The sequence below is a fragment of the Struthio camelus genome, chromosome 1 (genome assembly GCF_040807025.1).
Source record: "Struthio camelus isolate bStrCam1 chromosome 1, bStrCam1.hap1, whole genome shotgun sequence".
Classification (NCBI taxonomy): domain Eukaryota; kingdom Metazoa; phylum Chordata; class Aves; order Struthioniformes; family Struthionidae; genus Struthio; species Struthio camelus.
In genome coordinates, this window is record NC_090942.1 from 52280498 (window position 1) to 52412612 (window position 132115).

Sequence of the window (132115 nt, forward strand, 5' to 3'; positions counted from 1 at the left end):
CTGGCATTTTCTACTTAGCATTTTCTACTGATTTCATTGCCATCCTCCTCCATTTTCAGTTCATTAATAAAGACATTAAAAACCTTTCACTGGCCTTCAATATCTTTTACTATGTGTTGCTGCTTCTGTGACTAAGGGAGACTATTGGTGGGTCAGGTATGTTTCCACCGTGCCTGGAATATCTCTTCATCCCCATAGTTTAAGTCCTGCCTACAGGATAGACTGCTTACTAGGGGGAAACAACACAACAATGCAGCTTTAGACATCTGTGTGTTGATATACCTCTTCTCGTTTCCCTTCCTCCTGAAACAGAGGTTATTTCTTTGTGATTGTACCAAAACACTTCAGCAATAGTCTCAGCATAAGTCTTCCCTGATCATAATGTTTCAAGTACATTAAGAGCTATGGTTCAGGAAGTCTTCATTCTTATTTCCAAAGTAGTTGAACTATGAAAATAGCACACTGTAATGAGTCTTTTTATTTATTTACTTATTTCGGGCCTGAATTGTTTTTTACTGTCTTTGCTCTCAGGTCGTGTCTTGCTGGCATTTGCTTTACGCTGCCTCTCCTCTTTCCCTGTAGATGGTACTTCTCAACAGTAGCGCTGAAAGTTACTTCCTTTAGTCAAGCTGTTTCTTGTCTATGCACTAAAATTTGTAGAAAACTCATTAAACTTTCATCGTCTACCACCATAAAGCCAGACCAAGACCTTATAAATCAAACATTTTGTTCTTTCTGATCTTAATGGCTGAATGTGGATAAGTCACTTAAAGGGAATGTAATTCAAGCTTCCAGTTTGCATAGAAAATTCGCTCTAATATCATGAGACATATGTAGCGAAGACAAAATATGCAACCTCCTTAAAGGTTCCCTATGTCCTGCTTCCATCTCATTAGAAGCAAGAATGTCTCTTGCCTGTAGTGATAAATCTACTCAGCGTTGCCCTTGTTGGGTGAAAATCTCTCCGTCCTAAGTCCCGTTCTCCAAGCAGTAAGTACAGTAACAACATTCAATGACAGGGAGAAAAATGGCTCTTCGTAAACAGCACTCTGCATCCTCTCTTGCTGAACTAGCCTAAGGAAATTCTGGTTGGTAGTTTTTATAGGCGAGTTACACCCCAAGAGCAGGGTGAGGAGTAGAGGCTAAACTAGGAAACGGAAGCGTGCCAAATTCAGAAATACCCCGTGCACCACTCCAGGGTAGTGGATCTCATGCACGGGCTGGGCTAGGCCAAAAAAAATCACCGTATAGCTCTATGTACCTGGATTTTGAAAGATAAACTGCAGAGAACAGCGAAATCCCTCCATTAAAGCAAAGACTTCCCAGCTGTTTCCTTATTTTTTTTTCAAATGAATACCTTGATCACGATTGCCTGGTCAAGCCAAAAGAGAAAGAAGGAAAGCACTGTGAAGATCAGACCCAGAACCTTAAAACTCAGTTGCTAGTTTCATGGTAGACAAAGCCTGCGTGTGCTATGTTGATGGCAGTCTTGCATCCTTTTGAAACTGTGGTTTCATTATAGTATCATACGACCCCCTGCCGGCCTCATTTTTTTCCTGAGCATTTCTTATGCTGCCAATCATTCTGTTTAACCCTTCATCATTCTTTACTGAGTCATCCTTCACAAGTTCTCCTTCCTGAGGGAAAAAGCAACGTTTTCAGGAAAGGCTAGCTCTGCGTCAACCGAAGGTGCCTGGTATTATTTAAGCCCCGTTACACGGGTGGCGGCGATCCCCAGCAGAAATTGACTGTATCTCAGGCTAATGAGTTGTCAGAAATTCGGCTCCGTCCCTCGCCTCCCGGGCAGGTTATTATTATGAGGGCTGTCAGTGGCGGGCGAGGATGGGGTAAGCAATACATTCTGCAGCCAGCGGGGAGCTGCGAATGTGTTCGCCCGGGAGCAGCGGGGTGCTGTGGGAACGTGCCTGCCCTGTGAGCGTCCACCAGGGACTACCATTCAAGCGAGCGCTGTGGGTTCATGGCAAGCGCGGGGAGCTTGCCTCTAATGTATGCCCTAATGAGTCGGCCGAGGGTGTTCTGCCTGCCTGAATGTCTTTAGTGTGGCAAAGCGGAGTGGACATTCCCATACAATAGTGGGCTTAGATTCAGCTTCTCACCGATGCCTAATTCATGGGCGGAACGGCTTTTGTGATACCTATAGAAGAGAAGTACAGTAGGTCACTTCACTGACTAATTGGAGCTGACAATTGCATATCTATCTGTACCTCAGACCCATTTGCACGCATCTGGCAACAGAGACATTTCGCCTTTCCATATTTGGCCGGCCGCTGAGAAGAGCAACAAGATATGTATCTTCTTGCACTTTAGACACTCACAGAGCTTTGCAACAAAAGCTAACATACCCTGGCAGTGCCTTTTTCACTTCCTGAGCAGCAGGTAGAGCAGTAAGGGTTATCTTTCTTGCTTGCATCCTCCTCCATCCATCCTTTAAATGATGCCTCCTTTCTCCCACCCGTTGTTTGATATCTCTGCAGGGGGGAGACTGGCACCCTCTTCTTGTTTGTAGGGTGCCACACACAGCAGACCCTCAACCTTGCATAAGCCTTCCAGGTGCCATCATGACACCAAAAAAAAAATAACGATAATGGTCATAATAATCATAAATATTCCTGCTTTACAAATGAGGATAAATAAGTTGCATAACTCGCTGAAGGGCGCTTACTAGATCGGTAGCAGGGGTCAGACCAGACCCTGATAGATTACGCCAGAGAGATGGATAGTTTGCGTCAAAACTGCCACGTGTTTTAGTCTGTTGGAGCATAGTATGAATGAACACCTGCTATTATCAACAGTTTATCCACCGGCTGGTGCAGCTACAGTGGTTGTCTTTGAATATATACCAAGTCAGTATTCATTCTTCCATCTTAATTAGGTGCATAGCACTTGAAAAAGAAAAACCCCCAAATCCTCAGTGGAAACCAAACAGGTACTTTGGAACACTGTGCTGAGTGAAACTGGAGCTTTCTCTTTCTTCAGGACACCATTTTCTCCTCAAGAACATCAGCCACAGAGCTAAGTACCATCCCCATACATGGCGTTCTCTGGGAAGAATTAACTGTGCCTTGTGATACCTTGGGGGATATGTATTTTGTAGCCTTTTTTAAAAAAACAAATGCTCGTTTCTGTCCATTTGTCATGCTGAAACCTTCAGGCTTTCTCAGTGCAGCCTTCACCTCAGTTAACAGCCTATTATGAAATCACGTAACTAAATTATTGCCTTCTTCCAGTCACTGAAAGTTTATTCCACGTGGGATCAGAAATGTAGAACATGATAAAATTGCCTGGTCAGTACTCTGTACTGGGACTGAAGGAGAATGCAAATGCCACTTGGACTGAGACAGACATACTTTATGCATTGACCCTATTGACCCAGAGCAACTTCGTTGTTCTTGATTTGATATGGAAGTTTTCTAAGGTGCTATAGTGAGAGGAAGCAGTATAAAGCCACATGAGAAATAAAACAAAGGCGAAGCAAATTACTATGATTTTCTTCTAAACATGTTCATTAAGCATACTATTTTGCTTAGGATGCAAAAATCAACTATCTTTTTGCTATTAAAAAGAACAACGGTCCACTGGAAGTGTGGGAAATATGTTTTAAAAAACACAGTAAATAGAACACACGTCAGTAAAGACAGCTCAATTTCGTTACGGTGGTGTGATCACAAAAACATTTTCTACCATGCAACTTTTAATTAGTCTCGCAAAAAATTATTCTGCTTCACTAATACAGAGTACAGTAAATGGCTACGTAAATGCATAAGGAATGAAATAAATACGCTTTGTTCAAATGTGGTGACCTTTGGGAGAAAAAGATGATAAGAGAATGAAGTTTCTTTCTGTTTCTCCTTGTATTTATCATGCAGCAAGTCAATGTTCCCTCACGAAATACAGTAATTATGATAAAAAAATAAACTGAAGTGAACTTCTTCACTTCACACTTCAACAGTCTTCCAGCCATACAGACGCATTCATGCATGTATGGCTGTCATTTCCAATCCAGACAATTTTTGATAAGCTTTAGCTATTCTGAGGTGCTGCCAGTTTGAGTGACAACCTTGATACCTGCAACTAAATGGTTAATCTGTTCACCATTGTGCATGTAATCAGTGGTCTCAGCCACAGTAGAATCCCACATTTTTCTAATGTCTGAAATAAAATGGTTGTTAGTAAATAATATAGAGTATATTTACACATATATGTGGCACTTAAAAATATCTGTCCACATGTAGTGTATTGTATTCACTGTTCTGCGGTATCGCATACGTATGCAATACATATATTAAATAGAGAAAATGTGGAAAATAGAACGTAGTTCCAAAATTATATTAAATGGATTTGCCTTTGCTATAAAGATAAAAAATCTTAAGTGATGCTTTTCAATATATTAACAATATATTACACTGCATTTCAGAGGTACAACACAAGGCTTAGTCTTTCTTGCACTAAGAATTTGTAATACGATTTCACAGACCATTCCCACGGAGTGTACTTAGGAGCACTCTGTCTTTGAAAATGCAGTGATTAGTCCCATCCTGTTGCTATATACTTGGAGATGAGACGTACTTCCAAATGTGAATAAAGCAAAAAGAGTGAAAGCAAAGGTTATGTAGGTAAAGGGTATTTAGTTTCCTCCATTTGCTAGACATTACGGCTCTGATCAATGTGCTTAACTTGCACCTTTTAGCCCATTATCTGAGGCTGGAGTCAACTTGGCAACATTACGAATGTTGCATTTTTGTATTTGCAAGAGCTGTTGTACACCCATATGTTTCCTCAGCATTAAAACCACAGGTCCACAGTATTTTCCATTTATTTGTAATTTCCTAATATTTACTGCTCAAGAAAAAAAATCCAATTGCCTTGCAAGTAAAGTTTTATTTTCAGAATAAACTCACTGAAATTCTGCCAAATATAAGGCTGCAAATAACGGACCCACAAAGAAACCTGTTATATGAATGGCATATCAGAAGAACACAAGATACCCCTGAAGACACATCAGGAAATGAAGGTTTTTAGATCTAGTAGGTGTCACTCACCCAACCCCACGAAAAGCAGAGAGAAAAATCATCCAGATCTTTGCCAGCGTGGCCTGTGGGAAAATCCCTCCCCAGACCTATCTTCAGCTGTTTACTAAACAGTGAAGAAGTATCAGGGCAGCTAGTGGATGGTGGAGCTATCTCACCACCCCGCTCCTGTGGATGGGTGCCGCCTGCGCGGGGACCTGGCGCCATGCGCTGTGCCGTCTCCCCCACTGCTGCCAGGGCCCCCGGAGAAAACCCCGGCAGCCCGTGCGGGGTGCCGTAGGGCCCAGGGTGCCCAGACCCTGCCACCGGGGCCTTCGCCGTGAAACGGGCCCTTTTTGGAGGAAGGGGAACCATGTTTGGGGACAGCACAGCCCGCAGGCCCCCTGGCCCCCGCGCGGCCGCTGCTGCCACCTTCCCCCTGGTGCGGGCCCGTGCTGGGCAGGCAGAGGCCAGGCTTTGCAGCCACGCGCACAGCACGCACCGCAAATTTCCGAGTTTTGCACAAATAAAACGAGGTGCTTTTCTGCCGATAGTGCCATCCGGAGGGGCACGTGAATTGTCATGCAGTTGGCTGTACCCTGACTTCTCTTACAAACTACTTAATGTAAAATCATACTTCCGTTAAAGTTCTTGAGGTCACAACACAATAATACCGCAAATTAAACTTAAACGAGATTGTTTATCTGTGGACTTGACATCTGTTGTTAAATAAATCTTTAATTGTATCATGTAACCCTGTAAATCTCCTTCCCCAGAGACAAAACATGGTAAGAGGCTCTTCTTGGAGCATTTAAAGCAAGAGCTCTCAAAGCCACAGATGAGCTGAAATGTTTTGTGTCCCAAACCCAGAAGCATGTAAATCCATAAAGGTATGGACTAGTCTTTTTCCCCTTCTAATTACGTATCTTTAACAGCCTGTCAAAACAAGTAGTCACTTGTGTGCAGGGATCATGTAAAAGAAATACAGTATCAGTTCATCGCAATCTATAACTGATCAAAACATTAAGGATAATTTTAGAAATACAACACTTGGCAGAAAATATGCAAAATTATGCATGGATATTCTGAAAGTTTGCTGATTGTATAGCAAAACCAGTCCAGTATTTTCATATGTAAGCCAGCATATATTATATAGACTCTATATTAAATGTATCAGTGTATTGAGTGAAGTTGGTAATGCTATTATCAAGGTTACACATTTTCCATTCTAGGCTCCTCTTCTTTAGCTGCTTATAACTTTGGCAGACTTTAATTGCTTGTGTAAACATTTACAGGAGGCAGATCTCTAGCAAAGCTTTCCTGGAAGCAGGAAATATCTGCACTAAGCTGATATTTTTCAAGAAAATTTCAGCCAAGGTCGTGTCCAAGAATGATGCTTGGGGAAAAACAGGTTATTTTTCCCTTGTTTAAAACAAACATAGCATGTTTCTTCTGGAAAAAAATATAATGAGCTCTGGAGCAAAGACTTGAGTGTAGCAATAAACGGTCTTTGTTAATGGCATACCTTTCGCTATGCTCGTGAAAATTGGCTGAAATATGGCCATATGCTAATCCTTGAATAGAGTCTAATCCTCCAAATAATCACAAATTGCACGTGCTGGCTGGAACAAGCTGGATCAGATACCAGAATCTGTTTGTTGGCAGAGAAGCAGACTTACTTCAATTGTTTTCATTACCCAAACTAACTTAAGTATCTCTATCCTGCATTGCAGTAAATAATATGGTCAGGGCCTAATCTCCTCTTGACTCGTCTGGTCAGTACCTACACTTATGAGTATATTTGTCACTGCATTCCTGCGCAGAATCGTGGAACAGCTGTTGACCATCTCTAAGCCCTATTACAAGCACACGCTTCTGCTTACCTATTTGGCCTTTCCCCTTACCTGTGGGGTAAATTGCCTTTGTAGAAATCAGCAGCAAGGCAGTGGCTGGAAAGAAACTGAGAAATGGCCTGAAAATGCCTTGTACATACCAAATAGAAACAAGAAGCAACATGAGAAGGATGCCCATGCAGGACCGCTCTGGAGAAGAAAGAAGGAGGCAAATGGATCTGAGATCCTCTGACACTGCTGAGGCCACCCGTGCCCCAGGGTAGGCAGGCAACAGTGGCTGCTATTAAACACCGCAAAGAACAGAAGAGGACTTGAAGGGAGTGGCATGGCAGTGGGGTTGAGTCACCCCGGGCACGCAAAGAGCACCAGGAATTGCTAGAGCGTCGGGAGAGCAGAAACCGCTCATTGCAGTTCTCCAGGCTCTTAGTGCCCAAGTGGGAAAGCAAATGACACATCAGCTGCCTCCTCAAAAACACCTGCTGGGCAAAGAGAGGCCAGCTACTATCCTCTGTGCATTTAGGAAGAAAAATATTTGTTACATAAGGGAGCTAACAGAGTACCCATCAAAAAAAAGCAGAAATAGCAAACTAAGTAACACTCCAAAACATTACAGAAAGTACTCATGTGACAAAGCAACATCAATGCCTAAATATTTTTATGGCTAGAAATGAATCATGCACAGCACGTTTCAGTGAGCATTGTTGCTATTAACACAATGCAGTGGATACTTTGCTAATTAAATCTCCAAGATGCTCATCACCTCTTAAAGCATCTTACCCTGCATTTTGAAAAAAAGGTATTTCTGTGGTGACACGCTGCACCCAGCACATACAGCTGGGCACTGCCCCAAGAAATACGCAGGATAAGGCACTAATGATTTGGGGAGGGTTGGCATAAAACCGGCTTATGCAGCTACAGCAAAGCTCTTTCTGCTGGATTTGTATCTAATGACACATTTGGGTTCTACAACCATATTGGAACCACGAGATTTTGAGTTACTTTTCCTCTGAGCATGTTGTCATCTGTTGTGCTGTCTGCGCTGTGTGTTTGGCCCTAATTCACTCACCATCCACGCCTTAAGTCCTAGTCCCTGTCACCCTTCCTATCTTGAGTATGTTAAGCCTATTGGGTTTCTAGGGTCTTGCCCCGAGAAAAGCTTGCCCACTTACACAAGCTTTGAACTCCCGCCTATGTTTCAGGTGGGAAATGGGACAATCAGAAGATCTGGCAGCTAACTGTTGAAAGTTAGCTGCATGAATTTTTTTCCTCCACTCTGCTTCATGGGGAAAGTTTATACTAATTTTTTTGACTTTACAGTGGACCCTAGCTCTGCAGAGGCCCCCCAAAAGCACCACCACTTTAGCTGAGAGGCAGAAGTCACTAGTCTCGAGAGTAAGGTTGATGCTTGCTGTCTCCCAGCTGAGATATGGGTCGTGGGCTCAGGTTCAAGTCAAACATGAAATACTGACATAGTCTCCGGAACATTTTCAGGGTACAGGGAGTTGGGGGCTTTTTGTCTGCAGCTGCTTCACGGAAAATAGACTTCCTCACCCCGCTGCCCCAGGATCATCACTAGCTCGCCAGAGGAGAGATTTGTAAAGACCAAACTGCCCAATAGACTTTGCAGAGACTCCAAACCCAAATCACCCCTCACTTTACCTACCACAAGAATAGATCAATCTGGCCAAATTAATAAAACTATGACACATTCCAAGCTTCACTATTTAACAGAGGGAGTATAGGATATATTTGTCCGTAGAGCAGACAGTTAGCCTTGATGACTCAAGAGTTTCTTTAGGGTCTATGTTCCTATTTCTCTGCCTCATCTCTCCAGAACATTGCTTTCGCTTGAACAGAGGTTTTTTCAGAAGTTGAAGATTTCGGAATTTAGCTCCTTCTTCTAATCCAGCAGGGTTTCCCTCTCTTGCTTTCTCCTCTACAGCTAGTTTCCTTCTGCTATTTCTCCAAACAGCAAGGGAACATCTCTTGCACAACATCTAGTGTCTCTGGACCTGTGATTCCCTGGTGACTGATGTACCCATCCAACTGCCCTGTAGCTTAGCTACTCTGTCCTCTTCTCCCTCTCCTCAAGGTTCACTGTTAAAAATGAAGTTACTCGGTTTGTCAGGGTAACTGGCCAAGAAGACTTCAGCATGAACAATGGGTAAGTAAGGTTTAGAAACTGTTGTTACGTCTGTATCCTCACCACCAAAATATCAGCCACAGATGGAGGTAAAAAGACAACAGAAGAAGATAAACCCCACAGTTAAAATATACTTTGCCATCTAACACAGCCAGATTTTCTGAGCTCTGCTCAGATGGATTTCTCAAAATACAAACTCTTGAACCACTTCTGTGATTTGAAGCCAGCTATTAGTTTCTATTGAGATGTTTGTGTGAAAGCACAGTTTCCAAATTCCTTCTGCACAATGCTTGATTCCCCCCCTTCTTTGACACACACAAGAATTCCACTTTATTATTTACACAGATCACTTTGTTTTCCTCAGTACCTAATTTCAATTCCAATTCATTAATGTCAAAACATAAAAGAAACAACAGTACATAAAGCAACTAAAGTTTGCCAAAATCAGAAGATAACAGCTGATAATTAAGGAAGTCCCATTATTTCTTGGCAGAGGAGTCTATGTTTTCAGAGACACATTTTTAAAGGGCCTCCCTTTAGTGTAGCTGCATAATTCGCATGAATACTATTTGCACAAACAAATAATGGTTTTCAATATACATAAAAGAAGGCACTAATGTTCTCATAATTTCTGTATAATACCCATTAAATAGCATCAGAACTCTCCCCCTTCTCGTCAGCACAATCACAGTCCAGTCCGGTGAAAGGTTCATGACAGAGCTACTTGAGAAAACCTCTTTGTGGGGGAGCAAAAGATTTTTATAAATCCATCAAGACATGGGCTTCCGTTAGCATAGAACTACCACCTCCCAAATCTCTTTTCATACCAACATCACTATGCGAGAAAAAGGCTCTGTTGCCTGTGTTGTTCTGAAGCTGTGCATAAATCCCCTGATGTAGGAAGAAACCACTCCATTTCCATCTTCAGAGCCTCGTCTCTGCCTCCGGCACTGGGAGTCCTTTACAGATCTTCACTCACTGTGCAAGTCCACTCCAAAGCCCCCCTTGCATTTCCTCAGATTCGTATGCCAGCCACTGCTGGGCACACAGGGCTTATTGCAAGTCTCTCTTCGTGTTTATGGTTCACCCACGTGTTTCCCTTCAGTTGGCTCGAACTGCTATTTTAGCCTTCCTGTGCTAGAGCTTGATTTCACTATCTTCTAGATCATAGTCCTGATCCATAGGGAAGGTCTGTGATGGATAGTTATTGCCTCATATACAGAGACTGGATCAAAGACAGAATTATTAAAAAGAAAATAATCAACAAAAAGAGAAAAGATGTTTTACTGGTAGTGATCTCTATGAAAGTCAGCTACGTAAAGAAAAGCTTTTTATTCTGGTAAAGCCCCAAAAGGTCAGACGTATACACCATGGGAGGACAGTGGACAGCACACACGTTCTCTCACATCAGTTCCCCGAGTTACCAGGAGCTGACAGCTGATCCAGATTTTTCACATCTATCAGAAATTTGCAATCCTTATTGAAAAAAAGTATTTTTAGACAAAAGTTTAATTTTCTCATTCTCAGCAGATACGTTCTACAGAAAATTTGTAGGTAAGAGCTGATTTTCCATTTCACCATGATTTATAATGGTAATTCTTCCACTATGCCTACTGCTGAAGAAAAACATTAAATTATTTCCTTGCAAGATTAGCTTGAGACTTAGATTCTCTCCATATTTTAACAGGGTTGCTACAGCAGTAAAACTCTCCCAGTGGCGCACACAACTTCAAAATCCTTCCAGGTCCATGAGAGTCATACCACTGTGTCCCCAAGAAATTAGAATAGAAAGACTGTCAGAAATCATCCCCCAGTCAACATGACTGTACAAAGTGTCTAGCTTAGGCTGAGGCACCATACCACCTAATATCTTCAAGAACCAGACACTGAGGTCTGGGAGATCTGCAAGAGGCAGGAAGGAGAATGGTATACTGCCAAGTCATCTTCACCTGGGACAGGTTAGCATGGGAAGACCACTGGGTCTTTACACAGCTGAGTCAAGTACAAACCCAACAGAACCAGAAGGTGAAGTTCATCCCATTGTGTACCCAAGCTAACTCCATGCTGCTGCACTGGATTTACTTTCATGTAAATCTGTCCTTTGAAGGTGCAGCCTCCTGGTGGAGCTTCCTATTTGGTAATACAGCTCTCCTCACTCCTAATTCATGGCTGCACCTTCACGTCTGTTTTAAGTTCTCTGATTGCAACTGCTGCCCACCTCTGTGGTGTCTGTGTTGGTGCTGCTAAGACTCCAGCAGAGACAAACTATGTGGTTATCAAAAGTAGCTTGCTTGATGTGGGAGAACAGTGCAGCAGAGCAAAACCCCATTTACACTGGTATATCATTAGGAAAAGGTGTGGGACATTAATTATGTCTGCAGTCCAAAAGTGGAAACATGGGTAGCTCTAGAAATTTTCCTAAGAAATGTGTTTTTGACAGGCAGCATGGAGTTACTGCAGGGAGTTCCTGTTTCAGCACATTCAGCTCAACCAGGAAATATTTCTGGGCAGCTCAGCTGTCTTGCAGCAATGAGAGCTGAACAGGCGCTAGCCTTCTCTCCTCAGTATTAGTGACATGGTGTGTTGACGATGTCAGTGAGCATTTGCGCTTACACAGATAACACCGTCTAATGTATCGCTTCATCAGAAATGCTGCTGCCGCCATCGGATGTTCAGCTGCTTAATGTGTTTCCTTAGGAACTAAGTGTAGGCAGTCATGCTAAATTCCCACCTCTGAGCTGTAAAAGAAAATACTATCCATCCACTCAAGATCTAAGGTTTGTATTAATCTATGACAAAAACTCTTTCCTGTTCATTTCCTGTTGAGCAACAGACTAAATATCCTGACTCAAAGGCTGAAAAGAATGCAAACTATTACTCGGCATGGGGAAGTACAAAGAAGACAAAAGGTGAAATTCACCCCTGTGCTGAAGGTCAGGAGAAGACCCACGTAAGCAGACTGTCTCTGAGTCAGAATGATTCAATCAGCAAAGTAAACAGCAAATTCCTCAAAGGAGAAAAAAAAAAAGAAAAAGCTGTTCTGTTTCCTGATTAACCAAGTTATCCAGTTATCTACATGAGATGTAGTCATGCATTCTGTGCTTCCAGCAAAGTACTTCTTCCTACCCTACCAACACACAAAACTGCTGCAGACGCAATGTACAGTTGACAAGATCACTGATGTGTGAATTCATGCACTGATTATGAAACTAGAAGTCAAGCATTCCTGCTCTGTACTCTTGCTCAAGAACTGCTGTCTATGACCTTGCAAATTTTCTATTTTTTTGATGACAACAATGGTTTTGTAAAAACAGGGCTGCAATATTTAGTCATCTGTCAGAGGAACTGAGTGAATTAAAACCTGAATGTAATTGCTCCTGTATTACCTGGTATCTAAAAAGTTCTCCCAGCATGAGTTGGAGACGCTGTGATCAAAACTGGCTAAGTATACAAAAATAAGAAAAGTTGTTTATAGATAACATACCAAAACTGCTATATTGGCATTCACAGATACATATATTTATCCTTAGCAGTTGTCAGAAAAATGCAAAAATGACTTCCACAGCATGATTTTATCCAGGAGACTGGCTCTAAACTCATTGGCATTCTGCCACATTGTTCATGTCATTGCTGGAAATCAGCTGTTTTTTTGCTCCAAATGACATGAATAATTTTGCTTTTCCTGTATATTGCTTCTTCTCAACCCAGGCTTTCTTATAGAAAGCTCATAACACAATTGGAATTACTCTCTCAGCTGGCCCACAGTGAATCTTGCCACCAGAAAGACTATTGGCTTAATTCCAATGTTGTCTCTCTTGCCTACAATAAACTCCAAAGGAAAATCACGCTCCTTTCTAAAGGTGACGGAAACAAACATCTGAGAATGCTTCTGATACATGATAGTTAAAACGAATCATAAAGGCCAATCTTACATACTCCTACCCAGCCATAAAAGAATCTCTAACACTGTGCGTGAAAGCAGCCTGGCTCAGGAGAAGAAAGACTCTTCGGCTCGACAGCATTAAAGACTCAGATTTAAGCAGGTAATGATGTTTTTTGCTTCCAGCAGAAGGAAGCTGGACTATCCTCTGGAAGGTAGAGTGCACCAAAAAAAAAAAGTTCTGTTACAGAAAGGTTAGCTACTGAACATGTGTGTTTTCCACATAAGCACCCAATATATTAAATATGAAGGGAATATTCCGTAAGCAGGTACATAAATTCACACATATAATAACGTAAGACGTGGATTAGAACAGACAACATAGACATTAGCGTAGACATGACAGATTAGTAAATGGTACAAAGATTGGTTAATGTCTCGAAGATTAAGAGTCAGGAATTATAGCCAGAGCAGCAGGGCAGAAGTTTCATGACCATGAAAACATTGATGCTCTCTACAGCCAAGAAAAGCTGTGGCAGCTTCTTTGCCTGGGAGCAAAGCACTAGCACTATGGCAAGGACATAGCTTATTCGTCTTTTAAACTCTCAGCCTTTCCTGTGTATGAAGTAATGAAAGAGTATTGGTTTGCAAATTTATTTTTATATGGGAATTGATTCCACCGTGTTTTGACCTGCAACACTTGCAGATAACACTAGAAGGAAAGTTCGTTAGCAGAAGTCTCCCGTGTGGTGCCGCAGTCATCAGCCAAGTCAAACACTGCCACCTCGTGGACATATATCTGTATAGACACACAGCTATAACAAGAGATGTGAGTAAATATATTCCTGAGCTGAAAACAGTCCTCAACGCTGTCAAACTTCGAGAACAAAACGTTAACGTCTGGAAAAGACCGCCTTCGACTCCAGCGTAGTCATTTTCACACCCTCACAAGTGTGTACGTGTAACTTACACGCACACAGCCAGGATCGCTAAGCTGTGACAGATTTGTGCTCGGCTGGGAGAGGAGGTGTTACTCTTGCGGTACAATTTGCAAGGCGAAAGAAGGTTTCTGCCGGTTTGAGGGGAAAAGGCTCACCAGTACAAGGGAGACATGGAGCTACTGGAGAGAGTCCAGCAGAGGGCTATGAAGATGATGAGGGGACTGGAGCATCTCTCCTATGAGGAAAGGCTGAGAGAGCTGGGCCTGTTTAGTCTGGAGAAGAGAAGACTGAGGGGGGATCTTATCAGTATGTACAAGTATCTGAAGGGAGAGTGTCAAGAGGATGGGGCCAGACTCTTCTCCATGGTGCCCAGTGAGAGGACAAGAGGCAACGGGCACAAAGTGAAACACAGGCAGTTCCATTTGAACATGAGGAAAAACTTCTTTCCAGTGAGGGTAACTGAGCACTGGAGCAGGTTGCCCAGAGAAGTTGTGGAGTCTCCTTCCTTGGAGATATTCAGAAGCCATCTGAACGTGATCCTGGGCAATGTGCTCTAGGTGACCCTGCTTGAGCAGGGGGGTTGGACTAGATGATCTCCAGAGGTCCCTTCCAACCTCGACCATTCTGTGATTCTGTGAAAAGAGCACGGAATCAACCGCTCGGGGCCTGCGGGGCTCTCGGGCACGAGGTAACCAAAGCAGAGAGGGAGGGGAAGGCCTCCACTCAGCTCATGGGGTCCTGAGGCAGCTGGCACGGAGGCGGGAGGCGGCTCCCGCCGGCCCTGACAGCCCGCCCGCCGCCCGGCTCCCGCAACGGCCGCCCCGGCCCGACTCCGCCCCGCTCCCCCAACGGCCGCCCCGGCCCCGCCCCCTCCCGGCGCCGAACGGCGAGAAGCGCAGCACAAAATCGTCGCCGGCAGCTACGGTGCCGCTGGCGGGACCGACCATTGGTTGGAAGACGGCCGAGCTGCGCCAGCTCGGCCAATGAGGGAGGCCCGTGGCAGCCCCCAGCCAATGGGCAGCGCCGCTTTTCTCTTGGCGCGCAGGGGTGCCGCATCCTATGGAAACTGCGGCGCCGCGGGGTGAGAGGTCGGAGGGCAGGGCGCCGCCCCGGAAGCGAAAGCCGGAGCGGGCCTGCCTTCCCGTGGCTCCCGGTCTGCGGCGGGCGCACGTGCGGCCCGGCAGCAGCTTCTCTGCGGCCTGCGCGTCCCCCTCGGTCGCTGCCTCGCCATGGTGAGGGCGGCGCGCGCTCGGGCCGGGCCGCGCTCGGGCCGGGCCGCGCCGCACCGCGGGGGAGGGGGCCGGGCGGGCAGCGGGCGCAGCGGCCGTTATTAACGGTCTCGAGGCGGCGGGGCGGCGGCCGTTATTAACGGTCTCGAGGCAGCGGGGCGGGGCGGGCGGGCGGGGATCGGGCACGCTGACCGGGCCGCTCTCGCCGGCAGAGCCTGCCCCTGAACCCCAAGCCCTTCCTGAACGGGCTGACGGGGAAGCCGGTGATGGTGAAGCTCAAGTGGGGGATGGAGTACAAGGGCTACCTCGTCTCCGTCGACGGTTACATGAACATGCAGGTGAGGCGGCGGTCGGCGGGGCGCGTCGCCGGGGCACGCTGAGGTCTTTCGGGCTGGGGCAGCCCTGTGCTCGACTCGGAGCACCCGCTGCTTGGGGGAGGTGGGGGGACGGGCACTTTTAAAGGATCTGTAGTGTCTCTGCTGCGGGCTCGACCGGAGCCGGGTGAGAGCTGCGCATGGCCTCCTGCGATCAAGGTGGCCAGACAGCAGCCGGTGGGCAAAACGTGGTGCTTTCTGTGAGGTTTTCTATTACGATCACTTTAACGCTTGCTGGTTTCCTTCTTAAGCTTGCAAACACAGAAGAGTATATAGATGGCGCCTTGTCTGGACACCTTGGTGAAGTTTTGATAAGGTAAGGTAATTGGGGCTCTTATGGTGGAGGCAGAGTCTTTCTAAATTTTTTCACATCAGTTGTGCTAAAACTTGTAATGCTAGGTGCTGTGTTTCCTGTGTAAGTATATACCAAAATAAGCATTAATGTAATTCCTGGGCAAAGACTACAAACTCTTTTATGCTGAGATTCCTCCTGAAGAGAGGAAAACTGAATTTTGAAGTACTCGTAAATAAATATTTATGATGCCTCTCTTAAGTAATTGAATGCCTTAGTTTTCCCGAGTATTGTAGATTATTAATCCCTTAGCGTTGGTAGAGTAAAATTTTACATGCTTGCATATTAAGCTTGACCATAATTGTTAATCCAAAAGTAAAATTGTCTTGTACAGCATTGTTAATCAGTTAATACTTTAAAAAAACTTATTTTTTGCAGTTATAATGAATTTTGTGGAAAAGCTGTGCAAGGTCAACAGCAACAATTTACTATGCAGAATTTTGCTGTTGCTGGGCTACTGTCGTACAGGAAAATGCCTAAAATGATGTATATGTGAGGAAAATTAAAACCTATATTTACAGCTAAGGGAATTTTTTGATTCTGTTTACAGGTGCAATAATGTTTTGTACATCAGAGGTGTGGAAGAAGAAGAAGAAGATGGAGAAATGAGGGAATAGGTGTTTTGTATATCTGGAAATAAACTTTTTTCTTTTTTATTTTCCACAACTTTGTAATAAGGTGTTTACTTCTCGTTCTCTGTATTTTAATATGGAGGAAGCTAATGCTTAAATCACTTGTAATCTCTAAATGGCATCTGGAAAAACTAATGCTGGAGGAAGAAGAAATTGTTGCAGTTTGAAACTGAGAAACTCAGAGTGAAAAGTGAGTATTAAAAGTATTGTCATACATTGAGACTGGTAATACTTAAAAGCTTTGGGTTTCGGTTGTTTTGTTTTTTAAGGCGATCATTTGAATTTAAGTGATTCCCAGAGCTGAATTAAATCTTCCAAGCTGTGTACTCTGGGAGAAAATATATGGCTCATTCTTTTATCAGCTCCATTTAGTATCAGTACTTGGCTGTCAGGTAGCCATAATGCAGTGCAGGCTAGCATATAATGGAAGATAAAGAACTCCCCGTCTTGTGTACGTGGCTTGTTCTGCTGCTCTAAGCTGAATGGATGAGTAGAGTGAAGGAGCTTGCAGGAACAGCCTTTTCTCTCTCTAATGGTGATGATGCAGGCTGTAGAATGAGCAGTGGCACAAACCTTTTAAAAACATCTTGATGTGCCTGCTGCAGAGTACTGGTGCTTTCCTAATGATTCCTTTTGCTCTCAACTGGTTGATTAAGAAGACAGCCATAATGCTGTGTTAACCCTGTTTTCAGTAGGAAGTAAGTTTCACCTCTAAGTGAAAAACTCTGAGTCATCTTCAGTATTTGCAGGGACTTCATCTTTAACTACCTTCTTTGCTTTAACGGCTGGAGGCTGTGAACGAAATACCAGTCGTCTTCCCGTCTGAAACACAGGAAAATACAGCAGTGTATATACTTTACGGTATGTACATAGTTGCTATTAGAATACACTTCATCTTTAAATGTGTTTACAAACTATTTGGAAGTAGTTGCAAAGACCCCACAGTAGATGAAATACAGAGATCCACTATAGTGCAGTGTCTCTAAGAAACGCTCTGCTTCTCTGAGTAATGAAGCAAGCCTGAAGTATGGTTGTAGAATCATTATTAAGGAAAGATGCAATCGTACTGACTTTGTAGCTAATATCCACACAAAGAGGAGACTGTTAGCTCCCATAAATGTCACAGAATCACAGAATGGCCAAGGTTGGAAGGGACCTCTGGAGATCATCTAGTCCCCTGCGCAAGCAGGGTCATCTAGAGCATGTTGCACGGGATCATGTCCAGGTGGGTTTTGAATATCTCCCGAGGATGAAGACTCCACACCCTCTCTGGGCAACCTTTTAGTGCTCTGTCACCCTCACAGTAAGTAAAGAAGTTTTTTCTCAGGTTTAGGTGGAACTTCCTGTGTTTCAGTTTGTGCCCGTCGCCTCTTGTCCTATTGCTGGGCACCACGGAGAAGAGTCTGGCCCCATCCTCTTGGCAGCCTCCCTTCAGATACTTGTACCCGTTGGTGAGATCCCTTCTCAGTCTTCTCTTCAGGCTAAACAGGCACAGCTCTCTCAGCCTTTCTTCAGAGGAGAGATGCTCCAGGCCCCTCATCATCTTTGTAGCCCTCTGCTGGACTCACTGCAATAGCTAGCTCCATGTCTCTCTTGGACTGGGGAGCCCAGAATGGGACACAGTACTCCAGATGCGGCCTCCCCAGGGCTGAGGAGAGGGGCAGGATCACCTCCCTCCACCTGCTGGCAACACTCTGCCTAATGCACCCCAGGACACCACTGGCCTTCTTGGCCACAAGGGCACATTGCTGGCTCATGCTTAACTTGTCTACCAGGAAACCCAGGTCCTTCTCTGCAGAGCTGCTTTCCAGCACGTCAACCCCCAGCCTGTCCTGGTGCATGGGGTTATTCTTCCCCAGGTGCAGGACCCTGCACTTGCCTTTGTTGAACTTCATGGGGTTCCTCTCCACCCAGCTCTCTGGCCTGTCCAGGTCCCTCAGAATGGCAGCACAGCCTTCTGGTGTGTCAGCCACTCCTCCTAGTTTAGTATCATCAGTAAACTTGCTGAGGGTGCCCTCTGTCCCTTCATCCAGATCATCGATGAACAGGTTAAACAATACTGGACTAAGTATTGACCCCTAGGGGACACTGCCAGTTACAAGCCTCCATAAATGTCAGTGGCATTAATAGTTAAGACAACATAATACAAGTGGCAGTATACTTTCTGAGTTTCTGTCATAAAGAAAACTTCTCTCTGTCACCAGGCATCTAGAATATTAAGATTTTGGCCGAAGTGTGTAACCTTGTTTTTTAATTGTTAAGAGTAAGCGTGGAGGCTAACTTACTATCAGCATTTTTTTAATGAAAATAGAACATTGCTGTGCCAAGACTGTCAGTCAAAGACTCCCTGTTTGAGGCTGTGATGAGGTCTTAGTAGAGCTAAGAGTGTCTCTAACTGTAAATTCAGTTTGGAAAGGCATTCTACAAATCAGAACGCCAATAGCTAGAGGTGTAGTTCATGAATGCAAGTTAGAACCATTGTGTTACTTTGATGGGCCTTAGCATTACTGTACTTGCACTGCAGAGTGAATGCCTCCTGTACTTCTGCTGTGAACTACAGAATATTACCCCTGTTTTACAGATGGGGAATGGAGCAAAAATGGGAAGTGACCCAGCTGCATAAGCAGATCTCACTGACAAGGGACAGGGTTCTGGCTCTAAGTTCCATATCAGTGGCTTGCTGAACTGCTGGCTAAGTCACTGCAACTTCTGTACCTGAATTCTATCTGAAAAATGGAAATGATGGCACTGTTTCCTTTCTCAGAGTGTTTTGAAGTAAGGAGGGGGAAAGTTCTGTACAAAAGTTAAGTAGATGGTAACTGTTGTGGGGCACAAACTGAATATAGGTCTCCTTGTCCTTAGGCTAGGATCGTGCATCCCTTGAAAGATGATTGCAGTGAAAGACGAGTGGGTGCTTTGGGCTGTATTTGGAAAGAACAGCGGTTATGTGAATTAGAGAAGAAACTGTGCTGGGACAGCTACTACGGAGATAGGTTGCCCTGTTTCTTTTTCATTTTGGAAGTCATCCATGTGGCTGTATGTGTATTCGTTTAATGTTTACACCTGTATGTTGCCACAAAAAGTGAAAAATCACAAAGGATATACTTGGGAAGAACTTTTCTTACTTAAACCAGTCCCTTCCTTTTGCCAACTTAAAGGCTTACTTCCCCATTCTGTTAAAGAAGTATCTTATGGTGCTATCAGGAAAGGGAAAAAGAACTATTTAACCTAAAAAAGAACTATTTAACCTAAATGTTAGTGTTAACAAAAGAATAATCCAGTACTTTTAAACTGGCTATGAATTTAGGAGACTTCTTAAAACAATTAGAACAAATGTGTTCTGGATTGTTTTCAGTGGCAAGAATGAGAGGCAAACAAGTCTGGTTTATATAGTTGACAGATTCTTCAGTTAGAGTGTGTAGGCTCGTAGAAGCTTTTCTGCCAGCATAGCTGTATGCTTCTCCAGATAATTTTAACCAAGCCAACATGCACTTCTTGTCAAGATAGAGCTGTTATTTCACAGATGATTTTTTTTCTCACATGGCTATGTCCACTAAGAGGAGTGATGTCTTCCTATTCTGTATTTTCACACAAGTAGATGAGTAAATCTCTAGGTTAGACTAAGCTTTAAGGAGCTTTCCTTTTTTCCTTGTAAAGATCTCCCCCTAAGCTGCCATTAGAATTTTTTTTTAAGTCAAATAATCCAACTGGTAAACATCTGCTCTTATAGAAATAAGGAAGTATACTATTAATCTTTTAATGATTGTTTCAAGTGTACTCCTGTAAGGGCTGAAATTGAATCAAATACCAATCAGAAAATTTAACTAGTAAGCAGTCAACTAGTAAGTAACAGTAGCCTTGATCCTTTCCTGTATGTTCAACAATAAATACTTGCATATTTTAACTTAATCTAAGAGCAGGAAAATCTAAAATTACATATAATTTGTAATACTGCATTTCCTTCATTATTGTACTCTTTTTTTACATCTGTATACAAAAAAAAAAAAAAAATTAAAGTCAAGGTGGATTATTACAGTTGACGGCATATTCCCAATGCTGAACAACTGTTCTTCCTGGGCTTTTTCAAACACTGATGGAAAAGAAAAGTACCTCCAGAAGCTAAGTTGTACTTCTCCTCTGAAACAATGCTCTTCAGGAAGCACTCCCTGCACTTTCTTTCTGTATATAGTAGCACAGAGGGACTAACATCCTGTGTTGGGAAGGTATTCCCACTTCCTATGCTTGTCCTTCCAAGGAGTTGGCAAAATGCTGCACTGAAATTGAAGGCTTATACAAAATATTATCCATTTATGTCAATTCAGGATTGACTGTCCATTTAGTTTGTGATTCCCTAGAGCAGTAGAGACATGTCACCTGCAAATACCACCTAGGTGACAATGGCAAATAGTAGATGGCAAATATTTTGAATGTCTGTCAGCCCCTTCAGCTGTAAACTCAGCTGTCTATCAATTATTTATCTTCTCAATTAAAAGGATTTTGAGCTGTATTTGCAGGGTGAAGATGCTTTTGTGTATAGCTGTTATGGAAACAATTCGACCCTAGGTCTCTGAGGAGCAGAGTCTCACGTATGTCTAGCAGCGAAATTAATTATTTATTTATATGAAGTTACAGCATAGTAACAGCTCGAGCTGTGTGCCTCCGGGGAGGGACCCCGACCAAAGAAATTCTGGGGTAATTATACCCCTTGCAGTTTTATTTCCCCGCCTGCCAGTGAAGGTCTCCTCCAATCTTCTTTACTGAGTCAATGGTCTTTCTTCTGACAGGTCCTGCCCTACATCCCAGGCTGGTTGCCATGTCCTTGTTTCCCACAGTCCTTTATCTTCTTGAAGGTCAACCACAACCCAGGTGCATCCCATCTTTTCTCCTGCATTCTACTTTGTATCCTTATTAGCAAGTTTTGTATCTTCATTAGCTGTTTTTAATTGGTTTTGCAGTTACGTCATCGGCAACGTCACATCTTCAGCAACGTTTCTCAGGTTCACTGACAGTTCAGCCTTGAGGCCTGCAGGCTTCATCTGCTTTAGGCGCTTATGCTAAGTAAGAGTCAGACTTATGCTAAGCTGAGGCAAGTCAGCTACAATTTCCTTCTCTAACAGCGCCGAAGCTAAATCAGTTACAATTTCCTTCTCTAACAATAGTACAGTTTCCCCGGAACTTAAGTTATGCAGAATAAGAAGGTGTTTATAGTTGTGTTAGTAAGTTAGTCAACTGCTTTTTAAGGTAAAGCCCACAGAGTTAACTCTGTTTCTTCATCTACTATCACTGCGTTTACTGAAGAAGGACACAGTAGTGAGTAACTGCGGGAAAAGGTAATGGGTCGTTATTATGCGTGTGCCTCCTATACAGGAAAGAGCTCATCTTAATAATTAGGATTAAAGGCACTAGAGATGAATTTCCACAAGGAGAATATCTTTGGGTGGCATTATGAAACAATGAAAGAACAGGCTAAGAACAAACCTTTTTCTTTGGTTCTGAAATAGCTCTCTGTAGAGAAGACTTTAGACGTTCTGTCTGAAGTTCCTTTTCTTGTTTCAGTTTTAATTCACGTAACCTGTAGTGGACATGGAAGAGGAAATGCCTGAGAAACTCATAAGGAAGAAATAAGATGGAAAAAGCTTGTGATTTTAAAAAGGAAGAAACTGTGTTAACCTGAGAGGCAATAAACACTTTTGAAATGGGAGTTGGTCAGGAAGGATTGGGTTCTGTTTGTCAACAGCTTAGGAAAACAAAGCAAGCAGTCATCTAGAAGAAACTGATGAACCGGGCCTACTAATTGCATGGTAGGCTGTCATACGGTAATCAAAACTCAAGCTCCCTGTTTAGGCTCTGATTACATAAACTGTCAATGTGACTACTTCCTCAACTAAACAGAGGCATGTATGTACATGCATGCAGAAGGATATCTCTTGGGTCATGCTGTATGGACAAGCATGCTCAATCCCTTCAATGAGGGTAAAGAAAATATTTCTGCCTTGCAGAAAGTGTTAAAGCCCTCTGGTGATTCATAGCAAGCATGCTTCCTCCACTTCCATTCCTTTGGGGCAGAGAATTCTTAAATGTTGAACAAGGATGCTTGTTAGAGAAATAGTTGTGTGTGGTGTGTGGTTTTTTTTTTTTTTTTTTTTTTGCTAGAAGAAATCTTAGCACAAGGAAGACTCACAGCAGTTTAAAATGAGTAGAAACCTCTGTTTGAAGGAAACTTCTAGCAGCAAAAAAAGAAAAAAAGAGGGAGGGGAGCATTTTGTGCTTGTTGTTCTGAATGTGGCAGATTCTCTCCAACTTTAAATAGGCTGCTGATATTCCAGGACAGACATCCTGTATCCTTCATCTGGAAAGCAGCCACCTCGTTTTTGTTTCTTTTTGCAAGGGACTATTGAGAAATGAATCAGAATACTGAGACATTTACATGTGTCTTTTGAAAGGTCATATCTGATGTACACTATAAAAAAACAGAACTTAATTTTTTGTCAAAATACTTGCAAAGCATTATAAATTATAATAGTAAATATTACAAACTAAAAACTGATGGTTTGAAACCATGATATAGAACAAATTGACAGGACTAAAGATTTAATATTTCTGTAGAGTACAATAATATAACTGGAGCCACTTAATGTCAACATGGTATTAAACAATATTTCTGCATTTTTTTAGTACATGGAAAAGTACATTATAGTTCTTCAAAAACAACTGAGTGATCATCATATTAAATTTGTTTTTCTGGCCAATTGTAAACTTAAAATTTGGTGCACCATGCAAGCAAGGAGTGTTTGGCAATTTTGTTAGAAAATTCCATCTCCATGATACCTAACTGGTAGTATTTGTATCAAGTACAGTGTGTGTAAAATGTTATCTTTTTAACAAAAGAAGCACAAGAGGGAAAGAAACAGGAATAAAAAATGTTCCATCCATTCGTTTTCTTTATCACAGCCAGTAAATTCTTGCAGGCTGGTCTGATGTTCCTGCTTATAGAATGACCAAAGCACCAGTGTAATAATATATTTTAGCAGCCATCTCTATGGACTTACATGCTGATTCTCTGCATATATTACATAGCTTAGGCTGTATTCCTTGCTCCTATTGATTTCACTGGCAAAAGTCCTTCCAATTTACAGTGAGCATAATCAAGCCTACAGCCTATCCTGATTGTGTTTGTCTCCTAACTGGACTGCATAGTAAACTAAAAGGTGTTTGCTACTACGAATAGAGTAGGCACTTACTAGTTGACATAGGAACCCCATCCACCTCATAATATATGTGTCAGAATTTCGTTGTACTTGTGTATGAAGAAACAGTGATATTATTTGTAACAGTATCTTTATGTACAACTCAAGCTCTGTAAGAATCCATGAAGTAAGATCTGTATGAGAAGAGATGTATAGGCACATTTCTCCTATCATCTTCTTTTGGATTTCTTAGAGAACAGTGCAGCACAAAATTCAAGTAAGCTGTAATGTGTAGGTAGGGAGGATTATTCTTCCAGCAAATGTAAAGTACAGTTTGAACACATTTTAGCAGATATGCAGTATCATTCAATAATCTGTTTTCCCTTATTTTAGTATCAGTGACGCAGATTTAAAAAAAAAAAATCATTATGTATATGTCATCATTACATAGTACCATTGTGCTTAGAGAGCTGTGTCCCAGATTGGAATCCAACTATATTTGGTATTTGACACTGTGCAAAATGAAAATGACATTGAAAAGACAATTTCTACCTTCCCTGAGGTACTTAGTCAACCAATGAATTCTAGAAACCATAGGTATATTACTTTCAAGTATGTACTAGCTAGTAGTCAAGTGTATGGCATATAAACAGCTTCTGCTATACTCTGGGTACCGGTAAAAATGGTTTAGAGGACAGAAAAAAACAACAACTATCAGCTTTTAGTGGGGAACTTAATAACGAGACCACAAAAGAACAAACTAGACGAGATCATCCAAATTTCATGCAGAGTGGATTTTTTACCTTTTCCTTTTCTCATTCATCTTTCTTTTCTCAGCTCTTTCAATAACTTCTCTTGGGATTGTTTCCATTAATTCACACAGTTCTTCTATTCGATCCTCAATTCTTTTCAACATTTGAATTGAGCTAAGATTTGATGCAGCTTCTGTTCCAACACTAAATTTATATACTTCTGCAATCTTTTCATTAAGCAAATCCAGCATTCTGTCCTTAAAAGTAAAAATAAACTCATGACAAATCTACAAAAAATATAGCAAAAGTAGTATTTCTACTTATTTGTGAAAATCCTGTGAAAATGGCAGTATGTAATTTTGATGTGCATTTACATCAGTGTGACAGACATCTGTTATCACATCAGTAACAGGAGAACCTTTGTATGTTATGTGAACTGTTGAATAAACCGAACAATATTCTTCCAAATCTTTCTTGTTTGCTAACTGGAGTTCATCTTTTTGAGATGGCAGGCAGCTGTCTGTGTGTTGGCTCAGCGACCCATCGCAGGCAACAGCAATGTAGCCAATGTAGAGGTCCTTCTTATGACAGCTTAATGGTAAATTAAAAAGCAGGTAAGCTTACCTGTTTGGCTAATAAAATGTGGTTACACTTCCTGTTCAGTGTTCCAGGCGCTCAATGGGAAAAGGATACATTCTGTATTATGAGCAAGAAAACTCACGACTGCACTACTGCCTCCTGCCTCCAATTGAACAAAGTTTGAGGACAGTAGCCATTCAGTGCTTTTTCAGCTAAAGATATAATAGGATGCAGAGGGTAAAGAAGGTAGGTCATAGAACATATGAATGGGTAAGTAGTTTTTTGTTTTTGGAGGACACGTATATGTGGTCGTGCTCTATACTAAACAGTAGTTTGCTCTATGCTAAACAACTAAACAGCTGACAAGGAAAGGCCGTGATACTTCATCTAAAATGAAACTGCAAAGTTTTCCATGCTAAAGGGAGCTTGCTCACTGGATGTTTCTTCTAATGGAACATGCAGAATGTTCAAATATCAAACATAAGAATATTGCTCAGAGAACCAGTTGAGCAGTGCCTGTGCCCTAAGAAAATGGTCTCTGATATCTATTCCAACTTAGCCAGTGAACTTAACCTATTACATCTACTGATCCACATACTAGACTACCTAAAGAAAGGAGTGCTTCATCTTTAGGCAGAAGGCTGGAGAGCTTCAGACATGTAGGGCAATTAGCTTAGTTTCATCATAATTAGAATGAAGCTTGTGGAAGAAAACATAAATTGATTTCAATAAGAATCACAGAATGGCCGAGGTTGGAAGGGACCTCTGGAGATCATCTAGTCCAACCCCCCTGCTCAAGCAGGGTCATCTAGAACGCATTGCATAGGATCGTGTCCAGGCGGGTTTTGAAAATTCTGGTATGCGAGACCTGAACTTTTTATATGACTCAAAGGGCATCATCAAAAGAATGGAAAACTGTATGGCAGTGCAAGGGGGGAGGGAGAGAGCAAGCCCTAAACTTCCCATTACTCTTAGCTGATGTGATGGTTGTTGCACGATCACCTTCAGGCCGAGGCCAATGAATAACTGAAAAATGTCCTGGAGGTACTTCCAAGTCTTTTCTAAAGACTCCCTTTGACAAGCCAACGTTCTAGTCAGAGTTGGTTTGATTTTCCCTTGAATCTCCTTGGTGCTATCACATAGGTGTTTAATTTAGTATAGGCAGTGTGAGTTTGACCTGCCAAAAATTGTAGGAGCATTTTGTGAACTAGGTATTTGGCGATATGAAAATTAAATATCCTGGAAGGTGGAAGTTATTGAAACCCAATTGTCTGGGTTTAGTGAAAGCTGTGGGGGCCAGGTGACCATTCTGAACTTTATACAGTGGATCTAAGCAAGGAAAAAAATTGAACAGGCTTCCCCTATCTTCTATTCTACAGAGAAACTGTGAAAATAAAATTTTTCCTGTGTGTTGCAAAAGAACCTCTTCTAAACATCAGAAAGGGGTAAATAATGTCTTCAGCAAATAGCCCATCATGGAAGACAACTTTAACAGAGACAGGTTGGAGTGTTAGGTTTAATTTGGAATTAAAACACGTCATTAGCATAGTGACTATTTTTGGATTCACTTCCCTTTCAATAAAGTTGCACAACCCTTGACGGAAGTAGTTTTCCCAAAGGTGATGAAGTAATAGCAAGATCCAGAGAATGGAATACTTTCTGAGCGCTTGATAATCCTCTCAAATACGGAACATGTTTACTTTGAGGAAAAAGTAGAACACTTTTTGTGAAACCTTTTTAGAAGTCTGTCTGGATCTGTGGTAGGATTAAGTTTGTAAAACTATGTTCAATCTTTTAGACTGTGCCTTTTGGTATGCCTTTTTTGTTTCAGGATTATAGACTACTAAAGAACAGAGTGCAGTATTAGAATTCTTAGATATCTGAAGAGTATTATCTGATTTCCCAGTCAAGACCATCACCTCATTGTCCTTGGTGAGGATAAATACTGCATTATTACTTTGCAGTGGAACATGAGATGACACTCATAATGTTGAGAAGTTTTTACCAGAAGTGATTGTGACTTTTCAGCTTTATCTGTGACATGAAAGATACATCTTTACAAATACAAGCATCTTTCTAAGATAAAAGTGGTTTCAGGCAAGAAGTGTGTTTTTCTAAAAAGAAGAAAGAAAGATTTCTAGCATTTGTTTACTCTCCTAAAATGAATTGCTCTATATGGGGTCACTTCCTAAAATCAGACTATGAATTGACTGGATTTGAGTTGCCAGATATAATTCTGGCTCACACTGAGAGCAGAGCAAAGGTATCATTTAGTATGTCCACATGATCTCAGTGTATTTTCCTTAAGCAAAACCACATGATTCTTAAACTGTAGTCTCAGATATCAACCCCTATTCAGCCTCTTTCTCATCTACATTTTTCAAAAATGTGGCTCTTTATATCCTTGTGCAGGTGTACAATTCTACACAATTTATGTTCTATTAACACACTCTGCAGCCCAGTTTTCAAAGTATATACTCTAAGGGCAAAAAAAAAAAGTCCTCTCAAGTTATCTTTTTTATCTGTTTTCTTAACGTCATCAACTAGCAGATTTATTGTACCCTAACTGCAAAAGGAGAACTATCTGGCTTCTGTTTCAGTGACTTGTGTGGCCACAGACAGTAATGAGGTAATAGTAATAATAAAGACAAAAATAATATATTAGGCATGGAGCAGAAAGAGATCTTCAGAGTACCTTATACTTCTGCTGTACCTTTAGTACAACACATATATGAATTCCCATCCTAGCAGCTCTATTAATTCCTTGATATTCTTCTTTCATGGATACAAATAAGAATTTGTTTCTAAACTTGTGAACCAAAATTTTGTTTTTTTGAAATGTGTTTTGCAAAAAAGATACCTGGATTTCTGAACTAAACTCTCCAACAGAAAACACCTTAGTTTTTAGCGCCAACTGGGTGCTTTTTTCTTCTTCTCTAATACAGGCTGCTTCTAGCACCTCTTTGTGTCTAGCCAGGATCCTTATTTTGTCAGCTCTGTGGTAAAAACAGAAAAAGTCTCAGTCTTCACATGAGCAGATCCATTTGTAGAGTAAGATCAATCAGCAGTTTACCCAGATCATTCAGAAAGCTACTAAAATATTAGAAACCAACCATTACAGTAGCTTCTCAGCACTCCTGAATCTAGTTATCAGATACGTCGCATTACTCATATTAATGGGGTGTGGAAATCTCTTAGCTAACACTAACAAGCTATCTTCTGAACCAGTATTTGCTACTTCAGCTAGACTGCTCCCTATACCCAGTCTAGCTTGTCAGAACTAATTTAAGTATCTCTGTTTTGTGATGTGTAGCACAGAATCTGGTTTAACCTTCCAGACAAAATACAGAAGATTTTTTTTGTTTGTTTGTCATCCTAAACAAGCTCACAATTAGAAACCAGACTATGTAGCTGGAATAAAATTGTTTGAACTTCACTAGAGTAACTGTCTATAGTCATTGTTGGCAAATACAGTAACACAAGGCAAGTCTGCAGAATATAAACAACAAATGAAGATGGATTTATAAATTTTGAACTATTTAAACATTAAGAAAAAAAATCCTGTACACTCATACAGGTATATTAATATACCTCAAATATGCTGGCAGACAAAAGGTCCGGATACATAACATTCTATACACACCAAGACAAACATACATATTCATATGTATCATGTCCTTTTGCCTTGAAATGCAGTCACCTTTGTGTTAGTGCATACTAGCTCTTTAAGGTAGGAAGCAAAGAAGGATCTCCTGTCCTTGAGAGAACAGAAAAAGTATAGTTACACTTCTACTAAAATGTATTGGGAACTTGCAGACCAATCCCCCAGCCCCTGAGATTCTTGGCTGACAATAAGTTGGGGTGTGGACAATTTAGATAGCAGCACGAGGATCCTCCTTCTCCTCTACTCCACTACAACATGATCAAGAACTTGCGGACCTCAAGAATTACAATTGAGACACATACAAAACATAGATAAGGTTCATTGTCTACCTGCTGTGAACCCAAGAGACAACCTAATAAGCTAAAATTTTGATTTTCTAATATGCATTTCCAATACGCAGACAGATAAAATCTTACAAGTTTTCCTTTATAGCATTGGTTGTGTATGCAATTTCATCCACTGTTTCTCCTAAATCTTGAATAGTTCGAATCAATGCAAGGTTTTGTTCTTCTAGATCATGGAAAATCTGAAGCAACTGTTTTGGATCAGTGAAATATATCTCTGGCACCTAAGACAGGAGGAAAGATGCATAGTATCTATTGGTCAGGAAGTGACACGTTGCGTAACCTCAGATTCCTTGCAATATCTTTCTTATAAAGTTTAAAACATTACACAAACACCGAGGTCAAACACAGCCGATGGAAATTAAGAAGGAGGCTGAGATTTGTGTGGTCCTTCTACTAGGACAATACAGAGCAGCCGCAGCTGTGCATCCTAGCCTGAGGCTCAATACATGCTCCCTCCTCCAGACTGTTTTCGCCCCAAGTTGCTGCAAAATGCATATAATAAAAGCAATACTGATCTTGTTTTCCAGAAAACAACAATTAAATCAAAAAGTATCATTTCATTACCACATCACAGTCCACATCTTCTATGGGAAAGTCATACGTTACACTGTCCATCCTATTTTCCCACCTACTAAAAAGAGGAGAAATAATAGTTCTTGGTTTCTGAGCCTCAAATACCAATTCTACAAGATAGTTCCTGTGGTCTTCTTTATTCCGAAGGAAGCTGAATAGTTTCATCATCATACAAGATGTTGTCAACTCAACTCAGTTTATGTCTTAATACATGTGTAAGGAGATAATCTGTCCAAAACAGCCTTGATTTCCTAGACAACGAAAACTGAGAGTGAAGAGAGAAGCTGAAGACTTTAACCAATAGAATTTACCTTATCTGACTGACCTTATTTCTTCAGTAAAATTACTGCCTGTGTTATGCGTTTTCAGAAGTCTTCAGAACTGTACATATACTCCCAGGAACAGATTTCACCCTGACTTTTAAAATAACTGTTACTGTATACAACTATGAATAAGCAATACACAGATATTACTATGTAGGCAAAACAAGCAATTGGCTTGATCTCAGTAGTTCATATACAGCCTTAGAGATGAGAGAGCTCTTCGAACAAGTTCCAGCACATAATTAAGAGCAAAAACAAGGTACAGCTAAGGCTTCCATCTTCACATGTAAAACTTGGCTACAATTGTTACAGCATAGCTCCAACAACAACTAGTAAGTCCATAGTAAAACTGGACAGCTAAGAAGCAACCTTAAGCGCAATGGCTGGATAGAGCAGTGACATCTGCTACTTCAAAGACAGTATGGAAGATAAAAATGAAAAATACACTTAACAACAGTGCTGCAGTTTATTTACACACTTTTACCCACTGTTTCTGCTATTCTCTCTTCGTTTATTTCTTTGACTTACTCCTAGAGCCATAACTACCAACTGGCAGCTACAAGGCAGCTGTTTAACTGATTGCATCAGGAGCTTCCAAGATACTTTCACATGATCCTGATTTTTTTTTTTTTTCCTAACAGATGCTAATGCTCAGAACTTCAGGAAACTTCAGGCAGAAGAATGCATAAATATGCACCCTTCCCACTGCCTGGCTTTGACTATCCTACCAGACTCTTGTAAAAGAGGGTAGAAGAATTTCTAATATACCACCCCTCTTACTACTGCAAAGAGGGGAAATTAAGAAAAACACGTTTGTTGGGGGGTTGGCTCCCTTTAGAATATATTTTTTTTCCTTTATATACTCATAGATGAAGAAGGTAAACTGGAAATGGTAAACACTGTTCCTTGTATTGTACCTCGGTGATGACGCTCTGCTTTCAGTCGATCCTGATCTGAATTCATTCCATGTTTCCGCTCCTTCTTCTAGTCCTAGCTTAAAATACCTGGAGTCATCTTCAAAACAGGAAGAGATAAAATGATATTTCCAAGCAAATATACATTATTTAGCTGGGCACTATACCCTCTCCCTTTCTTTGAAATGTTGGGAGATAGGTTCTTCATGCATAGAGGCATGTACTTTCAATTATTCTACAATTTTAATTCAATCATTACACATACATTCAATAAACAAATATTTTCATGATTTGCCAGTAAAGGTTACTGTAAGCCGTAGGCATGTAGCAGGGTTTGTCTTTCTCAGGGAAGAGGAAGACCTTTCCTAACTTAGTATCCAGAGTTCATACCTCTAATAAGGGGCAGAACTGTCTTTTGTGGACCAGTCTCACGGGTAGTGAGCATTTTCTTCTTGTATCCTGCACTCTTCTCTGTAATTGCCACAGGTTTGCCTTTCTGCTTTGATGTTTGCATTCTGGCTGAAGATATAAACAGAACTGCAACATCTTCCCGCAATAAATGTGTCTAAACTGACAATAAAAGTAGCTGTACTTTGTGTACTGTTATATTATAAAGTATATGCAAAATATAAGAACAGAATCTCTATGCAGAATAAATCAAATGAACTTACGAGATATACAAGTAGTGCAAAAAATAATATGCATGGGAAATGGTCTTTAACTGTATGCATTATGCACACAAGAATCTTGCCGTGATCTAGCTAAATTCAGTCTTAAATTGTATTTGGTAGTATGCGCTAGCTCTTTAGTCATCAGTCTGATCTACCTCTTGTGAGTATTGTTCTTCATCTCTCAAAACCTCTTTATGCAGTTAAACTACCCTGTGTGGTTACAGAGATAAGCATAAATGAATTTAAAATACATCTTTAATTTAACTAGCATTACTTAAATATGGGCAAAGCTTACCTAAAAATTACAGTAGAGGCTTGTAAGGAAAAAGAGATGTCTAGTGTTAGTGGGCTAGGTTAAATATCAGGCTTCAGAATTATAACTGGGACGGGGGAAAGGGACAACGAGCGGGCAGAAAAGAGTGGATGGTGGCGAAGGGTATGCTCTGGTCACATTTGTTACCTAGAACTGTAAAGAATATACTTTAAAAAAATCACAAGCCAAGCTCATAAATATCACAACTCAGGTTGAAACTCAATATTAAAAAAAAAAAAAAAAAAAGGATTCCTGTCTTCTACTTTCTGGATACTTAAAGTTTACTGGCTGCATTTTTAAGTTTTTCTCCCAATAAAAATATTTTATTAAAAAAAAGAAAGCTCAGATTTTGACAAATCCTTTTGATAGAAGCAGCTGAATTGAGAAATATCAAATGCAGAGCTCAAAATAAAATCACTTTTGGCAATGGTACATTGATGGGAAAGAACTCTTAATCTGAGCCCCCTTTTCCCCCAAATTTGTGGGATCTATATAAGTTTAAATTCTGAACCTTAGTCACTTTTGTAGATTCTGCTTATATTTTCAGGATACATTTGTCTAAACAAAGGGGGGGAAACTTACATTGTAGTTGGCTTTGCCCAGCATGGAAGAGGTTGGGAGTTTTGTGCATCTTTCCCTTCCTGTAGACTGAAATGACATGTAACTAGTTCCTTCCGGTTGTTCTCTTTTTCCTTTTCTGCTCTTGCTTCCATCCTTTTCGCTTTTTGCTGTTCTTGCCAATCTTTTGGAGAAAGCTCCATCAAAAAAGCTTCATAGTGTAAGGACTCCTGGAGGAGAAACTCAGCATCTGAGATTTCACTGCAAAAATAAATTTTAGAGTTTACAGTTAATATATTAGCAGCATGGTCACCTTGATTAAGATATAGTGATTAAGATTCAAATTATTTTAGTCATGTTTTATAATAATAAACTTGCGAGCATGGATTACTGGAAAAGCCTCTCACCTCTAGACCAGAAGATACAGGTTCCAGTTCCATATTACTCATTTCAGCTCCAGCTTTATAGTGAAACGAATGTGAAGTTTCTTATCTGATTCCCCTCTGCTTTTTCAAGTTCATTTACCACTTCTACCCTCCTGTATCACTCCTGTTACACTCCCCACAGTAGGGCTCAGACCTGAACCGAGTTTATGGAGATTAGAGGGCTAATCTCCACTCTTCCAATAAGGCCATCAAAAGAATTCTTCCAAGACTGCAGCAAGCACTCTATTAGCATCAAGACCAATTTGATATAATGTGCTAATTAACAGCACATGCCAAAGCTATGTTTTGAACACTCATTTTGTAGGCTGCCAAAACAGGCCGAACAGGGCAAGAAGCTACTAGTGGGGGGAGAAATTACCGGGTAACAAAAATAACATCCTCATTCTCCTGCGCTTTTCTCTGCGTTCCTAAGAAAAGGGAAGTAGCACATAGTGCTTCAGAGTAGGAGGGGACTAAGCACACAAGCAGTAGCAGATGGAAGAGACTTGTTCCACTCTTTCTCACATATAGTGCAAGGAATTATGTGAAACTTTCACACATCAATGGAATTCACTTTCCAGGTCTTACTCAGCTGCAATTTGTATGCTTCACTCCAAGATACTCCAAATTTCTTAGTTGAATTCTGTTGGGAATACCAAAGTTTGCCAATGAGTTTAATGAAGAGTCCTTGCTAAATTTCTCTTTTCTTCTGACACTGAAGCTGTTCCTTGTAGGTATTTTCAGGTCCTTATGAGTGTGTTTCAGGAGCTTTGGTCTTTGTATCCTCAACTGGGGAATGCAGGTCCTTTTCTACTTAGTAAGTTCAAAATTACTTTGGGAACACAGGATTACTTCTATATCCCCTTCTTTCTTTCTGTATTAATTATCTGAACTATCCTGAAAGGTAGCAGAATATTTCCATTGCTTTGGAAATGCTTTCATTTCTGATTTTCTGCTGGGTATGAAAGCATCTGAATCTAAACATTCATACCCCAGACAGGATCCAGCATCTTTTCTGAGATAGGAGGGAACATGGGCCTCCCAAAGGAACACAGTAATTGTATGACTTCCTGCTCTGTCTTCTGAAAGAAGACCAGTAGCTCCTGAATCCAATATCTGGTCCAATATAATGCCATATTCATTTAGGTGTCCTCATTTCTGAAGTACACTAAAAGCCTGGACATTTGTTTCCCAGGTATGTCCCCTATCCTGAAAGACTGCTTCCACTAAAAGGATTCAAGAGTCTAAAATAAAATTTGTGTGGAATTTAACTATATTATTGTTGTGACCTACCTGCTTTCAGCTCTGATCTCAACAGGACACCTCATTTTGCACTGCGAGCAATGAAAAATGTGAACCGTTCCATGTCTGCAGATGGACTTTCCATAAAGCTCTTTTGGAAAATGATGCTTCCCTCACTCATAGGAGATAAAATGCCTACAGATAATGAGTGCCAACACCTGACTGATTAAATGAAGCTTTAAAGCTTTGCAAGTCTCTCCCATGATTACGTTCCTGCTGCACAATTTTGAAAACTCTACTGAATTTTGGATCCACTACAGCTGCTGTCCTGTTTCTAAGTACAGTAAATCAAATAGCCTACTAATGTATCTCAGTGCAACTTTTGCTTTACTGCGGCAATTACCAGCTGCTTCTCATGCTAGATGCAGAAAGTGGATCCATATACAGTCCTTGGAGATAGGTACTTCTACCAGTCAATAATACTCTGGGAGCAGCTTCTTCTACTTGGGAGTCTACTTTAGAAAGCAAGACTCAGTTTGAGCAAACAAAAGAATTCTTCATTTATCCCTATTATCTCGTAACAGTGGAGCTTCACAAAAGACAAAATTCCTTTGTTCCTCTGATGTAGTCCCTAGCCTGCTTTAGACATGGTAGTATGGTGTAAAAGGCAGAGGTAGAGACCCTTTTCAGCTTTTTGAAGACTCCAAGCCCCCTTTCCCAACAGGACTGGTACAGGTACATTATACTGAAGCCTAGGACTAGGCTATATGGACACAAGAGGCTTTTGAGAAGCCTTAGACATGCTACAGGTTGTGTTACTACCTTACTTGGTTTGAATAAGGAGAAGAGCTGTGTAATGGAAGGTAATTAGGGAATAAAACCAGCATCATGGCTGTCTTCCCATCTTGGGGTTAAACATGTATGCCAAAAGCTGGATACGAGCTTTTGGTATACTGCTCAAATCAAAGCCTGACTGTGGTCCTGCAACAGATTTCTAGGCAGGCACCATGGAGAGCTCAGTGCCAGCTCAGCACCAGCGTCTGTCTGCCCAGTCTGTGCACCACTGATAATAGTTCAATGCAAAGATGGCTAAAAGAATATATTTGACATGAGGAAAAAAGGCCTGTAAATGCAATTTCATACCTCAGCATATTCACAAGTGTGTTTATCTTTCAGGTTAAACACTTTATTTGCCATCTGCACAAGATCACCAGTGTTTCGAGCTATTTAAAATGAAAGTCTGAGAGACAAATTAGTCATGAGTGTAATTCCACAAATATTCAGCTAGTGCTGGTTATTTAACAATAAACAAGGACAAATAAATCACTCTGCTTACTGATTTCAGTTCTGCTGCTTGGCCACCAAATGTGGTAGAGTCCTGCAAGCACTCTGTTTTTCATTCACTTTTTTCATACTAAATCTGAATGTTTCCCTAAGTAAAAACACTCCAATAAAAAACGCAAGAGTGAATCCACAAGCTAACCCCAAAACTTAGCTTATAACAAATTTTCTAGTAAAAAAACTGTTTTGCTCTTTGCGCCTCACATATCCCCTCCACACTTCTCCTATTACCTCTGTGTCTTTCCAGAAAGGCACAATGAAAGAGATTACTCATACAAATAAAACTATATGAAGACCCCCACAATCTAGCAAAACAGCATTTGGGTTGCTAGGAGAACAGGAGACACTTTCTTCCACTTACAGTCTTGACCATTTCAAATGCTGGTACAGAATACAGCCATCTGATCCTGCGCTGATCTAAAGCAAAGGGTCCACTTTCAAATACTGAGAGAGAGAAGATAGTGTGGCACACACAAGCTAGGAAAGCACTTTGCAAGAAAAGGCAAGGGGCTTCTGTTTAATGCAAAAATGTTTAATCGGGAAGCCAGTAGTGAAATGGATGAAGAGGACTGATGTAAAATAGTGATGAAGAGTACCGTTTGGTCACAGTGTTTGGGCTCAACGTCAACAAGGCAAAATTCATTTCCTGGGCTTCCTTCCAGTCCCTAGAATTATTGCTATGTACAAGCTTGGTTCATCAGTCTTAGATTGTTCTCTGCACTATTCAGCTAGGTTTGTTAAATCATCAAATTCATTTAACTCTCTTAGTCATGATTCACAGATTTGAAAACAAGCATGTACTTATTCAATTGTAGTTGCAGAATTTCTTCCCCAGCATTGTTTTTTAGAAGATCAAGGCCATAATAAAAAAAATAAAAAATAAAAATAAGAATAAGTAAGATTACTGTCTCACCTTCTAAGCGTACAAATTTCTTTAACAGCTGACTTTACGTATGTTGCCATTTTCATTTTGGACTTTTTTTCTTTACTTGCACTACAGAGAAATACAGAAATATATGAGAATCACATCTGCACCATTTTTCAGTGGATCAAAAACTAAAAGGTATCGTAACAGTAACAGACTAACTTTCTAAACGCATTGATGGCACTTATACTATTTCGACCAAGAAATTCTTCAAACGCAATAAATTCTTTTTCTAACTTTTCTTCTGCAGATCTTGCTTCTTTCTCCTTCTGTACTGTTAACTCTTCCAGATGCTTTACAGTTTGTTTTTTTTCTGTTACTGCATACTGAGAAAACAAGAGTAACATAAAAAATTCTGACTGAAATATGTTATGCATTTCCATAACATCACTTCAGCTAGCAAGTTAAACTTCATAAAGCATATGGTTAGGCAACTACAATCAGTTCTCCTATACAATAATGCTCATAAAACATAATGTCAATAAATAATAAAAATCAAGAATACGCTATGCTTTTCAGCCACATTACACACATCATTTCTTAGCTATCCTATCACTCTCTTATTTGTCTTCGGCAGCAGCAAAGTCTTGAACACAACAGGTCTTCTTCCAGTGGAAAAAAGGTTCTTATCCAGAATGCAAGCGGAAACCAGCTAGTGGCTGGTGTTCAGTACATACAGCATTGAGCTGTCCTGCTCTTGAGCTGATAGTGTCTGCTGATACTCTGCCGTAAACCATGAAAAAATAAATGATGCTGAAAAACTCGCAATGCAAAACTTCCAAGCAAGGCCTGACCTATGACCAAAGTAACCCTGGGGAACTGGGGAGAATATGATGGGGGGAGGAATGAAACAACCCACAAACAACTTTATACCAACAAGGATGAGAGAGCCTACATTTTTATCAGATTCATGGAAGACTCCTGCAAATATTTAAACTAGTTGGTAAGCTTTGCCCATCTGAGTAGTTCGCTGATGCATAGACAAGACTGCTGGTAAAAGCACTTTTCTGTAACAGGCAGATCCATCTCAACTAATGTTAGGTAGCAATTCTAGGTAATAGACCTAAGCTTGTTCTATAGTCACAGTAGGAGAAGACAGGCATCCTATGAACGGTTCATCCTATCATAAAATGGTTGGCTTAGAAAGGTGTGATAAGTCATCCCTGAGAAATGTCTATCTTTTTCCATTGCCTATACAGGGATGACTAGTTTGGACTAGCCACTTAAAGTCTAGAATATCTAAAATTACATTAGCTTAATCAGATTAGGTGAGATTAATCCAGACATCAGAAATTACAGGGGAAGGCCTAGAGATTGCATAGGTGGGACCTCTCACCACTGTCAATATTCAAATGGGCAAAGGCTCATTCAAGCAGCTTTCCCAGTTCATATTTAATTTATTGTGGTTTTAAAAGCTAGGCTTAATAGAAAGTTCCAGCCATAACGAGACATGCATTTTTAAAGTACCTGCTGTAGAAACAGATCTTTCTGTTCACTGATGTATTCTGTTATAGGCTGTTTATCACTCTGGCAACCTTTTGAGAAAATTTAACTCACGTTAATCACAGTATGTTAGTATATTCCTCAAAATGCTATGGAATAAGAATTGAAAGACAACATTTGCTTTCAAGAATTCATGTTTGTTTTTACCTACTTTAGTTTGACAAGAAAAATAAATGATTGACATATATTGGTATAAGGATTTGTAATAAAGAATTAACAGATTATTTATCCCTGCAGTTCTAATTCTGGGGCACCTTACAGATCACAACAGTTTTCTGTAACAAATATACCTTTACAGCAGACTGCAGCAGCTGTAGTGTGCTGACAGGAAGAAAAATGACAGTTAATCATAAAGTCTCACGCTCCCTTCAAAGGTGGATATGCTTCCAAATCTTTTTTCAACATCCCTTGAAGGACAAATTATGGAAAGAAATGAATCTGTGTGAACTGTTGTGTTTTTTATAAAGAGTCCCAGGCAAATCAGTAGCTTCCTGTGGAAGGACATAGTTCTAGATAAAGACTTTGGCCTTAAAACCAACATTTTACCTAGATGAAAAAGGTTAAAATTCTATGAAAATCTACACTAAGACGAATAATACAAAAGGAAAGACAAGAAGAGTGTACTTACATTTTGCAAAAGCAACAGCCCAGTTGGAAATAGGAAAACATACATCCTTTTCTTCTTTAATCTGTGTTTTTCTTTCAAAAGCTGAGATCACATGCTTTGTAAAGTTTTGAGTTTTCATTCTCGATGAAAGCGTGCTCTTTTCATGTAGCTTCAAATTCTTTTGAGCTTTTTTGTCCTGCATCTACCGGTTTTTTGATAGGTACATTCATTACACTGCAAACTCAGAAAGACATTTTTCTTTCTGCATAGCACCAGGCATCAAAAACAGTGAATAAATAATACCGTGGAATATAACTTGACCACAACTGATCTTAGTTATCCCTCTATACCCACACAGTGCAAAGATGCATGCAAGTATTTATCTTTGCTGTCACAAAGCGTTCCATTTATTTCAACGGGAGAACTCATGTAGGTAAAGTTAGACAAGGAATTACATATGCTTAATTCAGATTTTGATCCTAATAGTCTGAAAAGAATTACAACATAGATGAAGTTAAGATACTCTGAGTATATCAAGGCGATTGAAGCTGGTCCTTAGTTTGTATGGCATAACCATCATGAATATAAACAGGTTCTTCCCTTCTTCTGGAGCAAGTCCAAAAGGCAGAACAATTACAAACATTCACACATATTATGTGTGTATTAAAGAAACAAATAAGAGGGTTCATGACTTTACTTTTGAAACATATGGTATAAAAAGTAACTAAAAATAAAATGCTTTCTTGTGTTCAAGTTGTTCAAATTGTTTATTATAGAATAAAAGAAATCAGAGACAAAGTAGTAGGACACTCCATCAGCAAAAGATTATGCCCTAAAAAATTGCATACTAACTAAGCTAAGACATTACTTGGTCAAAAAAAGCAAAAAGATTTATAGCAACACACAAGACATGCAAAACGTAGTTTTGAACTTAATTTCTGTTTTGTTCATTTAAGAACAGGTTGTTTGCTGTTCATTTTTTATTTCTTGGAAACCCTTACATTCCTAGGAACAGCCAAAAAAGACTACAGTCTGAGGGGTCCCTAAATTCCAATTGTTGCTAAGAGACAACATATGCTGCAAATTCTCATTCTATTTTGTGCAAATCACTGACTGCAAAGAATGCTGGCATGATGCCAGTTCCTATGTCTGGATGTGTATTCTGTCCATATGCTCACTCCTGACAACAGGTCCTGTGCCACAGGTGCACACAAGCTCTCTTCTTTGGCTTCTCTGTAGTTTCTGCAAGAAGGAATCCTAGGTTGGAAAGGTTCTGCTGTTCTCAAAAAGAAACTTCCCTGTGGAATTAGGTCCCCTGGGGCAGGTTAAGTCTCGACACATCCACTGAAGACCTAATTTGACAACATACTTGAGCACAAGCACGCTCAGCGACTGCACTGAAGCTAGGCAAGCGTTCAAAGCAAGGAAGGACATGGCTCTGCTAGGTTCTGCATCACCAGGGGTTTATGGAATTTACCAAAAAGGTTAGTAAGACAGAATCGGAGAACAGACAGGTGATTTAGAAAGCTAGTCCGAGCAAACGCAAAGTTTCCACGGTTTGAGAGATGCAAAGTTTTCAAGAACAGGAAAAAGAAAATGCAGAACTCCTTCATTTTACTACTGCAAAGCTATGCCAAAAATAATTGTAAATTTGATGTAAAACTGAAGTAATCGACTATAACGGAAGCTAGGTGTACATAACGAATACGCAACTTCGTCTGGATCAATTCCACATTTGAAAATCAATTTGTTCCATTTGATGCAAATTCCAGGCTTGATGATGAGTGGTCAGTAACCTCCACTACTTTTACAAACAGGGAAATACCATTCAATAAATTTCACTGGCAAATAACTTCAATACATGCATATTTTCTCCTTTCAGGACACTTGATCACACTGTGTGTATTATTGTAAAGGATTATGAACTCTATCTAGCAGATGAAAAAAATGACACATTTAAGGAAAATTTAGGTGGCATTTGGACTGAAACTCAGATCTTGATACCCAGTCCGGGGCCTTTCCTATTAGATTGCATGCTGTTTACAAGAATGAACATTCTACAATAACTCTGACAGCGCATTTGAAAAGACCTTCTCTGAGGAATTGCAAGCGTATCATGTGCCTACACAAAGCATCAGCAAAAAGACCTGAAATCTGTTAAATTGATAACCTGATATTCAACTGAATTTTTACTTATCACTTTCACTATTTTTTCCCTGTCTAGTCTTTCTACTATCTTGCTTAGTTTAAGCTTTTGGTTAAATGAATCATTTTCCAACCAAAACTGGCAAACTTAAGAAACTTAAAATACCCAAAGATAATAACACAAGCAATACGACCATAGGCCATTATCATTCAAACTGACAATTTTAGGAACACATACCTTTTCAGTGGACCAAGACTCAGCATCTCTGTAAAGAACTGGCTTTCCGTCTTTTACTGTGAAGGGAGTTATCTTCTTTTGAATGTTTTTATCAACATCTATACAATTTTGCAGAAAAATGTTATAATTAGATACTACTTAAAATATCACCTTTTAAAATTCATTTCGAAATGCACTTTTACTGGATCATTACGGTTGTGATTCAAGCCCACTAAACTTAAGAAATTTAGTTGGGGTTCCTCTTTTAACTCTACCTTCCTACCTTTACGTCAAATGAACTTTGACATTAACATTTTCTAAACGCAGCCCAGTTTTTAGAATCTACTTGTTATATCAAACTGAAGAAATTCTTGACGATATGACCTACAGACCACTCCTGCATTGACCCCTCTGGGCAGTACTTTTAAAAATATATCCGACACTGAACCTCTGAAACCACTGGTTTTGCAGTGGATTGGCCTTTTTCTTTGTAAGCTGATTTACTAAAGGGGAACATCTTCAACAGAAAAGAACTGGGGCATGTGCAAATACACAGCCACACCTAGGTTCCAGGCTTCTGCAGGCAGAACATAACGCTGAGAACGAAACACACCCCTACCTCACTGAGCATAAAATCTACACCTATTCTGAGGATTCAGGTCAGGATCTGCCTTTGCTTCTCTGAGAAGGCCAGGGCACACAACTGAAGTTTATCCTTAGAGCATAACTGGACATTTCTCAGAGCTATTAAGTGAAACAAGAATTTATCTTTCTTTTTATCCCCCTTTTACCAAAACTAATTTTATGAGTGGCTGGAGATTGAGGCTGGATCACTGGAAATAAAGCTGCAGAAGTCATCTTTGTTCTTCAAAAGTCTCTCTGGAATCGCTGAAATAGACACAAGGCAAGAAAAGTGTAGGTGTGAGAAACGCAAATGTAATAAGCATTGAAGCCACTTTGACTTCTAGTCCTTGCTCACAGAACTGGATGGCCAGGCATGCAAATAAGTATGGGGATATGCAAATATAGGTTGGAATTTAATGTTCACTTGCTCTCTCAAGGGCATAAACAGCAGCTCACTGAGCATTCACCCCAAAACATTTGTGAATACAAGGAAGATGATTTTGCAGTAATTGAACTACCATAAGACAGTGCCACAATGAAGCTGCTCAGCTCCTACAGTAGATCTCTTTATTGCCATCCTACCACATACAGAGGGGAACAAGCTGGAGCAGGGGGTGCTCCCTTCTGCTCCGTCTGTATCATCCTTTCTCCATTGCTTTTATTGGCAGGACTGATCTGGTGAGGGCCAAGTTCCACCACAACATGCTGCGCTTCATTCGTAACGCACCAGGTCTCACATGACCACTGTTGCTTACGCATCACCCCCATGGAGTATCTTTCTGCCCTCGCAATGATTCTGTTGTAATGTTCCTCTTTAATTTCTGTTCTCATTACATACTGTGGTACTGCTGGGGAAAGCCAAAATAAGCAGCAGGAACTGCTGGAAGTAGTAAAGCACCATCTACCACCTCGCTTGTTAATCCTTTGCATGTGTAGCAAGAAATATTTAGAAGGAAGATAAAAATTATGTCATAGTGCAGTACTGAAAAAGTAGAACAGTATCACAAGAGCCCACCCAACACTATCACAGTTTCACTGACTTTTCAGGTCTGTTTGTAAATGCAGTCAACAAAATGCTGGGTTTTAGCTGCATATGTGCCTCATTTGAAGATTGGACTATACCAGAAAGGCTCATTCAAAGAGCCAATATATCCCTCTGTTTCTAGTGTACAGGAATATATGTGCGTATATACACATACGTGTATTTAAAGCATTATAAACTGATCTCCTTTCCAAAATAAAAAAATATTAGCACATATTGAAGATCATAACCACCAGTCGGGCGTTTGTGGGTCCACCTATGAAGAAGTATTACAAGAGCCCAGCCCTGATTAACAGGAAGATATGATCCTAGGCAGTGTAAGAACAACCGGAAATTGTGTTGATCGGCCAGTTGGGGATTACTGGACCCCCATACTCGCAAGGGACACTGGAAGAGAGAAGCCAACTGAAAACCTCCCCTGAGAGCATGTATTTCTTCCCCAAGTCTCCCACTCTCCTTCTGCAGGGGGCAGTAGACTCCAACAAACCTCTTGATCATGGAGTCGTGGACCATGGAGATAAATTGGTGTGGGGTATAGCTGCCTAAATATCCTGCAGGCCAGGGTGGGGGGGACCACACTCCCTCAGGAACAGCGCCGGGACGCTGGCGAGGCCTGGCGCGCCGTGAGGGTCAGGACGCCGGTGGAGAAACATCCCAAATGACCAACCGAAACGTTCCAGGTGGCTGGGCCCAACGGCCGACAGCCAGCTGGGGCTCCCTCCCGGAGGGAAGCCAGCAGGCACCCAGTTGTCTCAGCAAAGGGAAATCTCCAGGCAGGGCAGCGCAGCCTGGAAGACCCCCAAAATCCTCAGCTAGCAAAAGCGCCCCTTTGGCCCCTTATAAATCAGCGCAACTTACAGCTGTTCTTATGTCACCGAAGGGTCCGTCGAGAGCGGTATTCCTCACCTAGCCAAATTCACTTGTAAAGTGCTGTGGCGTATTCAGCCCGGATTTCTGTCAAGCATCAAACGTGGCACCGGTGAGGGTGGGTCCGCGCTGCTCGCTCACCTCACCTGCATGCCAGGCAGTTTAGAGGAACCATCCCATCTTTTTGCCTTCGCCTGCCCTGCTGGAAGGGTATTTCGCTTCCGACCGCTACGTTTTTTTATGCTTTGCTACGAGGTTAGCTAACAACCAGCTGGGAGAAGAGCGTGAATAAAAGACCCCGGGCCCTGATGGTCCCTAGGGGCTGTTGAGGAGGGAGGGGAAGCACCTGCCTCGGGCTCTGTGGGCTGTCCCGCTGCCACCGCCGGTGGGAGGCAGGCCGGGCCCTGCGCCCCCAGGCCGGGGCTGCTCACCGCACCCGGCCCGGCCCCTGCAGCCCGCAGCGGGGCGGAGGAGGACCGCCGCTCCTGGGGCCCCCGCAGCGAGGCGGGCGCGGCGGGCGGCGCCATTTCGCGCACCGCCCCGGGGCTCTCCGAGCCGCCCCCGCGCCGCCCGCCATTTGGTGCCGCGGGGGGCGTCGTGCGGCCGCGGCTATGGCGGGCGAGTACCGGCTGCTGCTGGAAAACGCCCAGCAGCTGGTGCTCGTCTGCGGCCGGGGCGAGAAGTACCTGCTGCAGGCGGGCGCGGAGCGGCTGGCGGTGCTGCGGCACGCCAGCCTGGTGGTGGGCCGGTGCGGGCGGGCGCGGCGGGGACGGGGTGCGGGGTGCGGCTGGGCGTTTCGCGGTGCTGCGAGCCGCTACGGGCGTGGGGCCGTTGCGGCTGCCGTTACCTCGCGGTGGGAGCCCGGGGGCCTTCACCGCGGCCTCGGGGCGGGCGGAGGCTGCCGCCTCCGGACTTTGAGCCAAAGCCAGGCTGCCCGGGGCACTGGGACGGCTGGGCTTATACATAGATATAAGTCAAGGCTTTAAACATATCTATATATTGTAGATATTTTATTAGAAATCTGGTATCTGTTTATTTGTCTGCATGTTTAAAGACTTGACAGCAGACTGCAGCGAGGGGGCGGGGATGTATTTAACTTTATAAGTCAGTGGTCAGAGAACTTATTGTGAACTGCTCCTTGGCCACCACAGCTACGGTGACAGCTTGCCAGGGTGAAAAATCCACCTCTAACGTTATTAATCTGCCTTTGAACCCTATGTCTGGTGTCTGTTGCCAGTTGAATTTTGCTTCCCTGGCTGCATTCTGATTTTTGCTGGCATCCCTGTAGTATTGGAATAGCAGTTTACAGGTATTTTAATACCTGGAAACTTTTTGCAGTGCTCTTCAGAAGCATTTGGGATAGAGATCACAGCACGTCTTGCTGCATAAACTGAAGAGGAGGCGGTTTTGGTCAGCAGTACCCAGCTAATGGGTGTGCTGCAAAGTTTAGGATGTTGTCCCCAGGGATGTTCAGCTAATAGCAGGCTTTGTGGAAGACAAAAATGTGTCTTAAGGGATGTGAATGGCTTCATTGCTACCACTTGTTCGATTCCTGGATTTCAGTGTCAGGCTCCTGAGAGTACCAGAGCAAAGCATGTAGATCTGTCTGTGTGTGACCAGTTCTCTTTTTTTTTCCCCTTTTTTTTTTTGTTTTTTAAGCCTTATTTAATTGCTGGAGTATGCTGAGGTTTCTTTGTTTTTTGGGGGGAAGGAAAATGTGTTTGATATGCGTGGCCCTTTTTTGCAGGGGGAATATGTGTTTGATATACTTGGTCTTTCTTGCTGTGTGCAACACGATAGAAATGAGTCATTGAGATCAGCTTTCATAGTTTGATTACTTCAATTCACATCCTGATAGCTGCCTTTTTTATACTATATTTACATTGCTAGCCTCTTAAAGATAGCTTCCAGCATGTTGTTGATCATGAGCCTTACCCTTTTCTGGATCTTTTCTGTCTCTGCTTTTTTAGTTGAACTGTCACGAACTAATGACAATCATATAAATTATTTAGTGATTAATAGAATTATAGCTAATAATTGATGTCTTTAATTGTGTCTCTTCTCTCCCATTTTCAAATGCTCTAACTGTGATTGTATCTGCCTCTTAAAAATTCCGCTCTGTAGTGTAGAGATACCTTCAGTGAGCTGTCCGTGATGACTCCCAGTTATTATTCTGGTGACTTAAGAAGAGCTGGGGAAAGAAAAGCCTTAAGGAGCAGGGGTGTCACCTGAGCCCTGGGAAGTTCCTCTCATGTAGGTGAGGTGGAGCTCCACGCATGTCTGGAGGGGGGGTGTCACCTGAGCCCTGGGAAGTTCCTCTCACGTAGGTGAGGTGGAGCTCCACGCTTGTCTGGAGGGGATCTGTCCAGTGCAGTCTGGGATTCCCAGTACAATCCTCAAGCTCCACGCTGGGAAAGTTCCTGTCGAACTGAAGATCGACGCCAAATAGATTTAACCCTACGGCAAAGTACGATTCAGCTATAGGCAGTGGAAGCTGGCAAGGACAGTTGTTTTTTTGGAGGACATGAATGCCCTGCAGAACCTTGCTGGAGAAATCCTGCATATATACACTCTCTTGGGGAGAGTATAAATGTTATCTAGCAGAAATCAGAACTGGGCATCCAGGTATCGTCCTAAGGGATCAGAGCAGAGGACAAGACAGGAGTTATTGCAAACAGCTTGAAATCCATAGCGTTTTCCTGTCATTTTCTGTGCATCCATAACATTAGCAAGCCAATGCCTGTGTGCATCTTCAGTCCTGCTAACAATTCCCAAGATCCCTACCCGCTCTTTCAAAATGTTTTTGCTTCAAGAGCTCTGTCAATGATCACTTGCTGAGCTTGACTTTTAAACAAACACAAGCTTCCTTTGTTCATTGTCTGTTGTTTGCAGAGATGGTTATATAAAAGCTGTGGGCCAGGCAGATGTTATTCGCAATCAGTTTTCAGGAGCATCATTTGAAAGAGTAATTGACTGCTCTGGGAAGTGCGTACTACCAGGTAGATGCATTTTTTTCATAATGATTCAAGGGAGAATGACTAGAACCGCTTAGACACAAAGTACACGTGCTTTAAACGTTCCTCAGTCCTTTTCCCTCTGCATTCAGTACTGGTTTGATAATGCAGTAATTTATAGTCGATAACAAGAGCATTGCCTGTGGCAGTTCTTTGCTATCATGTGGCCCAAAGGCATTTCTGATGGGCTAGGCTACTTGTCTCGTTATCCCAAGGCTTGTTTCAGATCAGATAAGTTTCAAAGCCAAATCCAAAAAGAGTGCAAAGGAACCTAATTTCTAGTTGAAATCAGTGAGGTCTTTGACATCTACACTAAATTTACAACTAAATACCCTTTTGAAACCAGCCATATATCTGAGCAACCCTGAACAGGCTTGTTCAGACAGCTTCCTTGACTGTCTCTGGCGCTTTTTAATTAGCGTTTCAGTCACCGTTTACCATTCTGACCTTTTCCAGCCTTTTGTTGGTAGGTTGGCCTGCTCAACAAATGGAGTCAAGCCACCAACCCCACACTTACCTGTCTTTGTAAAATACCATGAAAGACACTTTTAAGTAATGTATTACTCTTTTTTTTTTTTTTTTTTTTTAAAAGTTGAGTCCTGTCTTGCGTTAGGGAGGAATCCAGTAGTTTCCCTATAAGGAGTACTTTAAGGACAAAATTGCAGCACTCTGGCTTTCTGGCTACACGAGAGAGCTCCGTCTCCTCTTGTTTCATCTAACATCTGTTCACCTGTAGCATAGGTCACAATGTAAAGTAGCTGGCCCTCTGAGTGACTTTAAGACTTGCATCTCTTCTGTTCCCTTTCTGTCTATGCACAGTTCAGCTGTGGAGCTTAATCTCTCTGTCCTGCCCGCAGCCAGTTGGAGGCAAAAGGGCAGTGCAGGATTTTAAGTCACTAACATACTCTGAAAATTACCGTATTAAAAAATGAATCTGATCAAGTGTATTGCATTTTAAACTTTGCAGCTGATGTTAGCATGTTAGCTGCTAGACATGTATTTCATCTGAAATGGATCCTGGTGTTCAGCAGTATTGGTTTCGCAGCTCTTAAAAAACCTTCCCCATGGAGTCAGTGGACTATTGCCAGAATAAGTGCTAGACTACCAAGTTCAGCTTAAGCACTTTGCTTTCTTAAAGAGCACAAACTTTAAGTCTAATGAACTATTTCAAAGTTTGTAGTTTATCACTGCTCTTCACAGTTCAAAAACTTCATCAAAAACAAAAGAAACTGAGTGACTGATGTATTTACATAGAGATGTGGCATAAAGTACCACTCAGTACAGTCCAAAAAAAAAAAAATCCTTTAAAGAAAGTCCTAGGTTTTTGGCTTTGGGTTTTTATTTCTTTTTAAGTAGTAGAGGCTTTATAGGGAGCTTCTCTTCAATTTGCTTCCATATTCATAAGCTTTTCTCTTGCACAGTGAGCTAACTTGAGCATACGTTTGCTTTGTGGTTTCTTTTTTTTTTTTTTTTTTTTTAGGCTTGGTAGATGCACATACACATCCAGTATGGGCTGGTGACAGGGTTCATGAGTTTGCGATGAAGGTAACATCATAAAAATACAGAGCTGTGTTTCTTCTCGTTTTTTTTTTTTAATGCATAGTATTTCTACTTTCTGTTGACTGCTATTTTTCATCTGTAGAAACCAATATAATTTCTGTTAGATAACGTAAGTTCTTCTCTTCTTTTTCTCTCCTCTGCAGAGACCTCAAGGCTCTTTCCAGCATCCCAGAATCCCTGGGATAGAAAATTCCCATTTAACAGCTAATTGCTTTTTTATTTTGTTTTTGTTTTAAGCTGGCAGGTGCTTCATATATGGAAATTCACCAGGCTGGAGGAGGAATACATTTCACTGTGGAACACACTCGGAAGGCCACCGAAGAAGAGCTGTTCAGTACTTTCAAACACCGACTGGAACGTATGTGCCGAGCAGGATCTACTTTAGTTGAGTGCAAGAGTGGATATGGCTTAAACTTAGAAACAGAACTTAAAATGCTCAGAGTGATTGAACGAGCTAAGCGATCCATGGATATTGGCATTTCATCAACGTACTGTGGAGCTCATTCTGTTCCAAAGTAATATGACTTGATTGCCTTGCTCTTTTTAAATACTACTGCTTTACATTAAGACTTGGCTGTTATTTTCAGGAAGGTTTCATCTGCCCAGCCCTTCTAAAGTATGAAGTGTATTTGAAACAGTAGCCGTCGTTTACAAAGGGTTATCTTAAATCTTAATTTGAAGGAAGAGAGGGAGCTTCACTTAATGACTACTAAATGCCAACAAAAGCCCAGAATCCATGCCTCCAGATGACAAGTAACCTGCGCAGTTACTCTTTCACTGTATGTAACACTGATTCCAGGGTTTCCTTTACAGTAGATTCTTTTGCTTGGACTTGCCACTAGCTTTGGAACTTGCTCTCTGCTTCAGGTTTTTATTTTGATCAGCTAACAGAAAAAATTGTTGCATTTAATCCTTATGTTTTAGCAAACTGTCTTAACTGTTCTTCTGAGGAATTACATATATCTTATAGGTATGAGCTGAAGATAAGCATAAAGTAAATGTACTTAATCCCAAGTGCCCTGTGGGTCAGGTAGATGTACCATATCAAGCCAGTCTTTCTCACTTAGGCATTTTTTCCCAACGATGGAAATAACCTCTTCAGGTTATGAGGTTTCATTGTATGAATTAATGTTATACAGAATTTTATGAGAAGTTCTGGATAGGTAAGTGTGCACAAAACAAGGACATTTTGATGGACTAAGCAGCAGGCTGCCTCAAAACCAGGCACGGAAAATGGAAGCAAGCATACCATTCACAGGGATACTGTGGCAAAGCTTTAAGAGATGTTCATATAAAAGAAAAAGAAAAGCATATGCCAAAAAACTACATCTCCTGACATTCAGGAAAACTTGACCTAAATAAATCTATTTGTAATCTAATTATCCTACTTTAGGTTTGTGGGGTTTCTTTTTTAATGTAATTGTTCAAAAGAAACTCTGTATCATCTTCAGTAATTGGAAGATGGTTAAAATAAAGTAACTAAAAACTGAAAATGCCAAGTAGTTCTTTCAAGAAGTTTTAATAAGAATTCGGAGGATTTAATGGAAAAATAAAACTAAAGTTTTAAACCGAAATTGTATACATGTCTTAATGCTTTCCTCTTTCCCAAAAGAGCTCTGGGAAAATTTCAATTAAAATCTTAGTAACTAGTCTTTTTTCCACCAAAATAAAATAAATTCCAGGTAACAGTATGTACAAATATGTCAGATCTTATGTGTTAAATAGACCAGTGTACTATCTCACTCTCTGCTGTGTTCCATCTCCAGTGATCCAAGTCAAACATGATAAAGTATAGGCAGTGAAGATACAGTTTTGTAAATCAGGAGAGTAGGTGTCTGAGCGTTTGAGGAAATGACCTGAAGAAAATACTGAATTATCCACGTTTCCTAGTTTGGGGCCTCTCAAGTCCTCTTCTGTTTCCATTTGTATACTCATGTCTAGAGTATTACACGCTCCTGAATTCTCCAATTCTTTCTTACCCTAAAGACTGAATGTCTAGAGTAGTGATCCTCAGCCTTTGCTGGCTCATGAGCATTTGAGCGAGCAACGTGCTGATGATAGTATTGTGCTTTGTTGAGCTCAAGTTTTAACTCGTCGTTTCTTGCAGCTTCGGTAACAGTGGAGGACCTCAAAGGAAACGTTATTTCCCGTGGGTTTTGGGCTAGGAATTGCTGTTTTATAGCATTCATATGCAAATAAGATGATCTTGTGAATTCCAGGAGTTGTTAAACAGCTGCCTTCCAAGTCACTTATGCTTATGCCAATTTTTTTCATCATTATATGTTGTAGAACTGCTCTGTAGTTCAGTTATGCATAAATCATACAAGCACTTAACAGATTGAGTTAAAAATTGTTTTTACTTAAATCTTCTTGATTTATGTAGGTTTTAAAAAGTAATGCTCTCTTTTGCTGTAGGTATGTAATAGCAATTCTTGATAAGATAGCTGTAAGGAGTCTAATAATCTTCTAATAATTCTACAATGATCATAGTCATGCAAGCTCATTACCACCAATCTTGATAACCTTAAATCATTTTACAGTCATTTCATTTAGCGTGGAATAGGAGAACAATGTTATGTTCACTCATGGAAAATGTTCCTTAGAAGCTCCTGGGGCTGCTATCAAGAGTTTTGTAACTTCTTGCTAAACCTTTTGCTTGCTAGCTTCCTACACTTGTGGTTAACTTACTGTTGCAAGTTTGGCTGCTTACAGCCAAAGCATCACCAGAAAGTTGATTTTAATTGATGGAGGTGTCACCTCTTGAGCGTTACCAAGTCTTGCAGTAGGTGATGTTTCTTGTAGAGACTCAGTGTCTGGAGTCTCTTAAGTCTTAAGAGGAGCCTACCTTCAGACTTGCCAGCACTAGTCATTTTTTTCCCCATTTGGAAATTTGGTTTGGGCAGACTTTGAGAATTTCTGTGTGCATCTGTTCGTGATTACTAGGTACATAGCAACTTGGTCTGATTTTCTGCTTCTAGAAGGCACCACTGATATGTGATCCAAGTTGGCTCTGCTTTGCACTGAAGGTTGGACCCAGATGACCTCCAGAGGCTCTTTCAACTGAAATTACTCTGTGGGTCTACGATAGAGTGCATTGGTAACAGGCAGTACTTTACTGAATGGTGCAGCCTATTTTAGTCTGAGCAGTCGTAAAGAAAAATATGGCTGCTCTATTTAGAGCAATCTTAGTTTTCTTCTGTTGGCACTCATTTAAACCAAAAACGCTTCCAACCTTAGAACTTGCAGACTCCCGAGTATCTCCAGTTGCTTAGGAAAGCTATGAGTAAACCTAAGAAGCTCAAAGCAGGGGGCAAAAAAACCTGATCGTGCCTCTTGTCATAGTTCTGAATGAAATTCATGATTTTGGGGATTTCCAGTTGTAATGTTTTTGATTGGCAGGGCGTCACTGGCCCTTGTCATGTTTAGGAAGAAATTTGCAAAGTGATCTCTGAACAAAAGTCCCTTGCATTGGAACAATGGCAGTTTTCAGTTCTTGGACGTTGTCCCCAAAAGAGTGGAATCAGACTGGTTTCCTCTGCTTTCTCTTGGCTGTGGACCTAATCGCTCAATCCAAATGCCTCCAAAGACTGCTGAGCCAAAAGAAGAAAAGAGAAGGCTGGACATGGTAAAAGCCAGAGCAACCCAAACAACTGTTTCAGTGTGAGGTGAACAAAAGAAAGGCAATTACACTAGGTTCTGCTTTGACTTTTAACTGCACGCCCTCATTTGTAAAGCAGAGCAGAGTTTGGCTCATTGAATTTACTGTTACTGTAAAACTCCACACTCACCCACATATGGCATTCGCGTCATGTTGGTCTGTGCTTGTTTTATGGTGCCTAAAATGAGGATTGAGATGTCACAGACATTTGGCTTCAACATCTCACTCATCTTTAGATCTTAAAAGTGCAAAATAATGACTCTACTACATATTTTGGGATTGTTCTCTCTCAAAGGCATTTCCTGCCCTCTCCATGGCTATCTTTGTGTAAGAGGGAATGGTTGTGACGTTAGCAGATCTAATCTCAGGAGGCCCCTTTGGTTTAGAAACGCTTACCTAGCAATCACTCTGAATGGTATCATAGGAGGAGCAGAGGTAAATTTAAAATAATTTGTGCTGCAAATCCCTTTTGAGCGTGCATCATAATATTGCATGCATACTATTTAAAATATTTCAAGAATCATTTACATATTTTAAATAGTTGTGTTTTAGGATACAGTATAGGTAGGTCAGATTAAATAAATAGTAATGTAGAAGAATTTGTTTTAAAATGTCGTATGTATTGGTTAACATCTAAAGAAGCCAACCTTATAAAGAATGTATAGTACGATATAATATTATTTGAAGGGAAAGTAAGTCATGTTTGAGTGTATGTGAATTAGAATAGTTTTTAATTTTTGTTTTAAAAATTAAATGATAATCTAGGATTAAAATCAAGTCAATGATTGAAGCAAAATTATGCAACCTGGAGATATTCCAAACTACTGTCACCAAAAGTTAAAAAAACAAAACAAACCTTTTTCCGGTACATACTAAGGTTTTTTGAGTGATTTGTATTTATGTCATTTTCTAAATAATCTAGTTATCGCATATGTGATTTGAATGCTTGCCAGACTTCAAGGATGTTATTCTTATGGCTCTATAACATTTTCTTTTCATTAGAGGGAAAACTGCTACTGAAGCCACAGATGACATTATCAATAATCATCTCCCTAAACTGAAAGAACTCAAATTAAGTGGTGAAGTGCATGTCAACAATATAGATGTGTTCTGTGAGAAGGGAGTCTTTGATCTGGATTCTACTAGAAGAATTCTTCAAGCTGGAAAAGATATAGGGTTACAGATTAACTTCCATGGTGATGAACTCCATCCGATGAAATCTGCAGAGGTACTTCTTTCTTAATGTTCAGTCATTCAGTTAAGCCATTTTTGCTTTTGCTTTGCTTTCGTGAGAGCTGAATCTTTGGAACAATAGCAGTTTTCAAAACCAAGGTTTTCTTTTCTAAGACTTTATAAAATAGACCATTCATAGATGATAGAAAAGTGCAGCCATTGTGCAGTTTTGGAGTTAAGGACAAGGAACCATTGACCTTTATGAGTAACATGCACTGCCTCATCAAACATTGACTTTGCTTATTGTCCGCATGTGATAGAGATGGGAAAGGTGGATATCCACGAACCCAAGAATGACAAAAATAGGGTTTATATACAATTTGAAAAAACTTTTTCATTAAATGTACTCTTAGCAGCACCAAATAAGATGCACAGTAAGCACACACACAGGGATGGGTTAGTCAAGAATAGGCTCACAACTATCTTATTAAAGAAAGTCTATCTGAGTCTGTATTTCACCATCATTTGAACATTGCCCCTTCCTGTGGGATCTACTCAAATGATTCTCTGCTGTATTTAAGAAATGAAATCTTGTTTGATCATAAAAGCCTTTTTGGTGTTTTACTATAAAAGGCAACGGTTTCAGTATTTACTCTACAACCAGTGTCTGTTTTATCAACCCTCTTCTGCTGAATACGCTATGAACGGGAGTTGGTAATGGTGTTGTTCGTAGCTGCCCCATAGTTTGCATGTTGTTCGTCACTTGAAGTGCACCTTCAGTGGAGCATTTCACTGTATTGTATGGCTAATACCTTTTTGTGATTAGCTTTTCCTGAAGTAAATTGGTAATATTTTGTCTCTGCATTTCCTTTGTTCTTTCAAGCATTCTTTGTGATTTTTGTTTTAGTAAATTTTACATAAATAATGAATCGTCTCCTCCAATCATTTGATAACGGTATTGCGTTACTAAATCGGCTGAGAGCTGTAATTTTTTTGACAATTTGTTTAGCTTGGAGCTGAACTAGGAGCCCAGGCTATCAGCCACCTGGAAGAAGTTAGTGATGAAGGTATCACTGCAATGGCAAGAGCTGAATGTGCAGCTGTCCTTTTACCAACCACTGCCTACATGCTAAGGTAAGGTTGTTATACTGGAGGAAACTACAGACTTTTTGTAACAGCAAAAACATGTTTGTGGTTCTCGTGTCTTTTAATGTAAAAGCATAGGCTTGTATCCAGCCCTTAACTCAGCCTGGATCAGTGAAGACAGTCAGACATACAAAGAGCACGTGGCGGAAACTTCATAACCTCAGGATAAGACCTGGTATGACATAATAACCAACCATAGGAAACATGGCCTAACTTGTTCCAGTGTTCAGAGTGCTATTTGTTGAACGCAGGCTTCCCGTTCTAATATACTATAAAAATTAAGATACTGTATTTCAGATACAAGAGATGATAGGTAAAAAGAAGCAATAAAGGGCCAAACACTGAGAAATACCAAATATGAAAGTAAGTTGTCCATGCTGTGAGGTGGTGGAGATGCGGATTTCCCCGAGCTACTTCAGTGCTAACTGTGAAAGCTCAGACCTTGAGAGGTCCCACCTCTACAACATCCACTGCATTTAGGAAAAGCAACAGCAGCCAGGGCTTCACACGATGACCAAAACTAGGCCAGAGAGTGCAACAGAGGACTTGATTAATGGTAACCCCAGTCTAATTTTGGCCTTGGTTAACAGTTGTTTGCAACATTCCCAAGGAGTTTGGCAGTAGAGGGCAACAAGGAAAAACAGAGGCTGGAGAGACACGTAAGAACTGGGAGCAGCTCTTTAGACAAATCTTCTTAAACATAGTTCACCACCAGGATATCATATGGTGGATGGAACAAGTAATATATTCTCATGAATCTACTAAGAAGGCTCTATAGTGAGAGGATTGTCTTGTATCAGATGCAGGCACCTGAGATCATGTTCATTGTTCTTTTCTATTAACTGCAGTGCCTTCAAAACTAAGAGCTATGGATGTTCTGCTACCCCCAAATTTTTCATTTGTATTGTTACATTGTTTTATTTCCAGAAACAATGTTTGCTGCTGTTGGCTTTACAGCAACTATGGCTAAGATTTCTTAGAAAGCATCTTTCTTAAGGCTGGCCCTCAGCCTTGTGAACACTTAATCACCCAGCTTTACCCAATGGTTGAGCAATTTTGAAAAGGCTATTCCAGGTACTGAAGTCAATTGTAAATGTAAGTGTTCATAGCATCAGAGCTCGGTTGGGGATTACTACAAAGGTACTTTCTAACTGCCAAATAAGGTGAAGCAGGGACATGATGCTCATAGCATAACGTATGGGCTGAAGGTTAGGTCCATGAAGATAAGATTCCTGCGCTACTCTAAAATTACAAAGTCCCATTGAGTTGTTTGTATAAATGTCAATGGGAGAATTAGGCTTTTGTGTAGTAGCTCATCCTTAAGATAGCGAAGATACCTTTTGTATTAATGTTGTTAAGTGAGAAAAATCTTTTGATGTATACAAAGTAAATTTGTAGCCTAGGATAACTGTTTCAAATTGCCCACAAAATCAGGAAGAGAACATTGTTTTGGTTATGCCAGTTTTCATATTTGGAAGTCTATCTTTGAGGCGGTGAGGATTGGAAATTTACTTTTTTGAGAAAAGGAAGATTTTGATTCTGTAAACCTTTAACTAGTTGAGGACTTGATAAATTCCAGAATTGCATTGGCCTGGGGCCTGATGCTCGAGAGTGGCTGCCACTACAACACAATTACTGCAAAAGCACTGGATCACAGTTTCTATTTATGCAGTCAATAGGGTGATAGGTAGGTAGCCACGAGCAGAATTTGGCCTTCTGTCTCCAAAATGATTAGTTTAACTGAATGCATGAATGTAGTCAAACTCAGTAATGACTTTTGCTCTTGTAATTCATCATGTCATAGCTAAATGGATTGTACTGACAAGTGTCTTTTTCCCACTAGACTGAAGCAACCTCAAGCTAGGAAAATGTTAAAAGAAGGAGTTATAGTTGCTCTTGGCAGTGATTTTAATCCTAATGCATACTGTTTGTCAATGGTAAGCTATTCCTAATACACATGACTCTGTACAAATATTAAGTCTCCTACTAGTACAATGTGTGGATAGATCTCGCACACTTAAAACATTCTTCATCTCCACAAAGAGAGCTGTACGCCTGGATTAGACTATTGAAAATGCTTATTTATGTGGCTTGGCAGTTTTTTGCCAGAATTTTTGAAACCTGAATGAGTGTGATTCTTCATACGCACTTGAGAGGCTTAGAAAAAAGGCTTGCAAGGTTCCTGATTTCACAGTTCTCTTCTTGGAATACACAGAAGTTACATCATGCAGGACAACTTTTGTTGCTCCAGGTGGGAGGAGAGTATTTTGGAATGCCGAGCATTGCAGCATAGACAGATTTATTTGTGTTGTTGGTAACTCACATGTTCCACTTGACTTTCCTCTCAGCCTATGGTGATGCACCTGGCCTGTGTAAACATGAAGATGTCAATGAACGAAGCACTAGCAGCTGCCACGATTAATGCAGCTTATGCTCTGGGAAAATCGGACACACATGGCTCCATAGAGAACGGCAAGCAGGGGGATCTCATTATCATAAATTCATCAAGGTATGTTCTTCCTTTGTTCTTTGAAATGTAATTTAACATACAGGACTTATTTTTCCATCCACTTGTGGAGAGTGGAGAGATTAGTGGATTACTCGTGTTTTGAAATTATTATCATCTGCAAAAAAAGGGACAGTGCTAGCATCTTAGACTCACTCTCTTTCTCCTCAAGTATTAATCACTCCAGTGGAAGTTAAAGCCAAAGACTTTCAGGGCTAATATTACAAATAATCTGCACCTAACTACAAATTATCTAAAGATAATACCTGTTTATTTTGTGGAAGGAATTCTCTACTGGTTTGTACATTAACTCACTGTATTCATACAACATTGCGACAAGAGATCAATGTGTAAACACGGAATAGTGTTTTCCCGTGGTTCAACTAAACCTTTTTTAGTAGCTGGGTATACTGGGTATGTGACCTGCTTTTATATTCGTAAACATTTTGTTGTCTTTTCAGGTGGGAACACTTGATTTACCAGTTTGGGGGACATCAGGCATTGATCGACTATGTTATAGTTAAAGGAAAAATTGTGTATAAAAATGAGAGGTGTGGGATGATGAGCAGCTACTGAAAGGAGAGAGTCATTTCGGAACTATTATAATCAAACAGACATCGAATGTTTCAGTTACAAAAGGGAAAAACCGCACTGGACTTGTATTTTACTGATAAATTGTTTGCCTGCTCATCTTACCAGCCCTTTTGTTCAAATCGACTTTACCAAGCATTACGCATCTGGTGTTTTTTTCATATCAGTTATCCTTCTCTCCAGGGCATAAAAATAGTTTCTATTGTATCGCTTTGGAAATAAGACAGTTTCCTGAAACGAAAATGTAATGCAAATGTAATGAAATGCAATTTTAATCTATAAAATTATTATATTAAAAGAGCAATGAATGAAGAAGTTTGGATCAAGGTAAGATTTATTGGGAAGAGCCATGTTAAGTAACCTGTGATGCAGGGCCAAGGACTCAGGCAGGCACATTTGGAAAAGTGCTTGGCAGTGTTGGGAGGTCACAGCATCTTCAAGGAAACTGTTTCACAGCTCCTGCGTCTGCTGAGTCCTGAACTCAGCACAAACCGGGAGCCACAATCCTGGTAAGAACCACACTATCTTACCTCTTTGAAGTACAAAGTCTCTTGGTTTCTGTGGAATTAAAACTCAGTGGGAGCCAGCAGCTGGAAACCCAGGCATACCAGTGAGGTACTGCTCATTAGCTGATCCACAACTTTTTGTTATGTCTTTTTCAACTTGTTGAGAATCTCTGTGGTCCTTCAAGACTGTAGAGGCGCACCTGGAGGAGGAAAAAAGTGCCATCTGGTACATGACTCACTGGGTTGCAGACATTTGGAGTGTGTTTCAGTTTAGGGGTTGAATTAGATCTACAATTTGAAGTTAGTGGTGCCAAAGCCTTAAAATGTACTCCTAGAAGCAGTTAGCCCAGTGAGGTTATGGTTTGTTGAGAACAGCAGACTTCTCAGCATTTCAGTCGCCTTGAAACTGAAAAGATCACCTGCAATCTCAGTACAGATATTCCAAAAATAACTGTTCTTATTTACTGCAGAGTGGACCTGAAGTGACTTATGAAACATGTTTCTTCATGCTTGTTTGAATGTGTTTATGATGACAAAGCTGAGTATGAATATGATGATTGTTACTCAGAGCAATTTGAAGCCTTAAGATCCGGGTTACTAAAGCTCTTTGAAACCTATCACAAATGTGTATAAGCTTTATTTTGAACTTCTGTTGGGCTCATCCTTTAACTACGAAAACGTGGAAAGAGACACACTGTAGGGTGGCTTCCATGTTTTTTTTTTTTTGAGCCAGGCTAGCCAACTAGATCTTTTCCTTTTATCAGTTTAATGGCCTTCCTGTTACTAGATACATTTCCTTACAAGCAGATGTTATAGCATGTGGGGGTGGACCTTAGTTTTTACAGGGCTTGGAATAACATCTGAAGTACGTTGTCACGCAGTCCATCCTGCCCAAGACCTCACCTAGACAGCATTCATAAATAACATTTATGCGGGCAGCTGGGGAGACCTGTCAGAGTGAGAGCGCCGGCATTTCTGAAATGCAGCACTTGATTGGGGGGCAGTGCCTTTACAGAAAAGACCGTCTCTAGCTGCATTGATGCCAGGGTGCCTGGCTGCTCAGCTCAGCACAGGTGCAGTGCACAGTGAGGCAGGTATGCTGCTGCATGTCCTTGAGCTACACATGTCACAGCTGGCTTGAGGTGCTTTGTGCCACTCGCCATCATGCAGGGTAGCATGCCCTGCTGTGAGCTTGGCAAAGCTTATTGCACAAAGCGTGATACACTGGAGCAAGATGGAAGGAGGAAAGGGCTGAAGGCTGCTGGTGCCAGAAGCGCAGGTGAGTGGGAAGCAGCACCCATGGCCCTGCAATGTTCCTCCCCAGGGCAAAGACGTGCAGAGGTTAAATGTTTTGCTTGCGTTTACACTGCGTTTTAATACTGTTTCTCACATGGCAGGTTGTCACAGCAGCAACCAGTACGGAAGATGGACTTGAACTGACATAGTGATAGGCCCTAAGGCTCTGATGGCCGCATGTGGTGGCAGAGTCTGTATGTCAGCTCTGCCAAGCGGAGTCAGTATTTGATCACTGAAGTGCCTAAAGCCTTTCAGGGCCCAATATTGCACAAGGAAAATCCCTAATAGTCTTACCGGCCAGAACAGCCGTTACTGTCCTGAAACTACTGACCTGAAGGGAAGGCTGCTCTCACGCATGAGCTCTGACAGGAATTTCAAACCACGTGCTTGCCTGCCTAGCTTGGTCTAATTCAGTAGCTGTTTCAGAGCACACCCCAAGGCTATAATTAGTGGGAGGATGTGGTTATACTTCAGTGGTGCAGCTGGCTTAGGCAGTTCCCGATGGCCAGCGACGTGGTTTTTGCCCTTATGCAGTCTGCTGCTACCACTGCATCTGTGCAGCTGCAGTGGAGGGCACAGCCCTGACACATTCAATGTTAAACACACACAGCAGCACGTAGAAAGCTTTTGTTTGCTTGCTTTTAATTTGATTCACTTCAGTGATGACATTCGCTGTGTCACTCCCACAGCAACAGGAGCACACAGGCGGAAGGCCTAAGTAAGAGCAGCGGGTAGGAACTTAAGCCAGTTTTGCTACTGAAGCGATCACGTTATTTAACCTGAGGCTGAGCGCAAATGATGTAAGAACAGGGCTGTGGGCTGCAGAAGCATGCTCACACTTCATTTCAATTAATAGCTCATTTCACACAGAATGGAAGAGGCCAGAGCCAGGAGGGTAGAGCACTTGGCCCATAAGGGCAAGCTGGTTTTGGGGGGAGGTCAAACACGCTGCAGATCAGGCACAGATGGAAGAAGCTGAATTGGGAGCTCACACACCATGGGTTGGTATGGCAATTTCCAGGATTATTGAATTTGAGGGCCCATCACCACACTCACGTTCATAGCTTGGAGAAACAAGTCAAGCAGCACCTAGCTCTTTGCAGGGCAGGACACAGGACACCCTACACAACTCAATAGTTATCCTACCTGCCAGCTTGCCAACTAGTGCTAATCCTGTTCTCAGGGTACATTTAACATTGCTCATCACAGAAACACCTGAGCATAGCCCCATAATAGCAATTTGGCTGCCCCTTGCAGCATAGGTGCCTGCCTGGGTAGTTACCAAGTTCTCCTGGGAAGATTTCTGTCCATCCCATGCTGAAGCCTCTGTAGCTGTGGTTATCAAGCCAGTACTGCCAAGGCTGTTAGTTCTAAACTAGCCTTTATGTGTCGTCACTGTGCTATGATGTGGGTGTACATACACTAGGTGTTATAACATGGGGCAGGTTACAACATGTGAGCCAGCGGGTGCCTGGCGAGCCCAGGAATTCCAGACCTTAGCACTATCACCCCAGAGCTGGTTCGCATCCCATGCTCCTGCACCACTTCCTGCCACCAGCCTGTACCATTTCCTGACCCTCTTAGTTTCTAAAGAAAGATTTTGCTTTAAATTTTCATCACCACACTGGTGAAGCCAGTGAGGGAAACCATACAGCTGCATGTGAAACCTCACCGTATGTATTGTAGGTTTGAGCCTGTGGGCTTCTTTGGAAAGCTGCATTAAGTATAGTCCATCATCAGAATTCAACATGGTGATCTCCATAACACATTTTTAATGCATGCAGCTTTTTTGATTTGTGAAGCACCTGCTCTAAAAATGTTCCTGTTACAGAGGAAGCTGTATCTCACATGTGATATGCACGGTGCTGGAGGAGCAAAAGCAAGAAGAGTTGAAGTGTTGAAAGTAATTTTGATTGTGTCAGAATGTAAGGTACTGTACCACATTACCCAAACAAAAACAGAGTGAGAATATCAAATCTAGCTGTTCAGTATCATTGCCACAGATAAAAAGAGAAAACAAGTGAAGAGCTGACAAAACAAATACAGGAGGCACCATATAAACATCCTCTGGTTCCTCCACTGATTTTACTGTTTTGTGTTCAGGAGCTCAGTAAATTCAACTGAATTCAGTGTCTTGATTGTTCACACCGTCATAACAAAAAACTGTCTTTCACATGCTGGGAAACTGGTGAGGCATTTCTCTACTATCCATATGTGCTTCTGAGCTAGACAGTCGGTTCCTTTGCATCACCAGAAGAAAGCGAGATGAATTCTAGTAACACAGCCATCCCCAAACAAGGTCCTGGAAAGGATCTACTCTCTACCAGATGCCAGCAACTATTAAAGTTCATTCTGACAGCTCTCGTCATGACCAGCACACGCATTCACTGCCAGCAATCCCAGGGTAAACGCTGTTGGTGAAACAGGCCTCGATTCAGGGATGTGTTCCCTCCTATACTTTTCAATGTAAGGTTCAGCCACTTCCCACACCTGCAAAAGCAGAAAGTGAAACAACAGAGTCAGAAGCAAAACAATTTTCCTTCAGACTCAGACACCAATGCACAGTTTCAGGAAACGGTGCAAACATTACTGAGACGGAACTGAGAATTACAGACCAATGTAAATAAGCTGCATGGGACCAGCAGAAACAGTGAGACAGTCAGAGTGAGGTTAGGCAAGAGCATGTGGACAAAGAGGCTGAAGCCAGTCACTGAACCTATTGAGGGGTATTTCCAAAGTGGAACTGCAGAGTACTCCTAAGGACTGATCACATGGCACATGCCAAAAATCAACACTTGCCTTCTGCTCCACCAGCAGCCTGTGAGCTGCTTCAATGTCCGGGGCCATGAAGCGATCCTTCATCCAAGGCCTATAAGGAGACACATTGAGAACATTGGCCAAACATTAACCACTGCCACAGTCAGCAAGTCTCCAAAGCGGTAACCTCTGGGCAACACATTTATCTGATCTTACCTCACAACAGAGCGCACAAGGTCATAGACTTTCTCCAATGGGGTTGTCGTTCTCAGAGGGCGTAGGAACTCAATGCCCTGGCAGGCTGCAAGCAGTTCAATAGCCAGAACTAGGAAGTAAAAGAGTGAGAGAGATTTTTAGCAGGTACAGCCCAACGGGAGTTTTCATCTATAAAACTTGGAGTTTGTTGTAGCTAATATGATATTGCTTCAAGAAATACGAAAAGACCAGTGGATCCACACACCCAGACAGGCAGCCCAGCAGCAAGGTTATTTTATGGATGGCCCTGGGAGAAGTAGCCAGTGTTGTAGAAAGCAGATTTTGGGTGGTCTGCAGACTTGTCAATGTGCCAAGCACTCCTAATTACCGCAGTCTTAAAATCCATAAAAAATCTCATCCAGGGTATCTTGAATACCCAAACTATTGGCATCATAAATCAGAAAACGTTTGGACTCACTTAGATGAAGAAAGGGCCTTGAGCTATAAAAGAAAGTTCTGCTCGTGAAACTTGCAAGAGCGCAAGTTCAGGCAAAAGCACTGATAAAATTACAAGGGCTTTCAAGCAGATTCTTCTTTCTGGAAAAGTTTGCACAGTATTTACCCATCTGCCACCTGATTAGTTATTGGCATTAGTTTCTTATTTTCATATGAACCAATTCAAGTAAACTGGATCTAAGACACATTGTTTCTGCAGTTACATTTATCTGCAACACAAAAAAAGAAGTTTTATAGAACTTTAAGAGCACTCATATAATGTATAAAAACTAAGTGGGCAAAACACATTCAGTATTTTTGTACTATGTATCGTTCTGTTTTTCCAGCAGCAGCTGACATCTGTACCTAAGCAGCTCATCTGCAAAAAAAAAAAAAAAAAAAAAAGAATACTTTTGCTTTTCTAAGCAAAAGAAGAGGAAAGGTCTTTGAAGGCCTTTGCTGACTGTCCTGTAGTAAGCAGTTTTATTTCACAGGAACACTCAACTCTAGATTTACCTTATCTCTGTTAAAAAGATCCAAATGCTTGTAAAAATATATATCTCATACAATATCTTTGAATAGCTCTTTCAGATTCATGAACTCTCTGGGTTTTTTTAAAATGATGATAGCATGATGACAGGAATGGCACTAATATCATAATCTGGTTACATACAGTAGATGCGTCTAGAAATCAACATCTTAACTTTACCTTGTTCCACATGTTCAATAACTCTCAAAGCTTTCCTTGCAGCCCATCCTCCCATGGACACGTGATCCTCTGTAGCAGCACTGGTTGAGAGAGAATCCACAGAAGAGGGGTGGCACAAGGCTTTATTTTCAGAAACTGCAAAAGTCCAGTGCAAATAAGTGGGGGACAGAATGAGCAAAAGACACTAGAAGCAACGGCCAACCTGGAAGGAGACTGCAGCGAAGAACCCATCCGCCACATCAGGCCGCAGCGGAGAATCCAGCTACTGCACCTCTTTTGAGAATGCATTAACGTTTTAATTCTACTGACTAATTTGTAATAAACGCCTTACCAAATAATTTTGCCTCTGAAAAAATAACCGATATCAGTCTTTATATGCAAATACTAGGCAAATATAGAAAGACTGCTCACTCCTCCCCCTTCTCTGGGGTTGTGTTGCTCTGGCTCAAAGGCCTAATTGAAACAGAAGAAAAAGAGAGTGGATGGTATAATCAAAGTATGAACCTGGGAATGGTCTTGCCTGTTATTTTAAGGCAACTCTTTGTAAAGAGCATTGCTTCACTCAGTTTTTATTTCAGTCATGGATACTCACCCTAGTACCACTAGTTTTAAGAGGAAAACTAGAGATCGGAATCTGACCTTTCTCACCTCATCTCAGGCAATTCCAGAACCTGCAACAGAGCGATGCTGCAGGAGCATGGTACCCGTCCTCTTCCACCACTTCTCACCTCACCTCGCTATGAGACTGCCCAGGTCCTCATCCAGGCACACCGACACCTGAGGTCAGAGCATGCTGGCTTTGAAAGCCTTAGCACTCATACTCAGATGTGACACCTAGAGTAATCCACTCCTATGCAAACTGCATCCAAAAGCAAGGGGAATTTGGCCACCAGAAGGACTGTAGGTGCCATTCCAAAGTTTGAGGTTGAGAATTGCTCTTCAGAAGAGAAAAAATGAAGCCTGTATTCACAGGCTCTCACTGCATGCGGACCTTTTCTTTCCGAAGCCCAGCAAGATGCTGCGTAGCATCCTCACCAAATTAGGAGCTCCCAGAAAAACAGTAAGAGCAACAGACGTGATGACAGCAATTGCAAATACTGCTGCCCAAGTGACACAGCCCAGGGCAGAGCTCAATTGGGACATTCAGACAGGCAGCAGCAGGCCCCGGAGAGGCAACAGTTCAGCCTGGCAGGCACAATGCGACCAAAGAGGAAGGGACAGAAGCATCCACTAGCACTGCAAAAGACCTGCAATTTTTTGGCAGCTTTAATAGTATCCCTAGGAGTGGACAACACTAGCTGACACAGAACCACCTTAGAAATTGGCAGTATAACTTAAAAACAACAACAGTAACACTTTGTTTAAAAAAAAAAAAGGACTAAAATCAGAATTCAGGTGGCATTTTTGGATAATTTTTGGTTATTTTGATCAAGGAAAAATGATTTTAATCCATGAACCTCTGGATCTGGTGTCAGTCATGAGGTTGGAGGCTTGGCAGTCATTTTCATTCCCCATGTCAGAGGCCCAAGAACAACCCAGAATCCCTAACTCCAGTCTGCAGAAATGAACTCTGGATGTAACTGCCAGTTGAGCTGGGCTGAGATTCCCAGCACCTGAAACCAAGCAACAGCTAGACCCTGGAGCCAACATAAACTCTGTCCAGCCAAAAGGAAAAGTTGCCAGTCTTCAAAAGAGGGGACCAGCACTGCAGCTCATATTCCAGTCCCACCTCCAAAACCAGCCTGCGGGCAGCGTTCTTCTATTATATTAATTTATTGCGTTGACTTTTTATTTCAGGATATTTATCTACTCATTTAACCTGATATCCTCAGTTTCTTTTATCTGTTTGCATCCCTTGCTTATAATTTACCTGCTACCCGTTACTTGTTTATCTTCACATTGGCTCGTGCTTTCCTGAACCTGTGAACTGTGCTGTTCCAGAGGTCAGCATGCTTCTTGTTGCTTTAGCCATGACTACTAGGAAATTGGGTCCCTCCAGCCTAAACACTGGGGTCACAGACTTCGCAAAGAGGCCGTAGCAAAGGCCTTCATTGGATTAGAGCAGATTAGACTGACACCACTGGGGCTGCGGTTAGGCCTAGCTCTTCCTCTGCTGTTTGGTAGTCAGCACCGTTATTTGTTACAAGCAGGTACCACTTTAATCTTTAATCTCATTTGTAATATAGCAGTAGACCAGACTAATAAGTGGATTCAGAAGACCTTAAAAGTAATTCCTTTGCTAACCTAATCTTACTTAATTTGATGAAGCATCTTCTTGGTATATCAGTATCAAACATATTTCTATTGAGGACAAAGTGAGAGGAATACTTTGGTGTTTTGACTCTCTTCACTTGACACTAACAAGACAGCACAATCAGCAGCGGATGTGCAAACAGTAACTCAGCAGGTGATTCTGAACCCCTTGAAAAACTGCAATGAAAGATGTGAGAGCTGAAACTTCCACCAGACCACAGTGGTGCGCACAGTTCAAAGCAAAAGAGAAGACCTAGGATGGTGGTCAGGTTTGGACTGAGCCATCTCTTCTCCTCTCCCACTCTCTTGACCTGATGTTTTTTTTTTCTCACTGGCAAGAAAACAAGGGGTTAAGAACAAGGGGTTAAGAATCTGCAGCTTCAGAACACAAATAGCTTTAACAATGACTAAAGGATAACCAGCACCCCTGAGGGTGTAGGATGATTTTGAAGAGTGAATGGCCAAGCCTTTCCCAGTATGATGGAACAGCTCTGTTCAGACAAAGGTAGAGAAAATGGTGCTATTATAGAAGACATTCACAAAGATGTAGAAGCTATGCCAAAACAGCAGGAAATAGAAACGGCAACAGAATTTTTCAAAGGATCTGTTGATGATATCTTTTTTCACAGCACACTTGGATGCTGGAATATCCATGTACCCCACAAGCCAAGTACCTAACGTTTAGTGCTACTACCCAGGTCCTGATTTCATGCTACCTGACAAGGACTGCAAAGCTGTTGCTTACTCTGAAAGAGAAACAGCTTAACAGAGACAGAGCCATACTCATCTGAACCATCTCCTAACTGCTGCTAAGGCTGCACCTGGAAAAATGCACACCTCTTCCCTTTCTCTCTGTATTGGAAACAAGGGCAGAGGAGGAATGATGGGAAAAAAAAAAAAGAAATCTTGCATAGTGAGTATGTCTGCTAATGGTACAGGATTAGTCACAAACACAGATGGGGATATCATCTGATAAAGTTTCTGAACTATGAGGTGTGTCGTGAACAGCCTTCAAAGAGATCAGTTCATATTCCTGTATTAGCCAGGAGCTGTATACTCTGCAGTGAGGAGAACTGGAGTATGTACAAACATCCAAGCTGGTATCTAGCTAACTGATGTCACTATTCGCCTCAGTTAGCTAGACTGAAGGGATATGAATGCTTTGATGGATCTGCTTCAATTATGCCTCCCAAAAGCAGCCTAAACAAATCCTGTGCAGAGAGCACTAATCATGGTATGTAGTATCCTGACATAGCTGTAGATAGGCTTGGAGAAGTGTTTGACCAGGAATAACAAGGAAGGTCATGATACAGACTGACTCCAAACAGCAGAATCTCAAGTTGGACTCCTTTTCTCCCAGGAGAATGGTGCAGGGTGAGACACACTGCAATCAGAGCAGGGAGCAGCCCCCCTACCAATGTGCCCATTAATGCTTAAACTGGATGCTGCAGAATACAGGTGCCGCTTTGCATCAACGAAATACAATTTTAGCCTGAAGTACCATCCTGAGGGAAAACACTGACACGGATGCTTTATCACAACAATAAAGTACCCCTATAACGAAAGCCCAGCAGTAAATATGAAAAACTTATCCACAGCTGGCAAGATCTGATACGTCTATTTAGAAAAGCAGCAGCAACTTTTCTTTGTGAATTGCATGTGGACCTCATTTGTCAATCACAACTAATTACAGTAAATAAATTAATATCCACAGCTGTGTTGTCAGTTCACGACACAATCAGCAATATGTTTCAAACAAACTGTCCAGACTTTTCTTATTGAAAGAGCAGAGGATGACTTCTCCATTCAGAACAACTCACTATCACTAATATGCTATCACTAATGCATAGAAAGGTGAAAGCATCCAGGAAACTACCCTACGTAATACAGAGACCACCATGAAAAGGCTTTCTAGAAGGCTTTGATGATTTGCTTTCTGAGATGGTCTGTGAAACAGCTGGTGGGATCTAATGGAAGCAGGGAACATGTATGTATTTGTGTTAGTCATATTGACTTCCAGTAAGGTCCCATCATCCAGATTGCACATCTTTTATTTGCAGCTATAGCTCCTCTGCTAGTCTGGGTTTTCTTCAGGGCAAACTCTTGTCTATCATACATGTAAAGACAGCAGGAGACAGAGGGAAAAGAAAAGAGGTCCAATATCACCTAGCAGTTTTTCAGTTTTGTTGCTAGACAAGTTGAGCTTCATTTATTTATCATCAATGATTCCTTTGCCTTTTTTCTTCCCTTTCTTTTCACTACAACCTTTTATCCCCCTAAGGAAAAGTATGCTGATGTGCTTATTTTTGTTGTGCTCCTCCGATCACAATTCCTGGGAACTCTAGTCTCCTGCAGATCATAGCATTTGATACTGGTGTATGCACTTGGCTGTCAGGTGGAGACTGAGTACTTAGAACGTCTAGCCCAACAGTCTCAAGTTTGAGACAAGCGGTGTCCCTGTGCTGGTGAGAAATGAGGAATAAAGGTACTGCTCTATTTAGAGATCACAACTGTTCAGAGGTTCTACCTTCAGCAGAGAGGCTCAGAGAGATGTTTGTGCTTGTTCCCTAGAGTGTTTGCTATTAACTTTATAGTCCTATCTGAGCTGTTTTGCACGTTCCTGGGTGCACAGCTGCCACTGGATTTCAACTGGAGTTTCTGTGTTGACCAGTCTGTAAGTCAGAAAGCTGCCCACCTTTCCACCTGTAAGTGTTCAAGCATTCCCAGTGAAGCCCACCGAGCTGTTTGTATGCTCAGAGAGGCTCATGGGCCAGTGCACAGTAAAGAATTCTGAGCTGAAATAATTGCAGCTGCACTAAACACTCAAGCTTTGCATCCAGACAGCTCAAAGCAATACGGAGAAGACGTGGGGAACAATGAGGAGTGAGATCCCTTTATATCTACAGTCAAATTACAACGGTGTCAATATGAATTGGTCTTTCCATTTCAACTCTCTTGATGATACTGCTTAAGCACTCACCCAAGGCAGCTGCCGTGCAGTGGGCGACCATGAAGCCAGAGTTCAGACCTCCTTCAGTTACTAAAAAGGCAGGAAGCTCACTGAGTGAGGGGTTGCAGAGTCTCTCAATTCTTCTTTCACTAATTGCAGCAAGTTCATGCACACCAATTGCCAAATAATCCAGAGCCTTATAAAAGAAGATCTCATATCAGATGATAGAAAAAAGAACAGAAACTAAAATGTTTTTTTCTCTAAATGCTTAATTACCTTTGCAGGATATTCACCGTGAAAATTGCCTCCAGAAATGGTCTCTGCCCTTTGAGCAAACACCATCTTTAAGGAGAAGCTAAGGCATGGACATGAATAAAATACTGCTTACATGACAGATATCTGCAAGGAATCAGAATGTCTTCTCTGAAGGAATTTTCATGCTAACATGCTTTTATTTGCAAATGTATTACATCTGCATGTTCACTTTTCAGAAAATGAAGATCAAATCTCAGTTCTTGCAGACACAGTTTTGACATGTATTTTATTAAAGGGACTACATGAGATGAGTTGTTTGATCGGAGTGTGAACGTTATTAGAGGTGCAAACACACACATGTGTTTGAATCCTACCGTATTTCTCAGTTGCTTGGCAGACTCTCTCCAAGGCAGGTAGCAAGGAGTGATGCTTATTAGCTAGTGCTATGACATCAAATATAGCATCTTTACACTGATGAGGGGAATCCAGCTTTACTCAGAGTGCCAATACAAGGCCTGCGCACAGAGTTTACCAGATTCAACCAGGAAGACGTTTACAGATCACACACATTTTATGTACCTTCCATGACTGAATCCAAATCTTGCCCTGCTATGCAAGTTTTACTAATGCTGCACCACCAGATGTTTCAAATGACAAGCCACTATCAATCTAAGTCCAGTTGATTGCCAAGTTCCATCTATCTACATATTCAATATAAGTGCATAGAATCTGATCTAGGAAGCACTTAAACAGGTGTTAAACTTTACGTACAAGTAGCTTCTTTGCCCCAGCACACACCTGCACACTCCAATGCTTTACACAACTGGAGCCTCTCTGTTACACTGAGACTGTTGCTTTTGGAACCAATGGCAGCTATTGACTGAAGCCAACTATGACTTTTCAGCCTCATTTACAAATAATTATTTAGAAGAAAAAGATAGAAGAGGCCAAGCAAAATTTTATGGAGAAATAAAATCATCAAAAAGATACAGGGTTGTCCGTAGCACTATTGATTTCAGTCATCATGATGTCCTTCACAAAAGCGATGGTATCATTTACCACTCCGTGGACCTAGAACAAAAGACATTAGCACTACAGCTTAGCATCTATGCTTAGTTTGTCTTCAGGATGCTGACCCAGTTGCAGGTGTTGTCTTTTCCATTATCCCAATCTCCGTATCCACACATGAAAACAGTCTTGGATTTGCTCTGAAAATCAGGAGCATTGCCATTGTGGGACACTGCCCATGCTGGACATCTGAAAGACTAGATTTACTTTTAGTATGACAGTATTGCTAAGATGATCACCTGAATGTGTGATTCTTTACCTGTTCAGAATGGCTTACCCTAAACAGAAGACAAGATAATTAATATTCTATTAACCGATCAGGAGTAAAAGTGATATTAAGGGAGAACTAACCTAAGAAAACTCCCACAGAAAACAAAAACTCTCACTAATTAATTAATTTACTTGGGCAAATCTTCCACTGTTTGTAAAAGCTTTGCTCATGTTAAAAAACGGGATCAAGTTCAGCCAGTATGTTTGGGATACTACAGGCACAGGAACAGCCAGTCACCCTGGCTGCTTCTGGATACATCTTTCCCCAGTTCACGGTCTTAGCATCTAGGCAGAAGAAATCTCCTACAAAGCCTGCAAATGTGGAAACCAGTATCTTCCCCATGCTTCCTACACTTGGCCTTTTGCAGATCTGAACACAGCACTGTTAGGCACTGCCTGATGGGTGCATGCACTCCCATAGTATGGGATCAACAAATTCCATGTCTCTGTTAGTAGCAGCTTTGAACTGAGGGAGAAGCAAAATAAAACCACTTCCTCTAATGGAGTCAGACAATGTATTTCTGAGGGTATTTCTGAGGTGGAAACTTGACCATCACTTGTCTGCTGCAATAAAAGGAAACATAAATCAGTCTTTACCTGAGGGCAGCAGCGCATTGTGTACGCATCCTGAACTCGATCACAAAATCTATGGCTCTCTAGGAAGAACAAGGGGAAAAAACAAATATTCCTTACACAAAAGCATACGTGCAACTGTAGAAACACTAAACCTGTCCTCAGTAACTCAGAAGGCTGAAGACTAGTATTTTTCACCTGCTATTTCTGATGGATGATGGTCAGAATCTAAAAGGGACCTGAATCGAAATGCCACTTCAATCTGCCCACGGTGTGGACGCACTGCATGGATATCTAGTAAAACAAATAAGACCGTTAGGTTTTGCCCTCTCTTGTCAATAGCTGTTAGCAAAGAGACAGAAAAAGTCCAGTACCAACCAGTATCAAAGGCCCTAGTTGTACCCTTCAGGACTTCAAGTGTAAGGGCAGCAACTATGTCTGCTTGTCTAGCAATAGCACTGGCTCTTTCAACTGCTTCACATCCCAGCGAAGTGATCATTTGTGTCCCATTAATTAGAGCCAGACCCTTCAAAGAGAGAGCAGACGTTAAGAAAATTCAATGCAGCTATTCCACATGCTGTGATAATTCTCCATCTCTTTCTTGCATGAGTCAATTAAAGACCTTTGCTTAGCTTCCCAGACTGTCCTAAAGAAAAACAAAAAGTGCAGCTTGACTAGGCATTTTTGTTACATAAATTGTCAATGGTCGTGACCCTACTAAGTCATTACAGACGCCCTTGGAACTCCAGTGTGTTGCATGAGGTTTATTTCATGTGATTTCAAACTTAAGCAAGAAAAGTACAGGAAAAAAGACATTTTTATTCTTTTCCTGTTCTTTGGAAGCATAGCACTATTTTTACTCACTTCTTATGTCATTAACTAAACCAAAAGAGCTGTGAGCATGGGGTGCGTGAAAAACAATCATAATAAGGAAACAGAGAATTAAAATAGAATTAAAAATTGTAACTGCTTTAACAGTTTAAACAGTTAAAACTAGCTACAGCTTTGCTCTAACGGCCCTGCAAGCCCGTGAGTCTTCCATTTGTCTGCAGGAGACATGGGATTTGGCTTCTTGCTTCTTGAGTTGTTCTACAGTTACTGAGGCCCATTATGAGAGGGCTGCACTGCCTCAAGTCTATTGTGTCCCCATGTAAACTTTAATACTTGGAGTAAGATTCATCTCACCTAATTTTAAGCATCTAAAAGTCAGATATCATCTGGGCTCATACTTTGGTCAAAGATTGGTACCTTCAGGGGGCTTCTTGGACACCTGTTTCAGAATGAGATGAAGTGTTTTCTGAAGATGCCTGTCCCTCTTCACTGACCATAGAGATAATCCAAATGCCAAGCTTGGGTCTGACATTTCAAGTTAAGTAGGGCGACACCGGAAGAATGACTCCCACTCCTGACATTACTTTTTTAGCGTAGCATTTGCTTAATCAACAGATGAACTATTCACACTGTGCTACTGATATTAATATTATATATAATTATTATAACTGTATTTACATATTCATATATAACTATATATAATTATTATTATATCCTGCATGTTAAACATTACAAAGTACATTTTAAGCAATAAAAATATGTGTCTTTTGGAAAGCCATCCAAAACAAGAGCCTTCAGATCTCTATCATTTTTTGAGTCATCTTCTTTGAGGATACAATGCTAATCTATGTATTAATATACATTCATAAAATATTACAAAGCCTAGCCTATAAAATCAGGACATTTCTGAATACAAACTGTCTGGGGACAGCTAAGTAAACTGCTGATTAGCAGCCAGAAAGGTCAGTTCTACATCAGTGTTATGTGAGATAAATCTGAAATTACTATTTGCATTGGTTTAGTTACCAGCAAAAAAAAAAAAAAGTTTATCCTCACTGGTACAATATTATTTCAACTTCCACTGACCTAGACAAACATGGGGTATTAACTTACTCTGATGAATGATCAGGAGCAGTAGGAAATGTGGATCAATACACATTACCAGTGAAAAAAAGGACAGAATTCAATCATTGTCATTTATGGAGGGAGGGAAGGACGAGGAACTTTTTTCTCCTGGGCTGAAACCTGGCACACAAAGCTTCTGTAACTAGCTGCAACTGTGCTGAATCCATAGAAATGCTGCCGTATACCTTATTGGAGAACAGAGTCTCCAGTATCCCCTCTGTGGCTGACTTCAAGTGCCCTTCTGGACTTTGACTTAAAATGACTGTTAATACATTTCAGTCTTAAACTGTAAGCATAAAGTAGCTAGTGATTGATGAGGCTTGTTTTTCCATCAGCTACCGTCACTATACTTTATTACCTCTTTTGGTTTCAACGTAATTGGTTTCAGACCGTGGGCTTCCAGTACCTGTAAAGTAGTGTAACGGCCAGGTAATTAATGAAAAATGATTTTCAGGAATTCAATCAGCAAAATTTTTAAAACTTAATTGCTTCCATAAATAAAAACATTAGCAAATTCCCCAGTGAGGAGAGAAAAGGGAGCTTTCTATTACAAACACTTTAAACAAATTTTTCTGCTAGGCTAAGCAGAGGACTGCCTATTAAGGCTTCAAAACCAGCGTCTCATTTCCCAGTACCAGTAAAAGAAGGTACTAGGAGCAATAAAGTGAGATATTGTCACAGCGCATTAATATCTAATGCATATTATCTGATGGGAGAGAGTAACAGGAGAGAAGGCTGGAAACATCCTGGGAAGGTAGTTCTGTCTACCCCCTGCCTCAAAGTAGGTTTGGCTTGACATAAGCTATCCCTTATAAACGATTCCCTAACCTTTTCTTTAGAAAATCTCCAATGATGAAGAGGCCTGCTCAGTTTATTCTATAAAGCAATCACTCTTGTGAGAAATGGAGGAATAGTATAACCTTGATTCTGATTGGAATTCTCTCCACTTATTCAGCTGAAGAGACAGTAAATTTCAGAGAAGCGTACTTCGGAAGTGGAAGGAACAATGATGCAAGAGACCTTCTTGCCTCTGGAAATGATATAAGAGACTTTTCAGCCAATTAACAAAAGCAGGTAGAGCAGCAGACGGAGGGTGGGAAGGCTGGACGATCTCACGTCAAAAATACTTCCTGGGGAGTCTGGTTTCACTTCTATTCCTGCTACAGAATACTTGTGTGAGCCACTGACCTGATGGATGAAGTCCTTATTCCTCTTGGGTGTCACTTCCCTTCCCATCAATTCTTTCCCACATTTCCAGGGAGATTGGCAAAAGTGGAGACGGTGATGCTCTGAATATATTATGTAGGATCATAATGCAATGAGGCAAGGTCCCCTCCAACATCTGAACACAGGAGGTCCAGGACAAACTGCCTTGCTTCCTTCCCTGCTCATCCCCCTGTGTAGTTCTCAGCACTTTTCTAGCTTACGATGACGGTATTGCTATCAATCCATAAGTAAATCTGGTGTTCAAACATTACATGGAAAGGAGCAACAGGTGCAACAGAATAAACTACCAAGAGAGACTTTGGAGAGGACAGACTTGGAGATAGTCAACACTAGATCAATCTGCTGATTTATTAGTGACAGAATAAAATTTAAAAATTAATTCCATTCTAAAGCATCTTGTTGTAAAGAAGGATGCTATAAAGGTTCCCTGTGACTATACCAAAAATACACGTGTATCCACTTAAAGTCATTATAAAATGCAGTAGAAGTCTTATTAGTAAGTTTTTACCCTCAATAAATCTCCAGTTACTCTCAAGCATTTGAACTTTTTGAATTTGAGGGGTGAGGGTTTTGTGGGACAGTGTTGATGTTTATGGAGCAGAAGGTGTAGTAATAGCTATTTCAGAGCTGATATCACATCCTGTCTCTCTATCTCTAGTTCCTAACCAATATCACTGCAGTATCATGCACTGTGGCATGATATTTCTTTAGGGCCTAAAAACATGCGGGACATTCATCCAGTGTCTGTTCCAATGACTTGTGGGTCAGGATGTTCCACTCCCAATGGATCCACTTTCCTCAAGGTACAGGATGAGCTGCTAAAGGCAACCTAGTCCCAATTCAAACTGGTGCACAAAATCCAAAGACTTTTCAATGTTATGATTCTGTCTAACAGTTCTCTAGCAAAATCTCTCTTCCTCTCACGCTATACACAATTTGGCAGATGAGCCAGCAAGCAGAAAAAAGCAATATCAGCTGCATGGATCTTACATATTTAGCATCAGCCCAGCCACTCTTTGGGGACCACATCTTTCCCTCTCCAATTAATCCCAGAGTAAGATGAGAGAGGGGGGCCAAGTCTCCGCTGGCTCCAACTGTCCCTTTCTCTGGGATATAAGGAAGGCAGGATGCTAGAAAGAAAACAAATACAACTCTTGTCAGAGCATCTCCTTGATATGCTCCTTGGAAAACAGAGAAGCCAACACATGATTGTGGTGACAGTTACATGCTATAATAATGACCAATGTAACCAACAGCACTACTCCCACTGCAGACCGGCGTTTGACCCTGCTCCAGGCTAGCTGCAGCTTATAATTTAGAAGGGAATTGATTTCTTTAAGTCCCATAAGGTCTGGGAGGACCACTGCTAGTGGTCATTGCATCTAGAATCACACGGCCAGGTAGCTAAAACATTGCTCCTCTCTGGTCACCAACCCAGAAAGCTCAGTTGTGAAGAGTCCTTCAGGACTTGTAACCTGGGAATCCTGAATCAGGTGTGAGGCACACTGACGTCATTTATGATATCTGTGGAAAACTGGGGTTATCTTTCAAGTTCAGCAACCTAGATCCAGAACCATCGCCACCTCACTCTCAGCTCTGTTAGGCTTTATCGAAGGCTTATCCAACAGCTTCTGTGCAACTCTTCCTTTCCACCTAGTTCTTCACTTCACTGTCAGGGTTATATATATCCTGTTCGTGAGAAACAGGCTCTTGGCAGCGAGGCTTTTGTTACTGATCTCAGCATACGTGAAATTTCACCCCATGTAGAATTGCTAGGGACAGTGGGTATTTGTACTAAAGAGAATCAATGGGCATTACATGTTGTAGAAGGCACATTTGTTGAGTAGTCACCACAGTCTACTTCTCCCAGAATATCTCAAAATGCAGGTTCAAGTATCCAACTAAAAACTTAACTTCCAGGACAGTCCTTGTGTCTGAGAGGGTAGCCTTGAATTAGCATGTGTTTAATATTCCCATACTAGAATAGAAAGCCACACTGGCTCTTTCCTACAATAACTTGATTCACTAAGTTTCCACTAAGTAAAATTTGCAGAAGTGGCTGAGGATTTTCAATATTTTGAATGTACTGCTTAAGATAAATTAAAGGGATCTGCTTTTCAAAGTGTAGGTGTTTAGCATCGTCAAGAAAAACAGGTCCTTTGAACTGAGCACCCCAAATCACCCCAAACACTAACAATGCCACAGGACACACCTGCTGTGCTCAAAGCTAACAGTCAATTTCTCACATCACTAAACATTGCCTAATTCCAGGAATCCATCTTCAAACCCTCTCCCCCAGGCCTCTGAGCCCTGAACGTATAGAAATGAAGAAGTGAAGCCCAGGGAACTATAGAAAAAGAAGGATTCAGTCTGTTTTTTCTTTTGTAGACTGCTTCTTTTGCAGATACTGAATTCCAGTTCCTTCACCCACTGTGGGAGAAGGAACACTGGTTAACAGAAGGCAGCACAAAGCCTGTATTCTTCAGGCCTAACTTATACAAACACGGCTCTACTATCACACATCTGGTCTGTAATTTCAGAACAATCTTCCATTCTGTGGTTTTAAAAAAGCGGGGTGGGGTGGGGGGGAGATGGAAAGTTGAATCTAACACTCATATACAGTGCAGAATCAAATGAAAGACCTCTGACCGGAAGCTCCTGTTAATCCTCAAAATAAGCACTGGACAGAGAGAGATGCTCCTTGCTAGTATGCCTCACCCAGAGGGGCCATCAGTGAATAGCAGCTAATGAACAGCAGAGCCACCCCTTTAGTTTTCCTGCTGAGGCTTCCAGCAAGGCAATACAGCTTTAAATGTTTTCATAGCTGAGGCAACGTGAAGAGCACGCAGTTCTGCACGTCTTAACTTGTAGTTCCTGCTCATGAGCCCTTGTGCACATCACAAAAATAGACACCGCTCAGTGGGCCTACTCAGCAAACATTGATATAAGCAATTTTTAACATGATAATAGCCCCACCCAAAAATCTCAGTGTCCCAAAAGACATTGGCACATATGTCAGCATGCACTCAACAGGTCAAAAATTACAGACTTGAATCTTTATAAACGTGCTTGCCCCGAGTCTGAGTCACGTTCTTCACAGGTTAGTAGTCAGTCACAACAGTGAAGTATCACCGTTTAGAACAGCTAACACTCAGTGTTTAAAAGATATGTAAATGCTACTGTGCTCAGCGTGGGAAGGCCTGTGGATCACTAGTGATCTTGTGAGTTAAATCACTTAGTTTTATAACAGAGAGCAGAACAACAGCTCAGCAGCTTAAGTAACCTGGTTTTAACACTTCACGTAGGCCACCCTTTCCATAACCATTGGTATAGAAATAGCTCTAACCCACTGTCAGCCTTGGCCTGTTTGTGAACAGGAAACCTGTTGTCTTGATTAACTCTATGTTCAGAGTGTGCTTATTACATGCTCACAATGACTTTTCTTTCCATAGTAGAAAACGTAAGAAATAATGTAAGGTTTGCACTGAAAGCTGGAGCTGAATTGGGATACAGATCACTCAGGTTCAGTTCCTGTTTCTGCCACAAACTTCCAGCCTGGTCTTGAACTAATTACCTAAACTCTCAGTGGCTAGTTTTCCCAATGCCTGCCTGTTGCATCCCTTTCTCTCAGCCCTTCCTGTCCTTTCGGCTCATATCTAAGTTCTTTGATGCTGGAATGGTCTCTAGCTATGAGCTTGGACATAACTGAACACAGTGGAGCTCTGGTTTTGATCTCTCAGAACTACCCAGGAGAAAGAACAATTCTCGCAGCTCGATTTATTGAGCTCCGTCCTTTTACTACTGAAAGAGTTAAAAAAAGGGAGGGGGGGGGAGTTAAACATCTTTTTACCATTAAATGCTTCAATAACTTGCTGGAGAGTTTCTAAGGATATTCCACTGTATCCCTTTGCTAGGACATTGATCCTCAGTGCCAACAGCATGCGAGATCTCTCTGGGCTCAAAGGTTTCCCGACCCCTGAAACGATAACGGTTTCAGTTCCTAACCCCAGTATCAACAGCAACAGAAAAGGGAAAACTCCAAGCAATTTCTCATTACCTGCAGAATGCGAACGAACTAAATTCACTTGAAGCTCCCTATGAAGGAAAAAAAAAGTCATGTGAAAACCCAAATAAATCTTTCAAAGCAAAGTTTTATTTTGCACAAAGCAGAGAGAAATACTGAAGCAGCCCTCTCAACTAAAAAAAGTATACATATACAGTGTAGAACTGCTCTATCTTATATGCATGTTTTCTGAAAAGAAAGAAAGGAAAAATGTGCATACATAACATACCAAAGTTTACTATTTGGAATGACTGTTCGGGCAAACTTCCCAAACCCTGTGGTAATTCCATAGACAACTGAAAGAAACATACATTTCTGGTTACGGAGAGAACCCAATAAAGTTATCTAAACCAACTGAAAAAAATAATTAATGGCTAGAGATGAAAAATACATACCTGTCTGCTCTTTTACAATCCTTTCAATCACGTCTCTTGATCGCTTGACTTTAGCTTCAGCTTCAGGTGTGAGCTAGGAAACAAGTATCTTCAATATTAGTTATCTATCATCGTTTAACTCTAATCGCAAAAGGATAAATACATAATTTCTAGCCATGTTCATTCAGGATCTTTACCTTTATCTTGTAGAGCCCCTTTCCTAAACTGACCAAGTCCTCCGTTGTTAAACTGTTCCCATCTAAAGAAATATACTGCACAAAAGAACCACGTTTTAATTTGGGAGACATACGAAGTTGCTTAATGACCAGAATTAAACACAAATACAGTCAAAGCTCAGCAATAGCAGGAAGCTCAGTCACTCTCTCATTCATAAGACAGGAACTCTCCAACAAAAATGTAATAAGCAAATTACACTTCTGATTCATAGACCCAGCAAATTTAACAGCCACTGATCTTGTGAATGCTGCAGTTGCTAAACTCTCAACAGGCTTCAATGAATAGTAAGATCGTTACGGAGTTGTAATGTCATTAGCGAGTCCTACCTGTTCTGGTTCTCGATACTTGCTATACCTGAAAGTTCTGTAAAGGAAAATAAAGGGCAAACAGAATTTCACATCACTGCCAACATATTCTAAAGAAGGAGGATCACTAGAAGAACATGGAAATGTAGAAAATTGTAAATCTGGAATTATAAAAAAGTTCACAAAAAACTTCAAAAAAAGGATACAAATGAACTCCTTCTGGTTGAGATGGTATGAAATCTGGAGACATTATATCTCCTTCTATAACTAGAAGGAATACATAAAATAAACACAAACAGGATTAAATTGTACTTCACTTACAAAGGAATTCTTTATTCATTATAATACACAGCAATGAGAATTTTAATTTGCAGTCATCAGCTCCAATCATATTTCTCTGTTTCTAGGAAAATAACAAGTGACTATGTAGTTATTTAAGGTACTCTAAAGGCAAAAGAAGAACAGCTCAATCCTTGGACACATAGTCCATATCTCATACACGTACAGTGTACGATATCATATACAGATGTAGACAGAATCCTGTAGCTTCTAACCTTTATGCATTATATTTCTGCTCTTAAAAACTGCAGCTGAACTTTGGCATTTTTCCATAAAATCTTAGACACTATCTCAGATGCAACTTTAGATAAACGTACACAGTGTGCTGACTCAGCTGCTACACGCCGTTGCTCTGCGATGCATTGCTTAAGGTTTGCTTACCAACTTCAACAAACTCATTGTCCTCTAGGGCATCCTCCACTGTGTCATCAAGATCCAGCAAGCCAAGACCCTTGCACCTTCGAACATAAAATTTTACTTCTTCTACTGAGGTAAATCCACCATTATCAGGTTTGTTTTTCATATACCGTCTCACAGCTTCCTTTCCCAGCCATCCAATTGTATTAGCATGGTTTTGGCAGGGTACTGCTAGCCATTCTCCTCGGACATGCACTGTGTATCTTGGCATGCTTCCTCTCTGAAATTGTGCCTCGACTGAGAAGCGCCGCACCGTGAACCAGCCTTACGCTTGCCACGCGACAGCCTGAAGAGCAGTACCTAGCTGCGTTCCAACGTCGCAACCAGATAAAGGCAAAAATCCACCCCCAAAGACCCCCACCTTTGCAAACAAGCTAGATCAATGTATTCAGCTGACTTCATCCAATCAAACCAAACCTAGGGAGCACACCCTTTTCCCAGAAAGGGAAAAGGAACACGTTAGCACAGGAACTTCTTCCAAAGACCAGGTATACAGAAATGAAAATCAAGGAGCTGGAGCTTATGCATCAAGAAAAATAGACAAATAAATCAGAATCAGCTGAAATGCAACTGTTCTAAGGCCTTTCAGGTTTAACAAGAGTTAATAGAGTTCTTACACAGCAGTAGATCACACTAATGAATACCTCCATGAGGGACAAGGCTGGAAGATATTTGCCCCATTATGGATTGGTAGCAGCTGCTGGGATTGAAAGGAGACTAAATTACACCCTCGCATCTCTATCCTGAGCAGGATGAAGCAGGCTGGCAGTGTAGGAAATAAGCCTGCTTTGCTCATTCCTATACTGAAATTTGAGAACATAGTTTTGTATCATAGATGAAAAAAAGAATTCATAATTCCATTACCCTGTAATTTATGCTCTGGAAGATGTTGCTATAACAGGAACCAACAAACAGTAGAGTGGCTATACCTGCACACTTCTGAGCCTCATGCTTCTACACCAAATTTCTTTTGCAGATATGGGCAAAGAGGAGAAGGCATGCTGAAATAAGGGTGAGAATGGTGCTAAAATAAAGCTCATAAAAATGGGTCCACATAAAAGCTGCAGATACCTGTATCCTTAAAGATAAACTACAGCAACACATTTGTAGTTCATGCTACCCAAAATATTATTCCTAGCCACCAAAGAGACTATTATAAAGTGCACGCAACTGGGATGAATTATTATAGGAATACATTTTTACTGGGTCTTCATGTGGGGGACAATGCCGCAGCAGAGGGGGATATCACTAGTGAAAGGCATGCTTGCCACTGTTTTTGTTCTAGCTCTGACAGCAAGAAACCAAGACTAGCTGGCAGTCTTAATTCCAATGGCTAAATCTAGAGATAAGACATGGACTTTTACAGCAAAAAAAGAGTTGCCCCAAAGCAAGTAACATGGCAAATATTTCTAAAATCAAAGGCAGTAGCTTTCATTGCCAACTGATAGCTTGAAGCAGAATCTTTTAAAACCAGATACTCTCTTCCATCAGAACCTTGTCCTTGCTCATCCAGGTGGTGCAGTAGTAGAAACCTAATTAGGTTTTGGGAGTGAATGAAAGGAACTATGGAAAGATATAATCCGAAATGCAGAAAAAAGTGCTTTTCAGTCAGTTTTCCACCAGAAGTTATCACTCAGAGGAGTAGCAAGAAGAGAGCAAATGACTCCTTAAATCCTTAATACAAGAAAGCGGTAACAATTTAAGTAGCTCTTTGCTCACAAGGGAATTACTAATTATTTTGGTTCAAAAAAAGTCAATGTTTTATTATGTTTCTTAAAGGTCAAGTAGGGACAAATTTCATAAAAAGAAGTTAAACTGATTTTTGAGCCTTAATCCTCTGAAGATTAATTTTTCTATCATTTTTAATCAAACTACTTAGAAGAGGTTAAGACATAGAAATGTTAGCGTTTAATAGAGCAATGTCGGGTGCCTTGAATCAACAAAATTCAAGGAGATATGCTCATGCCTTAATTCATATTAGAACTACTAACACGAAAAGATAAACCTCCTGCTAAAATAAGTTAATTTCTTATAAGCTTATACTAATCAAAACTCAGAAGTAAATTGATTGATCGACTCTCCACTCTCATTCTAAGCACTATTCTTAAATCCATTGTATTTGTTAATCTTCCTCCTTCAAAAAACCACTTTTTGATTTTGCTCTGTTACTCCTTGACCTGAGTTTATTTCTATTTCAATGGATTTTATTTATGCTAGTTGATCATTTTCATGAAAAGCTTTTTGGATGTCATTTTCAAATTCACTTCAAAAAACAACCTATAGATGGCAGAATCATAACAGTTTTACCTAAACCATCCACTACTGTACTTGGACTAAAGTGCTGAAACAATTACAAAAAACCTCAATCTTCCTATTTTTTGGGGATTCTTATCTCTTGTTTTATTAGTGTAAGTGATCATGCTAGAACTGGTTAAAAATGAAAATATAAAACAATTCAAGTCAAATCTGGGATGGAAAAACTTGGGCTTTAGTTCTCCTGCAACAATTGGATTTTTTTTTAAATATAAAGTGGGTTGAAACAATTTAAATAGGTCACTAAAAGCATAGCAAGATATTGCCTTTGAGGTTTGGTAAAAAATTCAGCTTGGTTAAAACAAGCAAATTAGCTATTTCAGCCAAATCAAAGTATTAGTGCAATGAGTGCACTGCATAGGATCCAACAGCAATACTTAAATAAAACCACCATGTTGTGATTAATGTGAGGAATTAACTAATATTACAAGGCCATGACAAATCGGGCTAGAACGAAATTTTGCTCAAACACTAGAATGCTGTGATCCATTCAGGTCTTCGTAATCTGTTTGGACCCACAATATTTTACATCACATAACAAATTTCTCCCACAACACAGAAAGGTAAATACGATAAAATTATTTTGAAACTTTTTTGTACAGATCAATACAAAGACAAATAGACTGAGCAATAAAAAGATTTATTTTAAGTCTTCAGATACTTGGAAGTTTCAACTGTATGTTTCTACAAAAAAGAAAGCTGCGCACAAAGAGTGACAACATCCACCAATAAATTTTCCACGTTTTAAAATCCCACATAATTGACAAAAATGACTGCATCTCAGAATAGCTTTTTGGGTTTTAAAAATTGATTGTAACAAAAATCATTCTCCCAGTTCCATAGATACAGTGATTTTGCAGTTTCACTTGGAGGTGTAAAATAGAAAACTTAATTTGGCAGATTGATTTTAAGCTAAATTAGTATTAAAGCAGCAGAATGTTTTACAGGATAATCAAGCACGCGTACCAGCACATACTGCAGGATCAGTCTTTTCTTTTTTTCCTCAGGAATAAGAACATTTCGAAGAAATTTGTCACTGATCCTGTTTCAAATCTTTGCCCACAAGCATTGAAGTGACTGGGTGCATACAAGCTCTGTGCTCCAGAAATGTCTTGACAGTCAGATCTCGGGACTTGTCAAAACTGTAGAGGTCCCTGTAAAAAATCCAACATCACAAAAATCAATGAAAAAATAGCTTAATGTGTATTTTCACCTCAAAGTTTTATTTTTCCCTTGAAATCTTCATATTTAAATACATAATGGGAGACTAAATTTTCCTCAGTTAAAGATAATCAAATAGTGGAAAGCTATTCTGAAGATTATCGTGTTCAAGCCACACAGAAGTTTCTGTATTACATCACTTGCTTTAAAGGGTTATGTACCTATGTTAAAAATATCAAGTATTATATATACCCTCCAAATACTAAGAGTGCCACAAACGTGAGCTCCTACGTTTTGAAGATTACTTTTACCTGAACAAGGGCCGAGTAAACTTCATCCTGCCTTGATCTGTAGCCATTTTTAGAGCAAGAGGAATGGCTTCTTCCCACTTGGCTTGGATGCAGAGGCGTAGCCATCTGGAAAAAAAAAAATTACGTTTTTATTTCTCCTTCATTTTCATTTGCCCCAGTTAGTCACCTTATGATTCTGCCTGCACAAGCGCTTGCTGCTGTCCTGTGTAACCATAGGAATGGGAGTCTACCATAAAGTCTATATAAAATATGTAGTGTCTGAATGGCTTATTAAAAAATGTGGACTTTGTTCTAAAAATACTTCTTAAAAATTGCTTCAAAGTTTCTCCAAAGTGGTATAATTATTGTAGTATAATTTTTTTTTGCAACTCTATTTCTTTTATATTCCAATAGTGTGCAATTGCATCGTTCAGGATTAGCACTCAATTATATAGCAATCGTTACATTTGACCAACTCATTAAAAAACTCACCAGCATAGGCATGCATTTATCATTTTGTTTTAAAAGAAGAAATTTTCTTGTTATGAGAACCACAAACATACGCTTAAAATATCTGCAGGTTTTGTGATAGGAAACAAAGAAATGTAAGAGGTAAGGCGGACTAATCTTTGCTATTGCAAATATAACAAAGTACACAACCATAGCAAAATATGCAAATCTTCAAGTTATTTGTAAAGATTACTTTAGTCCTCAACAATACACTTTTTTTCGATTCCTAAGTGACATGTTTTAAGAATATGTAAATACAAAATAAAAGAATTTAGGATGGTACAAGAATTATAAACTCAAACCATTTGGCTACAAGCATTTCCTCTTTGTTTAGAAACTTCCTCTGAAATTTAATCTTTCAGTGAGACAAAGAGCTTTGTGATAACAGGCATTAAAACATAATAAAAAATCTGCAAGTTGTGCTGAAGAAACATGGGGATATTAGCATAAGAAGAACTCAGGAGGTCAGGCCAGAAGATCTGTTCCTGACTGAATACTGGCAAGATCTGTCAAGCATCCTTATGAAGCCACAGAAGTTGCTCACTACTGCATTATCCAACACCACCCTCCAAACAGTAAGTTATCAAATTATCAGGTTCCCTTGCTAGCATGACATGTGAGAATCTAGCAAAGCTAATCCACTGCTCACTTTCAGCTCTTCTGCATGACTATATTTAAATAATTTGCCCAATTCATAATTAACAGAACATTGCTCCCTAGTTAACATGCTTACACATGCATATACAAAAAAGTAATGGTTTTACTGAACATCAGTTGATTGATTGTTTATGAAACAGGACTATTTGTTTTATGAAAGCATTTAACATGAGAAAAAAATATCCCTACTAGAACAAACCTGAATCTTATTTCAGAATTGGTTATGGCATTGAAGTTATATACTTCCTGCATTCGTTTCACATGCGACACCGGAAGCGGCGCCTAAAGAAGGAAATTGCAAAGTCAGAATAAGTCAGATGTACACCTCAATCCATATACTTCAAAATATAAACAAGCTCTTGAAAGAAGACTGATGATAAAAAAAGACAGAATTAAAAGCTAACTATGATAAATATAAGTATTTGTTCCTTTCACGCTCTCATAGTATTAGGGAAATGTCAAGGAATAAACACGGGTATTCCCAAATGCACATCCAGTACTACCAGAACATTCAACACTTGAAGTTCTTTCATTCAGTTCTATCTGTAGCTTATTTAAATGACAAAATGTCAAAACCAGACAAACTCAAGCACCTTCTAATTTTCTTTTCACCTTCCAATCTAAAGTACTCCATATGTTGCTCATCAGGTGAAGAATCAAACATTATCAGGGAGGCGCAGCTGAAAGTTTTAGTGACTATCCAAAGGTGAGAGTCAGTTATTTTAGCAAGTCTAAAAGAATACGGACAATTCAGTTCCAAAGCACATTTGGGCTTCTGTGTCTGCTTTTGAAATATCAGAATCTGATTACACCAGGCACACATTTACCTCCAGAAGCAGCAGTGCCAGGAACTCAATCAACTGATGAGATGACATTCCCTTCAGGTCTGCTGAGCTGAAGGAGCACAAATCACTCTCTTTTGCCTGAAAAGAAAACAGTCATTTAAGTTTTTAATAGGTATTTCAGTGCACAAAAAAGTGTATTTTTTTGTGTTTCGACATCTGCATTTACTTTTGAGCCGTTTCACATAAATAGATACTACTTTGTGATATCCAAAACTGCACAAATACAACACAAGAGAGAAAAGGTGGAGGGGTGTTAAGCTACTATGCGATGTTTGGTATTCTTGACTTTCATTTTCACTTGTTTTCTCCCCACTGATCTTTCTGTTAAAGTTAAGTGGAAAAAACAAATACTTTTTCCACAAAAATAACAATGAGAAGAAGAAAGTTGAAGAAAATATTCCAGTACAGTAAAAAGCCATGAAACGAACAAAATGAACATCTGTGGAATTCTCTATTAGTTGCATGAGTTTTCTGGTTGAAATTGCATGGTATTAGTTACTTACCGTGATGTATGTATTTTATGTTCTGATAAGAAATACATACTAGCTCCATTAGAATGTGGGGCAAGCACTGCTAATACAATGTAATCAGTAATGCAGAGATACATTGGCATTTGTTTTTAATCCAAATATGAAAGCCATACTATTAACCTTTCAAAAAGAATATTCTCGGTCTAGTTATTATGTATGCATAACACAAAACTGTTTGCCTTGTTAAAATATGCAACCCGTTTCACATACAGAACAAATTCACAGACTCTATGAGGAAAGACTACTCTATGAAATGCAAAATCCCTGGCAGCAATATCACCACGGTAAAATATATTCCCTCTCAGCAAACGATAGACTTTGGAAGAGAACGGCTCACTTTGTACGAAGAAAACTAGCTTTGCGAGATACAGAGACCTCAGAAGAAGTCCTTAACCACTCACTTTGATCCATCTTTGGCTCAAGGTAACGCAGGCATTTGCTAGTGTCATATCATATCTGTCAAAGACAAGAAAAAGAATCACACTTCAGAAACTCAAACAGCTCCTGTAGCATTTTCACAAGAATGCTAAGAAATTCTTTTCAAATGACTGCACATTTGTTCATTATAGGCTCCAACTCAATATTGCAACTCAATTTACAAAAGATATATTAGCACGAAACACAATTCTGTGTTTTCATTCCTCATAGTAATCAAAGCATTTTGTATATAGGTGACACTGTCCCTTGATCTCATGTGCATCTGTCCTAAGATTATGGATATTTTTGAGCATACGTGATGTCTAATTGTGTGTATATATATATTTATATATGTATACACACACACACACACATATATATGTATATATAAAATACTTTGTAGCTGAAAACAAAATATTCTTTTTTGGAAAAAAAGCTTCCATGGCAACTTTCAAAGCAAAATGCACTTTCACTGGAAAAAAAAAAAAGAAAATACTAAGAGCAACATTGTTTCCCCCTATATACATATATATCAATTTCTACAAAGGATATTTTCTGATGAAAGGTGTGTGGGACAACTTTCACCCTGTTTACAAACTGTTACGTGACTGTTTGAAAAATTCTGTGGAATCTGGAGAAGGACAGGCCAAACTACAACAGAAGATAGTATACTTACGTAGGTTTCACTGGTGGCATTCCGGGAGTATGCAGCCAGGAGTTCCAATCAACTTTATCAAGAACATCTACCTATAAACAACACAAATCCTTATTCAATTTAAAATGTAATTTTTAGAGAAAAGTATACCCTATGAAAATTAGTTTCACTCTTATTTTTTTTAAACATCCCTCCAATGAAGCTGAAGAATCCTATTAAGTATTCTCTTTCAGAAAACGTACATCATAACGCAAATCTATCATCATAGAATTTCAGACTACATCATATTAAGATCTCTAAATGAAGAGCAGAAAGATAAGGACAGGTCCTTACAGAAGGTAATTCCTGAGCTATGCCACAGTTTCACATAAAAGGTTTCAATCAATTAGGTTTAAATATCATCCAACCTTATCCTTGAAGTAGGAGTACAAACACTTCTTCCAGTCCTCAGTTGTTATGCTCTTATAAGCAAACTGCTGAATGTAAGCCTTCAAAAAGCCAATGAAGACATCTAACAATAAAAACAAACAACTGTTTCACTGTTTGTAATTAAAATATGAAAGAATAAAATGTCTAGTCTGACTAATACTTACCTGGTCCTCCAAGAAGTTGTTCGAGGTAAAAAAGCAAAGCAAAGCCCTTCTCATACGGAACAGATGAATAGGCAGCATCAAGGTCTACTTCATTCAGATTAGGGACGAGGTGAGTTATAGGATTTGTTTCTCCAAGAGTATTTATCTGTGACAAAGATATAACAAAATATATTCATCCAGAAAGGCAAATATTCTTGCAAATCACTGCTAATCATATTTATAAAGGTATCACCCATCCTAGACTGAGATGGCTTTATTTTAAAACATTATCTCTCATTCTTCTTCCTGAAGTCCTGAATTTGCACAAAATTCACTAACCTGTTTTCTCATTTTGTTTTATCAGTGTTTGACAGCTTATCAAATAAAGAGGTGAGGATCAATCACCCCATGCCTCTGTCATTCTGAAGTAGTTTAATTACTACCACAACCTTCTTAATCACAAGTGCCTAATGAATTACACATATCTATCCCTTTATTAATAACTTGATTTAAACAGGCAGTATAAAGCATAAAATACAACACAGAAGCATTCATAGTAAAACAGATGAACTGAGTCATCACACAGAATGAGAGGGGCTATGCTGTCACAGACTGGAAGCCTGAAGTCTAAGCTTAACTATGCTCTCTAACAACTAAATGAAATAACCTTCCTAGACAGGAACAGATTATATACTCAATTATAATGCAGTAGGCAGAAAAAAAAATCAGTTACTTGCATTAGGCATTGGAAATTCTGACAACTGAGAAAACTGTCATGCTTGCAAATAATTTTGACAACCTCTCAGCTACTTCCCAGTATACTATCAGTTAATATTGCAGTTTAGCCATACTCTAGAAGAACCAAAACAGTCTGAAAAGACGTTCATCCTTGCAGAATAATTTAAAACAGTTCAAAAGGCTTTCTCTATCCTCTGACTGAGCAAGGAAGCTATTTACCCTGGGAAGACAACATATACCTTGAAAACTAAAGCTACTTATCCTCCAAGAAGTGTTAGGAAAGCTGACTGGATAAGTCTTATTTGTGCAAAACATTAAATGTGTCAGCTTTATTTTATTCAGGTTTAAGTTTAAACATAAAGTTCTCATAATTTTAAAGATAGTTACCGTATTCTGCAGCTCTCTCCAGCCTCCTAGGGCATGAAACTGCCTTAACTGCTCACCAAACAACCGACCACCAATCCTGCGTTCCAGGTATACAGTATGTCCCTCGTTTAGCCTAGAAATATATTCATGACATCAGCACAGGTAAGATGGTAAAATTAATTTCCTTGATTTCTTTACAGATATGTTTTGTATAGCACTCAATATTACACCTACCAAAAATGCTCCCATGTTTTGTTTGTTACCAAGTTTCCCGTCCAGCTGTGAGAGATTTCATGAGCAATAACCTAAAACATAGAAAACAATGACAGACCTACAAGTTAGACTCCCCTGGAGAATGAACCATCAAACACCAACAGAAAGGAAAAATCATAATGGGATGTTACTGTTTTACATTCTCAAAGCCAACTGATATTCACAGCTCTGTAAACTTCTCCATAGAAATTTTACTTAGAGGACTACTATCCTACTGAACCTTCTCCAGAAATAATTTTGAATTTGTAGCCTGTTAAGTCATACGGCCAAACTAACTGGCAACAATAACTCATCTGGTAACATGGTGCACACACTTGTTTATCAGAAATCACATTTACAGAATACTGGATGTATGTCAAGCGACAGACTAATGCTACTTTCCCACTTGAGCAACTGCCGTGGTGCTGGGATGTTCTAAAAAAAACAAAAAGGAAGAAAACAATCACCCCTAGAAGAATAATGACACACGATATCCATGTCCAAGTATACATGTCAAATATTTCAGCATTCTTGTGGTAAGAGAGGGATACTCTTTTTTTTAGCAGTGTATCAGTCGAGTAGAGAGGCTAATGAGATAGAACAGCACCCAGAATAGTCAACTTTGCAGACAAAGCTAGAACTTGAACACGATACCCACTTTAAGAGAGAACTGTACATGTTCTAGTGACTAAACAGATATAGAGAGACAAGTTTCCTCCAAACAATTTAGATAAAAACACAGACAAATTGATCTTAACTTACCTACACACAGGACAGGAAGAGAGCTACTGAGTAGCTGACTGAACTTAGCCCCCTACGAGTACAGGCACCCAAGTCATTTGCACCTGTTCATTACACAAAATATATGCTAGAAAACGTACTTAGAACTAAAACTCAATTTGAAAGACTTCCTGAGTGACTGCCTTAGCTTTTAATTCACCCAATGAACAAAAGACCACATTTACAGATATTCATTACAAAGTAAGTTAAAACGCAAGTTCAAGCTATGTTCTGTTTGAAGACATGAACGTATTTTGCACTTACACTTGATAGAGATCGATCACCTGCCTACAAAAAAAAAAAAGACAGGATAATTATGAGTTCAAGTAAAACTCAAAATATATCAACTTAATATAGTTTCACATATAACTCTAAAGAAGGCAGAAACATTTACAGTTCTTTCTGGTAGAAACATTAATCCAGTCTATGGATTAATATCCAAACACTGGAGCAAGCTCAAAGGAAAGGTGACTTTGGGAAGCATTATACTTACCAATAGTGTTGGAGTTACAAAAGTAAGGCAAGGATTCTCCATGCCACCATAAGGAAAAGAAGGTGGCAGGACTAGCAGATCATACTGTCCCCATACATAAGGTCCTGCTAATCCTTCTGCTGTTTGCAGCATAGCTTCAGTCTGAAACAAGAATTTGCATTAGTTTCTAACAAGATATCTAATTACAAACTCTAAATAAGTTAAAGCTATCGACCAACACCCCATTCTTTCTCAACTTGGGATGTTCCACATGCAAAACGAGCACAAGGCTCTGCATCAACCCTTATTCAACATACTCAATAGTAGCCTTGTGTTGTGCTAGAGGAACGGCATCTTTGGCGGGGAGGCAGGAAGTGGAAGAAGGAGGGGTACAGATGAAAAAAGCTGAACAAAACACTGAAATATAGTCTGTTTCTTTTCCAGTACTACATCAAACACTAAGTTCATAAAACAATTTTTGTTAATTACCTACCTCAGCAAATTCATAGGCTGATTTATCCACTAGCTCCTTTTCAGCCCATACCAATGTCCTTGGGCCAATCTCTCTATTGAAAGTAAAAGATCCAGTGAGACACAATGAACTGGAAGTAATTCTACGGGAAACTAACATAGAGAGCATAAGATGTTTAATGTGCTTATGAGTAATCTGTGCTGCTGAAGTAACTCATTAGAGAATCTGCTTCCTTTTTTACTCTCCACTGCCAAAGCAACACTAGAAAAACTTTATCTAAACAAAATGAAACACATTCTGTTGAAACACACACTGTTCAGTGAATGTAATAAATAGGAAACACATTCACAGATTTTAAAATGTTGTAAAGCGCTAATATAAAAGCATTATTCTGGGCTAGACTAACATCCTTATTCAGGTGAGCAGTGAGGCTGAAGCTATTTTCTGCCTTTTATACATGACAAAGCTCATCTATTACTAGATGAGAAAGACAATAGTACCTGAGCTAAAAAAAAAAAAAAAAAACCCACACACTTAGTGGTTCCAAACTTTTCCAAACTCTTTATAGTATTCCCTTTTCTTACCGCAAGAGTATTTTTCCATAGAAAAATGATGCAAGAGCAAATCAACATGCATATATTTTGATTAAAGAATTCGAAAACATAAATTAAGCAAGGTGCAGTAATGTAGAACAGAATGAAGTTCAGTTCCAGGATGAAAAGAAAGTTAACCACTCACAGATAATTGTTTAATGTTCTGTCAAAAACTAGAAACACAAGGTCAAGTAACAGAGAGAATTTTCTGAACTGTTTTTATAATTATTAGTATTTATAGTTTCACTCACCTGCTTTCCAAAGCTCCAACCACTAAAGCAATCAGGTAGCAAGGTATCGGAACCTAATGGAGAACATTTAAAAAACTTATTAGTGATGCAAGATATCAACACGGCTGATTTAGTCAAAGGAAAGAGAGGTATATAAATAAAGTAGTACATTTCCTCCACAGTTTCATGCCTTGCATTAGCATAAAGGCACTGTTTTTATTCCCCAGCACAACTTTCCTTTATTTGTTAGAAGTACTTGCTTCAGGGATCTTTCACGCAAAAGCCACAAAATTGCATTGTTTATATTTGAAAAGAAAAATTTTGCAAATATGAGTACACACACAGAAATGCAATCAATTTGGCTAATGTTTTTTAAAAAAAGTTAGTTTTCCATACTCCTTCCAGATCCATTAGTATTTATGGAGGATGATCCAGGAGATACTGCTCAGATAAACAGTTGTATCACAAAAAAACCCAGCAAAATTTTCAATGAATTCAAGCAAACAAGAAGATTTATGGATACAAAAGGTTTAAGAAAACCACTATATATAGATATATATATATATATAGTACACACACACACATATATTTGTATGCACGTGTGTATGTGTGTGTGTGTATATGCAAGTTCCATGTTTGAGATTAAAATAAAATCAAAACATGAAAAAAAATCCAAGGCCACAGTATCTTGATAGCAAACTGCTTTCCCCAGTGCTCTGAAAACAAAAAGGGATAATATAAACCTGGTAAAGTTCCATTTTAGTCAGACTAAATACTGTTAAATAAGTAACTCTTTAAACCATAATTACTTGGAGACAAAACTTCTGATAAAATTTTAATCCACAACTTACTCTCACCAAACCACGTTGAAATTATTTATTGAAATACTCATATCACCTTATGTGTTTTAGTTTATATATTAAACTATAGAACATACTCTTGAAAGACTTAAATCCCCTGGCTTGTGTTACATACAAGTTAGAAAATAAAGAGGATCAATAAACCCCTAAATTTTGATGCCCAATTTGCTGATTTGAAGTTCTGAAATGGCTTCAAATCTCAATGGCTGTTAGGTTATAAATTCATTTCACAGAGGCTGCTCTCCACTACGCTTCTTACCAGCCTGGCCATGCAGGAGCAAAAAGAGACTTTAGGGATCTAATGTTGTTCTATATTATATTAATCACATGTAGCTTAATTTCAATTAGACCAAATTTTGTTACACGTTGTACAGGTCCACCAGATTTATCAACAGTGCCTTTCTAGATAGCATATCTCCCTAGAAGCCTTACACACTAGACTAAGAACAGCAAATGTTTCTGGCTCTACAGAGCAGGTACAATACTGCATATTGAAGAGCTCACAGATATAAAGTGACAGTGATTTCTTTCAGGTTTCACATAAAAGCCAAGTCAATTTAACAGCTGCCACAGCTCAGAGGAGGTTCCACTCTCCTCCAGCCACACAACTCCATCCTGCCTTCACTCATCCAGCCCCTCAGCAATGCAGATCAGCTTACTAGAACTATTTGGGGTTTTTTTGCTTATGGAAAGTTTTTCTGTCAGTTTAGCAAAATGAAGTAGGCTCACCAAGAGATCTCAAACACCAAAACTGGCATGCAAGAGGCAGTGGGAACAATAAAGCCAGGAAAAAAAAAGAGTGGGACGTCAATGTTAGGAGCAGGGGAGTCATTAAACTAGGTGCCCCATTTCATGAAACTTCATCCTAAGAATGGTAATATTTAAGTAGCAGGAGGCACTTCTCATAAAAGTGGAAGTTTTCACCTTTTTAAAAGTCTCTATTGTCAGAATGTGCTCAACTTCACGTTAAAAATTGATTCCACTGCTCAACTTCACTGACAAGTTCCTGGTAAGCTTAAAATTTGCAGGATCTGACTTTCAAAACTCACTCCCCTGTCATTAAAGCCCACTCTTCGGTTCCCAAGTATCAGTAAGAACAGAAGGGTTTAATAGGACTAGCTCTGAGTATATACTAAGCATTTTCAAACTACACGGGCTTTCCTGGGAATACCAAACAACCAGGAAACATCATCAGCATCTACTAGTTGACTTTTCAGATGTGGAGATCTCACATTTTCATTGCAGCAAAGACTCATCATCAGTCATACAATTTATCAATGCTGTAAGAACCACAGCTGAACTGCTCCATGAGTTAGGAACGCCATCACCTTAGGCCTCTTTGTACTAGCCTGTAGCACTTACATTCTGACTGAAACGGTATATCTTCCGACTGCTGTCCTCTGGGTCAGGCATCTCTCCATCACGATGAGCACTCATAAGAGCCACCAATTCTTTAGGAACAGATACCTGGAAGAAGGTTATCCAACTATTAGGAATTCAGTCAGCACAGAGGAGAGTGAAATCGCTTTTCTTAATAGAGCCAACCACCTTTATTTTATTTTATATATACACACACACACACACACATATATATATATAACTATAATATATATTATATATACTGTATATATAATATATACTAGAAAGAGTTATAGCAAAAAGAACAGTCCAGATTTGTTTTGTTGTCGTTAAATTTTCCCTCTCAAGTAGAGCAAAGGGTGCGCAGAAAATTTTGCTTTGAAGGCTGGCAACATTTGATTAAGCAGAAGGACTACCTCTGAGAAACAGCCAAAGATTCACTTCCGTTAGATAACTGACCATCACAATATACATCTCACTTTTTCCTTCCCTAAAACCATTAGACTACTTACACTGATATTGCAAAGATACCACAACTACTCACCAGAGCATAACACTGAAGGCATACAGGGGGATTTAAGTTTATTTTTAAATCCTTGAAGGAAAATAATTTCAAATATTTGTGCTTTATAGCAATTCTTGCTGTTTTACAGTCACATTTTCCTAATTTAAGTGCATATTTCTTTCCAACTCCAGCACCATGTTTTTTTCTTTTGGAAATAAAGATATATGTGAACGAAGGTAGATATGAAATTTATAAAACAAAACGGTAAACCTAGAGAAGTGCCACAAAGATGATGAGCAGCTGTCAGTGGCTACAGAAAACTACAAGTCAATATTCCCTGTTTGCATTTTAGACCACATTCAGGAAGCTATATATTAAAAAAAAACAAACACCTATTGTTGCAGTAGCCTTTATTTAGATACACATGACTTAGGTTCATCTACCTCTGCATAGTATGTTAGTTTCACAGCAGGAGTGTCTTGACAAGGAAGGATGGCTCTGCAGTGCGTAGCCTGGAAGAAACAAAATCAGCGAGAAGTACAGAACAATCTTTCTTATACAGTGGATTAAAAGCACATCAAACTAATATATTGACAATCTGTACAACCCATACTGAGAATTCATTAGCCACAAGCCAGTATCTCCTGTCACTTATGGCTTGTAGTGTTTTTCATAATTAAGAATTTGCTAAAAGAAATAATGATAGATAAAACAGATTAATAGCCACACGTGTTGATCGGAAAGAACTAGATGTTCTTCAACAGAAATACTGGAGAGGGTAGAGCAGTTCTGCAAGTAATAACTTGCAAATATATAATAAAGTCTCAGCAATATCCTGATTTATTAAGTGTTTTTACTTATGGCCTTTGATACACACTATTAGAAGTTGTGGGCTACTGTTCTTTCCCTTGCTAGCCTTAGGAAAGGTCTTCTCTTGCAAGGAAAAGTACTGGGTTATGTATATGTGTATAAATCAAAACACATACATAGACAGATATACACAAACCCATTACAGGACCGTGCAGCAACATTAAATTCTACGCTGAACAAGTTTCCTCTCCTACCCTTCAGAAACTGAGGGGAATTCCAGTGGTATGTAAATAACATCTTTAAAAAGAATAGTCAAGCCAACCTGACATTGGCTGAATAGAAATGGATGTTTCTTTCCAGAAGTTTGCTCCGGAGTAAACCACTGGAGAGCTGAAGACTTTGGAGAGCTTTCAAATGAGATTTCGACAATTGCTTCCTGTCCCCTGTACAACAAAGAACATAGTCAGATGGTTCTGACACGACTCCTGATTATTGCTGAAATTCCTTCACAAACCTTTTTGGAAAACAGTAATACCAAGTTTTGCAGCACTGCTCCAAAGCCAGTGAAAGTATGAATAAGTAGCATATTAAAACAACTTTGCCCTTTCAATTGATACAAGCATAGTAACAATTAGCTATTTCATTTCAATTCTAATGCCTCAAGAAACTTCCTCTTTTATTGTTTTTACTAACCATAAATTTCTCCTCTTCTACAGCCCAAGGAGAACTGGAACTTTTTCTTTAAACTAGGAGGCTCAGCTAAGTATATATAGTCTTCCCACAACTATTTAACACTATACACATAAGTATAAAAAACCCCACAGCAATAAGTAGACAAAACAGAAAACGCATAAAGCCTGTATAAGAAAACTTGCCGCAAGATTTAAGATTTGCGCATTCTGCAAGTCAAAAAGTTTAAAACTTGCAACCGATGTTAGGTTTTGTAAAGGTGCTCCTTAAGTAGAAAAAAAATTACTAGATACAGGAATTACTGGAAATCCCCACTAACATTAGGGTTAATGAGAAAAATACAAAATGCCCCAACTTTAGTCAGGGCTCAGGATTCAAGAACTGGTGTTAAGGAAAAGCTAACAGCTCTGTGCAAGATAGGCACCAATTTGCTAACAAGAGTTCACATGTGCAAAAGATGATACAATCATATGCTTATTTTTTAAAACAAAACGTAACCATCACCACCACCAAGACCATGCAGAAGTACACGCATCTGTTATCTGAAAGTTCCAGCAACTCTTTAGAATTAACAATCCAGTCATAAATCAGAAAGAACTTCAGCTAATCGGAGAAACTGGACGCTAGATAAGCTGACCAGGTGTAGATATCTAGTTTATAGTCAGTATTCCAAAGTACATATTTGACAACAAAAGAAAAAGTAATTTGTATCACCATAAGGCACATATGCTTACTGAATAGTTAAAACTTACAGTTGTAACTCTTACCCTTTCCTATCACTATTAAGACTTACATGGGGGACCACAGGCAATACAAGGTAATAAATTCTTAGCACTGTATCTGTAGCTTTTTTTCTTACAAGAAAATCTAGCAATGAAGAAAAGCTGAAAGTCAAACAAACAAAACAATTCCCTACGCCTCCGATGTCGCCCGTTTGTTCAAGTACTCCATTTTTCAGGTTCATATCAGACCATAAGTGTTCTCCCAGAAGGGACAGGCAGCACATTCTGTATGGCTTTCCATTATTGCTTTTACTTAACAAGAATAACAGCTACTGTGTGACATTCCTTTTTCTTCCACTTTACATATTCTTCTAAACTGTACCAATTCAGAGAAGGAAGAAAAGTATTAAGAAGCAAACGTTGAGTTTCGAGAAGTAGCAATCACTTTCGAAAACTCATCAGTAAATGACAACTTATTATAAAATTATATTCAGACAAGGGAACCGCCTCATACAATCGCAGCTTTTAGCTTGAGCACATGAGATATCACGGAGTTACATCACAGAAAGCAAACGGTCAAAGGACCACGCTGAACTTGGCAACAACTTTTTATTTCATACAACTTAAAAGAGGTTGCTTATGTTTTGTTTGATGTCCATGTTTTTAGAGACCTGAGCCTCTAGTCAATATGATAACATTTGTATTGTTTAAAAATATATTTCCATCTAATCATAGTGGCAATCTGCAGTCCTGTGGGAGAACTGCAGGAGATCAGTCCTTGTATAAAAGGAAGGAAAACAGGGTCTGTTGCTCCATATGCTCCCTACTGGAGCAACTCTGAACACTGAGGCAGCTGAAGCAGAAGGAAGAATATTACCAATGAGAAATGCTGGAATAATCGTGACATGTTCCACACCATTTCACTACTCACTTTAGCAAGTCACTCCACAGATTATATCAGACCTGGACGCAGGTACAAAGACTCCCAAAGATTTGTCTGTCTAACGACAGGTAACTATTAAAATTCAACTGCAAGACTGTATATCAAATAAACGCAACACCCTAACTACCAAGTCCTTTCGCCAGCTTTATACAAAGACTCTGCAGACAGAAAGTACCTTATATTGTGCATTCTGGAAGCCCTCTAAAGGAGCAGGCAAAGGTACATACCTCCTCAATTCAAAGGGAAAAGTGATTTCCAGTGGAGTCCCCTTGAAACTGTGCTTCTGTCCAAAACCAAATTGTGCATCCTGTCCATTTACAGTCACTTTAAATATCTGGAGGTCTTTTGTATCCAAGACCTGTAACGAAGCAAATATTATATACTTGTTAAATTGTGTAATAATTAACATAGCACTCATCAAATCTCAAAAACAAGCCTATGTGAAGAAAAAAGGGCTTATAAGTAAAAACAAGACAACACAGTAGCTGCGTTGATTATTGGGAGTAAAAGAATTTTAAGACAGCAGCACCCAACTTAGAACTGGAGGGGAGAAAGAAAACCAGCTTCTGACCATGGAAGTTAAAACAGGAGTCTACTGACTTACAAAGTGAAAAGACTTCACATGACTACTCTCAGATAAGGAGAAAGATTCAGGAGCTCTTGCTGAGACTTTCATCCCGCAACGGGCTACTATCAGCCAGGACTTTTGTACAACAGATGATGCGTTCAACAATGCAGCATTCACATATGCAGCAGGAGGAAAGTTTTGGTCTTTATTACTAATAGGATGGATTTTTTTTTTTTAAGCTTAACACAGGAGGATTTTACGGTGCTAGCAGGGAGGGGGAAAAAAATACCCCAAACTTCACTTTGGCCACACAGTAAAGCTGAAAAGGTTTTGCTTTTATTTGCATTAAAACAGCGGAATGTTCGAAAATAGCCGGCATAATAAAAACCTGTAAGAAAAAGCCATGAAGGCAGCTTTCTAACGGCTCGGCTTATCCCTACCCACTCGGCAACAGGCTCTTCGCCATTTCCATGGGGAAAACCCGCCTTTCTACCGCTCCCTTTCACTCAGCTCAGCACTTCCAAGCGGGAAGCCGCCGCCCGCCAGGAGCAGCCACGCTTCGCCCCGGCGCTGACAGCACCGCGCAGCCAACGCGGCAGGGAGAGGAGCGCGGCGCCCTCACGGCAAGGAGGCTGCCGGGGCGGAGGAGCGCACGGCGGCGCGGGAAGCAGCGGGGCGGCGGCGAGGCGAGCGCCGAGGCCGCGGCTGTGGAGAGGCAGGACAGGGCGGGGGGGGGGGGGGGCCGGACACAGCGCGGCGGCCTCCCCCGCCGCCCTCGGACAAGGGCCCAGCGCAGGCCGCCCCCGCCGCGGGGTCCCCGCCGGGTCCTGCCCGCCGTTACCAGGCAACGCAGCGCCTCGCCCTCGGCGCGGGCCGTGAGGGCCGCGGTGCCCCGCAGCGCCCGCGCGCCGAAGTCCACGCGGCAGCGCAGGTAGAGGTGCCGCGTGCGGCAGCAGGCGGGCGAGGAGAAGGAGCTGCCGTCCACCACCTCCGCCGCCATGGCTCGCGCACGCCGTCTGGCCCTCGCCAAGCGGCCGCGGGCGGCGCTGCGGCCGCCACGCGCCCCGCCCACCGCGGTGGGCGGGGCTGCGGGCCGCTGGGGCGCGTAGTTCCGCGCTCGGCGGGGAAGGGGGAAGGCAGCGGGCGGAGGACTACAACCCCCGTGGTGCATTGCGGGAAGGGGCGGGGCGGGTGGGTGAGCCGACATGCCGGGGGCACCGAGACGTGCGGCTGGAGAAAGGATTTAGGGGCTGGGCGCAAGGCTTTGTTCGTACAGTTCCTCGTTAGTATAGTGGTAAGTATCCCCGCCTGTCACGCGGGAGACCGGGGTTCGATTCCCCGACGGGGAGGTACGCGTTTCTTTTTTGTTACTCCCCTGGCTCGTCGTCTTTCTGGTTCTCTCCTTTCTGCAGTGGCATCTACACCGCAGGCAAAAAGCAATTCTTTGCGAAATCAAGGCAGTTGCAAGAAGGATGTTGAAAAAATACCGCAGCTGTTGGAAAGGAAGTATAGGAGTGCAGAGAAGAAAAACATGCAAGCTCTCCGGTACTTGCTAGCTATGTGCTTCAGGACTGAGGCAGTCCGGGTGGTTAACGGCGCAGCTGAAGGAATTTACAAGCTCAGCTGCTTAAGTGGAAGAACATATGGGGGAAGTATTTTCTTGCTGAAATAACTCAAACAGCTGAACAGGGTTTAGTTAAGCTTTCCAAAACCTTTCACCTTTTTTCTTAAACCAACGTGGAAAAAAACCTAGCCTCCCCCAAAATCTGTGAGACAGAAACAATGGAAAAGTGGATGGTTCAAACAGATGTTACAGTTCGGCGTTAATTATAAAAGGCTGAACGTTAAAGAGCGAAGGCCATCTCCTGGTCCATAGTAATGCAGCCCCTCGTTTTCATTCTAAAACTGAGAACTTCCAAGACCAAAAGTCCCCAAGGCCGAGCCAGATCCCAACCTGATTCTGCGTTTCCAGGCAGCAGGCCACATGCGATTGACTGCTTCAAAATTGCTCCTAATTAGACCCCGGGGAGGATGAATGTGAGAGCTGTTCATCAGCATGGGTGTCAGTGCAGCCAGGGAATGAGTCATGATAATACCACTGTCATGCACAAGCTACGAGCGCTTTGCAAAACAACGTTGACTCTAGCATCCCTGCTTGCAGTTACTTCTTTGTTTTCTGAAAGTCTTTTTTTAGATTAAAATTTGCACCCTTCATATCTGCCAAAAGACGCTTTTTTTTTTTTAACATTTCAGCACAAGGATACTAAAAGAGATTTCCCTTTTGTTGGAGACCTGTGGATGCCTAGTAGTAAACACAGTCTCCCAAATTTCTCTTCTTCCAAGTCAGGGAAGAGCACCATGGCCGATCACGTGTAAGGGTGAAGGAATTACCTTAGGTCACGAGTTAAGCGAGGGGTAGGGCACTGCGCCGCCTCCTGCTAGAGAGGCTCAGGAGCGAGGGCTCTGCTTGATGCCTCCTCCATACTGCCACAGCCTCCCTTCTGCTCTGACGGGCCAGACGGCTGCCATCAGCAGGCCCCTTAGTCTGCAGGTGAGCTGGGTCTGCTGTATCGGAGAAGGGAGCAGGAGAAAATGCTGCAAATGGGTAACGTGTTGGCCCTGGCTGTGAGGAGCATGAGCATGTAGTCCGCTGTGCGCGTCTCGCGTTGGGCATGGGCGATCTGGAGGAGCCCACTCCGGCCCTTGCTTTGTGGGCTCGGACGTGTTGGGTGGAACGAGTCTGATGTCCTGACCTGGATACTGTAAGCAGATTGTTCTGTACCTTGAGCGCCGTTGCATTGACCGCACAAATGTAGCAACAAGCGCTCAGGTTATGAAATACACCCAGAGAAACATCCCCTCTGCGCGGTAAGATTGAAGATCCAGTTTGACAGCAAAGTTTAGCAACTCATGGCAATTACTCTTGACAAAAAGTTGCCAGAAGCCACAGACATGTTATGCAGGCTGCAGCGCTTAACCTTTGTCATCCTCACTTCCCAAAATGGCACTTCCTCAGTCAATATGCGGATAGCTGTACTGCCACCCAACACAGCTGTGGGGAGAGGGCCAAGAGCCCTCTGCTAAAAATGTCATGAAACCCCTTGCACCTGCAGTGGACACAGCGCTCAACTTCTTGTCCAGAGGATCAATGAGCAGAAACGTTTCCCCTACCTTTTCAGGCCCTGGGGCATTAGGAAACAAATCTTCCTTCGAGCTCGCCTTTGTGAATGCGGACGTCCGGCACAACGCGGGGAGCACCCACCAACCAGCCTGCTGCTTCCCGCTGTTCCCGAGTCGTATTCCCGGGTCCCGTCGGCCTGGAGGCAAAGGAGCTGCGTGCGGTAAGCTGCGGGGACAGAAGCAATGCAAGACGTGATTTACGGCACGGGGCAAAGCCTGTGGGTGCCCTGGGAGCGCCAAGGATCTACCAGCCCGCCGCAGGGTGACCACTGCTATCCCATCTGGACATAAAGCATACCCCTAAGGAGGGACCGGGAGAAGCACAGCACGCGAAGAAGAGGGGACGTGATGGGTGACACTGGCCCCAGGGACAGCCAGGAGCTTTCCAGAAACCAGCCAGGCTGCAGCCACACTCAGACAAGCCCAGATGACCCCTGCAAGGAAAGGAAAGGAGTTTCAGCAGGTGTGTTGGTGCATGTATTATAGAAAAACTAAACCCAGCATGTTTTCCTTTTCTTTCTGCAATTTCAGGATTTCCTCCCATGCCCACTTCCCTTTCTCAAAATCCACATATATACGCCATCAGCAATCCAAAGAAACTAATTTTGTTTAGTTGGCAGTTTATTTCAAAACCAAGGATGGACCGCAGAACAAGATTAAAGAACTGTTTAGTAGTTCATATGTGTTGGCACCAAGTCAGGCAATTTCAGCTGCCATAAAACAATAATGGATTAGAAAAGCAATTCGTTCCCAGCAGAAATATGCTGACGCTGCTTCCCAGCCATAAACAAGAATCTCGGGAGCAGTTTGGTATTTGCTTATTTGGAGTTTTCAGATTAAACTTTGACAGTGAACCAGCAACCTGCACAAGAGGCAAAGTTTTGCTACAGAAGTGCAGTTGCTGTAGTCTGGGAAAGTCACTTTCATTTGTGAATGGACAAAGGTAAAAAGAAGAGGAAGCATCAGCTCGGGGCGTACGGCTGAGTTTTACCCAGTCAGCCCTTTTCCCTGGCACTGTACTTTGTTCCCACCGTACACTTCCTCCGGGGCAGCTCAACCGGTCCAACATGGCAGCCTTGCTCCAACCCTTCCCATACGCCTCCTCAGCGGTGCTGGCATGCCCCCGCCAGCAGCGGGGAGCTGGTACCCCTGAAACGCCAGCAGCGATCCCAAGCAACCCAACCGCAGGTGTCCCCACCACCTTGGGTCACAGCAAGAAATTCAGTTCTGCCCAGGTCCATGCTGGTATCCCCGTGGGTGAAGTCTGCAGGAGGTACAAGGCAGGGGAGCCCCAGCATGAAGCCTCTTGCGTTGTTTGCGGGAGGAGAGTCTGAAGGTCCAGCATCAGTGGAGTTTAGAGGAACAACCACTGTGATGTTGCCAGCAGAAGTCTGATTTCTTCCTCAAATGCCTGTTGTATTATCGAGGCACAGCCTTGTTTGATGCTTCGGTCATCCCATAAGGCTTGCCATCCCATGCGTGTTTTATTATCTGCAGTGTATCAGAAGTTCAGGGAGGACTGACAGCAGCTGGTAGAGAAAGCTGTGGCCAAATCAGCAGGAGCTGGCTGTACAGCACACTGCTACCTGTAGCCTAGCTCGTCACACAGTGTGGTAGCAAAGAAACACCGATAAGAGGTCTGGGCTGGAGTTTCAGTTAAAGCATGTTAACAGCATTTCATAGCCTCAAGCACTTTGTTACTCTGTGTATTCTGTCCTCTGTGTGTTATATTCATATGTCTAACTATGTGCGGTTTTATACATGTTATATATACGTGTGTGTGTGCGTGTGTGTATATGAATAACTGTGCCCAACTTTTTATCAAGAAGAATTTTTTGAAAAGCAAAAAATGGCTTGTCAGCACTGGGAACTTTATGCTTCAGGGGGAAGACAAATTTATGAGTGCTGAAGATCCCGGAAGTTTTATGTCATTGGTTATTCTAACAGCGAGGAAAAGAAGAGAGGGCCCCTTTTTAAGCCTAGTAACTATACTAATAAATTCACATTTTAAGTCTAGTTGAAAAATAAGTTCTAAGCAATTGTTCTGGGCAGTCCCAATGGGGAAAATGTAAACATGATCAGGTACAGAAAATATTCTACTCGTATTCTCACTTAGAGGGAGACTAATCAATAAATAGGAAGATGAGGTTGATCAGCAAGAAATACTGGAAAGAATAGACCTAGGGAGTCTTGCAACATGTCAGGTAATATTTTATCCTAATCTCTGCAGGAAGTAGTCAGTTAGGAAACGTTTGTGCTTTGTTATCAAGATTTCTGAATTTGACTACTAAATCAGATGTTGTGATTGCTCTCTGTTTTTCCATGTGTGTCAGTGCCTTTAGAGCAAGGAACAAGCACCTCATGAATAGCAGCTTGCTGTACCTGATTAATTTGGCTTTCCTTTCTTCTAAATACAAAGGTGGTTTGTAATCAAAGGGAGGGTGGCAGGAGTGAAGAGAATGCCATGAAAACCTGGTGGGCAGATAAGTGTATATATGGGTGAGATTTTTTCACCTATCTTTAGATGTCTGAAAGTGGCCATTAAACCTAAATTTGTCATTCAGCTTTATTCCATAGTGAATGGAGAGTGACAGGCACATCTGAAGGGCACTCCATCCCATCCTGAGAAATACAGCCAGACATGTAGCGAACAGGTTCCTCTGAGGCTGTAAAATTCAGTATTTTCACTGTCCAGTAGCACTGCTCGCATTGCTCATTAACTCATTCAAATTAGCTTCAAAGACCACAGCAATAGCAATGTTGCATACCCTGGACAAAAGAGCAAGTGCTGTTATTAATCATTCTAACAGCACATTGTTTACATGCTGTCTTGCAGGTCAGGACATCCGATGTACATGTGATGAACTGGCAGTTTAGGAGGATACAAGCCCTCTAATCCACCTTAATTTTTCTACAGACACTCCTGAGGCTAAACTTTGTGTTCGATAGCAGAAGGAAGTGATTCCACCTCAGATTGCACCAATAGCTGCTGTAGATTTCTAATCCTTACACATTGGTAAACGAGTTGATCACATAAATAAAAAAGCACTGCAAAGCTATTAGTCGATAAAGACAAATACAGCATGTGTTTGCACTTATTTCTTCTGCAGGCCAAGTTTGGTCTGGAATGCACTTCCTTGATTCTGCCCCAGCGGGCTCTGCAGGCTCTCCCTGCTGTGCCCGGGCACCATCACCAGCTCTGCTCTCCTCGCACGGGTCCCCAGGGGCTGCATGCTACAGCTGTCCAGTAATTGATCCAGTTTCCTAGGATAGATAGGGTTGAAGATATTTTAGAGCAATGTTTTATTAATCCTGAATGCTTTTGTTTTTGAGCGGCTTTTGAACACCTATTCTTTTTCTGTTGTTCTATGCAGACAGTTTCTCAGTACTGTGCTCCACACACGTTCTTAAATGTCATGTGGTCTATTAAATATAACTCCCTTTATTCTTTCTTTCATTTAGAGGGAAACTGTTTTGTAATTTTTTCAGTTCCTCTTTTTATCTAATTTTTAAAATATTTTTGCAAAGATAGTCTTTTTTTTTTTTTTTTACTTCCGTGTTGCTAAATATTCATACAATTCACACTTTCAGAATCATTAGCCTCAGTTTTTAGGTGCTGTGTTTAAAGTACTGTAGAGACCTGCTGTTAAGACTCGCAGAATCACAGAACAGCTGAGGTTGGAAGAGGCCTCTAGAGATCACCTAGTCCAACCCCCCTGCTCAAGCAGGATGACCTAGAGTATGTTGCCCAGGACCCTGTCCAGACAACTTTTGAGGAGCTCCAAGGATGGAGACTCCACAACCTTGCTGGGCAACCTGTTCCAGTGCTCAGTCACCCTCATAGTAAAAAAAGTTTTTCCTTATAGTCAGACAGACCTTCCGGCGTTTCAGTTTGAGCCTGTTGCCTCTCGTCCCGTCACTGGGACGTCTGAGCTTAGCCTTCTCCCTTCAGGTATTTATCGGCATTGATAAAGATCCTCTTGAACCTTCCTTTCTCCAGGTTGAACAGTCCCAGAGCTCTCAGCCTCTCTTCACGTGAGAGATGGCACAGTCCCTTAATCATCTTTGTGGCCCTTCACTGGACTTGCTCCAATAGCTCTACATCTCTCTAATACTGGGGTACCAGGCTCTGGTAAGGACAATTCCTGCTTCAAAAAAATCCCAGATGATGCAGAGTTAACTCTCTATTCTGTAAATTTGGTGCTGAAGTGTATTACATCACTTAGCCTACTCAGCATTTTGGTTTCTTCAAAGTCTTTTCTTTGTTAAAGTCTTTTGAAATCTGCTGGATGGCAACACTTCCTCTTTTTTGTCACGTTATTCACATTTACCAACAGTAGGTTACAGCATCCTCCTCCTTCAGCACTGAACTGGAAAACTGATGAGTAAAATAATTAGAGATGGCTGAAACAAAATTTGGAAGTAAAACAGTGCTGTATGAGAGCCCTAATGCACACACAACTTCATTTAACAGGCAGACAGAACTGTTGTATGTAAGGAAATGGTCTATTTTATCCATGTATCTATAGCTTTTATCAGCTTCGTAATCTTCCTCTCAATCATCAATTTTAAAAATGTATATTTCTGAATGATTTCATTCAGAAAGAATGAAAGAAGACCTTTCTTTTCACACGCTAAATTTTAAATATCCAAGAATCCCCATTGAAATAAAAGGGACGATGTTTCACACAAAGCACGTTCATAACTGCTTTGCGTGAATAGGAGCCAGATGCTCATCTTCTTGCAGAACAAACTCCATGATAAACAAAGGGGATTTTTGGTTTTGCTATTTTAATATATAAAGCTTTCCAAGATGAGGCTTTATGTTTGTTTTCACAGGGTCTAATTTTTGCCTCACCTTTTGCTTGGCTGTCAATACAGGCTGACCTCTGGATAAACTGTGGGTATTGTTTTAGGGGTAAGGGTGCTATTTAATTGCATCTAGATTTTGTGCTGGCTTTCTGTGTATTAGCAAAAGCCACTGCCTTCTATTAATCTTATATGCACTGCAAGAGTAAAAACATTTTCTCTTGCTAAAAGAGGACTGCAGGTGCCAAGCTGTGTTGATTTGCATAACACAGTCTTGAAAAGTTGTGAATGGATAAAACATGAGACATATGCCAAAGTATAGAAACTCCGTATGCCAACAGATGCATAAAAATACATCCATCTTCTCCCCTGACACATGAGGGGATGGCTTCTGGTCAGTTGTAGCATGCAGTAATTAGGTCTTGAACATGAATTGCCTCAATGTTGAGTCAATAGAGTCTATGTCTGTAGATCGGTAGGTTGGATTTCTTTCAGCTAGACTTGATTTATTTAGCTAAATTCACTTCTTCAAGCCTTTTTTTATTCCTCAGGGAGATGGTGCAGAGCTGTTGCATGTAATTATCTAGATATTTGTCCCTCATTTCCAAGCTCAGAGCGTTAATACAAACCAGAGCATGAAAACTACACGAACTACACAACTGTGCGGGAGAGCACCATATTACTGAAAGGCTTCAGCAAAAAGTAGAATTCTTGTGCATCTCTTCCACAGTCTTTATTCAAGGATAGGAGCAGAAAGGAAATATTTACTAAATAAGAAAAGACTCTATAATCTTGAGATGAGAACTTAGTCATATGTTCTCCTCTTTTCAGCCAGTGTGACAGCATCTCTGTGTGCTATTATTAAGGTAGCAGTGGGCTTGCTTGTTTCTTCTACCTGCCTTACTGCGTTCACATCATCTGCAGTGTTCTGCTATTAACGCAGCACCAACCAATGGAAATTTTTACAAACCATTTTATTTTACAGTTCTGCCCCTCTTATATGTACAGACTTGGCATTAGACCAACGTTTATATTTCTGCACATACTTAAATGCTGTTGTCAATCCTTCCAAATTTTAAAGATTTTGTGTCTGGTACAGAAGAATTGCTTATTTTTTTAATTGGAATTGGCCTTTCAAGCCGTTCTGTTAGGCTTTGTCTGACAGCAACATTTGCCAGGTTCAACTTCTAGACGTCGAGCTAAAACCTGGGAAAATGAAGTTAGTCCATGTCAGCACTTAGCAAATGCTAGTTTTTCATCACAAGCAACGAAAGAGATGTAATTAGACAATAGTTTATTACAGAAAGGTAAAAAAAGGAAAGAAAGAAAGCAGAATATTAATTAAAAAAGCCAAAGCGCGATACTTTCTCCAAAATCACTAAATGATAATGTGAGCCTTCATCATTTCTTTATGAAGGACTGATAGGATATTTCTTCCTACAGCAACAGCTTAGTCACAGTTTGCTGTTCTCTACTTTTCTCAAACCCAGGTATGCCTTCACTTATCCCCATTTAACAGGTCCCACAGTTTACTCTGCAATGATGAGCTGCTTCTGCCGGCTAACTCTTCATTAGTCACCTCCTCTCTTGCTATTCCTTTACCTCAGGGATTTCAGCTCCTTTGCAGAAATACCCACAAAACCCGCCCAGTGTTCTTGCCCTAAAGGGCAGACTCCTTAAATAGATGTACGAGTACACTTCCTTCCTTGCCTGAAACGGGAGCGCATGGCTATTTCATAAAGCAGAAGAGCCTTCTCCCCTCTCTCCCAAATTACTGCGTGACACGCAACATAAACTCAACCTGATCAGGTCTGCTATTCAGGTGGTTCTCTCTACACTGAAAACCTACAGAGCACCCTGCCCATCCAGCTTTCCACTCCCACAGCACCCTCAGCAGAGGGGTCGCTCTTCTGCTCTTGGTCCCTCATACTTAATCCCAGCAAACTGATGGTGCTACACTAGCATGCCCACAGCCTGTAGGATGTCCTGCCCCTTCCGTGCAAGCCCCTTCCGTGGAGTTTTGGACAGCTCCAAAACTATGAAGTAACATCTTCCCTGGCCTAGCAGATCTTCTCAGGCGTAGCAGCTTAAAGCCTCTCCAATGTCCCTCCCCTCCCTGCTTTGTACAAAGCACAGCACAAAGCCTCATCAAAGTCAGTCTACTCCCAAAATACAAAAAGGACTATTTCTACTGAGAGTCAGTAGGCTTCTCTTTACAGTCAGTGGTTCTTTTTTGGGGATAATTCCTGACATTAGTTTATTAGCATCTCCCAGGAGGGTAAGTTACACCAATGTATGGGTTCCAGAGAGAGGCTAAAAGTCTACCAACCCATTTGCAGAAAGGAACAAACAAACAGGCACAGATTGGGTAGGCAAACCCTATTTCCTGTGAGACAAAAATATATCCCTTTTCCAATGGGAACCCTGTATATGGCCTTTCACACTGCACAGTCTCACTCCCAGAATGCAGTGGAAGTAAGCAAATGCATTAAACTTTAATTTCAGCTTGCCATTTAATGTATAATTGCATCCCATCCCTATTTCTCGTTGGCAGCAAACGTTAAAGCAGTCAGCTCTACCAGCTGAATCCCCGTGCACAAAAAGACACTCTGGAAATTAAATTGTCATCCTGGGAATTACGCCCACCAGCAGGTGAGATTTTCCAGCTGGCAGTCCAGCTCGCTGGCACACTTAGGGCTTGCCCTTCTTATGTTGCCAATGTCCAGCAGGACCTCTCACAGATATTCCTCTAGTCTTTCCTCCAGCTCCTTAAGCTGTGAGGGACCCTGAGTTCCTCAGATAGTCAAATGAGGGAACCATGCATTCAGTATTTCTTTTCAATAAATATTTCCTACCAAACACTAAAAAGGAGGAAGCAGTATCAGCAGACAAATATACAAAGTAATACAAAAGGCTCAGTTGGACATATTTACTTTTCTTGCTAAAATGCATATCTTGAGAATAACCGTGGCAGAATTCAACACGAGTAATATAAAACAGGTTGCATGTTTATGCAAAGATATTGATAAAAGCCCAGGGAATGTATTTTTAAGTATTTTTAAAATAGATGTCTATAAAATCACATGTGATTTGGAGAAGATGAATTAGGAATGGTTAGTTATTATTCCTCATAAAATAAGAACTAAGAGTCACCCAACAAAATCTTGGCAAAAAGGCAAAAGCGCTTTTTAATGCAATTAAATATGTATCAATTACATGCAGCCAAGTAACTTGTGAAACTCACTATCACAGGATGTTGTGGACATTGGGAGTATAAGTGAGTTCAAAAGAGCTAAACAGTCATGAAGCCTAGATCTAGGCTTTGGAAGACTGTGGAATGGATGCAACCTCCAACTCACGAAATCCCTGAAGTGCAGATTTCTAGAAACGGAGATTATACGGGAAAGATCGCTCCATACTTGACTTATCTTACACTATTTTCCTTAAACAGAGAGAAGAGACTGAGTGAGGTGGATCCTTGGCTTGGACTGATTCTGGAGGTTCTCAGATTATGTCCTTATTCAGATATTTTGATTTTGTCTCTGGCGTGCTGTACACCCTATGAAGTGCTCTTTTGGACTCAGGAGTGCAGTACCTGGCTGGAAGGAAGCGGCGATGTTCAGAATGGGTCTTGTAAAGACACTGACTGTGATTTAGGAGAACTTTGTTCATGTCCAAGCTCTGCCGTAGACTCCTTGCATGGTCTGGAAACAGTGTCGTTTGCATCCCATCTGCAAATTTCTCTTAAATGGCAGTGAGATTCCCTTCCCTTTGTCTTTCTTGCCTGTTTTGACTACAAAGCTTTTTGGGGAAAGCATAGGGATTATATAGAGAATTTAGCAAAATGGGTCTCTACAGCCTGTTTTGTTACAACTCATTTAAGGAGCAAGTGAACACTGAAAGCAAAGAAATCACTCTACTTTCCTCCTTTAATGGGAAGCGTGTAGAAGGTAGGAAGGGAATATTACCATAGGCTCTCACAGTTGGTTAAGTCAGTGTTGCTCTCAATATTACTGGAGATGCTGTCAATCAGTGGACTGCCACATCAGAGAAATCAGTCTGGATAGTCTAAGGCCAAAATGAACTCACTGGTAGCATTTAGCACCACAGGGAACTCACCTATCAGCACAAATAAAATTAAATAAATTTAATTTTACATTATGACTGACATTCTGTCCTTCAGCTGATTATGTTGCTAAGTAAGTATCAGTCACAGGAGAAAACGTCTACTTTGCCTTTCCAAAGAATTCTGTTTTTTGGAAGGTGCTAAACTGACTGGAAAGACACTCCCCTTGCACACTGCTAGTTCATCTCACCTGCCCCGGCCAGTGCGCTGTGTTTAGGAGTGAGACCTTGCAGAGCTCAGGGACCACGCAGCCTTCAGGGAGCAAGGTCAAGCCGTGGCGCCAAGAGCCAGCCGCTCACAGGATCTGCTTCACGTTTTGTTAGGAAGCCAAGGTTATGCAGACCTAATCTAGCTGATTTAGATGTTTCAGCCATCGTTTCAAGTTTATGATGAAAACTTCTGCATAAAGACTTATTTTATCTGTGAAAATTGCAGTGACAATTACTAGACGGCCACATATTGATGACTAGTTAACAAATATTGCCATAATTTACAAAATTTATTTTGCCAAAGAGATGACATTTGCTTGTCTCCAGAGGTATTTTTGTGCTAATAGTGTTTAATTCCTTATAATACATGGTGAAGTGGTAGAGTGTTGTCATACAGGGGAAGAGAGAACATAACTCAAGATGTGTTTTTTTCTCTGCAAAAAAACCCCCCAAAACTGCCAGTGTTTACCCCACCTTCACGTTAGGCCCCATGAATCTATAGTGAGACCTAGTGGTGTTCAGCTGGACAAGCATAGATGATGTGAAGCCAAACTGCACCACACAGGCTAATAACACACTCAGGAGAGTGACAAAGGCTCAATCCTCTCCAGGCATGAGTGGAGGATAAGCAAAAGAGCAAGGCACCTCAAAGGCCATGCTAGAGTCTTGCTTGGCACTGTTGAGGCTGAATGTACCCAAAAGTACCTAAATATTGAGAGCCAAAGATGTTCCAAAGATGGAGAAAGCTTTTGCAAAGCAGGGAACTGGATCTGCCCTGTCTCATCCAATTCCATTCCTACTGCCCAGTGTAGTAGCTTAGCTTACTACCCGTGAATACTCTCGTAGGAGTAAGCTGGGAACCTTTAAGAATGAAAGACCTATTTGCAATATTAGACCAAACTTACCTCCTTAGAAATCTACTGCTGTCAACTGGTGACACCTAATGGTAGGGATATAATGCAAGTCACCAATGGAGCAGTACAAGGGAGAAATACAAATGAATTAGAAGAACTGTATCACTCTTTATGGACATGAAGCAACCGTCAGGATATCTTTTATAATGTACGCCCAAACTGTGCAGAATTTTAATGCAATGTCTCTTTTTCAGTCTCCGTTTCCTCTGTATAATGTATTATTAAGATCTTATGGAGACTTCATTTCATGTTTTGATATTATACTAGCCTTTTTCCTCTCTGATGTTATCCTCTGCTCTGCTGATTCTGGCCTATCCTTTTCATTAAACCCTGCAATTTGTAGCTTGTCTCAGAGCAGCTTGTTCAGATTAGACTTGCCTAGGGGCTAGTTTAAATTGCTCACAAGATTTCTCATAAGGAATATTACACACATGTGAAATTCATGAGCCAAAGTATGCTCATGTATGGAGTGCTCTCCATTTCCCTCTGCCCTTTCCAGGTGGCTTTTCGTTATCTTTCGACACCTTCTCCACATTCCTATTTACCTCCCTCTGCTTCTAAGCCTTGTATAACTGAAGTCTATGGTGCACATATTTGATAGTTATGGAAACAAAGAGAAACTCACATCTGTACAATGCAGTCTGACTATTTGAATATTCAGTTTGGAATCTGTACCTACAAAATCCATTTGTAGATACTTGTAATATAGTATACAAACACAGCAGAAATGTGGAAAGAGAGTAGAGGGAGCCATCAATATACCCAGTGCATTAATGCATGAAGGAGGCATTTTTGCCTCTAGTTCTGGAAAGCACAAAGTGAGAGAGATTGTTCCTGCTTAGCTTTTCTTTCGGATTGCCCTGTGTTGTCCTCCATGCAAGGAATAGCCATAGTGCAGCTGTGCGCAGTCTTATGCCTCCAGACCCAGAGCTGAGAGCGAGGCTCCCACTGCTTTGATGACTGGCTACCCAGTTCCCTGCAAAGAGTATCCCTAGAGTGTCACAAATAATACCCACTTACAACTCCTTCAGTCTGTGACGTCAGGAATACAGCCACCTTCCAGTTTCTTCTCACTCTTTCCTGGAAGGCTAACAGGTGATCAGCTTGACGATCCAAGCAGACAGGCTTGCCTGACTTGGAGGCAAGCATCTACAGAACAAAATCACTCTCAGGGTGTCCGAGACTAGTCACAAATAGACTAAGCTGCAATATTGTTATTATGGGGATAACAAACTGCCCTTGGCCCAGCTACCATAAGCTGACAGAAGAACGGGGGTTCTGAAGAAGTTACGCTCAATACAGCCCCCTTCCCTTTGCTTTCCACTCTACCGAGTCTCTCTTTTTAAATGAATTACTGGGAATTATGGAAATTTCTTTTTCACACAACCCGCAAAGGATTAACTTGTCCCAAAATAACTTGCTATTGGCCTTCTTGATTCAGGGTGGTAAAGTTTCTTCTTACAAATACTTCAGTGCTTGGTTACTCAGATTTTTGGGTTAAAACAGAAAAATCACAAGCGCTTTCCTTAGGTCATATATGGTGGCATGGGACAAAGAGCTAACAATAAATAGCTACTTACCATTAGTGAGCTTTAAACATATTTGTTTTTCCCACACACCCACCAAGGCTTTTGGACTCCTTAACCATGGCAAATATAGCTAAGCAACAGAACTGAACAGCCGTAATAGTAGACAGAGAGCTACTAATATTAAAGAAGGGTAGCTTACCTTATCCAAGGAAGACAATTTGATTTAAGGTTGATATAATTTTAATCTATATCATACAAACCATATCGACCTAGAAGGGGATATCATGCATTAGTGAATAAAAGTAAACAATAATTTTATGCAGCTGAAGAAGTACATTCTTTCCTGATGGATTTGATTGTGAAGGCAAACTGGAATATTGTGTTGCAAAGTACTCAGAAGTGTCTTTAATATTTATTCTTGTATCAGTGATTCTTGATTTGGACTGCACAAAGCTACTACAATACTGTACAGAGAAGACCAAATTCTCTGCTAATATAAATTATCTTAGAAGGAGATCATTTCCATCTAATGCCACTCTGCCCAGTCCAGCCTCAACCAGGTCTCTTCCTGACGATAGCTAAGTGATACCACGTAGATGTTGTATTTTCTGACTATACTTTAGTATTAGGTAGTTGAATATTTGATAGAAAATTGTGACTGCATTTGAAAATTCCACTGGCAGAAAGAAAACTTTAAAAATGGAGTTTTCCAGATTATACATAGCAGATGGCCAAGAATATGTAAAAACAGTTGTCCTCTATGAGGAAATAAGGTAGTCTTCAATTAGCCATACCTTTTGTACTGAAGTACATGCAAAAATATTAACATCAGTGCAGTGTTATTATTAGAAATGCTTTTAATTCGCATTCATGAATATGTGCAGTGTAGGGTATTTTGTTTGGCATGATTATTGCACAAACTACAGAAAAAAAATCTGCAATTTTCCTTGTGGATGTCTCCCCGGGGAGACACACTATTATCATTTCCAATTCAAGACATATTTTTGTGCACATCCAAAGGATTTATACCCTTAGCCATGTTTTTCTTGGATGCGCTGACTTATTTGGCTGCGATGTTGTGCTCTGTATCAGAAGGTATTTTATATTTTGCCGTCCTGATGGTGGCAGCAGGAGATTTTACCATACAGCCTGCAGAAAAGGACGACCCAGTAGTAAACAGCCTCATTACGTCTTCAAGAGGGAAAAACCGCCTCAGGTGTTGTACCGGTGCGTTCATTTTGCTCTTCCCACCCAAGCCCAACCCCGGCGGCACCTTCTCCTTTACGCGCGTCGGGTAAACACCGGGGGAATCACGAGCGCTTCGAGAGGCGAGCTACCGCCTGACACGCATGGAAATCTTGGTAGGAGAAAGAGTGGGATGTAAGGCCTGCGGAGAAAGAAGAGCGGAGAGGGAACCGCCGTAATTTCAGCCTAAGCCCGTGGTGGGGGAACGTGGGCGAGCGTGGCGGCGGAGGGAGGCCGCAGGCCTGCCCCGGGCTTCGCCCTTGTGGCCTCACGCCACGAAACGACCGCCTGGGATTCGCACAGAAGGGATATATTCACTGCCTTTATCCCAGGGGCTGCCACCGCCGCCGCGCAAACCCCGGGCGGGAGGAGCGACGGATGCCGCCGGCCCGATCCTTGTCCCGCGCCTCATCCCCACGGCCGCTGGTCCCCGTGGGCTCCGAGTCACCCCCGCCTCGTGGGGTGGGATGGGTGAAAGTAGAAAACAGCCGTCTCGCACAAAGCTGAGGTACAACTGAAAAATGACCCCCCGCCCCCCAAAAAAAAGAAACCCCTGGAAGGACCCCTGCGAGGCGACGCGGCGCCGTGGCTCCCGGCAGAAGGCGGGGAGATGGCGCAGACCCGGCTCGGCGGCGGCCCAGGCCCCGGCCGCGCGGAGGAGGGAGCCCACGGGGTCTCCAGCGCCACGGCGTGCCTTTGGGCGAGAGGCCTTTGCCGCCTTAGGGAGTGTCAAGCCAGCGGGAGTCTGCTGAGGCGCGTGGGGTGGGAGGACAGAGGACTCCAGCTATCGGCACCCCTGGGTCGAACTGCAGAGATCCCGGCTACTTCCCGCGGCAGCCCATAGCGTAGCCGTGACGCTTCCCGTAACGCCAGTTAGCGCTCTTTCCCTCTCTTCAGCGGGCTGAACTGGACTCAAAGCTCCCCCAAGGAGCACTTCAAATGAGCACGTGTCACAAAAAGTCTTTGAATATAAAATGGCACAGTACTTCATAGGTAATGCTGCTGACATCCTTCTGTGCCGCTGCCCCGTTGTAGCGTGCATGCAGGCTTCTCACTTACTGCTGGGTGTTGTGGGGGCAAAAGCACTCAGGGGGCTGGCGCTCTCCTCAAGGCGCTCTGCCTTTCTCTCTCAGCTGTGGCCTTGAATGTGACGCTCCCTGGGCTGTAGCTTCTGTGTTTTTGAGTAGGGAAAATAATACCTCACCCCTCAGAAGTGCTAAAAAGCCCCGTTCCTCCTATTTATGAGGAACTTCACATTTATGAAGTGCTGTGAGTTGTCAAGAGAAGGTGCCACATGCTATAAATAAATTATTAGTAGTTGTTACTTATGTGAATGAAACAGAATTTTTTATTTGGAGGGTCTCAGACAAAGTAAAAGAGTCACGTAAGATGTGCGCTGTGCTAGCGCCAGACAGCGAGAGGAAAACTAAGACCCCCACCTGTCTTAGGACTGCTGTCTACAGCACATGAATTTACGCACAAATGTATCGACAGAGGCCAACGTTAGGTCTAAGGCTCTGCGAAAAGTTAGATAGGCTTTACTAGGCTGTTGCTCTTTCAACAAGATTTACTGCCAAAATGCTGTTTTATTTCAGTCATTACATCTTTAACTTTATATTGTCTGGGTTGTTTAAGTATTTGTGTGCACTTAGGAGCAGCTATTTCATCTCTCCAACATAAAAACGTTGCAGCTGGCAGTGGCTTTGGGCCAACAGTGCACAGGAAGTCAGCAGCCTTGTGTTCAGTGTTTCTCTGCCCCAGCAATCTGGATTATGTTTTTGTAAATTTATTTGATCATGGTGCTCATGAAAATTACAAATTAACTTCGGTAAGTAGAAGCTGACATGGTCTCAGTGTACCATCTGGGGTAATCTTTGCCACAGCTCTTCTGTTCAGCTCAGTCCTGTCCTGCCATGCTCCTTCCTTTCGCCAGATTATGTTCCTTTATGCTGAGGGTGCACCACAGGAACTACTGATCTTAAGAGAACCAAAGGAGGAGGAGGACAAACTTAATTTAATCTGAGACTAGCATGAAACCCAGTGAAATTCCCTATAATGAGAGGAACATCAAATAGCAACACTTCACTGTTGTAGTAGCTGACCAACAGTGAGGCATTTAACCTTGTTTGCACAAACCTATTGATTGCCTTTGCTTATGCTTTTAGTGAATAGTTACTCTTGAATGTGTTTGTAAGATTTGGTCCTTAGAGGAATACCATGTTAGTGACTGAAGACTCATACACAATGGCAAAATGATGCTGTTTAAGCCTGCAATAGTAATTTCACATACGCTTTACAATACTCTTTGTTTTTTAACCACTTTAGAAAGTGACTCACTTCAGCAGTGGGAAAAAATATTAGTCATCATCATGTATTTTGACAACATTGAAAGAAAAGAACTACAAGATTTAGCATCGCATAGTGAGCTATCCACGCTCAACGCTTGCTAAGATGACATCCCAAATATGCCCCAGGAGGCAGGCAGGCAAACGTGGAGTTGCCTCAGTGAGGCCATTTATACAAATAAATCATTACTTCACATTGTGTAAGTCCAGATGAAGTTCATGTAACTAACCTGAGTAAAGCAGTTGCTTGTCCACTGAAGAGCTGTTCAATAAGTTACAGCAAGAGAGATCAATAGAATCAGGTTTCATCTGCATTTTCATCATGAAGGCTTACAGCAAATTAAATAGAATTTAATGTAACACCATAATACCGTACTGCCATTTAATTGCATGGTAATATATCATGTAAAGCACTCCCCAAAGTTTAGGCTGGTAGTTCAGTTAGTTAATTGAACATTTTAACACTTCCTCCCTCATCTCCCTCTGTTCCCTCCTCTCAAAAGAAAAATCAATTCATTCATTCATTATTGGCTCCTGCTGTGGAATAACTCACTTTCCTTTTCAGTGTCAGTGTCCTCATCTGTTTGAAAAAAAGGAGAAAGAGAGAGAGAGAGAGAGAGGCTTTTTAAAGGAAATCACATGCTAAAAACCGTAACACTTGCAGCAACCAGTTGAGTTCAAACTTTAGCCTTAGTCTCCATTTCCCTGACAAGCTAAACAAATCCATCAAATCTGAGCATCCCCACACTTGGAGTTCAGGCTCACCTTTGCTCAGCAGCGTTATCCCAGTGTTTGTAATGGTCAGAATAGTTAGCTTAATCAAATCCACCTTCTCAGCAGCTGCAGAGGAAGCAGCCTCCACCGCTTCTCCCAGTGCAGGGCTACTGCTGCCCTCTCCTGACTAGATGCAAACCCACTCAGCAGCGTGCTGGCGAGGTGGTGCTGTCCTGCGTCTGATGCCTGTACTGTACTTGTCCACTCAATCCACTTACACTTACATTCACAGATGCCTAAGCTGCTGCTTCCTCTGAAGCTGGTTTAAACCACTTGAGCCCGCTCCTGAAAAACTAGCTGTTAATTGGATGCTTTACTCTGGGACTGGAAATTTGAAAATGAGAATTGTAGCAAAGTTTGGCCCACCATAAGGTAATTCCCTCACACAGCTTTCAGGCTTCCCTTTTTTGGGCTTCAACCATGCTACACCACTTAAGTGTTACTAACACCACCTTAAAAGGATAGATAGTGAATTCAGAGAAAAGGATAATTCATTGCACTATTCTGTATTGCACACTATTGCATGAGATAAGTGCTTCCCAAAACTTGCCTCTTAACCCTTGGAAGAGTGGTCGCATGGGGATCAGGGAGAAGACAGAAAGCACTGCAAAAATTAATTCAACACTGTAATCATTTTTGCAAATTGTTATAGAACATGAGCCCTGTAAGCAATGTACTTTTCAGCCACGGTTTTTTATAACTCAGAATGCTCAGACTCAGCAGCAGACTCAGGAGTTGCAAACAAAATACTTCTAGAAGCCGGTCTGGTTTTAGATATAGGATTAAAAGCCTCACAGAAAATGGCAGAAAGCAGAGAACCTCATGCACAGAGTTAGTGAAAAAATGCTTGTTGCAAGTGGTGAGATGGGATAGTTGTGCGAGCTTCACAAACCACAACATGCGAGCTATCTGATTATATGTGAGACTGCCGGTCCAGCTCTTAACGAAAGATAGGCCATTTCATGAAAAAGAAATTGCCATGTTGCTCCAGTGGCAGCTTGAGCTGTGAACAGCAATACTGGGACTTTGGCCTCTTTTGGGAGCCAGACGATTATGACTACTCTGGACTACTCTGTACACTCAGAGCAGTGTGAGAGAACACAATTGGAAATTTGGAAGCTGATCTTCCTGACTTGGAGAGGAAATTCCAAGCTCCTTTTACCTTCCTACCGGTTTTCAGTTTTCTCAATAGCTCGTTCACATCACAAACTGCTATTTTAGGAACGCCATCCAGCGGTGACCTGTTCCAGGTAGCTCCCGGAGGGGAAAGTGGGGAAAGCAGTGACCAGCTTCGCTGCAGAGGCTGCTGCTGAGCAGTCCTCACTGCCACCACCATGAGTGTTCTACAGCAAGTGGGAAGAATAGCAGCCTCAAAAAGAAAGTCTCTCTCTCTCTCTGCTTCTCTCACCTATGTGGCTAAAATTTGGAACAGGCAATGGGATATTATTGTTTCAAACTCCCTATAGACATGCAAAGAGCTATTGAAGGAATGCTTAGTTGAAGAAATGAGATTTGCCTTTGGTTCTGACCCCAAAGCCTGTAGTCGTTCTCTTACATGAATAAGGTGTATGATTTAAGTCCCATTCCTATGAATATCCTCCTAATAGTATGCAATGGGATGCAACTGTGAAAGGAAGCTGCTGTCACAGAGGGAAAGGAGTGACCTATCTCAGGACAAACTTTCCTATCTGGACACCTGGGAGTTGGACTTGGCATTTATTGGTGACTGCTGCTGAGGTAAGTACCAGGGTGATGTGGCTGTATGGCCTTGGTCAGCAAACAGAGAGCTGAGCAATTGAAATTTGTACTGAAGGGAGTTTTTTTTTCAGTATATGAGTACGAGTCCCCCTACAATGAATTGCAACTGCTGCATGAATCACTGATGATAAAGATGCTCTGATGCTATGTGCAGAAGTCCAGCCCTCTGGTTATTACACGGCTGTGATTTTTTCAGAAGCTACAAAGTGAAGATGAATATTTTTAGCAATTATGAATATTTATGTTATTCAGAAGCATTCAGGAGTCTAAACTGATCAAAAGTCAATAAATACTTACATACTATGTGCTATATTTATCAAGATGTCATTATTGCAGGCAGACATTATGAAGAACTGGGAGATAAGGCTGAATTTTTCAACTGTGCTGGGTGTTGCAGAAACAGTGAGCGACTGTCAGAGCTCACCCTTCAAGCTCAGGCTAAGAGGAAGACCATTTCATGGAATTTCTGTTCACCCTGTAGCCTCTGGAAGAAGACCTGCATCAAACACCATGGACCGTTTCTGCAGGATGGAGCTGGATGGAGATGACTGGGAAGTGGTTGCTCACCAGGATGGCTGGTGTTGCTGCTGAACCTTGATCTGGCTGGTAGTTGGGCTGGCAGCAATCCAGCAGCTGGCAGCACGTGCTGGAGGCTGGGTTTTGCTACTGGTAGACCCTTCTGATGGCAAAACCCTTTCCCTGGCAGTCGTAAGCCAGAAAGGCAACAGATTTTAGCTGCTTCTGAAGGAGAGGATTTACGGAAACAGCAAAAACCTTATACTTCTCCTTCTGTCTAGGTCCTTTTACCTGCAAATGGTGTTGGCTTTTTTTTCCAATGGTTAGAGATAAAATCTTATCAGAAGTGGCCTGTCACTGTCTGTTATCTTGTTAGAATAAACTTTAGACCTCCAGAAGGTAATAGCCAATATATGTTACCATTATCTCTTTCACAGGAGTAAAGTACTCAGAAGCTAGGAGGAAGAAATATATTCCCTAAACCAAAGCTGATGACTAGGAGCAAAGAAACATTAAAAAGGCAGAGCCTACTAATGCTTAGCTATATTGGATCGTTTGTCAGAACCTGTGGTTCACTCATACGAAAATGTCAGGGTGAAGGCTTTGTAAATCCCTGCTCACAGGGTCTGTTTCTCCCACACCATGATGAACAGAATGCTGTGTAAACAGTACCTCACGCCAAAAAGACTAAAGATGTGCAGTCACTTGAAGAGCTATAAGATTGCTTGGTATCAGCATCTTAGGAGCAATAAAAGGAAAACAGATGTAGGAATACAGGTGGCTATGAAAGAAAGTGTACCACGACAACTTAGATTTGTTAAAAACAGACTGACCAACCTACCGTGAGTGAATGCTAGGAATGGATCAGACTAACAGTTGAACTGCCTTCCCACCTGAGACTAGGATCCAGCTGTAGGGCCAGTAGGGATGCTAAAGCAGCTTCTGCCCTTTCTAAATCAGGTTAGTCACTCAAGAGAAAGTTTTGGGCACCTTCAGGTGGCTCACCTGCCAGGAGGCTATGTTGCCTCCAGTGCTCATACGTCTAGTTATAATGTATGGAACCGAAAGAAATGCTTGTTCAATAGCACATTTACTGAATTTGATGGTTTGGTTGGGACAATTCTTCTTCTACTGTAAGGAGATGAAATCCTTGCGTGTTAGGTTATTTTCAGTATTCTGCAGGAGCTGAATTATTCAGGATTAGGAAGCATAAACTATTGAGCAGATTGCAGATCTGACTGTCTCTTCATACGGCTCCCCTCATAGTTACAGTGTCCTAGTTGTTCTTTGATATCTACTGGAGGGAGGGTCTCACTAACTGAATACTGTGCCTAATCTAAAATGGCCCATGCTAACACTTCCTGAAGCTTGAAAACAAAATGAGGGGGAGAAAAGGAAAAGGAAAAGAAAGGCCAAGAGGAGAGACAAGGGCAAAGGAGAAACATGTAGGAGAAATTCAGTTGTGTTGTTAAAGAGCCTTTGAATTGCTTCTTTTGACAAACACTTTTGAGAAAAAAGTAAAATGGGGAAATGAGAGAGATTCTCTCATGTCTATGTCTGATATGTCTTACTGTCTCAGTAAGGAATCCTCCGCTGAGGTTTTAAACATCTGCTCTGCAGGAGAGAGGTGCTACTAAATACAAATGATGGTGTCTTTGTGGCAGAAGAGGTTAAGCCAAAGCCTATTAAAGTCAATGAAAGACCCCTGTTTTCAACAGGCTTTGGATCAGGTGCAACATAAGTGATGGGGAACTATGGGGTCTTTGCTCTCTCCCCAGCTCTGCTGCAGGGTTCCCAAGTGACCCCAGCCACTAATTTAGGTTTTGTGCCTCAGTTTGCCTACCTTTCTGAGTCATCTAAAGTGCTTGCCCAAAGGTATAATCAGGCTTAATGGCTTTTAGACAATTGAAAAACCTTAGAAAGTGCTACAGAAGTGCAAGGTATTCCTGGTACCTAAAAAATGTTTTATTTTATAGCTGTTGAAACACTTGATGTTTAAGATATGAGGGGCTGGTGAACATAAGTTTAATAAAAGGTTCCCATAGGTTAGGTTTTCTCTTGTGGGTCTACTTTGAACTTCATTCCCTTGTTTATTTAGCTGTGCGTATGTGTGTGTATGGCCCGGCGCGCAGCAAAGGGACAGAAGGACGGAGCCCCTCCCTGAGGAAGCCCTGACAGAGGATCTGTGCAAATGTGCTTCCTCTTCCTTTCACTCCCCAACCTTAAGGTCAGAGGATCTGGAAAATCCTCCTCCACCCTGTGACTTGATCTGATGATTGTAATAGTACCTCGGTTCCCCCCTCGCCTTCCGCTCTCCACCCTTCCCTCTCGCAGCCCGCTAACCCTTTAAAGCCTTTTCCATACTGATGTCTATCAATCTTGCACTCTGAGTAGGGAAGCAGAGGCATTGAGTGCTTGTGTTTTCACAGGCTGAGCAATCCTGAGCGTCCCAGACAGAAGGCTGGTTTAGGAAGTTTCTATGACCCTCTTGGGCCAAGGCAACACAAGAAAACACTATCTCAAAGGGTATTCTGGGGCATCACTTCCTGCTCCCAGACAGACAGAGACAAGCCTGAAAAATGCATTAATTATTTACTTAGTTTAAAAGAGTTAACAGTTTTTTTATTTATTTTTTTCATGCTTAATCTCAGAGATTTGGATTCAGGTCAGCTGAGTCAGGAATTCCTGCCTCTGACTTCCAGCTCCGCTGCAATCTGAGGGGCCCCCACACTGGCTGGTGGCACTGCCGCTGGGGCTGGTGATCGACACCACCGTGAAGCTCAGGGCCCCGAGGAAGCTGTCCCGGGGTCCTGCTCTGGGCAGAGCTCTCCCATATGGCCCGGCCCTGGGAGCGCTTTCCCGCAGTTCCTGGCACTGCTTGCCTCGGAAATTGCTTTGGGAACGGTTAGAAAGGCCTTCGGGGAGCCCGGCGGGACTCACTGGAAAAAGGGACAGACTATGAGAGGAGTGCCCTCATTTCCACAACACATTTCCAAGCTGGAAATGCCAGGCAAAATTATCAGCGTGCCCTCTGCTCAGGGCATCCGTCGTGAAAATACAGCAAGTACTCCACTAAGTGATGCTCTCTCCATCACTTTGCCGCATCAACGCAGTAAGATGGCAGTGGTATGATGGCAGAGGGTGAAAGCCACTGTGCCACATGCACCCTAGTCACGACATGGCCAGTCCCACCTTCATAGAAATCATGAGTCAGGCTTCTTTGTGCTGGAGATTTCTTAGGAAAACAAAAACCAATGACATTTGGGGTTGCCTTCTAGCTCCAGAGGCTTTCAGTTGCACAGGAGTCAGATTATCAAGCTTTTCTGTGCCCCCATGAAAGCTGGAAAGTTAACTTTTATTTTCAGTAGATGGTAAGATTTACATAATGAGGAGCTAAAGCATTGTGAAAAATGCCAGATATAGATGCGCAATAAAACCATGAAAGTGAGCCTGATGGGGGTCAGGACCTGTAGGACTACACTATGATTCGACACGGACACTGTCCCCCCCCACATTGTGGGATGTTAAGAGCAGTTAGGCTTCCTGAGCAGAGCAAGGCTGCCCAAATGAAGCGGTTTGCCCATTCCAGCCAGCCGCCTCAGCATCCTGCTTTCTCCTGGTTCCTGCTGCGCTCCGCTCCTGCAGGGTCACGAAAGGTGGCTGCACACAAAAGCATTTGAAGCCAATGCTTTATTAATTCCATGTGATTTCCCCCCAGAAAGTGCAGATGCTTGGAGACCCAGCGCAGCCCAAGGATTTGGGGATGTCTCAGACTTCCCTTGCCTTAGGTTTTTTATTTAGCTACACTTACTGGCTCAAGGAAAACATGGCGTCTCGCTTGCTGATGGAGCAGGGAGATGAGAAGGGTCTTGCTACGTCTGCGGCAGCAGGATGGCCAGGGCAGGGCAGAGGAAACACGTCCGCAGGGAAGCCGGCTCTGCTCCACAGATAAAGCCTCCTGACGGGCCCAGGCAGCCTCGCTGCCTTGTCCCTCGCCTCCCGGCGCGAGCTCCAGTCTTCAGCCACAGCACTCTGGTTTCAGGGTTTCAGGAGAAGATCTTATGCTACTAACGTGATCTTCGGCTGCCAGGTTTGTACCTAGGCTGCCCAGTGTAGTCCCTTTTCCTCCTTCTCTCATGAGTGCTGCTTTACTTGTGGTAGCCCCCGGATCTCTCAGTGGAAAACTACTCTCCAGACTGCAGACAACAGAGGCGGCGAACGTTAATTCTCCATGTTCATCATCATCTGGCAGGTGGCCCCCCAGGAGCTCCCTCTTGGAGCAAGTGGCTGCAGAAATTAGAAGCAATAACCACCTCCTTCACCGCTCCCCGGCTCAGCTCCGTAAGCTGATCCACCCTGAGAAAGGAAGGGGAAGGCCATAGTGCCGTCCTACCTGTTGCTCTAATTTGTGCCCGTATAGTCCATCCGGCACTTTTTAGAGACACTAAACGCACTTCTTGTGAGTCTAAAAGCCCACAGAGACAAACCTGATTACTCAGTATTAATCTAAGTGATTTTTAAAGACTATTAGCATATGTTGTTTTTCTGCCTAGTCTGATATTTTTGGTGTCATGCTTAGACTTTGCTGCCTTAAAAGGAGCAAAAGGTACTCCCCGAGAGCAAATGCAAAGTGTGCTTCCATTTCTCCGCTCAGTCTAGACTGAGCAAACATTTCAGGTTGTATCAGTGTTTGTGGTCTGCAATTAAAAAAGCTAAAACAGATACAGGTTAGTCTAGTTCCTCTGTGGAGTGATTTATTACGTACACACAGGCCAGGGACCGAACACTGCAGCAATATATCTGACCCACAGAGTAAGTACTTTCTAATATTAGCATTGACCCATGTGAGTTACCCAGAGATGCCTACATAATTATACCTTTTTGAAAGGCCTTTCAGTAAGCAGGTAGGTGTATAAAGTGCCTTTCATTTAAAGAACACAAAGTGTTTGGGGCTTTACTCCACTCCATTTACACTAAGGCCCTATTACCCTTCTGCGGCAGTGAAAGTATACTAGGCTTCAGCCTGGGGGAAACCACACATTTGTATCCTGCAACAAACATTTCTGGGTGCCTACACTGGCATTTGTGGAGGTAATCACCAAATCAGTTACCATGGGGCCGCAAACTTTGCTATAAATAAACCCACAAATTTCACATTTCCTGAAGCAGGAACTGCTATTTATTGTGTACAGCACCTGACACAATGAAGTCTTGACCTGGTTCGGGTTCCTGTGCTGTCCTGCAGTGAAATGGTAAATAAAAGAGCAATAATGAAGTTTTCTCCTTTCCTTCAGCATAGTGTTATTTCTGGGTTTTTTGTTTGCTTGTTTGTTTAGTGGGTCTAATTAGCAAACTTGTAGAGCCAGCATTGAACAAAATGGACATGGAAGAAGCCATATTTTGGCCATTTGTGAATCCGGTCCACTTTAAAACGGGGCATGGATGGCTTGCATTTTGTGAGAAACATAAACATGGTTTTTACAATAGTAATGAATTCTGTGCAGTGAAAAAGGTCATATAAAAAGCAGCAGGAGGACAGGATGCTGGGATAAAACACTGAGCAGATTTACTTCCTAAATTAACATTTTTTTTTGCTTTTTTTTAATCTCCCTGGGACTTTGTGGAATAACAGCATCTTGTGCTAGACAAAGGAAATGAAAGAGAATTAAGTACAGGTATACCGGAAAACATGGTAAACAAAATAGTGAGATATTTCTCAAGATGACCAACAAAAACAAAAAAACGATAAGGAACGTAGATTTAAGTGGAAACACGCAGTTCATCTTCTCAACAACTCTAGGTTTTATTCATTGGCGGGAATCAAATGTATAGGGAAGATATTAAGTAAGCAAATAAATGTAAAAGCAATCAAATATGATCAACATGAATGAATTCAATGAATTTACAGAAAACTCATGTGAGTGTGAGGTAGGGTACATATATACCTAGGTATGTATGTCCTGATTATGAAGAGACTGGACCAAATTCATCCCTGCTGGAATTTCATGACGGTCTTGGGACATGTACAAGGCATAAATTTGTCCGGTGTTAGCGCCTGGAAACGTAGGTTCTAATAACGCTGCGACACAACAGACGAATGAAAGTTTGATTTAATAAATTTGAGGGTCATAAATTCAAATGTTTGAGACAAGGTAGGAGAAATTTTAATTAAAGACAAGCATAGCTCACAGAAGTAGCTCATGATTTCATTGTATAAGACTCACTGAAAAAAATCTATGGCAAGGCATAAAATGTCACGACATAGACTTTTAAGTCACGACAAAACTGTCCTTCCGCATAAATTCTTGTCAAGGAGAAGTATAAGGCACAGTCTGCCCATTTCTCTTTTACCCTCATGGTGAAGCTTGTTGCGTGGGAGCTCCACAGGCTTTTATTTCTAATTTCTTGCCTTGCTGTCACATTTGCTGGGCACACCCCTTCATCCTCAGGTTCCTGAGGGATAGAAGGAGGATTAACTTACCTGCTTCCTATTTCGGGCAAGAATTGCAGAGCCCTTTCCTGTCCAGCGTCCCCTGGACCCTGGCCAGGATAAGTTCCTGTAGGATGGGGCAAACAGGGAAGGCTCCCACAGCAACAGCGCTCTTTCCTTCCATCTCTGCATCCCTCTGCCCACATCCTCTCAGTGTGCATCTGCAGAATGCAAAAAGATAAGCTTCATCCCATTTTCCTTGCCAACAGGCACTGGGAGATTACCAAGAGGGCTGAGAACTTGTAAAAAGGGTAAGGATCAAAATTAAGGAAAAAGGGGAAAAAAAAGGAAGATAGAAATGTATGTAAGCAAAAGGAAGAAAGTGAAATGGGAAAGAGTGAAGAAAAGGGAGCTGCAGAAAAGTAATCATGATAATCCCAAGTATCTGAGCAGCTGAGGCTTCAGTTTCCCTTGTAACACGCGTCACATAGATTGACCCAACTGCACAAGAGCCTTTGGTGCTCAGAAAACACTCGTCTCGCATAAAGCCTGCTGAAATGACCATGGAAAACCCAGTCTCCCAAAAGCCTCTCTCTGGAACGTGCTGAAATAGCTACGTACAAGTTACGATTCCAGGAAACAGAGGGAAAAAGTCAGTCCAGTGTGGTAGACTAGATGTACAACATACTTCCACGTTCTGTCTGGGATTGCTCCACAAATACCTCCTAACTTAAAACTTTGAGGATCTGTGACTGGTGCATTCAAGTCATCTCCTTCTTCGCCTTTTCTTTATCGTCTTCCTCCCAATCTTCCTCTTGGTTCTGTGGGTCAAAAGGGCATAACTTCCTGTCTGCCTCTAAAGAAACCATAGTCTCTTTTACGTTAAAATAAGAATGAGCTGCAAATGAATTTTATTTTGCAGATAGCTGAGCATGAAAACATTTGAAGTAAATAGGAACAGAATTTGAGTGCTTTTATGAAAAAACAAAAGGCAAGCAAAGTGATTCCCTCAGAATATTTGCAAAAAAAGAAACAGATGTGAAAAAACCCTAAATGTGAATATAAAATAAAATCCAGACCTGTAAAACCTTTTTTTTTTTGACAAAGGAAGCCAAATTTATTGACAAATCTTCAAAATATGGAAAATACATAATTGAAGAAGGGAAAAATAATGGTGAAGCATAGGCGTGTAAAATCAATGAGAAGAGCAAAGTGAGGATTTGTAGGGGCCAGATAAATATCAATATGACTTGAAAAGAGCAAATAAGAAAATCCTAACTAGGAAAAGAAAATCTCTGCATCACAGCTGAAAGAAAACTAGAGAGATAACACTTTCAAAGACTATCAATTGATTTTCCATAAAGATTTCCATGCTAAATTCTGACCCTAATGAGGCCATAGTATAACATTTCTTCAGCTGATCATCCTGTTGCTTAAAAGGATGTTTGTTTATTTTTTATAATTCTCAGACTAAGGCTACTTTGAAGTTTCCAGATATTAACAACACATACACTCCACCACAGTGTGTGGGTTGTTTCCAGGCTGAAAGCTTTAGAAAAATGTGTAAGTGATCTGCTGAGCATAAAATTCTTCCTAATGAGATCTGTGCGTTAATCAATTCCACACACACAAAACCCATTGTGTTTTTTCTCACTCTTTTGAGGAAGAACCTCATAAAAGCCACACCTGAATACCCACACACAAAAAATATGAGGTTAGAGGCTGGATCCTGATCTGCTGAATACTCGGTACAAACAACTATAATCCTTACTTGCACTAGCAAATTAATCCTCATTCTCAGTGAACTTTGATGTTCAAAATACGGCCTCAACCAAAAAATCCCACGTATGTGTCTGGCTAAAACAGGGTTTTTGTTGTTACCTGTTTTTCTGTTTCAAAACTTTAAGACATGTAAAATGTTACACACACAGGTGTAGATACTAATTCTTTGATATGTTTGGCTTACAATATGCAACATGTCAGTGGCCAAGATATTGGAATGAAAATGTGCCAACAATTTTGATTTTTAGCAGAGATTTCACTGGTGTCCTTGACAAAAAGACCTGAGTGCTTTAATTAGGAATTAACTGCAAAGTCTTTCTGAAACTACTTAAGCAATGCTGACAGCCCAAAGCAGCGTCTTCTAAACTTTATTCAGTTCATATCTTACAAACCAATAATCTTCTGAACCACCAATGCTGGCACCAGCACTAAACTGTGATCTCCTATAGCTGCATAATAGGGCAACCCTATGTATGAGCATTAATTCTTGTAAACAAATAGAATTTCTGTTGGATTTATAAGCCCACATACAACTACGTTTGAGGTTATAACCCCTGATTTGGGATACTAGTATATGCGGTGAAAGACATTCAGATGCACCTGAGCACAATTTAAATCCCTTGATTCTTCCTCTCTTCCACTTTCATAGAATGTGCTGTTTGCTTTAAAGCTCTTCAAAATAGACCTTTTTTGTGCTGCATAGGTAGAAATCAGAGACCCAAGATTAAATGGCTTTCATGCCTTTTCCATCTTTGATATTTCCTCTTCTATATCCCAGAAGAATCTCATCTTCATCTCCGTGATAATAAATAGCTTTGTCTCCTCACTCCCTGGAGCAAAAACGACAAATGACTCTTTAAGTGTAAATCTTGCATAAAGTCACCCAACTAGCGTGCAACTGCTATGAAATGACAGGGCTATATCTTATCAGCTGAGAGCGCCCTCCCCTTTCTAAGCAATTTAATTGCAAAGGTTCACATATAACGCCAGCAGCCCTAACTTTGGCTCCTGAGGCTCCACCTCCTCCTCATATAAGTTCAAATGCACATTTTTCAGGCAGATGGCCTCCTTTTTTTCCACCGACCCAAGAAGGGTGATCATACATTAATTTCCAAATCACTGCAAGATAATAGATCTCTTTAAAGATGAAATATTCTTACAGTTCAGAAAAGACCTTGAAACAACCAAGTTCTCCATTCCTGAAGCAGAGGACCATCAACAGTAACCGTTCATCACTTCCTGGCACCTTCCCCATGAGACGCACAACGGCTCAGTTCCCTCTTTCATCCCGTTCAGCAGTTACACACAATGTTCAAGAGAGGTGCTGAAACAACATGTATCTTGGAAAAAATGGTACAGGCTCTGTCTCTGTAGAGCTCCATGGAAAAATAAGCAGTTTTGTGAGCAGCAGAACTCACTAAAAAGGACTGAAACATGACAATCCTAGACTTTCTCTGTGCCTAGAAGTTTCTTAAATTCCAAAATCTGCACCTACCTTAAGAAAAGCTGGCAAAGCTGGACGTAGGCAAGGCTGAGGTGATTCTTGCTGGAAGAAAGACAGGCATTGTAGAAGTTGCTGCTTCCTCTATAATACCACACATCCTCAAGGGCATCTGTTTCTAGATTATTAAATTAATCTTTAGCCTGTGACTCATTTTTGTTTCTTTGCAAACATAAACTCCCTTGACAGCTGTTCTGCTGGACCTAGGAAACTGTCAAGCCACAAAGGAGTGTTTCTGAACACGGGAGAGAAATGGAAGTGGGAACTATGGAAGTCTCAGGGACAGATGCAGCCCTGCGCTAAATGTGACCTATGGCCATGATTTAGTGATGTGACCCTTGAGTACGCTGTACCAGACCATGCTAATTGGGGAAGTCCAGGGAAGAGGAAGGAAGTCCTTTCAGCATCATGGTAAATACCCAACTTGATTACCTCCCACAAGAGATACGAGGAATGACTCTGTGTGCAGAATTATAGAGTGCTCACCTTTTTGATATGTCTCTCGCTCAGTAAGTTAACACGTACAGAGATTTTCTTTAAATTTAATCAAACTATTAGACAGCTTTTATTTTGAGGAAAAAGAAATAATTGTTTGGAGGTGTTTGTTATCAAATTTAAACAAATGAACAACATGAGAATGCAGACTCCGAGGCAGTCGTTAAACTTTCAAGAGGCTGTTATTTTTCTTTGGTAAAGAGACTTTATTTTCCTTTCAACAGAGTATCTGCTGTTCACTTCCTTAGAGCACTGGTTCCCCCGTGACACTGCCAAACAATAACTTAGTGATATGTCACATGCTAGCACAACCACCAGGTGAAACCAACGGTCCATGTATCTCATAGCACCACTTCTGCTAATGCTAGTTTGGGAACACAAAGATTTCCAGTTGTCCTGGAGGAAGTAGTGAGGCTATACTCTTGTGAAAGTAGGTAACTTGGGGAACTAGTCTGGAAAGCCACTGGCCTAAAGGCTGCGAGGCTGGCCATGCACCAAGACAACTGTCTAGAAACTACAGCAAACTCTTCACTCAACTGCTATAAAACTCAGCTGAAAACGTCATATCTAATATAGTTGATCAGAAGCGTAACTCTGATAAGTTGGGGTAAAATACCCATTTCTTTTGTTTTCATTCCGTTTTCCCCTTGTTTTTAATGAATGCTGCTCTTGTTAAGCTCACTCTCACATGTATAATTTTACCCAGATGTCTCCAAGGAGCGAAAACCCCTGCAAGCTCTGGCAGAAGGTATTGAACGGTGTGCACTGCTTTTGAGGTTCATCCAGAGCACAGACCAGAGTTATCTGTATCCTCTGAAATGTGGTTCAGCAGGCTTGGATAAGCAAACCAAGATTATCTGGTGAACCGGAAAGACCAAAGAAGAAAGATATATAGGAGGAGGTGCAGGTCAAAGATTGTTATATAATCTGTGTTTAACTGGCATAATGCTGGCCCCCCTGAAAGTCCACAGCTTTTCTCGGTAGCCTCTTGTGCATATTGAACAAGAAGAGAACAAGATATATACCCACGGAGCTGTGCAAAAACCATGCCGTTCCAGAAGAGAAGAGCTAATGAAGTCTACCTTCACATGGCTTTACCTTTTCTCGCTGTGTTTTCTGTTGCCTGCTAAGTGCAAACTCCAGTTGACTCTAATTCCATGGTTAAAGGATTTATAACATCTCTACGCCATGTAGACTCCCTGGTGTCTGTGACTTATTGAGTTCAGTTATACTTCCTGGTGTAGCATTAACAGGTTTTTTTTTTTTTCCAAGAGCTAATTTTCATGGAATTTTCCTGGGACATGAGACTATTTCTGTCAGTTTGGCTGAAACTGGAAAGCAGGCTTACCTGGTATTAGGGAGACCTAGCAGACATATCCATGTAAACACATCAAAGTGTGCACATCTACACTTACACAGACATACATACACTCTTGTGCACTTGACATACCCATGCTGCATGACCACAAAAGCCTCATTTCTTTGGGAAAATTGGCTAAAGGCGTTTCTGCCTCTTCAGTTAGGATTGGGAAGCCAGCATTTACTTCTGTAACTTCAATGAGGGTCTGACACTGTTCATAAATAGCTTAAGGAAAATTCAGAACACCACCAGCAATTTCAGTACAATTCCCTCATTTCAGATGTGAGGGAGCCTGAGCAAAACAGGAATGGGCAAAATTCACTCAAATCCACTAACCAGAAAGACAGACCTTTCTAACACAATCATAAATGTGTTAGACTCAGAAAGCTAGTCCCCAATGCTAACTGTGATCTTGTGATTTGCTTAGAAAAATATACCCTAAACTATTTACAGCGTCACTGTATCAGTTTTAAATATGGTCCTTTTTTTAGGGACCATCCCTCGCCACATACTAGCTTTGTACTGAATCAGTATTCTGTGTATGAGTCTGGAACTAAAGAAATAATTTTCTATAAGACTAAAGATCAAGCAAGCACTTTCATCTGACATATAAATAGGTATAATAAAATGTAAATAAATGCTAAATGGATATGTACTTCTTAATCAGTTTGGTAATCAGTAAAGGCACATATTTTAAATACTGAATTCTATTGGCTACATGCTTATTTTCTTCTTCATATTATTCATTTCCTACAAGTCAAAACATTTCCCCTTATTCTATTTGCCTGTTCTATTTAACACAGAAAGAAAGATAAACAAACTGATAAAATACATACATTATCAAAAAAGGTGAGGGGGGGGAAATAGATGACTGATAAATATAAGAAACTTTTGACTCAGAAAACCTCACCCATGCAGAGGGATGGGTTTTGTTCTGTATTATTTTAAAGATAATTTTTAAAGCATCTACTTCATATTTGCTATGTATTTCAATAAATTGTCTGAAAACTTTGCATACTTTTAAAAGTCTCTCTCTTTTACATTATTTCAGTTTGACCGCCCTGTGGAGCTCTCATTGTTTTCCATACCTGAACTTCACGTGAAATGAATAATCAGTTTGTTTTCTGGTTTTCCCTGTCTACCAGACTGCAGAAGAATTCTCTTCAGCCTTGACCACCATCATCCCTTATTGCCATCGCAGGGGAAGAACTGCAAAACTATCTAAATGAGAAACATGTATATGTATATATGTCTGCATTTGTATGTGTGTATAACTATAAAACAGGCTTCTGACAGACAGAGGAACAGTACAATGGCAAAAGTCTACGCTGACTTCTCAGGAGTATGTTCCATTAACATTAACTAAGCTTTTAAAGTCCTTGCCCTTTTTTATAGTGAGCATTGGCTTTTTAGAATGAACTAAGGCACTGGAACTCAGATCAAAGGCCCTTACTAATTTCCTTATTTATTACTGGGAGTCGAGAAATTTATCCTGTACAATTCCCACAAGGATGCAGACAGAGTCTGGACTGACAGACTGGTGAAAAGTGGGAGCTAATGAATATTGCTCTAGTGTCAGACAGGTAAAGCACTCCCCCCTTCCTGTTAATTCAGTCGAAACAATGAAGAGAAAAACCCAACCCACCCTTGTCTTGTTTGGCTTAGACATGAACCCTTGATAAGACTCTG

General features: G+C 41.2%; 5 protein-coding genes, 1 long non-coding RNA gene and 1 other non-coding gene across 15 annotated transcripts; 3 read left to right on the top strand and 4 right to left on the bottom strand.

The window, feature by feature from the left end:
• Positions 1-14773: 14773 nt before the first annotated feature.
• SNRPF (small nuclear ribonucleoprotein polypeptide F) lies at positions 14774-16465 on the top strand. The gene is made up of 4 exons (XM_068938167.1): positions 14774-15076; positions 15286-15411; positions 15699-15763; positions 16350-16465. The coding sequence occupies exons 1-4, from the start codon at positions 15074-15076 to the stop codon at positions 16414-16416; spliced, it is 261 nt and encodes an 86-aa protein (XP_068794268.1). The 5' UTR covers positions 14774-15073; the 3' UTR covers positions 16417-16465.
• On the bottom strand, positions 16418-43722 carry CCDC38 (coiled-coil domain containing 38). 7 transcript variants are annotated; one of them, XM_068938099.1, is made up of 17 exons: positions 43601-43722; positions 43242-43337; positions 41509-41605; positions 40739-40836; positions 38377-38557; positions 37713-37780; positions 36408-36571; positions 36234-36314; positions 32337-32573; positions 31161-31285; positions 30774-30870; positions 29525-29591; positions 29030-29181; positions 27810-27945; positions 24422-24627; positions 21910-22003; positions 16418-17253 (listed from the first exon to the last, which is right to left on the bottom strand). In XM_068938099.1, the coding sequence occupies exons 3-17, from the start codon at positions 41573-41575 to the stop codon at positions 17143-17145; spliced, it is 1884 nt and encodes a 627-aa protein (XP_068794200.1). In that variant the 5' UTR covers positions 41576-41605; positions 43242-43337; positions 43601-43722; the 3' UTR covers positions 16418-17142. The 7 variants fall into 7 exon arrangements, with proteins under 7 accessions (XP_068794200.1, XP_009672829.1, XP_009672830.1 ...); XM_009674534.2 differs by lacking the exon at positions 43601-43722 and having other exon boundaries at positions 43290-43428; XM_009674535.2 differs by lacking the exon at positions 43601-43722 and having other exon boundaries at positions 29525-29588; positions 43242-43382.
• A 26-nt stretch (positions 43723-43748) lies between these two features.
• On the top strand, positions 43749-63033 carry AMDHD1 (amidohydrolase domain containing 1). Of its 2 annotated transcripts, none has more exons than XM_068938151.1 (9): positions 43749-43998; positions 46143-46249; positions 47745-47809; positions 48062-48339; positions 52485-52710; positions 53665-53789; positions 55645-55738; positions 56150-56310; positions 56769-58021. In XM_068938151.1, the coding sequence occupies exons 1-9, from the start codon at positions 43862-43864 to the stop codon at positions 56881-56883; spliced, it is 1308 nt and encodes a 435-aa protein (XP_068794252.1). In that variant the 5' UTR covers positions 43749-43861; the 3' UTR covers positions 56884-58021. The 2 variants fall into 2 exon arrangements, with proteins under 2 accessions (XP_068794252.1, XP_068794258.1); XM_068938157.1 differs by lacking the exon at positions 56769-58021 and adding an exon at positions 62899-63033 and having other exon boundaries at positions 43835-43998.
• On the bottom strand, positions 60730-79468 carry HAL (histidine ammonia-lyase). 2 transcript variants are annotated; one of them, XM_009674531.2, is made up of 20 exons: positions 79108-79467; positions 78594-78654; positions 78409-78436; positions 78043-78117; positions 77867-77939; positions 77701-77767; positions 77466-77503; positions 77259-77384; positions 74399-74538; positions 72540-72587; positions 70604-70751; positions 70424-70519; positions 70250-70308; positions 69305-69385; positions 68336-68401; positions 68090-68255; positions 62857-62991; positions 61674-61782; positions 61500-61569; positions 60730-61190 (listed from the first exon to the last, which is right to left on the bottom strand). In XM_009674531.2, the coding sequence occupies exons 1-20, from the start codon at positions 79352-79354 to the stop codon at positions 61041-61043; spliced, it is 1983 nt and encodes a 660-aa protein (XP_009672826.1). In that variant the 5' UTR covers positions 79355-79467; the 3' UTR covers positions 60730-61040. The 2 variants fall into 2 exon arrangements, with proteins under 2 accessions (XP_009672826.1, XP_068794185.1); XM_068938084.1 differs by lacking the exon at positions 72540-72587 and having other exon boundaries at positions 60903-61190; positions 79108-79468.
• Positions 79469-82080: 2612 nt separating this feature from the next.
• Positions 82081-98573, bottom strand: LTA4H (leukotriene A4 hydrolase). Its single transcript, XM_068938140.1, has 19 exons — positions 98295-98573; positions 97113-97243; positions 94853-94973; positions 94164-94232; positions 93219-93323; positions 91018-91070; positions 90195-90267; positions 89723-89863; positions 89494-89517; positions 88432-88502; positions 88219-88330; positions 87115-87259; positions 86929-87032; positions 86543-86613; positions 85851-85905; positions 84902-84997; positions 84274-84356; positions 82929-83033; positions 82081-82610 (listed from the first exon to the last, which is right to left on the bottom strand). Exons 1-19 carry the CDS (start codon positions 98451-98453, stop codon positions 82490-82492), a joined length of 1839 nt encoding a protein of 612 aa, XP_068794241.1. The 5' UTR covers positions 98454-98573; the 3' UTR covers positions 82081-82489.
• Positions 98574-98730: 157 nt separating this feature from the next.
• On the top strand, positions 98731-98802 carry TRNAD-GUC (transfer RNA aspartic acid (anticodon GUC)). The gene has a single exon. It is a non-coding gene; the product is annotated as a tRNA-Asp (tRNA).
• A 26031-nt stretch (positions 98803-124833) lies between these two features.
• LOC138065778 (uncharacterized) lies at positions 124834-129102 on the bottom strand. Its single transcript, XR_011138851.1, has 3 exons — positions 128566-129102; positions 125340-125509; positions 124834-124937 (listed from the first exon to the last, which is right to left on the bottom strand). It is a non-coding gene; the product is annotated as an uncharacterized lncRNA (long non-coding RNA).
• Positions 129103-132115: the final 3013 nt, after the last annotated feature.

What these genes read in the sequence shown, in the direction of transcription:
- SNRPF (XM_068938167.1), top strand. An exon ending in ACGGTTACATGAACATGCAG is followed by an intron (nt 15,412 to 15,698) that starts GTGAGGCGGCGG and finishes TTCCTTCTTAAG; the next exon opens with CTTGCAAACACAGAAGAGTA. An exon ending in CTTGGTGAAGTTTTGATAAG is followed by an intron (nt 15,764 to 16,349) that starts GTAAGGTAATTG and finishes TTCTGTTTACAG; the next exon opens with GTGCAATAATGTTTTGTACA.
- LTA4H (XM_068938140.1), bottom strand. Translation starts at nt 98,453, where the DNA reads ATGGCGGCGGAGGTGGTGGACGGCAGCTCCTTCTCCTCGCCCGCCTGC. An exon ending in GCGAGGCGCTGCGTTGCCTG is followed by an intron (nt 97,244 to 98,294) that starts GTAACGGCGGGC and finishes GCTTCGTTACAG; the next exon opens with GTCTTGGATACAAAAGACCT. An exon ending in TTGTAACTCCAACACTATTG is followed by an intron (nt 89,518 to 89,722) that starts GTAAGTATAATG and finishes TTTTTTTTGTAG; the next exon opens with GCAGGTGATCGATCTCTATC.
- CCDC38 (XM_068938099.1), bottom strand. Translation starts at nt 41,575, where the DNA reads ATGACTTCTGCAGCTTTATTTCCAGTGATCCAGCCTCAATCTCCAGCC. An exon ending in GGCTGTTGCTTTTGCAAAAT is followed by an intron (nt 37,781 to 38,376) that starts GTAAGTACACTC and finishes TTTTCTCAAAAG; the next exon opens with GTTGCCAGAGTGATAAACAG. An exon ending in TTTCAGAACCAAAGAAAAAG is followed by an intron (nt 17,254 to 21,909) that starts GTTTGTTCTTAG and finishes CCTGTGTTTCAG; the next exon opens with ACGGGAAGACGACTGGTATT.
- AMDHD1 (XM_068938151.1), top strand. Translation starts at nt 43,862, where the DNA reads ATGGCGGGCGAGTACCGGCTGCTGCTGGAAAACGCCCAGCAGCTGGTG. An exon ending in GGAGCTCATTCTGTTCCAAA is followed by an intron (nt 48,340 to 52,484) that starts GTAATATGACTT and finishes TCTTTTCATTAG; the next exon opens with AGGGAAAACTGCTACTGAAG. An exon ending in ATGCATACTGTTTGTCAATG is followed by an intron (nt 55,739 to 56,149) that starts GTAAGCTATTCC and finishes CTTTCCTCTCAG; the next exon opens with CCTATGGTGATGCACCTGGC.
- HAL (XM_009674531.2), bottom strand. Translation starts at nt 79,354, where the DNA reads ATGCCAAGATACACAGTGCATGTCCGAGGAGAATGGCTAGCAGTACCC. An exon ending in AGTTATTGAAGCATTTAATG is followed by an intron (nt 74,539 to 77,258) that starts GTAAAAAGATGT and finishes TTTTCTTTCTAG; the next exon opens with CATCCTGCCTTCCTTATATC. An exon ending in TCATCCATCAGAAATAGCAG is followed by an intron (nt 70,309 to 70,423) that starts GTGAAAAATACT and finishes TGTTCTTCCTAG; the next exon opens with AGAGCCATAGATTTTGTGAT.